Below are 144179 nucleotides of genomic sequence, written 5' to 3' on the forward strand. Positions count from 1 at the left end.
AGCCCCTGCAACAGAGCTGGGGCTGGAGAGAGTTTCACTGCACATGAGGGGTTTGGCCAGCCTGAAACGGCCTGCCAAACATCTCATGCGCAGTGAAGGGAGTGCCTACTACTCCCCCACCACCATTGTCTTCCAGTGCACCCGCCCCAAGACATGTCAGAGACCTGGAAGCGGATCTAGGGGATTCAAATAAAATGATAATAAAATGGGTTTAAAACCCATTTTACTATTGTTTTATTTGCTGGTGGTGGAAGGGGGTGGAGCTCCTCCGCTCTGATAGAGCGGTTGCCCCTGGTCATCTGCACACAAAGTTAGTCTTCATTACAAAGATTTATAATGTGTTGATTACCTCTACACACCTCTTATACATTAGCAGCACATGCATTTTGTAAACACTTACACCAATTATCAGGACACAGGCAGTACACAATTAGGTAAAGAGGTACTATGGTACTATGTAAGCTATAAAACAAATACACTTATTGGATTCTGTCATATTTTATGTCATCAATGATGTCATTTGAGGTGTCATCAGTGATGTCATACATTTTGTCATAGAACATGTCATGAGTGATGAAATATGGGAATTCATAAGCAGTGCATGGTGCAAGCGCAAGTTACACTTAGCTCTGCTATCGATAAAATGTGAATTTCTGTGTGTTTTTAGTTCAAAATGTTATTACTGACATGTTCGCATAACTGTAATGTTACTTTAACCTTTGTTTTGTTCAGTGAATATATCACTGGAGAAAAAGCAAGGGTTAAAGTGCTGAAGATAATACCATTTTAGCTTATGGGTAGAACACCCTAGAAATTCACTGAAAATACAAATGTTAAAGTGAAACAACTTGAAACTTAAACAGAACATAAAAATGTTGTGTTCAGCATGAATGGGTAGTCTAATTGAAACATTGAGCCTATTATTTTGCTCACATGCTGAAGTATGAAAGTTGTTTCGAAGGTTTTGGTGACATTTCCACATTTTAAGTGTTGTAACGTGGAGCATTAAAAAACTATTGCGGTGCCCATTACTCAGAGTGAAACACCATCTCATTGGCTAATACTAGTAGTCTGATGTATTCCCAGGATATGCCCACCCTTTTGCTGTTATTAGGGAGTGGCACCGGGGACGATTTACACACTCTTCAGTGTCTACTGGCTTTATTTAGTTTTTTCCAAATGTGTGGTATTGATCATTAAACATAGCATTACCAGGAGGCAAAAGAGAACAGTTCCACAAAGAGAAGGAACAGGAAAATAAGCCACCAAACACACCCAAGTCCCATGTGCAGGATTTTTTTTACAATTCTGGAGAGGCAGACGAGAGTCTCTACCCTCCAGAGACTGTGATGTGCAAAATCTGTAGTTACTTTTCTACCTGTACTTTCGAGAAGCAATCTTTTGGAATCTCTGGCACTTGGAAACAGAAGGTCTTACCACAACAAGCTGGTATTTGGTGAAAAGCAAATGCAGGATTAAGAAGAGACTGCTCTGACATCAACTGCTCCTCTACCCACAGTCCAGGCAGGCATGGAACAGGCTCTGCCTCCTAATCTCATGACCCCTGTACCAACACATTGGTCTGTATTGTATGGACCATGGCAACATTGTGTCTAAGAGCAGACTATGAGAGACAGGGGCAGGATATTAACACAACACAACTGCAGCCATAATTCATTGGAATTGTACACATTTCAGATACAGAGAATTCCACTATTGGTACATTTTTTGTCGAATGTGAGCAACTGCACTGAAATTTGTATGTATTTATTCATGATTGTCACATACCAGTTATGATCGTCCAATATGTATTCCTCAGATGAAGTTATCACTTGAGACTTTCCAATATGGCCAACACTGTTCTATACGAATCATTCAGACTTGTCAACATGGAAGTCCGTGTTTGCTGTCCGGGATACAGTGAATTTGTACACTCAATTGGTATAATATATATATGTCGTGAGAAATCCTGCCACTCCTTGACGAAAAGCAGGCACAGGCAACAGGAATCAAAACAAAAATGTTTATTTATTCATGACATTGGATGGAATGACGCGTTTTGGTGGACACAGCCACCTTGCTCACATAGCAGGGCCGCCATTTTCAGGCTTTTATATGCTACCAGTTACCACATGGAAGGTAATAAACACGGAAGACCTACTGTGTTCGAGCAGCTACACATGTCAAAGCTAATATGCATGTATTCAACATCTTACAATGTAAAAGAAATATGCCAACAATTATGCTGCTCATATCAGGATATAAACGTAATTTGGATACAATACTGCACTATAAAAAATAAGAAATAAAAATGAAAATAACACTGCACTCCTGAAAACGTAAACAGAAATGCTGTAATAGGTAGAGTACTACAACAAGCAGAGTGCTGATGTTCATTGCAAAACCCACTGAGTGTTTGATCTATGCCACACTCTGATTTGCGTGTAGAAACAAGAGAACAACACAGTACCTGCTGCTGCAAAAAATAACATTGATTTGGCTGCACCCCATGAAACTAATTCATAGCTAATCCTATACAAACAGTGTGACTGTACTGGAAAAATAACTCATTCCCAGAAGCTCAACTGCCACCCAATTGGGCCTGTGCTCTACCCTGAAAAGACCCTTCACAAGAAGCGCTATATCACCGACAAATGTCCAATACCTGCACATCTACTAGACAGGCTCTGCTAGGGGTCACATGCTACCTTGACACTGAAGGAGTTCTCTTGTAGCATACAAGACCTCTAAAAAATGTGTGTATATATATATATGTATATAACGTGAAAATGAGTGCCAAAAGAGTGTTTGTGATTCTGTGCTATACATAACAGCAAGTAAAACAAAAATTACAAATGAATAAGTAACCTGCAGATTACAATCTGCATGCAGCTAAAAGCACTAATACCAGGTGAGAAGAAGCAGGTAGAAGCAGGTAGAAATCCCTTAAGGTCAAGGGAAGTATGAGTTACAGATATATCTACATTGTTACATCTACATCTCTTCATCCGAATTTAGGCCAACAGCTCCCTGATGCCACCCCTCATGTGCTTAGTAATCAAATCTATGACAAAATGGGACAGATCACTGCTGTTACCACCATGCCTCTTATTTATGTGTCAAGCTACGGAATATGTTTTTTAATTGTTGACAATTGCACATAAGTAGTGCAAGATCCTGATGTGTACCATGTGCTTAGTACTGCCCACATATACCTTAGAAAGAAAACAAAGAAGGCTTGGGTCTATCCACTACCTAGCCTAGACCACTTAAATTGTAACAACAAAAAATATATTGGCGAGGTAGGTTAGTTGAAATGACAAATTCTGGTCACACTTACCCAATTGATCTAAGCAGACCCACTGTTCATTTAGTATTTTTACTCTCTTTTTTGCTTTTCACAAAAATCATTTTTATATGACACAAGAAAGGTACAGTTTCAATAACAAAAATTCACATAAAGTAACACTTTGCACAACATGAATTGGACGATCACTATAAATGAAACGGATTCATATTTACGAGGTGACGTCAGACGCCGAACTTTGAAGCAGGGTGAAATACAGAATGCCGGATTTATAGCGGATCTTGTGAAAGAAACTACTCTCACGAAAATGCAGAAAGCAGTAAATCCTGCTCCACCACTCATCCATGAGTAAATGATGCTGAGCACCGCAGGTAGAAGCAAGGGATTTCTGAAAAAGACCACGAATTTGAGATACACAGTTTCAGAGTGCTTCGAGAAGAACATTGTTGCTTTTCACCACAGATACTTCAGTATAGGACAGCTTCCAGTCCAGGTTCTGAGGAGAGCCCCTCAATAATACGCGGGCTCGAAACGCGTTGACATATTACTGGAACAAGATTCAGGAAGGGCACACCAGGATAGTGACTATGGACATTAATTCTCCTGTTTTGTGACCCTATTACTCGCTATTGTTCCAGTAAAAACAAACAAGCAGGCGAGAAAAAGGATCTAGTGCCTCTTGTTGTTTGTAGGTTGTATTGTAGGACTGGTGCCTTACACATTGATTGATAATAGGCATTTTTTGTCTGTGTTTTATGCATATAATGTGTATATATTGTGTAAATATGAATACGTTTCATTTATAGTGATCGTCCAATTCAAGTTGTGCAAAGTGTAACCTTATGTGAATTTTCGTTATTGAAACTGTACCTTTCTTGTGTCATATACAAATGATTTTTGTGAAAAGAAAAAAAGAGAGTAAAAATACTAAATGAACAGTGGGTCTGCTTAGATCAATTGGGTAAGTGTGACCAGAATTTGTCATTTCAGCTAACCTACCTCACCAACATATTTTTTGTTGTTACACATATACCTTAGGGGAGGGGTCTCCAAACAGGTCCTGGAGGGCCGGATCCATGCCAGATTTTTGGGATATCCCCATTGAGATACATGTAGTTATTTAAAAAATATGGCATGGATCCGGCCCTCCAGGACCGGTTTGGAGACCCCTGCCTTAGGGCATAAACATCACAGCACGTAAACCACAAAGGGGCAGATGTATCAACATCCATGTTTGCGATTCTCAAATGGCGATTTTTTGAGAATCGCTATTTGAGAATTGCAAAATGCGATTTCTTAATATTCCTTAATTGCGATTAGCAAATTGCGAATCGCAATTAAGGAATATTTTCCCATTCATTTCTATGGCCCAGGAGCCCCATATGAAGGAATGGGAAGTTATTCTCAATTTGCGATTCGCAATTTGCAAATCGCAAATTGAGAATGATTTCAAGAGTGCAAGAGTGTCTTAAGGACACCCTGCTGCACCCCTGAAATTTACATGTGTGCACATAGAGCGCACATACATGCCCTAGGGCATGTATGAGCGCCACATGGCACCTTTACAAATGCCAAAAAGTGCATTTGTAAAAGAAATTGCAAATTAACACCAACTTGAAGTTGGTGGTAATTTGCGATTTCTTATGGTGAATCCGCAAAACTTAGGTGTTTCTTACATAGCATTTAAGAAATCGTATTTTGCGATTTCTTAAAAGCTTGTGCAAAGTTAAGGAATCGCAAATTTTGTGATTCCTTAATTTTGCGATGCCTTTTCCTTCATACATCCCTCTTTCCTGATTATTAGTCGCCACCGCTGCTTTTATGCGAATTGCAGCGTTTGCGAAAAAAATCCCGTTGATACATCTGCCCCAAAGTTACTTCTGCAGTTGTAGGAGTGACACATCTTAATGGTTGAATTGTGCAGTGGGCTAAAGAACTCACTCAGATTCAGGCCAATGGTACAGCCTTGCATTTGTGGCATTTATTGAAGCCCTGGGATGATGTAAACCAGGAATCAGACTGCATCATCTGTGTTCTACTGTTGCAAAATTCACCTCTCATGGATTTAGCCCTTCTGAAGGTAAGGAGAAGATATTTGGGCATCGATAGTCCAATGACGAATCACTGCGAATCAAGTTCCAGTGAGATTTAAGGATGCTCCTCCCTCTCTGGTGGTATGTGTTGTACTCTGTTATCATTCTGATAGCACCATGAGTGTTAGTTTTGCTCCTTTTTCCTTAAAGAGTAGCACCTCCCTCCTAGAGGGCTCTACTTTGGCTTTGGTACTCTTCAATAGTCCTGGGTTATACCCCCTCTGTTGGAATCTGAGGTCCAACTCTGACTGAACCTGTCTCAGAGATTGAATGCCACTGCAATTACGCTTCATGCACAGGTTTTTGGCATAATGGATACTTTGCTGGAGTTTGATCGGCTGTAAACTCCGCGCATGAAGGATGGAGTTGCCAGCTGTTTCTTTTCGGTGATTTTGAGTGTGAATCTTACTGTTTTGAGCGAAGACCTTCAAATCTAGGATGTCTACCTCGGTTTTGCTAATCTTGCTGGTAAATCTCAAGTTCAAGTACTTGGAGTTGAGGTGCTCTGCAAAGTCCCTGACTGATTCTAACGAACCTCTCCAGAGGACAAAGAGATCGTTGATGAAGAGAGCCCAGAGGACAATGGTATCAGTCCGCTCTGTGGCAAATTCTGAGATGAGCACTTGCTTTTCCCACCAGCCCATGTGCAGATTCGCATAGCTGGGGGCGAAGCAAGTGCCCATCACTGTCACTTGGGTGAGCTTGAGCAGATGCTTGTCGAACAAAAAATAATTGTTGTCCAGGCACCACTCCATCATCTGCAATACCATCACTGTATGTTGGTAAACACTGATGGGTCTGGCACCAAGAAAATGCTTGGTAGCCTTTAAACCTTGGTAAGTTGGATACTGGTGTACAATGAAGTCACATCTAGAGACATAAAGACATAGTTGTCATCCCATGTAACAGTGTATATTTTCTGAAGGAAGTCACCTGTATCTAAAATGAAAGATGGTCGGTTTCTAACGTGTTCCTGTAAGAAATATATATTTTAATGTGGTTTCAAGCAATCATCCTATGGCCGAGATGATAGGTCACCCTGGAGGGTTGGTAACATGGTTGTGGATCTTTGGGATGAAGTACACAGGAATAACAGGATTTTCTACTCTTAAAAATGTGTATTCACCGTTAGTGAGTAGTCCCATTCCCCGCCACCTAGATAGTTCATTGTGAAACTTTCCTTTGACTGTATTGTAGCTTTTAAAGACATTCTACTATAGCACAGTCTGTCATTCAATTGTGAATAAGCATCAGCTTTGTACAAGTTAAGGGGCCATAGCACAATATTTCCCCCTTATCAGATCTTTTGCATCACTGTGTCATATTCCCGCATATCAACTGCATATTCATTTTCAAAATCATTACTGGATTCCAATGCAAGTCTTTAAATCCATGGTTACCAATTCCAAGAATATGTCTACTCCATCTCTGGGCATGACTGGAGTGAACACCGACATAGGTTTGAATGGGGAATCGAATCTACAACTCAGGTCCACTCCCAGGTTACCATCCCCAGGTGCGCTGCTTGCACTGCTTTCCATATTAAATTGTTTGAGAACCTGGAGGAGTTCTAGATCAGCTACTACCAAATTAGCAGATGCAGCATTTTCCACACTTATTGCAATGGCCTCACTGGTGCGAGAGAAAATATGTTTATGTAGCTTAAGTTTCCTCATGTATTTAAACAAATCAATTTTTGTTTGAATGTAATTAAAGTTGTTTGGTTTGCAAATTGAAAGTCCCAGAGAAAGAGTATCAATTTCTTTATTAGTGAGCTCCATGTCTGAAAGGTTGATCACTATTTTGGAGTACTGAATGTTCATTTCTATGAGTGGGTTTGTCCCTGTGCTAGTGCTTGTTCTGTGCCTTCTTCTTTGGTTTTTCTTCTTCTTCTCACTCTGGATTTCAAAACATTTTCTTTTTTTGGAGGCCGAGGTCTGAGGTTTAGAGTCCGATCTAGGCATAAAAAACACAATTCTTCCACAACAGATGGTGGTTTCCTGCTAGGACCCTCATCAGGATCTGTTTCCACCTCTGACCTCAGATCTGAGTTACTCGCAGCTTGTTGTCTCAAAGCCGTTGGTTGTGTCCTTTCCGATAGTTGTTGACATCGTATATTGTCAAACCTATGTGAAAACTTATAGATACTTCCTCGTTGGTAGTTCAACTTGTCCCTGAGAAACGTTGTGGCTTTGTTCATGTTTCTGCAACCTTGTTACTATTTCTTTGTCAAACTTAGCTACTTCTTCCGTGTCGGGATGCTGATTGATATCTTTTTGTAACTATTCTATCTGGGCCAGAATTATTTCTCTTTAACTGACTGCATACTTTATTACTATCTGTAGCATTCTTTTGGAGGACTTGGAGTTGGTGTCAGGCCATTCCTTGAGCATTCCCTGATCTGGGTTCTCATACGTAGGCACAATGAGTATTCGCAGGCCCCTTTGGGACTCAGCCTTCTTCCAGATATTTGGTGAGTGATTTGTGCTCCCACCATGTAGTTATTTTGTTGCGCCACAGTTTTTCTAAATTCCAGAATTCGCTGCGCACGTATATATATATATTTAACCTACTGGCGGTCGCTAGTAGGTATAGTTAGGACCTAATTTCCATAGGAAATCCGCAACATTCTATTTGGAATAACTCTTGCGCCAGTCGACGCATCTTCGTGAAATTCTCCAAGAAGATGGGGCGCTCTGCTCCTATCCGGGGTGATTCGTCGCATGGGGGCTGAGAAAAAAGGGGGTCCCAAAACATGTTTTCCCAATGCAATTTTCCATACAGACCTTTAGACACGGCTACAGCCTGTACTGCTGAACGGAATTACACCAAATTTGGCAAAAAGGTAGTGTTTGGTTCACAGGTCACGCTTTTTGTTAAATGGTGTAAATCCATGCAGTAGTTCCTTAGAACATCAAACATAAAATCATAGATATATCTATGGACGAAGTAGGGTTCGCGTATCCTCCGAGGATCATGCGTGTAGCTTTACAAGCACGAGCTGCATGGTAATTTGCTGTCAACTGTCTGTCAACACTCCAAACCAGGAAGTGTTGGCAGCCATCTTGTGCTTCAGTAGAACCGAGGCACTGCAAAGAAAAAAGAAAGGTGCAAAATACAAAAAGGGGGCAGGGTAGAAACACCCTGATGCCCTAGGCCTGCTCAGGGGCCCCTACAAGGACCCCCAAGGCCAATTTTTTAATTTTTTTTTAAAGAAATCGCGGGATGCGTGTAGGATACGCGTATCCCGTGAATAAAAAAAAAAAGAAGCCCCCTTCAGTGCTAATTAGCCCCCGCGGGGCAAGTTGTTGGGTTAAAGTGCTTTATCATAATGGGGGCCCTGAGGGGCCCCCAAGCCCCGAGGACCACCACCCCCCAGGGACCACCACCCCCGGGGCTTTGTTAAAATATATGTGGGTGGGGGCTCACTGGCCCCCCCCCAGCAGCCCTGGGGACCACCACCCCCGGGGCTTTGGTTCAATATGTGTGGGGGCTCGCGGCCCCCCACAGCAAATATAAATGTGTGGGGTGGCTGAAAGGCCCCCCCAAGACCTGGGGTCTGCCACCTCCCTGGGGCAATAAATATTTAAATTAAGGGCAGATTTTTTATGGTAAAATTAGGATACGCGTACCCAGCGTGGCACTCAACGCAACCTCTGGTGTGCATGCTTTGGTCTACGCGTATCGTACCACGTATGCTGTGCATATGCAAGCTAGAAAAAGAAAAATATTTTCCAGATATCTATCAAGCTTATGTGTTTAGATTTTAGGTGGCTCTAAAAAGACCCCTTGTGTTTATTGAGAGATTTTCATACCTACAAGTAAGTACCGATGCAGAGTCAAAAGTTCAAGAGGAAGACTCTTTTCCCTTCATCTGTAAAATGAACACCATCTCTCCTATAGATGCCTTGCATATTGAAACGCAGATTGTTGTGGTATATGGACCCCATTCTATAGTCTCAAAGAAAAGCAGGAACAGATTTGTTCACATGTTTCCTAGTTTTCTCAATCTGTGGACAAAATTGGTTGGACAGTTCCATTTCTGCCTTTGGCATACGTTAGAATAGACAAAGGCAGTTTGGGGGAAAAGTGACATAAATTCTCCAAAGGTGTCCTTCATAAGCATTTCCAGACCTACCCCAGTCAAAGTGCCAAGTCATTGCCACCAAAGTGCACAATTATGAGGTCAGGGTGTTGGAGATGCAAAAAGGATTTCATCAATGGCATCAATTGGTGCCACATTAACCCTCACTGCCCAATCCAGTTAATGTCTACATTTGGTAAACCTAGGCCTTTGTGATTTCCTTAGTGTTCTGCATGCCTTTGGTTCCAGAAAATATAGCTGTGTCCCACAATCCACACTGTAAGGATCTTAAAAGGAGGGTTGGATGCACTCGGAAGGTGTCTGTATATGAAATGGCAGTTTGAGAAGTAAGGTTTTTCTAAGATGGTGGGTGAGATGCAGTTTTGAAAAATAGGAGAGAAATGATTGGTTGTTTGGGAACTTTATAAAAGTAGAGTGCATGTTTCTAATTTTTAAAAGTATGTTTCTTATTGATTAGGAAGAACTGTTTGAAAGGAACATTACCTAGGATAAGGTGGTATTTTGAGAAGTCAAGCACACTTGCTGTTTAGTTTATTAACATTCTGTGGTGAAATTGTGACCTGTGTTTCAGTTGACTGTTGCATGGCCTGTTACTATGGCAACAGCAGAAAGAAAATTGAGGGAAAGGGTTCAAAGTTATGTCAGTTGGAAAGGGTTCAAATGTTCAAGCAATAGAAATGTGTGTTTGCTTTTGAATTAATGTGGGAAGAAATGTGATTTGTTATTTACATGTATATGTGTGAAGATTGAGTGTGTAGATTGAAAGGGAAAGTTTGCTATTTGCCATAGGACCTCCTGACCCCCAAGGCCAAAAACACCTCTTTATTTTTTTTTAAAAGAAATCGCGGGATGCGCGTAGAATACCTATATCCCGTGAATAAAAAAAAAAACAGATGCTCGCTTTAGTTGTAATTAGCTCCCGGGGGCCAAGTCCCAGGGGCAAAGTGTTTATTGTAGTGGGGGGCCAGAGGGGTCCCCCAGCCCTGGGGACCACCACTTCCCCGGGGCACAACATTTTTAAATTGAGGGGTCCGTGACGGACCCCCCAGCCCCGGTGATCACCACCTACCCGGGGGGTTTTTTTGCGGTAAAATTAGGATGTGTGTTCTGAGCGCGGCACTCAGTGCGACTTCTGGTGTGCACACGTTGGGTACTCGTATCCTACCACGTATGCAGCGTGACTTCTAAGGCATCGGGTACATCTATTCAAGCAAGAAAAAATAAATTAAATATATATTTTTCAGATATCTATCAAGCTTATGTGTTTAGATGTTGCTTGGTTCTAAAAAGAGCCTTTGTGTTTATTGGTACCTATAAGTAAGTACCTATGCAGAGTCTAAAGTTGTTGAGGAAGAGTGTTTTACAGTGTGCTGAACTGTTGACCTCTGTGGTCAGTTGAGTTTTGCATGATCTGTTACTATGGTAACAGCAGAAAGCAAATTGGGGGTAGGGTTCAGAGTTATGTCAGTTGGAAAGGGTTCAAATGTCCAACCAATAGAAATGTGTGTTTGCTTTTGAATTAATGTGGGAAGCAATTTATTTGTTATTTACTTGTATATATGTTTTGATTTAGAGGGAAAGTTTGCCATTTTTTTATTTTGCTAAGAACAGTGAAGTACAGACATTCTGTATAAGAAAATCTGGTGTGTGACTGGCATAATTCCTAATCTACAAATCAATTTGAAAGGTGAGTTGTTAACTTGTAGAGGGATGTATATTGTGCATTTTGTTTTTAAAAAGAGTAATGTGTTTATCCTGCTAAAGTGAAAGGAGTAGTTTGTGTGCATTTGGATAACCATTGTGATAGGAGCATTTGGTAAGTTAATGTGTTTGGTGAGTCAGCTTTGTATAGTAAAGTGCAGTACTAAAAAATATAAAATGTGTGCAGTCACTTTTCCAGTTCTAGAGTAGTTAATAGTGTTGCTTGTTTAGAATTAGACTTGTGTTTCAAATGTACAATTTTTCAGTCAGTATGCATACACTATTGCAAACTCTCTGGGACAGATTTACAAGCCCCTTGCTCCTCTTTGTGCTGCCATTGCGTCACTTTTTTGACGCAATGTTGGTGCAAATAGTGCAGCAAATTGCTTATGTTTTTGCAAAATGAGTCAGGGTCGTGCACTGAAATGTAGTAGTTATATACAGGGAATGTGTGCAGTCACTTTACCGTTTTCAGACTAGCAAATGTGCTTTGGTAAAATGCAAGGTCTAATATTTTTTGTCTACATTTACACTTTGTGTCTGGGTGCATTTAGGAATCATTCTGAGAGAAGCATTTTTGTACGTTTTGTGTTTGCAGACACATACCTGCTTAAAAACCTATCCTTTTTTCGAGTTTTGATAGAATTAGAAACCAGTTATTGCTTTCATATTTTCAAAATGACTCATGGTTGTACACTAAAATGCAGTATTCATATTTCTGGAATGTGTGTAATCATATTAGCCCTTCAAGAGTAATTAATAGTGTTGCTTGTCTAGAATCAGACTTGTGTTTCAAATCTACAATATCCCACTCAATATAAATACACTGCTGCATATCCTCTTGGGCAGATTTACAAGCCTCTTGCGCCTCATTGTTCTATTGTGTCACTTTTTTAATGTTATGTTGGCGCCAATAATGCAGCAAATTGCTTATGTATTTTCAAAATGAGTCAGGATTGTATAGTAAAATGCAGCAGTCATATATATAGAATGTGTTTAGTCACCTTACAGTTTCTAGACTAGTAAATGTGTTTTTGTAAAATGCAAGGTTTAATATTTTTTGTCTAGAGTCATATTGTGAGTCTGTGTGCATTTAGGAATCATTCTGAAAGAAGCATTTTTGCAATATGCAAGTAATAATGTAACCAAATTCACACTTGTGTTTCAGGCCTACATTTCCCCAGTCAGTATCTTTGCACTCCATTTATAAGAAAGAATGTTATTTGTCTAGAATCACACTGTGAGTCAGTGTCCATTTGAGAAAATTGAGAGAGAATGATTGGGTTGGCTGAAGTTTTTGCAGATATATAAGTACATGTACTGTTGCAGTGATCCAGGCTTTAGGGCATGCAGTGCTTGAAACTCCTATGAACTATGAAAGTAGTAATGTAATCATCTTCACACTTGTGGTTCAGGCCTACATTTCCCCAGTCAGTATCTATACACTCCATTTATAAGAAATACTGTTATTTGTCTAGAATCAAACTGTAAGTCAGTGTCTATTTGCGAAAATTGAGAGAGAATGATTTGGTTGGTTGATGTGTTTGCAGACATATAAATATATGTACTGTTGCAGTGAGCCAGACTTTAGGGCATGCACTGTATGAAATTCCTATGCAGTATGCAAGTAGTAGTGTAACCATCTTCACACTTGTGTTTCAGGCTTACATTTCCCCAGTCAGTATCTATACACTCCATTTATAAGAAATACTGTTATTTTCTAGGATCACACTGTGAGTCAGTTTCCATTTGAGGAAATTGAGAGAGATTGATTTGGTTGGTTGATGTGTTTGCTAACATATACGTACATGTACTGTTGCAGTGAGCCAATCTTTAGGGCATTCAGGGCCTGAAACTCCTATGCAGTATCCAAGTAGTAGTGTAAGCAAACAAACCCTTGTGTTTCAGGCCTACATTTCGCTAGTCATTATCTATACACTCCATGTATAAGAAATACTTTTATTTGTCTAGAATCAAACTGTGGGACAGTTTCCATTTGGGAAAATTGACAAAGAATGATTTGGTTGGTTGATGTGGTTGCAGACATATAAAGACATGTAGTGTTGCAGTGAGCCAGTCTTTAGGGCATGCAGTGCTTGAAACTCCTATGCAGTATGCAGGTAGTAGTGTAACCATCTTCACACTTGGGTTTCAGGCCTACATTTCCCCAGTCAGTATCTACACTCTCGATTTATAAGAAATACTGTTATTTGTCTAGAATCAAACTGTGAGTCAGTTTCCATTTGAGAAAATTGAGAGAGAATGATTTGGTTGGTTGATGTGTTTACAGACATAAAGGTACATGTACTTTTGCAGTGAGCCAGTCTTTAGGGCATGCAGTGCTTGTAACTCCAATGCAGTATTCAAGTAGTATTGTAACCAAATTCACATTCCTGTTTCAGACCTACATTTCCCCAGTCAGTATCTATACACTCCATTTATAAGAAATGCTATTTTTGTCTAGAATCAAACTGTGAGTCAGTTGTCATTTGAGAAAATTGAGAGAGAATGATTTGGTTGGTTGATGTGTTTGCAGACATATAAGTACATGTACTGATGCAATGAGCCAGTCTTTAGGGCATGCAGTGCTTGAAACTCCTATGCAGTATGCAAGTAGTAGTGTAATCAAATTAACCCTTGTGTTTCAGGTCAACATTTCCCCAGTCAGTATCTATACACTCCATTTATAAGAAATACTGTTATTTGTCTAGAATCAAACTGTGAGTCAGTGTCCATTTGGGGAAATTGAGAGAGAATGATTTGGTTGGTTGATGTGGGTGCAGACATATAAGTCCATGTACTGTTGCAGTGAGCCAGTCTTTAGGGCATGCAGTACTTGAAACTCCAATTCAGTATGCAAGTAGTAGTGTAACCTAATTCACACTTGTGTTTCAGGCCTACATTTCCCCAGTCAGTATCTATGCACTCCATTTATAAGAAATACTGTTATTTGTCTAGAATCAACCTGTGAATTAGTGTCCATTTGGGAAAATTGAGGGAGAATGATTTGGTTGGTTGAAGTGGTTGCAGACATATAAGTGCATGTACTGTTGCAGTGAGCCAGTCTTTAGGGCATGCAGTGCTTGAAACTCCTATGCAGTATGCAAGTAGTAGTGTAACCAAATTCACACTTGTGTTTCAGGCCTAAATTTCTCTAGTCAGTATCTATACACTCCATTTATAAGAAATACTGTTATTTGTCGAGAATCAAACTGTGAGTCAGTTTCCATTTGAGAAGAAGGAGAGAGAATGATTTGGTTGCTTGATGTGTTTGTAGACATATAGGTACGTGTACTGGTGGCGTGATCCAGTCTTTAGGGCGTGCAGTGCTTGAAACTCCTATGCAGTATTCAAGAAGTAGTGTAACCAAATTCACACTCCTGTTTCAGGCCTACAATTCCCCAGTCAGTATCTACACACTCCATTTATAAGAAATACTGTTATTTGTCTAGAATCACACTGTGAGTCAGTTTTCTTTTGAGAAAATTGAGAGAGAATGATTTGGTTTGTTGATGTGTTTGCAGACATATGAGGACATGTACTGTTGCTGTGAGCCAGTCTTTAGGGCATGCAGTGCTTGAAACTTCTATGCACTATGTAAGTAGTAGTGTAACCATCTTCACTCTTGTGTTTCAGGCCTACAATTCCCCAGTCAGTATCTACACACTCCATTTATAAGAAATATTGTTATTTGTCTAGAATCAAACTGTGAGTCAGTTTTCATTTGAGAAAATTGAGAGAATGATTTGGTTTGTCTATGTGTCTGCAGATATATAAGTATGTATTGACCTAAGAATACCGTAGCGCTGGCGCTTGGTAGCAAGTAGGACTGCTACAAGCGCTCTTGTATTCCTATTTGTGCTTTGCTTTTAGCCTATTTTAAAACTGTTTCCACTGTATTAATTTACCTGATTCGGGCGCGCTTACTCCCCGGTCCACCGCAGCAACCAGTGCTGTTTGTTGTGGAGGGAGGCAAGCGGCACCACTTCCTGGTTGCTCCTTCTGAGGTGGCCATTTTCGGTGGGTTGACGCGCTAGTCTCCCACTCCGCCCTGATTACTTAAGGGCTGGACAGTTTCGCGCTCGTAATTGACCTAAGAATATCGTAGCGCTGGCGCTTGGTAGCAAGTAGGACTGCTACAAGCGCTCTTGTATTCCTATTTGTGCTTTGCTTTTAGCCTATTTTAAAACTGTTTCCACTGTATTAATTTACCTGATTTGGGCGCGCTTACTCCCCGGTCCACCGCAGCAACCAGTGCTGTTTGTTGTGGAGGGAGGCAAGCGGCACCACTTCCTGGTTGCTCCTTCTGAGGCGGCCATTTTCGATGGGTTGACGCGCTAGTCTCCCACTCTGCCTATCCCTTTTTAATACGCAGTTGTCCGCGCAGCGGTGACGCGCAGCGGTAGCGCCGTAGACACGCCGGAGAGGCGCAAGAGAGAAGCCAGTCTGCGCCAGTCCGCGTCCAGACGCTTCCCGCTACCTGGCGCCCAGCTTCTCTCATTATGGTAGGCCCCTTGCTATCTTACGATGCATTATCGCTTCATGCCCTTTGTCCTTCTCACAACCCTACGTGTGCCCATACTTATCTTCCTTATCAGATTGACTATGTTTGCAAACAGTGCAACTGGCGTCCCTCCATCCCCTCTATTCGTCCACCATCATCTACTCAGGACTGGAAAATGTTCCTCCTGAATTGTAGGTCCGTCTCTAAACACCACACTGAGCTACATTCTTTGATCGAAGACCTTAACCCTCATGCACTTTTCCTAACGGAAACGTGGCTCCACATGGACAACGATCCAGCTATTGTCTGGGCCATCCCTCAAGGTTTTACGCTAAAGAGACTAGATCGCTTGATTGGTAGAGGCGGAGGAGTGGCTATTGTCTATCGCGACAGTTACAAATGCCGAATTACCCCTATAACTGTGCCATCTTGCGAAGGTTTTCATTTCTCACTTGATCTTACCCCCACCACTACTTTTTCTGGCATTCTAGCCTACCGTCCTCCTGGTGCTCTCAATAATTTTATAACTAAAATGACGGACCTTACTGCAGGCCTCATCCTGTCCTCACCCAACTTCACTTTGTTGGGTGATTTTAACTTGCACTTAGACGACCCTCACGATACTGCAGCCAATACCCTCTGTTCCAATCTTTCCGCGCTAGAATTACATCAAAAGGGATTTCTTCCAACCCACAATAGAGGTCACTTGCTGGACCACATTTACAGCAATATTAGCGATCTCTTAGTCGAATCCCCAGTCCCATTACCCTGGACGGATCATTTCTTAATTCCCTTCACTTGGCGCACTAATCTTTCCCCCTCCACCTGCGGCCCCGTTAAACATCGAGGCAGGAAATGGTCCTCACTTCCTCTCCCCGCCTGGGAAGCCGCTCTGATTAAAAATTTACTTGGGAAAGTGTCGAATTCCACCACAGCAGCTAACAATTTTGATGAGTGGATTTCTACCACACTTGACACAGTCCTTCCTGTACAGACCACCAACCTCATAAAAAGACCCAGAGCCGCCCCATGGTTTACTTCCGCTCTTAAGACCATGAAATTAGCCTGTCGTAAATATGAAAGAGCTTGGAGACAGGATTACTCCAAGTCTAAGAAGGATGATTATAGAGCCGCTATTAGGCTCTATAAACAAGAGATAAAGACGGCACAAGCTGCCTTCTACGGCAGCAAAATCAATGCAGCCGCTAACGCCCCAAGGGAGATTTTTAAAATTGTCAAGTCACTCATTTCACCCCCTGCGGAATGCCCCTCTGCTGATGGCGCTCAAAACCGCTGCAACGAGCTGGCTGAGTTCTTTTCTGGGAAAATACAGGATATATACTCCTCTTTTGGGGATGCTAATAATGACCTGGACCCCCCCCTTCCTTCCACTTCTGATATCGCAGTCCTGTGTAGGCTTGACACAATTCCACCTTTAGACTCTTCGGCTTTGGATAAGCTTATCTCTAAAGTCACTTCAGGCTCCCCTAACGATTCAGCACCCCCTCAGACCCTTATCAAGGCCATGGACATAGTTCGCCCGGTCATATTGGACCTTCTCAACACCTCCATCTCCTCTAAATCCGTACCTCCCTCCTGGAAGTGCGCGATGGTGAGGGCCCTGTTGAAGAAGCCCAATCTCGACCAATCCAATTTGGCGAATTACCGTCCTATTTCCTTGCTTCCTTGGCTGAGCAAACTGCTGGAGAGGCATGTAAATAACATCCTGATGAACTATCTGGAGTCAAACAGCCTTCTACGCGCCTCCCAGACAGGGTTTCGTCCCCTACACGGGACGGAAACCGCCCTCCTAGCGGTAACAGAGGAAGCAAGATCAGTGTTAGACCAGGGTGGCAAAGTTGCCATCATCTTATTAGACCTCAGCGCCGCGTTCGACATGGTTAACCATGTCACGCTATTACAACGTCTGGCGGACATGGGCGTGTCGGGCCCGGCTCTGGACTGGCTGACATCATTCCTGACTGACCGCTTCTTCCAGGTCTTCGAGGGCGAGGCAGTGTCACCTAAACATCCCCTCAGGTGTGGGGTTCGTCAGGGCTCTTCCCTGAGCCCCACCCTATTTAATACCTACATGGAACCCCTCGACAGGATTGTCCAACCCTTCGATGTGCGTATTATCACCTACGCGGACGACACCCAACTGGTGGTCTCTTTAGACCACACGGAGGTGTCGTCCAACACCCTAGGCCCCTGTCTGGAGGCTGTTGCCAGATGGATGCAATCTTCCTGTTTAAAACTCAACGGGGAGAAGACAGATGTTATCTTATTAGGTAACCCCTCCCCCTCTGTCTTTGCTTCCATCTGGCCACCATGTTTGGGCCCGCCCCCAGCTCCCAAGGACCAAATAAAAAGCTTGGGAGTCTGGCTTGACACTGCCCTGAATTTCTCAGCTCAAGCCACAAAGACTGCAGCCACCTGTTTTGGACTGATGAGGATGCTGCGGAAGGTGCTCCCCTTGCTTCCATTTCAGGCAAGGAGGATCCTAGTCCAGGCTCTCATACTATCTCGCCTGGACTATGGGAATGTCCTCTATATGGGAGCCCCTTCCTTTGTTATCCAGAAGCTCCAAGTCACCCAAAACAGTGCAGCTCGCCTGCTCTACAACCTTCCCCGCTGGCAGTCAGCAAGGAATGCCCTAAGGGAACTTCACTGGCTTCCCATAGCGGCCAGAGTGCAATTCAAGGCTATGTGCACTCTTCACAAAGCCTTTCATCATCTGGGCCCTGCAATCCTACAGCCTTTTGTCACTCCTTATGTTCCGTCACGTTCCCTTCGATCTGGGACCCTCCAGTTGGCCTCCTCTACCAGAGTTAGGAGAGCCCGCGGGGGTGGCCGTTCCTTTTCACACACCGCGGCTAAGCTCTGGAACACCCTTCCTCTAACCTTGAGAGGGACCACTAATCATCTTTCCTTCAGGAAAGACCTGAAAACTCACTTGTTCACCAACTCCTGCTGATCTACCCGAGCCCACGCTAATTTAGTCTTCTGTCATAAGCGCTACGAGGCCTCCGGGTAGATAGCGCTATACAAGTGAATTTTCAATTCAATTCAATTCAATACATGTACTGTTGCAGTGAGACAGTCTTTAGGGCATACAGTGCTTGAAACTCCTATGCAGTATGCAAGTAGTAGTGTAACCAAATTCACACTTGTGTTACAGGCCTACATTTCCCTAGTCAGTATCTATACACTCAATTTATAAGAAATACTGTTATTTATCTAGAATCAAACTGTGAGTCAGTTTCCATTTGAGAAGAAGGAGAGAGAATGATTTGGTTAGTTGATGTGTTTGTAGTCATATAAGTACGTGTACTGGTGCAGTGATCCAGTCTTTAGGGCGTGCAGTGCTTAAAACTCCTATGCAGTATTCAAGTAGTAGTATAACCAAATTCACACTCCTGTTTCAGGCCTACATTTCCCCAGTCAGTATCTGTGCACTCCATTTATAGAAAATACTATTATTTGTCTAGACTCAAACTGTGAGTCAGTGTCCATTTGGGAAAATTGAGAGAGAATGATTTGGTTGGTTGATGTGTTTGCAGACATATAAGTACATGTTCTGTTTCAGTGAGCCAGTCTTTAGGGCATGCAGTGCTTGAAACGTCTATGCACTATGTAAGTAGTAGTGTAACCATCTTCACTCTTGTGTTTCAGGCCTACAATTCCTCAGTCAGTATCTATACACTCCATTTATAAGAAATACTGTTATTTGTCTAGAATCAAACTGTGAGTCAGTTTTCATTTGAGAAAATTGAGAGAATGATTTGGTTGGTCTATGTGTCTGCAGATATATAAGTACACGTACTGTTGCAGTGAGACAGTCTTTAGGGCATGCAGTTCTTGAAACTCCTATGCAGTATGCAAGTAGTAGTGTAACCATCTTCACACTTGTGTTTCAGGCCTACATTTCCCCAGACAGTATCTAAACACTCTATTTGTAAGAAATACTGTTATTTGTCTAGAATCACACTGTGAGTCAGTTTCCATGTGAGAAAATTTAGAGAGAATGATTTGGTTGGTTGATCTTGTTGCAGACATATAAGTACATGTACTGTTGCAGTGAGCCAGTCTTTAGGGCATGTAGTGCTTGAAACTCCTGTGCAGTATGCGAGTAGTAGTGTAACCAAATTTACACTTGCGTTTCAGGCCTACATTTCCCCAGTCAGTATCTTTACACTCCATTTATAGGAAATATTGTTATTTGTCTAGAATCAAACTGTGAGTCAGTTTCCATTTGAGAAGCATGAGAGAGAATGATTTGGTTGGTTGATGTGTTTGTAGACATATACGTACGTGTACGGGTGCAGTGATCCAGTCTTTAGGGCATACAGTGCTTGAAACCCCTATGCAGTATTCAAGTAGTAGTGTAACCAAATTCACACTCCTGTTTCAGGCCTACATTTCCCCAGTCAGTATCTGTACACTCCATTTATAGAAAATACTGTTATTTTCCTAGAATCACACTGTGAGTCAGTGTCCATTGGGGAAAATTGAGAGAGAATGATTTGGTTGGTTGATGTGTTTGCAGACATTTAAGTACATGTACTGTTGCAGTGAGCCAGGCTTTAGGACATGCAGAGCTTGAAACTTCTATGCACTATCTAAGTAGTAGTGTAACCATCTTCACACTTGTGTTTCAGGCCTACATTTCCTCAGTTAGTATCCATACACTCCATTTATAAGAAATACTGTTATTTGTCTAGACTCAAACTGTGAGTCAGTGTCCATTTGGAAAAATTGAGAAAGAATGATTTGGTTGGTTGATGTGTTTGCAGACATTTAAGTACATGTTCTGTTTCAGTGAACCAGTCCTTTTAGGTCATGCAGTGCTTGAAACTCCTATGCAGCATGCAATTTGTACTGTAAGCAAAGTCACATTTGTGTTTCAGGCCTACATTTCCCCAGTCAGTATCTGTACACTCCATTTATAAGAAAAACTGTTATTTGTCTAGAATCAAACTGTGAGTCAAAGTCTATTTGAGAAAATTGAGAGAGAATGATTTGGTTGAATGATGTGTTTGCAGATTTATAAGTACATGTACTTTTGCAGTGAGTCAGTCTTTAGGGCATGCAGTGCTTGAAACTCCAATGCACTATGCATGTAGTGGTGTAACCACCTTCACACTTGTGTTTCAGGCTTACAATTCCCAATTCAGTATCCATAAACTCCAGCAAACACCTGTGGTTGTTCTTGCAATCCTATAGTGACCCTTTCAGCCCCATGTACTAATCCATTCACTAAAGTAAAACTCAACCAATTATGAATTCACCCAGTGTCTCTCCTTATAGTACTGTAATCATTCGGTCTGTATGCATGTACTCTTGGAGTGTGCCAGGCTTTAGGGCATGGAGTGCTTCGAAGTCCAATGCACTATGCATTTAGTGGTCTAACCACCTTCACACTTGTGTTTCAGGCCTACAATTCTTCAGTCAGTATCCATACACTCCAGAAAACACCCTGTGACTGCTCTTGCAATCCTATAGTGACTCTTTCAGCTCCCGGTAATAATCCATTCACTAAAGTAAAACTCAACCAATTATGAATTCACTGCGCTAAAATTCAAGCATTTATGAATTCAGTGAGGCACTCTTCTTGCAGAACTGTAATCATTCACTCAGTACCCAAGTACTCATGTAGCAAAGTAGGCTATACGACAAGGACTGCTTCAAACCCCTATGCTGTATGCATGCAGTCTTCTATCCATGTGCACACTTTTCTTTCACACCTTCAATTCCCCAGTTAGTATCCATGATGTTGCAGAAAATACTCTGTGTCTCCCCTTGTACTGTTTTAGTGATGCATTCTGCACCATGTACTAATCCATTCACAGCTCAAAAATCCCAACACTTATCTCAATTCATTCAGGTAATCTTCTAGAAGATATAGTTCTTGAAACTACTATGTAGTATGTATGCACTTCTGTTATCAGTTACACACTTGTTTTTACACTTCGTCATTGCAGATTGTATTTGTTTAGTAATAGAATAGTATATTTTATAGATTTATTTTTATAACATTATATATACTTTTTATAATAGACTCCATTGATCAACACTAAAAGAAATTCATCATGCCTACAAAAAGTGAAAAGAGAAAAGAATATAAAAAGCTTATCATTTCAAGAGAAGTCATCCACAAGATTTACTTGAACAACAATGTGTGGTGAAAAAGAAAAAACTCCTGGTAAGAGAACAAAGGATTTTTTTTAAAAAACTATCAAACACTAGGAATAGTGTGGAAAATGTGAAAAATAAAAAGAATGTATCTGCAACAAAAAAGAAAAACAAGAGAAAAAACATAAATGATGGGAAATCATGTTCTAAACAAACACTGTTTAGTAAAAGGAGGAATAATCAATTTCAGGAAATTAGAAAAATAAGATTTTACAATAGAGTTGTCTTAAACTTATTAAATTATATGAAGAAATGTAAAAGAAAATCAGCATTTTATAAGAAGAAACATATTGAAAGTATTGTTGAGAAGGCTTTTGAATTAAAAAGGAAATTATTGACTTTAATAATCAATAGAATTCGATCACTAGATAAACAAATTAATTTATTGAAGGCCAAAAGTAAGTGGAGAAGACTAATTAACAGAACTAATTTTTCTGATTTTTTTGGGGTGAATGGAAACACAGTTCAAGTTCTGAGCCTTTTTTTAATTTAGAGAGTTATCTTCAGAGTAATGATTTGTTGCATGCAGTTGACCCTAGTGGTCGAGCTTATGAGATTAGAAATGGTTGTCCTATTGAGAAAGAGAAAATTGTTCCCAGAAATGCAGAAGAGGTGTTAGCTGATAAAGTTTTAGGGAGACGTCCTAAAGCTCCAGTGTACACTTGGAATTGCAGTAGTATTTGTAGTGTATGACAAGAATCTATTGATTGTTTACGCAATTTCTTACGTGAGTATACTAAGAAAAGTGTTAAACAAAAGATTAAAATGTTGCAATGACTAGACCCTTGCAGAATGAGAGAAAATACTGGTTTGCAAGGTCATTTTCTGGCTTGTCTTTCTAAAAAAGTAAGTCAAAGTGTTTTTCACTATTTCAGGATGTTAGCAGTACATCATACTCAAATCTGGAAATTAGTCAGAACATTGAATTATGCAAAAAGTCCAGCACTAATGTTAAAAAAGTTGAACAGTGCCCTTTTGAGTGCATCAGTATCAGATGTAATGAACGTTTGTGAAGAAATTGAGTTTAGTTACTTTGGTCCTGAGCAAGACAGTGCAGAAACTGATACATTAATAGAAGGAAATGTGGAAGAGAATGTACAACATTCTACAAAAAATGTTGAGCAAGAAATTACGAAGTTTAACATGATTTCAGGTGAAAGGCCAAATTATTCTAGTATTTGTTGTCGACAAACTAATTGTAAAAATCAGACTAGGACTGTTGATCTGTACTTAAAAAGTGAAAGAGAAAGAAATAATGAGTGGAAGGAATTTGCAACTTATTTGTTGGTAGAGAAGTGTTTTGATTAAGGGTTCTGATCAATGTATTTGTAAATATTGTTATAACAAATTCGACGAGAACAAAATGCCTACTAGAGCTGTGCATAATAATCTTGAGTTGGTATATATTCCTTCTGAACTGATAGATTTAAATACCTATGAGTCTATTCTTATTCAATGTGTGCATCCATTTCAGGCTATTGTTCGTATGGAGCCTAAGACAGCAAAAATTGCCTCCTTCAGATTTACAGAGAGGATTAAAGGGAAGAGTTGTATATTTGCCTCTAGATTTAAAGAAAAATATTGAAACAATTGGTGTAGAAAATGTAGAAGATGAACCTCTAGTTATTCTAACTAAGAGTAAGAAAATCTGGCAAGAATTAGTGGATGTTAGGAAAGTGAAAAAGCCAACGTTGTATATGGTAAAAGATAATCAGTACTATAAAATTGTGTATGTGGGAGAAGAAGAAATAACTTTTGAAGAAGATACTGACTGGTCAACTGGACAAATTGAAAAAGTAGATATGTCCAGAACTGAAGAAATCTATGAAAATTACAGTGTTCATCCACATCATTCCAAAGAAGTGATGGGGAATACTATTACGTTATTCCAATTGAAGGAAGTGAAGGGAAGTCCCATGAGTGTATGGGAAGAAAGCTTGGAAGCTCAGGTTAACACCAGAACCTGGGCTTCTATGGGAATTTACAAGGGCATATTATCAAGCCCATTATCGCCTCTTTAGCTGCAGTTTCCTGCCGATAAAAGCGACTATAATGTATCGCCCTTTCTTGATAATATGAACTAAAATGTGGCGTTTCAGGATTAATATTGGGTAACTTCAAAACAAAGGATTTCATGAATACTATTTGGCTTTGAGGAAAAGTATCTAAAACAATTAACCTCATAACTGCTGCGCCCGTCCAGCGCCCGATGGCACCACTACCTCGGGAGTGCTGCAGTCGGCCGTTGGACGTTCCAACTGCACCTGCGCAATGGAACATTCAGCACTGGAGCTGGACGTTCCAAAGCAGCTAAGGTGTTAAGAACTTTTTGTTGTATATTTTGTCAGCATCTATTTGTAAACAACATTATTTACAGTGTATGAAAGCTAATAATAATGTTTTGTTATTTTATCATTGTTTGAGTTGTTTCACATTTAGGTAAGAAAATGCTCTTAGAAAAAAACATTTAACATATGTTTTATTTCTATTTTTGAGATTGGTATTGAGAATGTTGAATTTTTTTTTAAGATAATCTTATTGATTGCCTTTTTTTGCCCGCTGTTATGTGATAAGTACAATTGAAATCACTGTTTCTGGTGAAATTCAATATATTCTGAGAACAGCAAAAAAAGGCAAATGAAATGTTTTACAAATGATTCTGTGTTGTAATATATATATTGTAACTGCATTTTTTCTTGTCTTCCACAGATGCTAATTTTATAATATATATTGTTTTTTATCATTTATTACTTTTAAGGTAAGTATAAGTAACTATAAAAAAATGGGGTCAATGGGCTGTGCCTTTACACAGCTGAAGAAACAAGAGATGGACGGAGTACATATGTGTGCAAAGATGGTTTGTATCTTTTAAAGATTTATGATAAAGTTAATAAGTATACTGAGTATCCCTGGGGACCCACTATCTCAGAAGATATATTCAAAAAGTGCCAGAGAGTTTGATTACAGAGATGTATAAAATTGTACATGGCTTCAGACCAGCTCTCTGCAACTCACCTGTATGGTATTGAATAGAAAGACATGTTATGTTATGTTATGTTAATTGGTTCTTGTATAGCGCTGGTTCACCATCAGGTCTCTTCGCGCTTCTAGAGGAGAGAATTACAACAGACAGTGCGTGTGAGCTAATGTGGGCAGGCTTATTTCATGGTCATTGCCTCCAAAAACAAAATAGTCTTACGTTTTTTTCCTAAACGAAAGGAGGACAGGTTCCTTGGGCAGAATTCCAGGTAGATTGTTCCAAAGCTGTGGAATCAGAGTGGAAAAGGCTATACCGCCTTTACGGGCCGACTGAAACCGGAGGATAATCAAGTGGCAGGCTGCAGGAATGGAGAGTCTGAGCAGGAATATAGCTTGTCAGGCGATCCTTGATATTTGCTGGGGCCTGACTGTAGATGGCCTTGTGGGTACTGCAAAGGCCCTTGAATGATGCTCGCTAGCCAATTTAATTTGGAGAACAGTGGGGAGGCATGAGTCCGGCTGGGTAGATCGAAAATAAGGCGTGCCACATCGTTCTGCACAACCTTAATCTTCTTATTAATTTCCAGGGGTTAGCTAGTAGAGACCAGGGACTTTCAATGTTAAAAAAGACCAAATTGGTCAACATCAAATATGTCAAAGAGTGTGTTTTCAAATACTCTTTCAAATTTAACAGGACAGGATAAGTTACTCTGTGTAAATTTTCTTCTCTATGTAAATATGTCCTCATCATTCACAATACTTTGTGTTGAAGGGGTGTTCTATACCTGTTGCTGTGAGTATTTTGGACATATATAAGCAATTATTAGTTTATAATTTTGTTAAAAGTTGAGTACTGGATAGGTCTTTAAGGATTGATGAGTGTGAAAACACATGAAGTATTCAAAAACTAGTGTCAGTATGGTACCTAAATATACACAGATTCACAGTGTTCTTCTAGACAAGCAACAGTATCCCTTGCATTTTACTAAAACACATATACTAGTTTAGAAGGGGTAAGGTGAATAGACATAATAAACATTTTTTAGTAATGCATTTTAGTATAATAGCCTGAGTCATTTTCCATAGTCATAAGGAGTGACTTGTTTTGAATTCTACGAAAACTTAAGAACAGGATATCTTTATAAGCAATTATATTTATATAACCTTATGAACTAGTAAAACTCTACTGTTGGAATGTTATTAGAGAACTGTATTTACATAATATTTTTTTGGGCCAAAATAGTTGGTAAACCTACTTTTGTATTATGTACTAAGAAAACTGTTAAAGTGATATGCTTATGTTTTTGTGCTAGGACCTAGGACATAACAGATTTGTTATGGATAAAGAGGGAAATATTGAAAATGAGCAACAGTTTAATTGAACTACAAGATCAATCTATAACAGGCAGCAAGACTGATTCAGAGGACATCAGTACTGCAGATGTCACTTGTGAATTTGAAAATGAAAGCAATGATGCTAATTTTTTGGCAGCACTGGATGACGTAGAGTGACTGGAAGCTATAAACTCTGAAATGGCAAACCAACAGTATGATCTGGAAGAAGTACCAGATGAACTCCTTTTAGAAGCTGTGCTACAATATGAGGTGTCTGGAGAATACTTTCACTGTTTAATAACAATAAATTCTGGACTATATAAAGAGATGCTCTGTGTCTTTTTTATGTGGAATTAAAATGTAGCTTAAGATCATTACACTTTAAACTTTAATTAATTCATTACTTTTAATTTAAATCTAAATTTAAAATCCTCCTGTGGCAACAATATATCACTTGTTGTAACACAGTTATAGCACAAGATTGTGTTTTATATTTGCAATGACAGGAAAGGATACTCTGTATACGTTTTTCTTCTCCATGTAAATAGATCATCATACACACCACTATGAATTGAAGGGGTGTTCTAAATGTGTCACTTTGTGTGTTTGCACATGACACTTATACAACAAGACACATCAAACAAACATCTGAAGATATGTGTGAATGCTGCACCATTCTGAAGTTGGTGTAGCAAGGTAGAACAGTGAGCTAGGCTTTAGAACATGCACTGCTTCAAACGACTATCCAGTATGTATGCAGTTCTGCAACCACCTACACACTTGTGTTTAACACCTTCAATTTCCCAGTCTGTATCCTTACACTTCCACCACACTCTGTCACTGCCCTTACACTGTTGTAGTGACCCATTCTGCAACCACCTACACACTTGTGTTTAACACCTTCAATTTCCCAGTCTGTATCCTTACACTTCCATGAAACACTCTGTCACTACCCTTGCACTGTTGTAGTCACCCATACTGCAGTGTGTACTGATCCATTCACTGTGCTAAAACTTAGGCACTTATAAATTCAGTCAGGCACTCTCCTTGCAGAACTGTAATCATTCAGTCAGTACTCAAGTACTCATGCAGCAAAGTAGGCCTTAGGACATGGACTGCTTTAAACCCCTATGCTATATACATGCAGTCTTCTATCCACCTACACACTTGTCTTTCACATCTTCAATTCCCCAGTCTGTATCTTTACACTTCCACCAAACATTCTGTCACTGCTGTTGCACTATTGTAGTGATCCATTCACAGTATGTACTAATCCATTCATTCCGTTAAAACTCAAGCACTTATAAATTGAGTCAGGCAGTCTCCTAGCAGAACTGTAATCATTCAATCAGTACCCAAGTACTCATACAGTGAAGTAGGCCTTAGGACATGGACTGCTTCAAACCTCTATGCATTATGCATGCAGTCTTCTATCCACCTGCACACTTGTCTTTCATATCTTCAATTTCCCAGTCTGTATCCTTACATTCCAGCAAACACTCTGTCACTGCTTTTGCACTGTTGTAGTGACACATTCAGGAGTATGTACTAATCCATTTACTGCACTAAAACTCAAGCACTTCTATATATACACTTAGACACTCTTCTTACAGTACTCTAATCATTCAGTCAGTACCCAAGTACTCACGCAGCGAAGTAGGCCTTAGGACATGGACTGCTTCTAACCTTTATGCACGATGCATGCAGTCTTCTATCCACCTGCACCCTTGTCTTTCACACTTTCAATTCCACAGTCTCTATCCTTACATTTTCACCAAGTACTCTGGGATTGCTGTTGTACTATTGTAGTGACCCATTCATCACTATGTACTAATCCATTCACTGTGCTACAACTCAAGCATTTATAAATTCAGTCAGGCACTTTTCTTGCAGAACTGTAATCATTCAGTCAGTACCCAAGTACTGATGCAGCGAAGTAACCTTAGGACATGGACTGCTTCAAACCCATATGCCCTATGCATGCAGTTTTCTATCCACCTGCACACTTGTCTTTCACATCTTCAATTCCCCGCTCGGTATTCTTACACTTCCAGCAAACACTCTGCACTGCTGTTGCACTGTTGTAGTGACCCAGTCAGCAGTATGTGCTAATCCATTCACTATGCTAAAACTCAAGCACTCATAGATTCTCTCAAACACTCTCCGTATAGTACTCTAATCATTCAGTCAGCAGCCAGTACTCATGCAGCGAGGTAGGCCTTAGGACATGGACTGCTTCAAACCACTGTGTACTATGCATGCATGCAGTCTTCTATCCACCTACACACTGTCACTCCCTTTGCACTCCTCTAGTAATCCATTTAGCACCATGTACTAATTCATTCACTGCACCAAAACACACACACTTATAAATTTACCCAGGTAGTTTCACCAGCTGTGCTGAAGGAATCATAAACTTGTAAAATATGTATGTACATATGTTACATTCCTGTTGCAGTTTCCCGGGGATAGGCACCCCGGGACACTGCAGGAGCCGGCCCTGGGAGTTGGTGGTCCCCAGGGCCATCAAAGGCTCCAGGAGGGGTGCCACGTGACCCCCCTCCCAACATTCAAAAGTCCCGGGGGTGGTGGTCCCCGGGGCTGGGGGCTCCGTCACAGACCCCCCTACTTTCTATATTAGAGCCCCTTTTTTGACCAGTGAAATTAGTTCTAAAAATAACTTTTTTTGTTGTTTTGTATTTCGTTTGGTTTTTCTGAACAATTTTTTTTGTTTCTGTTTTTTAGGAGGAAAAAAAGGGAACTGCAGAAACAAAACAGTCTGGAACAAATAAACAAAAAAAAGTTAATAGTGCAAATTAAGTCTATGGATTGTTCTCCATAGCAAAGAGTCTCTTTGCAAAATTTGCACAAAGTAATTAAATCTCCAAAATCTGTCTGGATGAGGACTTGATGCTCCTGCAGATGTGATGGGTACAGCTGGTGGAGTCTCATCCCGAAGTCTGTTGCATGTAGCACGAGCATAGTTGCAGGGATGTTGGGTTTTAACATGCTTAACCATGCTGGCAGTCCCAAAAGAGTAGTGCTTGTTTGGATTGCCTCTGGACAGCACTGTCGAACACACCTTGCAGGTCACCTTCGCTGTATTCACTTTTTTCTCTCCATCAGGAAAGGAAAAAAGTTCCAAATGAGTGCTTCTTTTCTTTTGGAGACTGGATCTTCTGCATAAATTGATCATCAGAAGAATGTTCCAAAAGATCATTTTTATTTTTAATTTTCAATGTACAGTGTGATACTAGGCTCTCTCTTGGATCTGAAAAGACGAGAGCACCATGTGCTTTTTAAAATACCCCTCACACATTAAAAAGTCCTTTAGTGTCATGATTCATCATGGGGTCTTCCCGCCCCTCTACGGAGCGGGCGTGCTACGAACTACGGACTACGCGGGAGCACTAGTTTATTGTTCACAGAAGGCTATGTGTTGGTGCTGTGTAAGTGATGTCAGTGAAGTGTAGGGACCTAAATATGTGAGTGCAAGTAAAAAAGAAAATTAAAAATTCCCTGGCTAGTAGAAAAAATACATGTTATTCACTTCTCTGGCTGGGAACATTAAGAAGGGGGTTTTGAGGTAGAGCAATTAGCTTCCTACCTGGTCGACATGTTTCGTAAGCAGTCCCCTACTGCTTACTCATCAGGACCTTCTAATGGTCCCTACTACACAATACAATTAACTAACTTTCAACAATGGGACCACGTGGGAACAGAGAAGTTTCAGCAATTGCAACAGTTTCAGTGTTGTGTATCTCATCACCTGCGCATGCAATCTGGAATATGTAGGCATGACGATCAGGGCCATAAAGACTAGAATAGGGGAACATAAAAGCACAATAAAATGCAGAAAATCTAGCACAAAACTGACCAACCATTTCTTGGAAAGCGGCCACGAACCTGAGGACATCTCTTGGACCTTAATAGAGCAGGTCGATAATGAGAATCACCTCCTAGAAAAAGAACAGAGCTGGGTCTTCCGTCTCAAGTCTAACAAAAATAGTCTGAACGATGAAATACCCTGGGGTCAGCTATAAGAGTACGCAACCGTCCTCCCTCAACGTTGGTCTGTAAATTCCTGAAACATGTTAACTATAAACCTCCATGGCGCAATAGGTCAGTGCAGTCACTGTAGGTTGAAAATACATTTTGAGGTCACTCATAATCTACTATTATCTTAGCGTTTTCCAGAAGTACATTGTAATCATCTGACTATGTACATTAGCCATTACCGCTGTGCAATACCCCAAATACAATCCTGATTTGGTCCTAATGCACTAATACGTCTCTAACTTTTGTCGGTATACTTGAGTACATTGTGAACTGAAACACTGGAATTTTTTTCGATTACATGGGATTAGTAGAAATACTTCCGGTAAACCATTCTCTTCCCACCTGTTGTCCTGCGGTCGGCGGCCATCTTAGGTTAGCGCACTAGTGTTTGCCGTCTCTTGGCAACAGAGATGACAAGGCAATCTCAATGGGTTTTAAAGACATCAGATGCAGGACGCCAGTAGTCTACAGAGCGGCACATGGGTAGGAGTAAGGCATTGCACTTATACGTTAAATGTAAGTAATGGACTCCGACCACGAGTCTCTAAAAACTTGGTCCACTAGGCAAAAACAAATTACGCACTAACACGTAATTGACAAAACGGTGGGGTTTTCTTTTACAGTTTACCGTGTGGAACACCCTTCGCCTGCCAGCTCATGGGACATGCAACAATTGTCAAACTAGTATGTATAACACCTTTGGTCTATCGACACTGTTTATTGGCATCTTATATCTTTAGTGTATTTATCGCAAAGGTCGGGTCTCCTTAAGTTTATCCCCTTACCGGGGTGTTGTTTTTAATGTTTTGAGTCACGGATGTGTGCATGTTGAGATGAGTCTGCCCTCACATTAATGGGGATGTATGATACACGTTCAGCCATAATTGACAAACGAACCGTCAGAGGAAGTTACATTTAACTCGCCTCTCTGCCTATGAAGTCCAGTGTGCTTGCTTCAGTAACGAGAGGTCACCCATGAACAGTGTGATCTTTTGCTATAACGAACGATATGTGCTGTATGCCAATAACTTTGCATATACATAAATATGTTTTGTTTCTCTCTCTTTTTTCCAATTTTCCATTACAGAGACCGCAATAGGTCAATATTTTTCATAACATTTTGGCAACAAATCACGCTTCACCTAGGGCCAGCTCATGCCCTGAAGCTCAAACAGGCAGCCTATTTTTGCTACCTGTTTGTAGGACTGTAGGCTTACCACTTTACAAACCGAGCATTGTGTAGTAGGGACCATTAGAAGGTCCTGATGAGTAAGCAGTAGGGGACTGCTTACGAAACATGTCGACCAGGAAGGAAGCTAATTGCTCAACCTCAAAACCCCCTTCTTAATGTTCCCAGCCAGAAGTGAATAAAATATATTTTTTCTACTAGCAAGGGAATTTTTAATTTTTTTTTTTACTTGCACTCACATATTTAGATCCCTACACTTCACTGACATCACTTACACAGCACCAACACATAGCCTTCTGTCACAATAAACTAGTGCTCCCGCGTAGTCCGTAGGTCGTAGCACGCCCTGCCCCGTAGAGGGACGGGAAGACCCCCATGATGAAGCATGACACTAAGTGTGTGAGGGGTATTTTTAAAAAGCACATAGTGCTCTCGTATTTTCAGATCCAAGAGAGAGCCTAGTATCACACTATACATTGAAAATTAAAAATAAAAATAGTCACCGTTACACATTGATAGAATCCTTTTGTTTATATGAATCTGTTAGGAGGGTGATTCTATCATTACCTCTACGCTTCCTCTATTGTTTTGGTGTTCTGAAAGATCTACATCTTGCTGTGCAGCCATATTCAAGATCTGCAAAAAACAGCTGGTTCACAAAAAGATGTTTCTTTAGTGAAGGGCAAAGAAGAATGAATAAAATGGGTGGGGTCCTTCAACAGTTACAATAGGAAGTATTATGACCAATCAAATCTCTTATTTTGAAGTCACATGGGGTACGGGTAGGCTGCTCTTATGATGCGCGTACGCACGACGTACCCAAAATTAGTGTAATTGCTTTTAAAAGTAAAATACGCTTATTAAAACTAAATGAATACTATTTTCATGATTACCTCAGATAATGTCTTACCTTAATATTTACATTAAATACATAGATATATCTTTATAAACATTAAAAAATGTCACGGGGTACGTGTACCGTGCGCCGTACAAATGTATATGAAGTCATCCGGAAGCGCCAATGCGACATGTAACGTCAAAACGTATTTGTGGCGTATGCGCGGGTACGCGTATAGTAAGATTAGAGATGCGCAGGACACCACGCGCTGAGCGCTTATCCTACGCTTACCCAAATATTAATTCTAAAATGGCGGCTATGTTTCACAGAGTGTACGAGGAAGGTACGCGTACCCTACGTTTACCAAAAAAAAAATATAGAAATTAATTTAAATATATTAGAAAAAATAAAATAAAAGTCATTTTTGATTTTTTTATTATTTTACATTAAACATATGTAATGTAATTCAAAAAATAAAATAGCTAAACATAATTATCATAAAAAATGTAGTAAATCAGTATAAAAAAATAAATATAAAAATACATTTATAAATTGGCATTTACCATAGGTTTTAGGCATGTTATAATTAGGAATTAGCATCTAAAAAACCTTAGAAATTCACTGAAAAAACCATAGGTTTCAGCCACATTATAGTTAGGAATTAGCATTTAAAAGACCTTAGACATTCACTGAAAAGACCATAGGTTTCACAGATGTTATAGTTAAATGGACATTTCACTCATACAAAACCATTGAAATTCCCCCGTTACAGTTAGTTCAGCTAACTACAACTTGCGCGCCCGCAATGCACTGCTGATGACGTCACATATTACATCACTCATGACATGGTCAGTGACATCACTCATGACATCCCTGATGACATCACAAATTACATCACTGATGACAGCACTGATGACATCATCCTTGTGAAAGAGTGGCAGACCTCCTCTCACCTCTACTCACTTCAAAAATGGAAACTAGAATTTTCAAAAAATGGAGATACCAATACCAGTTACAACAACCTATTCAGTAATTCCAACATCTACATACACATCCACTCATTCACCAACAGTTCTATATAGTCACTCACTCATCATATGTACTCGTACACCAATACATCCTGTTACACACCGATACTCATCCATAGAGTTACTCAGACACATACTCACACATGCAAATAAACTATCAAACATCCATTTACTTGCATATACAGCTATACACACACCACTACACTTACTTCTACAGAAACGTACACATACTTTCTCTCTTAAACAATCACTTATAGAAATACATACTTATTTATACAGAAACTCTTCCAATCTCTCACTCTCATACATACTCACTTATACACATCAATACTCACATATACTAGTTTAAAACATATGTATTTACTCATAAAAACACTATTGAGACAGTCATTCACTCAGTAACACACCCATACACACACTCTTTCACCCATACAGTCCTGTACAAATGCTGTCGTCAAAACACATATAAACAGTGAGTCACTCATTCACGCATCTATGCGCTAAGTAATATTCCCCACCGAACCATACAGACACTAACACTTGTTAGCTAAAAAGGCGGCAAACAGTCACTCTATGATTAATGATAAGTCAATCCTTAGCCACCGCTCACATGCCTGGATGATACTTCATTCATACAACCAGCCGAAACCAGTGGCCTATCCAGGGCTTGCCTTTCCATTATACATCAAATTAAAATATCTTAGTATAAGGATGGGCAGCTTTCCAACCAACGCTGAACGACCAGACTGGAGGACTCCAGGCACCAAGGAGTGTGACCTATGGGGTGCCAGAAAACAAGACTTTATGCACTTGATTTGCATCTGTCCGGCTTTGGATCAGGAACGTCGGAGCTGGTTAAAGGCCAAGTTTAATGAGCACGGAATACGTACTTGCCGCTCTGATATAATATATGTCCTGTGTACAGCGGACCCACAATTGATCTGTAGAACTGTCTAATTTATTAAGAAGTTTGAGCATAATAGAACATTTAATGTACAGAGCCAAGAAATAACGTCGAACTATACATGAACTTGATACTGATTTTAATTTTCAATCAAGCACGTAAACTGATCAGTTTTAAATGACGTATTTTAACTTTGTAATGGTTTTTATTAACTACACAATAAATGAATTTACTTACTTACTTACATACAGACACTAATACTGATACTCAAAAACACAACTAATAACCCATATACACACTCATGTAGCTATTCGCCAACCCATGCAGCCACCTATACACAAAGTGAGACATTGATACAGATATATAAATATTTAAAAAATTACTCTCTAATACATGTATTCACTAAGATATACTTAATAAGTCAGTTATACAATCAATTTTACAAACAACCCATCCATTTAGACACTAATTTACCCATTTATTCTTCCATCCACCTTTAGATATACATTTATAAAAAATATTTATTTTTCGGAAAGACAAACATTCACTGGATGATGTCATCAGTGATGTCACCAGGTATGTCATTTGAAATGTCATCAGTAATGTCATGAATGATGTCACTGACCATGTCATGAGTGATTTCACTATTTTAGGAAATCGAGTACGACTCAAACGGTTTTCTTTCCCTCTCTGCTCTGTCCTTCCCTATTTTAACTGTGACTTAAGTTAAATTTGGTTAAAAATGAATGAACTGTATAAACATGTATAATGGCCTTGCATTACAGAGAGACGTGACAATATACTGCACGTTATATATATTCAAATATGGCCGCTATTGAGATGCAGTATGTGACTGAAACGTTTACATGCAGGTCCTCTTTCTATGCAGAGCACCAGTATCTATGTATCGCGCAATAAAGACACTCCACTCATTTCTTCTCATAGCATAAAAGGTCACTTTATTACTAGGACAGCCAAAGACAGACTCCGCACCTTACGATTATTAAAACACCAACCTTTGTACCTTTTTTCCAAAACCTTTTTCCCCGACTGTTTTTACATCACCATTCCCCAATGATTCCATAATTTTTCCAAAACTCCAAAACAGTTTTTATCCCAACCAAAGTTTTTCTTCCAACTTTTCTTTTCCCTTATCCACCTACCCTCCCCCCACCCCCCAGAGAGAAAGGATATGTCTGCTCTAGACTACCCTAACTCCAAAACACGCCACCCAGGAAAACCCCCAGTGTTTTCCAGCCCCACCCCAAACCAACAACAATTTTTTCTTTTCTTTTTTTTTAAAACTTCTTTGTGAGAACACCACAGATCATACCCCCACAGCTTTGCCAGCACATCACGCAGTTCCATTAGATAATAAGCTTGCCCCATCTGCGACAGATGTACCCCATCACACCTGAACAAATGAAGCATCTCACTTGAAAAATGTTCATGCACCAAGACCGTGATACCCATTGACTTGCAAAAAAACTGACATTGCTCTGTTCAATTTTCGACTGGCTTTTTCCACCGCTGAGTGTAGCCTAGCCCCTCTCCACTGGTGACTGTATACAAAACCAGTCCACTCAACCCTTGTTCCAACCCAATTTTGTTTCAGCACTGCCAGATTCAACTTCATTTGTTTTATCAAGGTGAGGCCTGACAATTCCACCAAATCGTTCTCTCCCAGGTGTATACACAAAACCTCACGATCTTCCCCATACAAACCCAAACCCCTTCCACAGAAAACTCCAAAACTGTTTTTATCCCAACCAAAGTTTTTCTTCCAACTTTTCTTTTCCCTTACCCACCTACCATTCCCCCACACCCCCAGAGAGAAAGGATATGTCCGCTCTAGACTATCCTAGCCCCCAAAACACGCCTAACCGACATATAACAAAAAGGAGCACTATCCACGCTGCCCTAGAGAGACATTGCTTTGTTTTATATATATATATATATATATATATATATATATATATATATATTCACTGAAAAAGCCATAGGTTTCACACAATTTATAGTTAGGAATTAGCATATAAAAAACCTAATAAATTCACTGAAAAAACCATAGGTTTCACACCAGTTATAGTTAGCTGCAAATTTTACTGACATAAAACCATTGAAATTCCACGTTATAGTTAGTTGGACTCACTATAACTTGCGCGTGTAATGCACTGCTGATGACGTCACATATTACATCACTCATGACATGGTCAGTGACATCACTCATGACATCACTGATGACACCATCCAGTGAATGTGTATCTTTCTGAAAAATAAATATTTTTTATATATGTATATGTAAAGGTCAATGGAAGAATAAATGTTTAAATAAATGTTTTAATGAATGTTTTAAAAAAAATTGATTGGTTAACTGGCTTATTAAGTGTATCTTAGTGAATACATATATTAGCGAGTAATGTTTAAATATTTAAATATATGTATCAGTGTTTCACTTTGTGTATAATTGGCTACATGGGTTGGTGAGTAGCTACATGTGTGTGTATATGGGTTATTAGATGTTTTTTTAGTATCAGTATGAGTGTCTGTATGGTTTGGTGGGGGTATTACTTTGCACATAGATGCATCAATGACTGACTCACTGTTTGTATGTGTTTTGAAGACAGCATATGTGCAGTACTATATGGGTGGATGAGTATGTATATGTGTGTGTTAGTGAGTGAATGACTGTCTCACTAGTGTCTTTATCAGTAACAACATATGTTTTAATCTAGTATATGTGAGTATTGATGTTTATAAGTGAGTATATGTGAGATTGTAAGAGTTCCTGTTGAAATAGGTATGTGTTTCTATAAGTGATTGTTTAAGAGAGTAAGTATGTGTAAGTTTCCTTAGAAGTAAGGTGGTAGTGTGTGTATAGTTGTATATGCAAATAAATGGATGCTCAATAGTTTATTTGCATGCCTGAGTATGTGTGTGAGTAACTTTTGGATGACTGTCGGTGTGTAACAGGATGTATTGATGTGTCACTACATATGATGAGTGAGTATATGTATGAGTGACTATATAGAACTGTTGGTGAATGAGTGGATGTGTATATAGATGGTGGTATTACTGAAATGGTTGTTGTAACTGGTATGGATATCTCCATTTTTTTGACAATGTTAATTTCTATTTTCGAATATGTGTTTCAAGGGTTACATTACACTGAAAGGAGGTCTGTCACTCTGTCACAAAGATGGTGTCATCAGTGATGTCATGAGTGATGTCACTGACCATGTCATGAGTGATGTAATATGTGACGTCATCAACAGTGCATTACACGCGCAAGTTATAGTGTGTCCAACTAACTATAACGTGGAATTTCAATGGTTTTATGTCAGTAAAATTTGCAGCTAACTATAACTGGTGTGAAACCTATGGTTTTTTCAGTGAATTTAATAGGTTTTTTATATGCTAATTCCTAACTATAACTGGTGTGAAACCTATGTTTTTTAGTGAATTTCATAGGTTTTTTAAATACTAATTCCCAACTATATATAAGGGCCAAAACCTATGTTTTTTTCTTTGAAGTTCAAAATTTGGTTAATAGCAAATGTCTATAGCTATGAAATGTAATACTTTTGAAAATGAATGAATCCTATATTTTATTTGTATTTTAAACAATTTTTTATTTTTTTTTTACCCTGGAGGGCTCCCGGGGCAAGTGTCCCGTTAGCGCCAATGTCGCGAACGAAAACATGATCGTGACGTATTGCGTAGCCGCGTCCGCGTGATACGCACAGCGTAAGCGCACCTGGAAGCACTCGAGCAAGTACGATCGCGCAATGTAAACTTCCGACGTGCTAACGCGACGCGACCTGGGGCGCGCCCGTGGGCGCGTCGCGTATTCTTGTGCAGAGCTCAGGGAACTGGCCAGTAACCTCCCCCAGTCTTCAAGGACCACCTCCCAAAGAAACGAACCCACTTCATCGGGACCAGAAACATCAGAGATGATGCCTTGTATTCAGCAACGATTTGCTGATTTTAAAATCACTTGTACTGAATGTGGCAAGCTTATCGCCTATGGTGAAAAGAGCGTAAAGCTCATCGTCCTTGCTGGTGACAATCACAAGTGCCCCAAAAAGAAGTAATTTTTTCCGTTTTTGTTTTTTGCTCCAGTTGAGCCAGTTTCAATTCCCTTTTTTTTTGTTTCTCCCCCTAAAAAGATACAAAAATAAATATAAAACTGTTTTGAAAAGCCAAAAAAAGTACAAAATGTTCAAAAAACATTAAAAAAAATATTAAACAACAAAAAGAAGAAAAAAAAATTCTTTTTAGAACTACCTCCAATTTATAAAAAAAAGGCTTCATTTTTAAAAAATTCTGTCATACTTTTTTCCTCATGGTACGCTCCCCGGTGCGCGTACCAGGCGCTCCCCCCGTGCAAAACAAAAAAAAATATTTTTGCCCTGTGGGGCCCTTTTATAGCCCCCACATCAAACCTAGGGGGTCGGGGGGGTCTACCCTGCCCCCTTATAGTCATTTCCCCTTTTGTTTTGACCACCTCTTGCGTTTCGATCCTACTGAGACACAAGATGGCGGCCGCTCCGGACTGTTTCGAATGTTTACAGACACCCGAGAGCCAATCAGCTTTCCGTGCGCAAGTCGAGGGTCGCGCCCGGGGTGCACCCCGGTGCACGTACCGGGGCGCTGCCATAGATGTATATATTTTTGGGAACCTAAATTACTCAAAATCAACTGGAGCACATATCTTGAGACATAGCAAAGGCACATTGGGCTACCAGTCCCTACAATTTTGCCAAGTTTTGTTGAAAACCATTCAGCCGTTCGGGCTAAAAGTGAAGTTGACCGCCCTATGGAAATTAAGATGGGTAAAACATGTTTTGGGACCCTCCTTTTATCTCGGCCCCCGCTTGACAAATACCCCCCAAACTTTCAGGGAAGGAGCGGAGCGGAGCGGGCCATTTTCTTGGAGATATTCAAGAAGATTTGGTCCACCAGCCCCAAAGTTATTCCCAATAGAATGTTGCGGATTTCCTATGGAAAGTAGATCCTAAATATAACTACCTACTGGCGACCGACAGTAGGTAAAATATATATATATTCACAGAAAAAACCATAGGTTATACTCCATATATAGTTAGGAATTTGCATTTACAAAACCTTGAATATTCAATGAAAAAACCATTGGTTTTAGGCCATATATAGTTAGGGATTTGCATTTAGAAAACCTTATTTTACTCGCATAAAACCATTGAAATTCCATATATAGTTATAAGCGCTAACTATATATCGCGCACCCGCAATCCACTGCTGATGATGTCACATATTACATCATTCATGACATGGTTAGTGACATCACTGATGACATCACTGATGACATCTCAAATGACATCACTGATGACATCACTGATAACATCTCATTTGACATGACTGATCACATCACTGATGATATCATTCATGTGATAATACCATGAACCTCTTCAGACTCTAATATAACCTTAGATACAATCAGTGTAAACAGACAGTCACTCATCCATGGAGTTACTCACACACCTAGTCAGTTATGCCAAAAATCAATCACACCTCCATTTTCTCAACTATACAGTTATACACACCTTACTTATTCAAACATATACTAACACATATTTACTTTACTCTCTTATACAATCTCTGATACATGTTCACAATGATCCATACAGCCACTCACACATTCATTAGCTGTTCTGCACAGTTATTTATAGATGTCAACTCTCACATGTACTGTGTTTTACATATGTACTTAATTTGACATGTAGCACTGAGATATCCATTCACTCACTAATACACTCATGCACAGTCAACCGCCCATACAGCTGTTTCCACATGCAGTTTTGAATCTATACATATAGTGAATCAACTACTCACACATCTATGTACAGAGTCACACACCTTCCAGCCACCCATACACACACACTCAGTTTCCCATACAAATACTTGGACAACCAATCAACCCATACAGTTACTCATATAGCTACTGATCAACATATGCAGCAGTTTGTAGAACAACAGATATAATGATGCACAAATTAAAACAGTTTAATCACTAACCCATGCACTCAGTGAGACACATTTAATCACTCACTCAATCAGTCAGTCATGCACCTAGTAAATCCTTCATCCAGACACTTATATATCCACACATTCATCAATATGTAAAACATATTTTAACTTTACAGAAACATACAGTCACTGGATGTTGTAATCAGTGATGTCATCAGTGATGTCATTTGAGATGTCATCAGTGATGTCATCAGTGATGTCACTAACCATGTCATGAATGATGTAATATGTGACATCATCAGCAGTGGATTGCGGGTGCGCGATATATAGTTAGCGCTTATAACTATATATGGAATTTCAATGGTTTTATGCGAGTAAAATAAGGTTTTCTAAATGCAAATCCCTAACTATATATGGCCTAAAACCAATGGTTTTTTCATTGAATATTCAAGGTTTTGTAAATGCAAATTCCTAACTATATATGGAGTATAACCTATGGTTTTTTCTGTGAATTTCAATGGTTTTTTAATAGCAAACATCAAAAGCTGTCAAATGTCAAGTACGTGATAGGTAAAAACGTTTTCGTGTTTATGCACGCTGATGTGCTTTGAACGCTGCCCCCCCCCCACTCCCCTCTTTTCTCTTAGTAGTACTCTCTCTTTGCAGATAGTGAACGGTAGTTAACGCAGACCTTTACCCCTGTTGTAATCCGTCGTACCTGCTTGTCTCTCCATTTGATTGATTATTATCCAAGCATTTACTGTTTTACAATTGGTTCTCTTTGGATCATTCTCTATTTACAAACAAGCACAAAGTCGCAATACTCTGTTTAGTCTTTGCAGATAGTGAAAAATCGTGTAAAAAAATAAAAGTAATCGAGCAAAATCAGTAGACCACTAATTCGATCTCTTTTTAACCTCGGTAAAATACAAACATTAGGAATAACCCTTCATGAGAAATACGAAAATAGTGAAATGAATTGAGCTCCACACCATGAGGGCTGCAAAACAGCTCGACTCCGCCACCCACACCGCCAAAAATAACGGCAAACCCTATGCAAATATTATAAATATACACAACACACCACCAAAGAAACAGAATAAAACATTTTATTAAATAACTATTTACATAACTATTTTATACTTTTTATTGCCCGATCCGGCTAGCTCAATCGATCGAGCATGAAAGTCATGCACTGATAACAAGCGTTGAGAGTTTGTAGAATGATGTCTTCAGATTTTCCACATACAGTGTAGTGGCGCGAACTGGCAGGGGGCGTTTGGATTCTACCCCTTCTCCAAATAAGATTTTCATACGTGAATGTTCGTTCATGCTTTTTGTCCCTGAGTTGCTTCCATGTCACTGCCTTACATAAATGGCATAAGTCCTGGTTATTGAGTGCCATACTTCAGAGTTCTAAGCAGTTCTTGTAACACTGTTTAAACCTTATTTGCACCTGCTGCAGCTTCACTATTCAAAGTAGTGGGGTCCATTTGTGGACCTGACTGCATTGGAAAACAATGTGATACGGTGCCTCCCTAAACCGCTTGACGGAGGCTCCCGAGGGGCGGTGAGATGGCGCGGACTGAGAGGGGGCGCTTGGCTCCTGCCCCCTCCCCAAGTCGTGTTGCCCTGGTGAGGCCTGAGATCGCCCCCGGCATAGGTGGCCGGCTCCCGGGGTCCGGCGGAATTTTTTCCCTTTTGAAGAATCTTTCATTCTGGACCTTGTCCCACAATCCGTTTCACCTGAAGACACGCTGTCGCAGGGCGCCCCTTTACCGTTTTAGTTGCCATTCCGCCCGCTTTTGGTACTCTGTGCCTCTTCCGCCATTCAGCTGTTTACCGCTCGCTCTTGCGACTACAACGTCTCGCTCACCATGTAGTTGAGTTGCTCCCGCTCTTAAGATTTGACCGAACTTTTTGGACTGCTGAAAGCGGTGGAATTCCGACCGCTGGTTGGTGGAGACATTTTGACTATATTCTGCACCTGCATTGTCGCGTAATGCGTCATATGACGCGACGCGTTAGCGCACCCGGAAGTGCTCCGGTGCGCAAGGCGCAGCTTCCCGGAAACGATCCAGAGCACGCCGCGCAGCGCGTAACGTAAGCATAACAGGTCATGTGACTTGTTAATAAAACTTTTCATTGGTTCATTTTACTTTTCTTTTCCTAATTATGTAAGACTAGGTCATGTGACCTAAAAATAACACTTTTCATTGGATTAAAACATTTTTTTTCCCCAAACGATAAAACCCCCACCTTGTTTCTGGATGTTTCAGACTGAAGCTGGCGTCACCATGAGAGCACCACCATCTCGTAGCTCCGTCGTGGCCATTCCGCAAGCAATCATGGCAGCCGCTCCCCACCGGAAGCCTGCGGGAGTCGAGGGCCCCCAAGACTTTTGTACAATCTTCAAGGCTGAGGGGACGCTTTCGAGAATGGAACCCAAGCCCTGGCAGACAAGCGTCCGAGTTCCAAGGTGTCCCAGGGCCATTTTACTGGACCAGGCCCAAATCCGAAGAGCCGGCCGCCATTTTAAGAGTCCTGTGGAAGCCGCCTACCGCTGCACCGCAAGAGTGGGAGCAACTCAACTACATGGTGAGCGAGACGCTGTAGCCGTAAGAGCGGGCGGTAAACAGCTGAATGGCGGATGAGGCACAGTGTAGCAAAAGCGGGCGGAATGGCGACTGAAACGATAAAGGGGCGCCCCACTACAGCAGACAAGCCTCCGCCATGTGCTTCAAAACTGCATATGTATCTCGTGATATCAACGTTGGGCAACCAGTACAGAACAAGCAGTTACGAGTCCCATTTACACCGGCGCCATTTTGGGCGCGGCCGGGCAGGTCCAGGATCTACTGAAACATAAAAAATGAGGCTGACGTCTCTGAAGCAGTTCACGAACAGCAGGACATAGCAAATAAACATGAACTCTCTAAAGCTGTTAACTCACTGCAGAACAAAACAAGTGAACCTGAAACCTCTGGAATAATTGTCGCTCAAAAGAACAACACACAAAACTCTGTAGAGCCTGAAGAAAAAAAACCAGAAGGGCACTGTAGTTTCAGACACACTTAACACTAATGACGAAACAAAGATATCGTCTGTTTATAAAGCAGTTATCATCTTGACAGAATTGACAAAGAAGTGTACAGACACCAATGCATCAGCATTCTCGGAGATAACATCTTAAGGAACAAAGAAAGACCTGTTCACTCTTGACACCCCAGGTGCTGTGTATATTGCACTATAGTGCTGCATCGACAAAACGGGCAACCCTATTGATGTGGATTTTTCATTATTGATTATTGTAAAGAAATGGCGACTCCCCCCTTTAGCAGATTAGCTAAATGTTTGCGTAATTTAGACATAAAAGTTATATTATTGTTGTTGTTATCGTTATAGTTCTGGTTAATTTAAAAAAATGGTTAAATATATTTACAGTTTTTGTTGCGTTCGTTATATTTAAATATTAATAAAGTTTTAAAATGTAACTGTCTTGGAGTACTATATTTTTTTTAAAAATCGGGTGAATGGGGCCTTGAATCGGGTTATTGTCATGTGTGGGCTTTGCAAGTGTACTGCTACAAGATCGGACATTTCAAACTCAAATGCACGTTCATTTTCTTACCTTTCCGAAACATGGAGCGCAATAGCAGGCAGAGAAAGGGTGATGCACGTGTTGAACACTGCCTGGCCTGCAAATTGTGCCAGTGCCCCCCCCGCCCCGAGTACTTCACAAATCTTTAAAAGACCATGCGCTTGTTCAATGGGAAGTGGATAACATGGCTAAGAGCATTTGCTGACTAATGCATGAATATCGCTGACTTCTCAGCGATATTCATGCATTGCGGCCGTTTTTTATCGCATTTGCGATAAACCTTGCTAATAGCAAGGTTTATGTGCGATAAAATTCGCCGAAGTGCGGCGATAATTATTGTCTCTAAACAAGTTAGAGACAAAAATTACCGCTAGTTGTTCGAAATATGCCCCCGGGTTTTTCCTTGCAGGAATCGAGAAGCGAAAGACTAGCACTGAAATCAGTAGTCTCACACCTGAATCGGGAGGGTTGGCATGTCTGGATACTCTACAGCTGGAGCCATACACTACATCCGCAGGGCTAGGTGATAGCCTAGGTCCGGCCTGGACAATCGGACACAGAGGAAGAGAAGTGTCAGAGGTAAGCATGAGCGAATTTTGCGGATCTCGCGTTCGCGAATTTTGCGGATTTGCGGATTCGCAATCCGCAAAATCCGCGAATTCCCGCGAATTTGCGGATTTTTTTTTTTTTTTGTGTTCGCCCGTGTTTCTGCCAGTTCGCGAGGGTTTTGTACACTTTCGCAAATTGCGAACTTACCTGTCGGGTCACAAGTTTCGCGAACTTGTTGTTTCTACGTGTCCAGCCTGTTTGGGACACTCTTCTTCATCACTGCCACTCTCTGTCACCACTGCCACTCTCTGACTACTCATGCCACCCTCTGGCCCACCCATGCCACCCTCTGTTTCATCACCACACCCTCTGGTTGTCCAGTGTACATTATTTTCGGCAAAGCAAAGCACACCTTCCCTGCCTCAAGTGACCTGAATTAATTTGGGGCTGATTAATGTGTCACAGAATATTTTTTTAGCTGGCACCTGCTTCCTTAGTGCGCCCTGATTAGTGATCTTTTGCACTTGCTAAGTGCTTTCATTGTTGCAAAATTAGTTACAACACCTGCCCTGCCCCAACTGACAATATTGAATTAGGGGCTGATTAATGGATTTTAACTTCCAGCCTGGCTCCTGCTTGTCTCCCTTAGCTGTAATTCAGGACCTTTGTGGCATATGTGTAACTATTCTGAGGTTCAGAGCAGGGTCACATAATAGTTTCAACTGGCAACTGAACTCTGGAGGGGCCCCTCAGGAAGCACTACAGGAAATGGCTACAAATGATGAGCCTGAACTTTTGAACCTGGTAAGTAATTACTTTCAGTTTTGCTAAGATCGTATTTCTGCAATTTTGCACTTATTCGCGGGGCGCGAACTCACGCGAACTCACGCGAACAGTGCGAGCAGTGCGAGCAAAATCCGCTGCTCGCGGATTTGCGGATTTTGCGGGAGATTCGCAAATCTCGCGGATTGCGGATTTCCCGAAAATCCGCAAAATCCGCGAGCGGAACGGATTTTCCGCCCATGCCTAGTCAGAGGGTGCGGTAGTGAATAGGGTGAAAGGGAAGTGTCGAACGGGCACAGGGTGTGATTCTCAGAGAAGAGCAGCGCAGATGGGGGAAGTATATGGCCCATGCATGAGAGAGAGAGCGGGGGTGACCATTGCGTGGGGGAGATGCGTGCGAGGGTGGGGAGCCATGCTGAGAATCGACGGCGTGCAGAGAGTGGGTCTGGTCAAGGCATCTAAAATAGCTGCCGTGCACGACAAAATTGTGGCATTGGACAAAAACGCAAGATGGCGCAGACAATGTTTATCAATAAGGATTCATTTATAACAAAATATTTACTCGCAGTGACAAAATGGTGTTCAACACTTCCTGATTTCCATCGAATCGAACGTTAACAAACGTCACGCAGCAAAAAAAAAAAAAAAAAAAAAAAAAACCACGCACAGAGCGGTTTTTAGCCATGTTATCCAATGGAAGGTGGATAACATGGCTAAGAGCATTTGCTGGATAATGCATGAATATCGCTGACTTTTCAGCGATATTCATGCATTGTGGCCGATGTGCGGCGATAATTTTTGACTCTAAACAATTAAAACGAAGCACAAAATGGCGAATTCCCGTTTCGCTACCAGTTTGCGGCCCAGTTCGCGGCCCGTGAAGCGCTTCTACCGTGAAAAATATATATTTTTTTTTTTTCCCCACGGGACCCTTTAATAACCCCAACAACATTCCTAGGGGGTCAAGAGGGGTATACCTTGCCCCCTTTCAATAAATTCCCCCTTCGTTTTTCACCTCTTCTTCTCTCTCGATCCTACCGACAGATAAGATGGCGGCCGCTCCGGACTATTTAGAATGTTGACAGACACCGGAGAGCCAATCAGCTTTCTGTTATCCAATGGAAGGTGGATAACATGGCTAAGAGCATTTGCTCGATAATGCATGAATATCGCTGACTTTTCAACGATATTCATGCATTGTGGCCGATGTGCGGCGATAATTTTTGTCTCTAAACAATTAAAACGAAGCACAAAATGGCGAATTCCCGTTTCGCTACCAGTTTGCGGCCCAGTTTGCGGCCCGGGAAACGCTTCTACCGTGAAAAATCATTCTTTTTTATTTTCCCCACGGGACCCTTTAATAACCCCAACAACAATCCTAGGGGGTCAAGAGGGGTATACCTTGCACCCTTTCAATAAATTCCCCCTTCGTTTTTCACCTCTTCTCTCTCGATCCTACCGAGAGATAAGATGGCGGCTGCTCCGGACTGTTTAGAATGTTGACAGACACCGGAGAGCCAATCAGCTTTCTGCGCGCAAAGTTCCGTTTCGCGAAAAGTAAGCGGACCGGATCGCTGCCCAGAGCGCTGTTACAGATATATATCTTGGTTTGAACGTTAATTTCTCAAAAACTACTGGAGCACATATATTGAGACCTAGCAAAGGCACATCGGGCTAACAGTCCCTACAATTTTGCCAAGTTTCGTGCAAATCCATTCAGCCGTTCGAGCTAAAAGTGAGTCCAACCGCCCTATGGAAAAATGAATGGAAAAAACGCGTTTTGGGACCCCCCTTTTTTCTCAGCCCCCCCTTGACGAAACTCCACCAAATTTTCAGGGGCTGCTCAGAAACAAAATGTGCCATTTTCCTGAAAATTTCAGCCGATCCGTCCTCAAACGCCAAAGTTATTAGGCATAGAATTTTCAGAAATCCCATAGGGAATTAATCCTAACTATATATACCTACTGGCGAGACGCCAGTAGGTAATATATATATATATATATATATATATATATATATATATATATATTGATTACCAATCCAATTCCTTCGGATGAAAGGAAGGCACTGACACCGTGACTTAAACTCAAGGAAAGATTTTAATCCGACATGCTGCACAAACGCGTTTCGGCGGAAGCCTCCGCCTTGCTCACTATATATATATATTTTTTTTTTGAAAAAACACAAAAAACTGACAAAAATACAAAACAAACATACCCGACTACCTTACCAAACATAGGGCGGGCGGGTGGGCAAAACGACAACACCGTCTCCTCACTCGCTACGAGTGCGTCTTCCCGCTTCCACCCCGAGCCCAGCCAAGCCCCTCCCACACCCCAACCAACCGATCACCCCCCATGGGAGGTCGCATTGCGCGACCAATCCCGGGGGACACCGGTTCATGCCAAGTCCCCCCGGGACCCATCGTGCAATAAAGACACTCCACTCATTTCTGCTCGTAGCATAAAAGGTCACTTTGTTACTAGGAAAGCCAAAGACAGACTCCACACCTTACTTTTATTAAAACACCAACCTTTGTACCTTTTTTCCAAAACCTTTTTCCCCAACTGTTTTTACATCACCATTCCCCAATGATTCCATCATTTTTCCAAAACTCCAAAACAGTTTTTATCCCAACCAAAGTTTTTCTTCCAACTTTTCTTTTCCCTTATCCACCTACCCTCCCCCCACCCCCCCAGAGAGAAAGGATATATCCGCTCTAGACTATCCTAACCCCAAAACACGCCACCCAGGAAAACCCCCAGTGTTTTCTTGCCCACCCCAAACCAACAACAATTTTTTCTTTTCTTTTTTTTTTAAAACTTCTTTGTGAGAACACCACAGATCATCCCCCCACAGCTTTTCCAGCACATCACGCAGTTCCATTAGATAATAAGCTTGCCCCATCTGCGACAGATGTACCCCATCACACCTGAACAAATGAAGCATCTCACTTGAAAAATGTTCATGCACCAAGACCGTGATACCCATTGACTTGCAAAAAAACTGACATTGCTCTGTTCAATTTTCAACTGGCTTTTTCCACCGCTGAGTGTAGCCTAGCCCCTCTCCACTGGTGCCTGTATACAAAACCAGTCCACTCAACCTTTGTTCCAACCCAATTTTGTTTCAGCACTGCCAGATCCAACTTCATTTGTTTTATCAAGGTGAGGCCTGACAATTCCACCAAATCGTTCTCTCCCAGGTGTATAATGAGAAGATCCGGGATTCCCCACTCAGCAGACAGCTTTGACAGCAACGGAAAAAGGTCCTTCCACCTCATTCCGCCCACACCTTTCCACAAAACCTCACGATCTTCCCCATACAAACCCAAACCCCGTCCACAGATGTGCTGTTCTGCAAAAACTGATGACCATTTAATCAAGAAATGGCCACAATCCATGTCCGTTTTTTCCGGGGAAAATCCAAAACTCAACCTATGATGAAAAAACCCACAATTAACTAACATACGAGAAAAGAACTGTATGTCACAACCGAACATAACTGTAACAACAGTTGGACTTCCACCTCCCAATGCACTGTATCTCCTCCCTCCCCCATCCCAATCTGGCAGCTTCCATAGCCGCACCTATCCTAAAAGAATGTGTCCCAAAGCATTGAGGAGTTTCCCCCACCTATAAAAGCCCTTTTCTCAGTACTGATAAAAACTGAAAACCAGACAACTGCCCCCCTTGCTCATGTCAAAAAATCGCCCTAGAACGGAAAACACCCGAATTAAAAAAGGAATCCCACTCCCCCAACGGGCAACAACCCACAACCCCACCCGCTTTCAACTGAAAGCAAGTTCCAACCCCTCTTTAGTCTGTCTTTGACTGTCTCAAACTGATCTGTAAAACTTTCCCATTCCCAAACCGAATGTCCGATGTCTGAATCCCCAGTTGATTTCGTAAACCCAAAAGTTCCGAAACCCGGAACTCCCCGAAAAACATCCAGACCATGCACAACTTGAACCGAACTAATTCCCATTTGCTATAGCAGCAACTAGGCAAAACACTTAAAATCCTTCGTAACAACTCAAAAGTAATAGGTTCTCTCAAAGATTTAATAGAAACTTTGCTACGCCCAAACCCCTTCAGCATCCTCCTCAACAAAAACCCAACCTGAACTACCTTACCCAAAAAATAATTGACTATAAAAGGAAATGCCCCCCAACTTGCCCCAAATCATTGTATGCGACAAACCCTTATCTAGCAAATGCAATACAAACTGTAACAGAAACTGTTCATTTCCAACTGCTGCTCCATCCTGATCATGTGCCAAAGCATAATTTAAAAATTCAGACAACGCTCTTTGGTAACTCCTGCCCGTGGACTTAGCAATAGACTGCTCCACCAGTGCCACAATCCTCACTCCCCCAGGTCCCAGATGGTCGGTGGAATCGCAGTCTTGCTTCTGTCCGCTTTTGGCGCCAAATACCGGAACTTCTGCCAATTGCAACGAGACAGAGCATCGGCGATTGAGTTGTTCACCCCGTCCATCAGATACAGCACAAAACGTAACATGAAAAAATCCTCATTACCAAACTGCTGCACCACCCTGGTCCTGTGAGGAAGCATAATATAAAAATTCAGACCACACCTGGTTGTAACTGCATCTTGTTGACTGAGCAATGAGGTGTTCCACCAATTCAGCAATCCTCACACCCATAAGGCCCAGATGTTTGAAGGAATCTCCATCTTGCAGCTGTCCGCCCTTGGAGCCAACGCACAACCTGTCTGCCAATTACAATGAGACAGAGCATCTGCAATTAAGTTAATTATGCCCGGTATGTGCTTCACCTCAAACACAATGCTCAATTGAATAGTTTGCAACATAAGAGAACCGAATAATTGCAGAACACGTACATCTCTAGCACTCTGCCAGTGGACCAGGTTCACAACAAACATGTTGTCACTGTGAAAAAAGGACACAGCGAATCCCTGAAAACCTCACCCCACACCTGTAAAGCCACCAGTAGAAGAAAGACTCCATGAAAGCAATGCTACTACCTTGATGGAAACAATGATCCGGCCAGCGCTTAGCACACCACGTCCTTCCTAAAAGAGCCCAAAGCTGTGAGCCCCAGAGGCATCTGAATTATTATTATTTTTTTTCTACCTGCCACATCATATCATTTTCTACAAAATTGTTGGAGACACCATTAAAATCTTCCCAAAAAACGCAGCCAAATTACCAGGTCATCTCTCACCGCTGTAAAGGACCTGCTAGTCTGCCGAATTGCACTTCCTTCCACAATTACAAACGAACCACCTGAGATAACTCTTTTGCTGATGTCAAGTTGTCCGTCCAACACTGAGCACTAGGGCCTTGGTAACCAATGCGAAAATTTAATTTAAAAACTCCAAACAACTCAGAGGCGGCTACCACATACGGGTACTCATTTAAATATTGTAACATAGCCTGTAGTCTAAATGGGGAGGCGCCTTCTGGGACAACCGATGCACCGGCCCCTCTGCCCTTCTGGCCTCTCCCATAGACCCCAAATTGCTTACTGGGAAAAACAGTGTGAAATTAGGTGTCTTTCCCCACACTGCAGACACTTGTGCTTGAGTATGCAAGATTGACGGCTACCAGAACCGCGGTTAAAAATTCCAACAGGCTCCTGTTGCCGGCAACTGTGCTCTGCCAACCCCACCTGCGCCCATTGGAGCGGGACACTGTATAAAGGGCCGATAAATGATGGGGAGGCCACTTACTGTATGGATAGACGTTGATGTCTGATGAACAGACATCCAATGCAGCCAAAGCTCTTGGTCTACTTTCTCCCAATGGCTTGTCATTGTAAATACTTACCCTGGCCCTAAACTCCTCATCATAATTAAGCCAGTCAGATCCACCCACCTGCAAGTGCGCCTTCCTAAGAATGTCAATATATTTACATAGCGCCCCCACCCTCTCCAGATGCCTCTGAAGTACACTAGCGTAAATGAGAAAGGCAGCCGTCCCGTTTTCGACATTGTTGGGGACCCTAGGGAGGCGGGACAATTCTAACTCCTCTTCTTTCGAGTCCTCTGTGGCCTGCAGATCTCTGAGCAATATTCTACAAACATCCGCAAAATCGTGGCTCCAAATTTTGTGTCTAGTCCTGCCAGAGAGATGTGTGCTCAACGACATAGCCAATCCCATATAAGGTAGTTTTGCCCGACCAGACCCAAAACCACACTCTGTTGTTTAATGGCCACATTCATAACCGGATTGAAGTTAACTAATGGCACCCCAGCTATTTGTGGCACTGCACTTAACTGTGTAGGGACTTGATGAAAATTCTCTGCTACCATAAACCCCCCACGCAAGCCCACTCCCACGAACACCAAAATTGCCGCCCAACAACGGACAAGACCACGCAGCCCACCATTTGTTCCTACCTGAAAGTAACTGCGTAGCCCCTTTTCTTTTTTTTTTTAATCTTAGGATCATCACGCCCATGATGTCCGCCACGACGCCTTGAAACTGTTGAGAAATCTGCACCAGATCTCTGTAAAAAACTAAAAGACGTGAAATGACCCCTTCCCCGCTACCCAACTCCTGACTAACCAAAACAGGAGCCACATCTTGGTCCAAATATTCAACAGTAGTATCTCCATTCTCACTATCATGACCATAATATGCCACCTTTTGCCGTTCTTTAGGAACATCACGCCCATGATGAAAATGTTGAGAAATCCGCTCCAGATCTCTGTAATAAACTAGCAAACGTGAAATGACCCCTTCCCCAGCTACCCAACTCCTGACTAACCAAAACAGGAGCCGCTTCTTGGACCAAATATTCAACATTAGTATCCCTTTCTCATTATCAGGACCATGATATGTATTATGCCCCAAAGCGAAATTGCTCTCGTCAACACATGTCCTTGGCTTTTCTCCATCTCTAATACCCCCATCCAAAGTTTCCCATGAGGTCACAGGACTCATAAGAGAGCACCCGGCCGAAGCCTCCAAATCCGCAAAAGATCCGCCTCGGGTATACTCCGACTTATCAAAAGACACACTTTGCTTTGCCGTAGCTGGAAAAGAATAAATCTGAGACCCAGAATTGCTCTCAGGGTCCGCTAACAATTCCTCGCCGCTCCAGCCAGGAACCGCCACCAACTTACCATTTACCTGATCCATTATGTACACCAGACGCCTCATTAGTGGACATTTGTGAGTGCTCAACCAACAACCACTGGCCCAGCTGTGCACCTGCTAGAATCTCTGACTCCTGCTGCACCGTCTATAACCAATGGTTCCATTTATTGCAGAATTATCCTTGTACCTGTGTATGGTATCCTTTTGTAACTTGCACACGTCACTTTTCCCTTGTAACACACTGTTTTGCTACCTCTCACATTTTGTTTGCTGTTGATACTTGCACAAGTGCCACCATTGCCTACGTAACGTTTGTTCTTGTGCCTCTGTGTTAAACATATAGGCCCACATGCATCAATGTAGGATTTTGCATTTCTTAAATAGCGAAAATTAAGGAATCGCTATTTAGGAAATGCAAAATGCTATGCATCATTTTTTTCGGTATTTCTTTGTGATTCGGTAAAAATCGCATTTTTTACCGAATCCCAAACAAATACCGAATTCTTAAGTTAATTTTCGCAATTTCCATTGATTCCTATGGGCCAAAAGGCCCATAGGAGTCAATGCAAATTGCGAGTGGCACTTAGAAAATTTCATGGGTGCAGGGGGGGATCCAAAGGACCCCCCCATGCACCCCTGAAATGTATTTTTCGCATCATGTTGCACACACACATGTCCTAAGGACATGTGTGTCCGTAACATGAATGTTGAAAAAAAACATTTTAAGCATTTTAAACACTTTTTCCAAATTTACCGAGTGGTTCAACCACTCGGTAAATTTGGAACCCTAAGTGCGAATTTTCACTTGTCAAAGTGATGATGCATTGCTTTTAAGAAGTCGCACATCTGCGACTTCTTAAAAGCACCCGCAATTTTAGAACTCGCAACAATGTTGCAAATTCTAAAATTGCTTCATGCATCCCAAAAAGCACTTTTGCATTCGCAAACGGCCGATTTTAAGGAATCGCACCGTTTGCGAATGAAAAAGTGCTTGATGCATGTGGGCCATAATGCAGTATTATACCTCTAATTGTACTTGTCTTCTCTTGTAACCTGCACACTTGACACTCTTTCCCCTTGTATTGCACTGTTTGCTACCTCATGTATTTTGTTTGCTCACAATTGTCACTTTTACCTCATATAACTTATCCTGCTGTTGTAATTTTGTTCAATTGTAATTTTCTGTTCCTATTGTGAAGCGCTCTGACGGCTTCGAGTCCACAGCAGCTCCAAGACGCTGTAAAACCCCTCTCCCTACCGCCAGAAAAGCTTCCACAGCTTTCCTCGCGATGTCGACGTCCATTATGTTGACACGCTCTTCTGCCCGCCTCACGATAGCAGCTTCCGTCATGTCAACTCGCCTCTCGTCTCCACCTGAAGAAAAAACGTCTTGTCGCTTGACAGAAAGAATATCCTCAGCTGACAGAAAACAGTTCAGCTCCGTGAAGCACAGCCAAGCCCCTCCCACACCCCAAAAAAACCAATCACCCCCGTGGGTGGTCGCATTGCGCGAACAATCCCGGGGGGACACCGGCTCATGCCAAGTCCCCCCGGGACCCATAGCACCTACTCACAAATGTCTAATGTGTGATCGAGAGAGCTGAATCTCGAAACTCGTAACATTGGTAAATAAAAATCTGTTATTTGACTGCAACTAGGAGCGCGCTGTTATTTTGAAATCTACGGTGATATATACAAATATATATATGTATAAATAACTCTTTATTTTACAAATAATTATATTTCACTAAGTATAAGTATTGCTAACTACCTCTTATTAACTTGGCAATATGATACAAGTGGATATTTAGGAGTTGATATTTTTGAAGGTCGATATTCCAACTTTGAAACTTTGATATTGTGTCTCAACATTCACACTCCAATCATCCCAGTTGGAGTCCATTCCAGTAAAACGTGTTACACCTTCTAGAATGAAATAAAACATGGTAGCTTCTCGGCAGAACAGCTTAACTGCGAGGCCGAATTACTAGTCACTGTGAAGCAGCCGCATTAAACGCCACATAAACGTGTTGGAGTCTGTTGGAAGAGAGTTGTTTATTAGCTTTCTCTTGTTATTAGATACGCCAGGACCTGCAGATAGTCCATCTTGTGTTTTTTAATTGAAAAAGAAGAGGCGAGGACAGTTAGAATCGAGGAACTCTTTGCCTGCCTGACAAAACCAATAAACTGCAGTGCAGCACTCGGCCCAAAGCAGACTCGAAAACAGATTACTTCGCTCTTTAAAAGAATAGAGCTACAGAAGACATTCAGTTACCTTGAGGGATACAACACAAACCTCCTTCTTAATGTTTCTCTTGACTTTTTGGTGTTACTCTAGTGTCCGGACAGGAGTATGTACGTAGGTGATGTTTTGGAGAGCGCCTTTGTTCTTGCTAACATTATTTTTTTCTTCTGTGCTGTATTAGTGCGCCTCAAGCGCCTGGTGAACGGATTTTATGTGACATTGTTCTCACACATAACCATTAACTCATCATTTCATGAGCGTGCAATCAAAGTAAAACACTGGCAGATGTCTCTATTGTTCATCGGTGAGCTGTACTGTAGGGAGGCAGTGAGCTGCTAATCGAATCAGAGCACATGGCTACAAGCGGAGCCAGAGGGCAGCCATTTTTGCATTAGTAAAGCAATATTGCCCGACATCTGTCATCTTTCAGATCTGATCTCTCAAAGAAAGTGAAAGGGAAACATGTTTATAGATACAGACAATGAACCTGGGAAAAATTTACTTTATTTATAAGTCTCGGAAAACGGTATTTTTTCTTAAGTGCTTTACTCGTGGCGCCTGTGCTTTATGTGAAAAACAATGAACACAAATATAAAAAGGAACATGACGGTAAATCCACAAGTTACTTTCCTACTCGTGTATGAATTTAAGTAAAAAATAAAAGGTTAGTATTTCACGATGCTTTTCAATAAAGAGAACTTTGTTGTGCATTTGTTTCCATTTTTTAACAGTTTCAGTGAGTTTTGACAGTTTTCCCCTGTGTCGCTCCCCACGTCCCATTAAGGTTTTACCCCAAACCACAAAAGTGAAGGGGTCCAAATGGTCCCCCTTCTCATTTGCTAATGGGCTGCCACTTCAACTTGATAGTCAGTAACTTTTCTATGGTTTGTAACTGGAATTGCAGTGACAAATTGTTGATACATATGTTACTGAATCTCAGTTAGGAATAGATGCCCACAAATTCCTTGTCTTAGTTCAGAATCCTATTTTAGGAACCAGTAAAACTTTTTTGCCTCCTACAATGAGATTCATACACCAGCGGCGGCCGGCACAAGTAAGCGTGGTCAGGCGGGGCAGGGCGCGGCAGGGGGGCATCCGACAGACGGCGGAATATGTATTATTTATTGATTATGTAATATTTATTTATTATATTATGTATTATTTATTTATTTATTTAATTATACCTATGCTGTCATCTGTCAACTCCCCCCTCAGTTCGATTCCTCCGACCCTGCCCCACCGCATTTACCTATGCCGGTTATGGCTGTACATAACCTAACTCAATCTTGAAGTTGCCAATACTGTGTCATAAAAGAATCTAATCAGATATGTACATTCAAGAAGATTTAAAAAACCATATTTTTCCCGGGAGTGTAAAGTATGAAATGGAATTTATTACCGTATGCGTTACATTGAATTTCGAAACCTAATAACACGTTTTAAAAAGGAGGATACTGCCTGAATAACAAGATCGTTTTCTAGCTGTTGCAACTTGAGAAAAGCCGCTCTACAGGTACGGATCCCCCAGGCCTTTAAAATGGGTTTCAGGAATGCCCCCCTTGGTAACTGATAACATTTACAAAACAGTACGCAGTGGATATTTGATTGAAAGGAAGTATTATCGCATGGGCATATTAAATGTTCCCTTGACCAGTTATTACGATCTGGGAAAGTGATCAAGCGAAAAAAGGTGCCCATGCGGAAGCGAGTCAGTAACGTGCGGGCATGACAGCTTGGCTCAGATAAAAGGTACTGTTGGACCCCTTAGCGGGTTGTAATTTGCTGGTATTCTATAACTGTGGTTTTAACTTTTTCCAAGCCCCACCTCTTATTTGCTAAGTCGTCGGAGACCATTTTTTTTAGTGACCCTCTAGACACAGCTTCCATACTTGTGGGCATCGAGAAGAATTCCAGGTGCCCAATCTCGGTCAACATGTTTTTTACATAAGTAAGCCATTTAATATTAGCTACTCCATCGAGTTTGAAGCAGTCAGTAATTACATCTCTATTTAAGGTTGTCTCTGGTGTAACCCATATCTTATGCCACAATAATACAGGAGAAGCGTTTATGATGTCGGAAATATATGGTAAGCTCACTTCGATGTGCGTGATATAAGTGGCTGTGGATTTGGGGACCCCTAATGGATAGCGGATATAGTGGTTTTCGCAGCGTTCTATCTGTTGTGCGTGTTCGATCCCCCAGCGGCCTGAACCATATGTACCTGTAGATACACATTTTGCTTTGTAAATTTGGATCAGATCTCTCACAGGTCTTCCACCTAGTTTGACCGCAAAATTTGTCAGAGCACCTATGGCCCTGGAAAAGGCTAAATTTCTTGCGGTCACTGCTGCATGGCAGGTGCCCTTTCTGTCAAAATGTATTCCTAGGTAGGAAAATCTCTCTGTGGACTCGATCCTTTTCCCATCCAGGAAATTGGGCAAGGTGCCCTCTTTGTCCCGATGCCGCACAACATAGTATACGTTTTTGTAAAGTTAACTTTGAGCCCCCTATCTCTCATGTAATTGGTGAATTTAACTACTGCCCTCTGTAGACCAACCCTAGTCCGAGACATTATGGCAGCGTCATCAGCGTAAAAAATAATGGCACTGGTGCTCCCATTATAGTCGGGTGGTCGTGCTGTGGTTCGCTAAGGTGTTGGCTTATAGAGTTGATATACAGGGCGAAGAGAAGAGGTGCTAGAATACACTCCAGTCTCACTCCCCTCCGGATATCAAACTTGTCTGAGCACTGGCCCATCCTACCGTATCGTACCCTTGCGCCTGCATCCCTACATAGTTCTCTGATTAATAGGAGGATTTGTCGATCTATGCCCATGTTACTAAGTATCAACCGTAATTTCTCATGGTCCACACAATCGAAAACGGAACTAAGGTCCACAAAGGTGACAAAGAGGTTTCCCTACTTGGCCTGTGTGTATTTGGATATGACTAATGCCAAGCTTATTCCCTGTTCTATTGTACCTTTGCCCGCTCTGAAACCATACTGTAGATTAGAAATGACATCATTATCCTCTGCCTATGTCTGAATCCTGTTTAAAATTATCCGGCCCACCACCTTCATTAATGCATCAAGTAGCGAGATCGTCTGGTAGCAAGTGGGATCATTTCTGTCACCTTTTTTGAAAAGAGGGACAACAATTGCATCAGGCCAAGATGGTATAAACCTGTGATGGTTTGCTTTGTTTAAAACATTAGTTAACATGGGATCCCAAAGATCAGTCTCGGTTTTGTAGACGTCTATTGGAACTCCGTCGGGGCCCGGTGCTTTGCCTGAGGGGCTTTCCTTAATTGCCTTTGTGACCTCCTCGCAATTAAATATGATATCCAGCGGAAATACGCTGAGTAAATTGTTGTCATGGTGTGGGCCTGTTTCATCGGTCGTTAAGTTTCAAGGTTCAGGGGGGATGACTTTATCATAGAGACTTTTAAAATGTTTTACCCAGATTTCCCCAGTGATTGCCAGATCTATAACATCTGCCTCCATGCTCTGTAAGAACGGGGCGTTTACCGCTTTCCAGAAAGCGGTGTTATCTTTCCGTTGTGAGGCTTCGTGTAGAGCCAGCCAAGCCTCCCTCTTCAGTTGTTTTTTCCTGGTTTTGATGGCGATTTGGTAGGACTTTCCTGCTTGCCGGATCAACACAGGAGATCTTGGTGATGCGTGCAATGCCTTTTTCAAGGCAGTAAGTGCACTTGTTCAACTATTATTAAACCAGTTATGAGCCTTGTTTGGGCCTTGTCGGTGTTCCCTAGTCAGTAACTTTTTCGTCTCTGCTTGGATTTTAATGAAGGAGTCCATAACAGTTAGGGGTCCGCATTTTGTCAGAGGCAGGTTATCATGTCTTCATAGGTATGTGATACTAAGTTTTGCAAGAAAGCCACTGGCTCCACCTTGTCCCATTTAATTGAATAACCGTTTCTGGTCACCAGGTTTATCGTGGGTAGGTATGGGAGGGTTTCACCTATGGTCTGCTCGCGACCTTTAATATTTATACCAAAGGAGATAGGATAATGGTCGCTAAATAAGACTTCAAGGGTTTCTCATGACGATACTAGCCCTGCATGAGTAGTGGATAAAAGTGCAAAATCAATAGTCGAATTACACCCCCTCCCTTTGAAGGTGGGCTGAAACTGGATATTTGGGCTGCATAATTCATTGACATAGGACAAATTAAAATAAAAGGTCAAATTGTTCAGCATGTCCCCGAGTTTAGAGTGGGTGAAGTGAGTGGGGTTGTGCTACCTACTTTCGCCTAGGCCGCAAATGCCGGTCGAACCGTGAGGACAAACAACACAGTTAAAATCACCCACCTAAATCAAGACCATTTCTCCTCCCAACTGGTCCTTGAGAGCAATTAGACTACTCGTAAGTTTATTAATCACGATTTCCATGGAGATAATTGGCACATTGTTATAAAAATGTACTAAGGTCATGTTTTTTACATGGCCCCAACTGATTGTTAAAATGTGATAATACTCCGTTGTCGTGAATTTAAGTACATTAATCCCCCCTGCGATTGAAACATATGTACTCAGGCCCTCTTTATTTCTCCCATGTGAACTTACTATTGCAGGTGTGTGGAGAGTTTGATATCCAATAATATGTAACTCGTCTATAGTCCATATTTCCTGTAGGCAGAGTATACTATGTTTGGTGGCTATGTCTAGCCATGGTGGATGGGTCACTTTGTCTGACACACCTGCAAGGTCCCATGTTAGAATGTTGTGGTTGGCATTTTTCCACATAAGGGGAGTACTATCTGTACTATGTTTCTCTGTCGCTCCCCATGGAGGGGTGGGGCCTATCCTTGTTTGATATTTGGCTTCAAGCCGTGGTTCATTGAGTGTACTACCCAGTTGAATCTCGGCCGCAAAGTTTGTAGCGACTGCGACCCCCATTGTCTCATCCTTGTTGTTCGTCTCGGCCAGGCCTGTGTATTCCCTCCCCTTTGCCCTGATTAATTCCGTTGATGGCGGAATAATGGTAGCCGATGATCTTCAACCCATGTGGATCCTCCTCTGTCAATCTAGTTTGTCCATGCCTGTTATGGCCTCATACCGGTTATCTAAGGGTATGCACTTCCGTGGAATTTGTGTAACTAACTGTGTTCCACTGTGTTGATGTGTGGAGGTCCAATCTACATGGGGTTGTGGTGGGTAAAACACCCCCAGTGGGTTGACGTTTATTAAAGTTTGAGCTGTGGCAGAACACCTGGTTCTTTTGAGGATATCGTGAACGAGTCTAGGGTCGCTAAAGGTCAATACTATACAATCCCCGGGTGAGGTCTTCCTTTCCTTTCCCACCCATTTTACCCTCCTCACCATTTTAATACAGTGGAACAATTCGTTGTTTAACCCTGTTTGATTACCCAGCCAGTGTAGGGATTTTTTCCTAAGCTCCATCCAGGATTCCTGCTTTGATGGTGGTGTTGGAGGAACATTGGATAATACCACCACATAAGGGGTGGCGGCAGGAGGTAGATCAATAGTGTCCCTCTTGACCACTGGGTTATTATCAAATGAAGCATTTGATATACGAGGAATACTGCCAAGCTGGTTAGGGTTGGGTCCTTTCACGGAAGTATTTGTCGATGCAGTGCACCTTAAAGGGGAGTGGTTAATGTTATTTGATTTAGGCTTAGTATGCGAAGAGTGTCCAAAATCAGATGTTAATTTATCCTGCATAAATTGCTGATTCCTAGTGATCTTTTCCTCCAAGTTAGTCATCCTCTTTTCGATATTCGTGACCTTCATACTAATAGGTTCTAAAAGGCTTTTTGAGAGGGTCTCCATTCGTTCCCAAAAGCATACCTTGACTGCTGGAGCTCCATCATTAGTTGAGGGAAATACCATCTCTGGTTGATTAATGCTTATATTCCCTTTTGTTCCATTAAATTTAGCAACTGGCTTTTTTTGATTGTTGCCACCAACATTCCCTTTGGCATTTTTTTGCAGTTAGACCTTCCTTATTGATATGTTTTGGTTTGCATCTAGCCTTCTGCCCTCTAGTCATAACACGCGGACTATTGCTATTTACAGTAACAGAGGTTGAACTTGACAGCGCGTCACACCCCACATCTTCTATAGGAGCCTCAATCAAGGATGGAGGGTCAGAAATTACATCAATTGGGAGAATTGAGGGGGTCAGTGATAACCTTGTTAGAGAGTGCAGGGGTTCAGGAGATACATTGACCATCATAGGAACAGAATCGAGAGGTAGTGGAATTGGATGAGCCCCTGGCAGTGCAGCAAAGGATGGAGCCAATATCGAATCCTGAGAGTTATTTGTTAACATGGATGTGTTTGTGACAGGCAGGGGTGGAAGGTTACCAGCACGAAGTGAAAGACGCCTTTCTGTGTTTTTAATGGCAGAAACCACCACCCCTATAGTTTTTTGCAACATGTGGTCAATTGCTGTCAGACTAGGAAGCTGCGGATTTGGAACTACTCTTTGTTTCATAACAGGGGCAGGTTGTGCTGGAATGTTCTTCCCCATTATTTTACACTATAATGTACGAAAGGCTATAGTTAATATTGGCAACTAAACACTAAGGGGGTCATTAGGATGTCTAGCGGATTGCCTTCGCCAGGCTGGCGGTGGCCACCGCCAGCCTGGCGGAGGCAATCCGCCAGATATCCTTCCCTGAATCCCCCCGACATATTACAATGGCGGGTGGACCGTAGCGGGAGAAAAACACCGCCCTCCTGTTTTCCGCCCCGGTCGCATTGCGGCCGGGGCGGGAAATTATTAATATGGTGGCGGTGTCTATTAGACACAGCCAGCCATATTAACATGGGCTGTGTTTTGTGCTTTTCCGCGGCGGCAATGCCGCCACAGAAAGGCAGGCAGTGTTCACTCTGGGGACCCCCTGCAGGCCCCCAAAGTGAAGCAGAGTGGGGACATGCACACGGGGGGTACTTGTGGTAACCCTCACATTTACATAAACAAAGCGGCAGGCACGTGCGGTGCCTGCTGCTGTGTTTATGTAAATGCTCCAAAGCATTTTTAGTATTGTGGCGGGCGGTGCAGAGAGCACCCCCCACCACAATACTAAAAATACAGGATGTGCCCGCCACTGTGGCGGGCACACCCTGATACCCCCCACGGGACCCCCGCCCTTAAGGCGTGTGGTCCCATTTACCACGAGGATGGCGGGCGGGCAAAGTCCGCCCGCCATCCTAATGAGGCCCCTAGTGTCACCATACGACAGAGAAAGCAACACTAACAATACAAATGAAATTAGCTCCTAAAAAAATGGAAGCTTCAATTGCAGTAAGAAATAAATCCTTTGCAAATGGATTGCCACAAATCTGAACTACAGAGATACCAATTTAGTAACATTAAAAAAATAGGGAAAAAAGAAAAATAAGTCCACAAACCAAGTTGGATGGCCCAGCCCGGCCTCTCTCGGCCGCGAACGGCCACAAACGGTCTCGCCCTTGTCCCGAGCTTGACCTGCGCGCGATCCCGTGACGCAGTGGCGAAGCTGGAATTTAAAGCACCTCCGGGCGCGTGATTGGCGGTGGTGGCTTCCGCCGCAAGGGAGCCTGGGAGCAGTAGTCCACCTCCTCCTCACAGCGGCCGCAGATGTACGATGGCGGCGGCGGGAGGGGGGACCCGGAGAACCAGCGTCTTCGCGAAGAACAACGTTAGTTCAAAATGCAGCCCCCACACCAGTAAAGACAGCACCCGCTCCACCGGGGCTGAGCTGGAATTTAAAGCGCCTCCGGGCGCGTGATTGGTGGTGGCGGCTTCGGCCGCAAGGGAGCCTGGGAGCAGTAGTCCACCTCCTCCTCACAGCGGCCGAAGATGTAGGATGGCGGTGGTGGGAGGGGGGACCCGGAGAACCAGTGTCTCTGTTTCAGCCCGAGCCTGCCAATGATTCTCTGTGACGTCTGGAGTGCTATAAAATCCGGACTAATGCAACCAGATGGTAAATGTATATGTAAGATAGGGATGTAATATTTTACACATTTTATTGGATTGTAAATTTGTTTTAAAGTTACGTAAATTAATCCTTTGTCCGATCTTTTTAAAGTATGATGTAAGGGCGCGTTTACAAGCATTGGCGCTTCTTGCCGAAATCGAAAAGTTAGATATTGCGATAGCCATTGGGAAATATATGCAGGGTGAATATAAGTTCCCTGCTGCATTAGAGGCTTAAGTGCAGCAAGGTGCGTCACAATCTAAAATGAAATGTTATTGTTTTTTTTATTTATTTAAGAATGACGTTTTAAGGATATCATGATTTTATGACTTTGATGTTTTATGTATAGATGCTTTTAAATGTTCATGTATGAGCTGTTGTTTAAAGACCTAATGGTCTAAATAAAGGTATTTTTGAACTGAACCTGGGTGGCATGAGATTGGCTGCAGGACACTGGAAAACTGACCTGTTATTGGAGAGGTGCAAACAAATAAAACCGACCATTACAAAGTCAGACACAAATGTAGTTGTATCCATATTGCTGTTCAGATGCTCAGCTAATCAGTCTCACAGGCTCCCTTAACGTACATACATACATACACTCACGCTGGTTTTATGCTGCAGTTGGGATGAACACACCTAACGTATGAATGAACCTGTTACATAAAGCACTTAGAACTGGTAGAAGTAGGGTATGTAGAGATTTAACAAAAACAATAAATTATTACAGAATGTACCAGGGTTGCAACAGTTTGTCAGTGATCCACAGAGATGGTACAGTTATAGTGAAAATGATATGCAGTGTTTCTGGAGCCCTATTGTGTAGACCAATGCCGCATATCAGGTCACAAAGATTTTAATATAGGGGCACTTCAGCGTTATGCAACTGGTAGGACTAAGGGCAAAACATTGATATATGTGTCCAACTGCTTGAAAAGTGAGCTGATTGGAGAGTTGACAAACAGTATTATCATTCAGGGCTAAAATTGAAGGGGCTCCTTATTGATGGTCTTGGGAATTAATTGCTTGAGGAATTCTTATTTGTGCCCTAGTCCCAAAACAAAAAAAAGGCATTAATAATCATCTGATTAGCATCTTGAGAAATCTGTGAAACATCTATCGAGATTCCTATCTTATATTCACACAAGATTTTGCCGTAAATAGGACATATAACTTTGATGAGGACAATGCCACTAGCTTGGGGATACGTTTTGGAGTATCTTCAGCTGCTCAATACCACATCTAAGGAAGGATGGTGATTGAATTAGCTTTACTATGATCCCTGCTAGTCTTTTTCTTTCAGGCCTTCAAATGAAGGGTGAGGCTTGATGTCCCAGTAAATTACACATGCTTCTCCTCTTCACAAGGCAGAATTCTACACAATACTTTTATCACCACTCATTTCTTTCCATTTTGCCTTCCATTTGAAATGCATCCTAGGAATTAGAGGGGAATTAGTGCACTGAGGCCTGCTTACCCAACCTAAGTCGCAGTGTTCTGACCCATTACAAAAAGTATCTCAAATTGGATGCCATCAATTGGCAAGTTCTGACTTACTTATAAGTCCCTACTGTGCGATACCCAGTGCACCAAGGGCATGAAAGGCAGAATGTACACCCAGGGCTGCAGCACTTTTTGTGTTATCCTGAGTATGACAAACGACAAAATGGTCACCAGCTTCCCACTGCAGACTGGAAGAGCAGCATGTGCACTGCTAGTTTGACTTCATCATTACCATTAATGGCAAAGCCCCTACTTCCATCAATATTAAATGTAAGTCTCCCCAAGAAAGACTTATGGTGCCCTATGGCAGGGACCTACATAATATTAAGGTGGACTTTTTTCATATGTCTTAACCGCAACACTTCCAAATTGTCATTTAGCTGTGGAAAGGTTAGTAGCCACGTTGGGTAAAAACAGGATTAACAGCTGACATCCCAGCCTAGCTAACTTCTGAATGGGACTACGTAAGTAGGTAATGTAATGTATGAAATGAATTGTGGCATTACATCTGACTTGATGCCCAAGTAGAGATGTATGTCATTTTTAAATGAAGCAACTTTTTAAAAGTTGCCCCTCTGTGACCCAGCTGGTCCAGTAGCTTTTCACAAGCCCTAGCCAACAGACAGCTTTCTGCCACTTAGGGAGGCTTGTGAATGACTCCCAGGCTTAGGAACAAAGGCAGATGCTGCAGAATGAAGTGTGACCTCCTCTCCCAGGAAAGCTGCAAGGGGTGTTATCTAAAAGGGTGAGCTTTACAGGAGAAGCCGCCTTTGACAACACTCCAGTGCAGGATGCCCTTTTTCCTGTAGACAACTAACTTTTTCAAACTCTTTAAAAGTTTGCAAAGTTTTAGTTGAACAACGCTTGTATGCAGTTGCATTTAAAAGTATTTATTGCTTCTAAAATCTGTATCTCCAGAACCCTCAGGTATATTTTGATAATCAAGGACTCTAAAAATTCATAAAAATATACTCTATATTTAAAAATTGTTGTGTCTCTTTCCTGTTATATATCTTTCATATTCTATTGTTTGGTGCTGTTAAATGCTTTACACTAAGTCCCTTTGCGAAGCCTTACTGTTCACAACCACAGCTACTCAGGGTTGAGCTAAGGTTAAGTAAACAATACTGACTGGAACCAGGATAGTATTTGTGAGTGTATTCTATGATAAGGCTCCACAGCCATATCGTATAGTACACACAAATCCTCACATTTTGTAATGTGAGTAACATGGAAGGGGTCCAATCTATATCATCTTATAGCAACCGCATCCCAGGCCCATTCCGAATATCAAGTGATTGCACTTCTAGATGAGAGGGCTAGGTTTATTCTTGTAAATTGTTAAAGGAGCTTGATAACTGGGCAGAGACCATCTAATTCACCCCAGGATTCAATAAAACTTGTGTTTCACCAATTGCATCTTAACCATGTACCTACTAATTCATTGGTATGCATTTATAAGAAAACTTAATTACCAGCCTGCTTACTGGACTGTATAGCAGCATTTGATGGTGTGGACAAAGCAGCATCTTTAATGCACCATGCAGAGCATATACTCCTATACCTGGGTTGCGATCAAATTGAGGTGTCATCTTTTCATTTCTGAAAAGCTATACATTTACCAAGGTCTAAAAAATGAAGGAGTTTTGACATCCCCATTTGTTTCAGCCCATAGAGCCGTGTAAGGCCCAGATACAATTACCTAAGTTTCGAACCTTTTTCCCAGATTAACCACCCATCACATTCAGTTTTTTGCAGTATGCTGACAATAATGTTCCCTTTGATATTACTGCCATTTGATTGCAGGACCCACTTATGATTGGTGGATACTCAAAATCATTCAAATAGCTTGACTTTTATTCCTATTAATTCAAACATAGGGGTATTTGGCAGGAAGCTTTCTAGAAGAAGGAAGGGGTAGTTGAGTGATGTTTCATTAAGCAAAAGCAAACCATATCTTCGTGGATCTTTATACGTAAGCCAGTTTTGCTACTTTGAAAACTAAAGGATGTATTTACAACTCTTGGTAAGAGAATAGCTTTTTAAAGTCATTTAAATCCATAGCAAAAGATGTGAAATTGATATTCTGTGAGCTGGATATAAACGATTCATGAAGAAAAAAATCTGCTATTCCAGACTAACTCTCAACAAGAGATTAAGAAATACATTCTTGCACTTACACTTTTTATAGATACCTACAATGGAAATTATGGGCACATGTGCTTCCTTTCTGATTATGGGTGAATATTAAAGATACAGGGTCCAATTCACAAAGGTAAAGTTAGTTCAAAAGTCTAACTGTAATACATTTTGGTATTCACAAAGTTGAGTTACTACTAGTAGCTTTATAACGACTAATTCACTATTAATTTTAATAGAAGTAACTTTACTACTAGAAGCTTTACTACTGGCAGATGTACTAGTAGTAAAGTTACTACTAGTAATTTATTTCTGTGAATACCATAAAGTTATAAACTTGGACTTAAGTATGAAATGTGGGCCTAAGTCTAAGTTTACTTCTTTTTGGTATTTACATTCATTTCACTTTGCACAACATTGTTCTTTGGGTAGCATCATTTTAGTGACATATTGCAAGAATCTTTGGGACTTAGGAGTGTTGTTTCATAGAATAACATTTTGTATGATGTTTGTTGGCTGCTTGATGCTGCAGTTTTGGTGGGGACCTTTGTGTCAGACTCTACAATCTTGTCTAAAGACTATATAATTTCTTACCATAAACTTGCACAGGAACAGAGATGCTAGATCCCAAATCCCTCTAGAAAATACTCCGGAGATCAACTGATGCTGAACTTCCAGACTATTCCCACGGGGGAATGGATAAAACAACAAACAAAAAAGAGACTGGTTCTGGACTGGTTCCTCTATTTTCTAGCCCAACCTGCAGACTTCTATTCTTCTATGGAACCAGAGAAAAGGGTAAAAACAATTAGCTACCAGATTTATTCTATCCTTTTCTACTCCTTCCTTCAACTATTTACACCTACCCTTATCTTCCAAGATCTGTGCTTCTCTTCTGCCTTTCCTGTTGTATTCTTAGCTAACAATCTACGCCCATTAATTGCTGAATCTGTAAACACAAGGTTATCCTATTTATCTTTATGCCTGTTTACTAATTTCCTTATTACTATATCTTAATGTGTTTACTTACTTCTCTGTTAGGCATGCTTTTGCTATCTCTTTCTGTTCTGTTCCGGGTTGTCCTTATTTATGTTCTTGTTATCAATACTTCAATTTCCTAAAAAACAAATATGTGTTAATTCTTACCTTACTTTAATCTGTGTACTTATCTATTCTTATGTATCTCCACTTACTTCTTGTATAGCTGCTTGTATCTTGTCTTGTTATCTTTTCCTTTTAGTATCTATTTTCTCTTATTCTATCTGTACTGTTACAATTTTCTATTTATCTAGGTTTTTGATTCATCTTTTCTTTTTATTGCAGAATTCTGAAGAAGACTTTTATAACTTAACAATTGTCGTTAAGTATTTACAAATTCTATTACTCTTAACTAGTTAACTTTACAGATTTTGCTAATATTCTTTAATAATGCGGCGTCACTTAGCTTCTTTCTTCTTTTCTGTTTTTTTCCTCAGGTCTGCGTCACCGTACGTCAAGATTCCGCCGTCTTCTGTCACCCTGCGAGTCCCACGAGGAACAGGAGCGCCGGTAATTCTCCGAAATGCTTCTCTCAGAAATTGCTCAAAACAAAATTTTTTCGTTCTTGCCATTCCGTTTACTTTTCACTGTGATTGGAAATAAAACCCTATTCTACACTACAATGGAATTTAACTTTATTTCCCTGACTATAACTATGAGGACACTAAGAAGGCTGCTTGCCGGGTCAATCTTCTGGTGAAGTGTGCATTTCCTTTTGTGCTCGCGCTCCAACTAACTCACTGTGCAGCTGTGATCCAAAGACTAGACCGCCAACTCAGATTTCGGAATCAGCAGCCATTTGAAATGACGATTTCGAACAAGCTCAGTCCAATAGTTGTTTTCTGGCAGTTTTTGGCTTGTTGGGCCCAGCCCAGGGCAGGTAATCGCCACAACTCGATATGGGGGCCTGCAACTTTGATGATCTCCAGGAAGAGAATATCAAAATAATATGTATAATTTTCACATAAGATTTTAAACAGTGGAAATTTCCAAGTGACATATTTATTTTAAATATATAGTGATTATTGTTGCATATATAATTGCTACATTGGTGTTTGCATCCCCATAAAAGTCATCTTCAATATGGCATCTTGGCCTAAGCAACATTGTCAATGTATCATTCGAATCTCACTGTCTATCTACTAGGGCATCATGAACCCCCACTTTGGCAGCTTGAGGAGAAGTGGGTTCCACTGGTTAGTAGAGAGGTGTGGCTCACTGGTTAGAGGCGGCAGACCCGAGTGCAGAGAACGGCCCGGGACCAGGGTTCGATTCCCGACGCGGCAGGGTCTTGGACCAGGATCAGCGGACTGATAATTCTCGCATCGGTGCCCACTCCGACCAGGGAGCACACTCGGCAACTCTGGGCATTAGCTTGCCTCATCTCTACAACGGCCCCCACAGACGCCAGGGATGCCTGGTTTCACCCTGGAGATACCCAAAAGGGACCATCTCACAGGGAAAACCAGGATGGGTTCCCCAGCGGTCTACAGCGCCGGGACACTCGGGTAGAGTAACTGTGCGCTATACAAGTATCCCACATTTACATTTACATTTACATTTACATTTCTTTGTAGCATAAGACATTTAAATGTCTGTTTACAACTCCTGTGATCAGAGATGCTGGTCGCCTCACATGCTTGGGATATAATCAATTGGGGGGGTATTTAAGTTTTCTGACTGCTCCATTGTCTATGTTAGATAGTAAGACTTGATGTAGGCAAGTTTATATACTTCACTTGAAACTGTGGGTGTCTGTCTCAGAAGTGGCCCATGGCCCTGAGTAGTTGTGGTAAGAAAGAGATCAAGTATGTTTGACAGGTTCTGTGGTTGATAGTGAAAGTTTGTATGATAAATATTGTGTTGATTCGCCCGTTTACTAATATTGTTTTGCATATTGATTTGTCTGTATGAATATTTTCTAAAATGAAATGCAATTTTCACAAAACGCTTTTGATGAGGATTTGAAAGGGTTTGTATTGTATTTGTGTTTTTGTGGTTTTCTTTCTTAATTGGACTCACTTTTTGCAAGTCATGTGCTGGCCTGGACAAGGAAAATACAATCTAATGAACAGAAATGAGTTATGTTCTCTTTTAAAGTTAAGTAATTAGGCAGGCCTTTGGAAAGGCTTTTATTGGGTAGATGTAGAAGTATGGACCATTGTAACATATTAGCAATGTACAGCTAGAAAGCGTAAAAAAATCTTGAAATCGTAACCTTTTAAAGCTTCTTGATCCATTCCTGAAATGCACCCCACGTCCTTTAAGCCCTTAGACTTGAAAAATAGGAATCATCAGAGAACAATCCAGTTCAAATTTTTTGCATCCATTCCTCCCGTAATAATGCTTTGAACCAGTGGCTTCCACAGCTTCTGAACTTTCTGAGAAGGGTAGAACAGGTGTTGGAATGTAATTCCAGCTCCATGGCTTCTTCCAAATGGTTGTAAAACCAGTCCTCAAAATTATTATATCATTGGTCCCTCCTATATAAATGCTTCCAAATCCCAACCGCACTTAAGAACTTTGTGGATAGTTTACTGAGAATCAGAGCACTAGCTGAAATTTTTAATCTAATTGACAGTAGAAGAAATACTGGATAGAGAATAACACCTTCAGAAATGTTTCAGCAGACTGCAGACTGGGCATATCAAACACAAATTATAAAAGGATGTATAAAGCAAGCAAAAAAGTCATAACAACTGTAACCCTCAATCACAACACAACCATAGAAAACAAAAGCTAAACACACATCAACGCAATGGAATCTGCTAGGGTGAGCATGTGTTTTGCCAGTCAGTGTTTGCATGAAAATATATATCCCGAACAGCTTTTCCTGGAAACCCCTTAGGTTTTTACCCTCTGTACCAAATAGGAAATTGACAAGTCTTATGGGTCGAGAATCTAGCCCAGGAAACATGCACTCAGTTTTTCACACATGAGATACTTGATCCTAAATTTCAACCTAATGAGTTTCCCTCAGGATTCTATAACAATTAACATACTTTAATTTGATGCATGTATGTATGAAGCATTGTTATTTCATGAAACGTTTTAGAACCTTATTGGTATAGCTGTCCAGGCCAATTTGTTAATTGGGATCAGTGACTAAATATCGAGGGACAGAATATCGATTGTCCAAAATATCAATGCCAAAATATCGAAGGACAGATTATTGAGTCCCTATACACAAACAGGTAAGTACTAAAATATCAAGTACAAAATATCGATGTTTAAAATATAGTTAACTAAAATATCGATTTTTCCTAATGTATTCAAAATAAAATTAAAATTAATTAAATATTAACCAAAAATAAATAAAACATAGTTAAAATAATGTAAAAAAGCTTAAATGTAAAAATAATAATTGTAATATTACAAACACATATTAAATATGTTTAACATATATTTGCTTAATAATATTATAACATATGTATTAATCATAATTAAAAAATATGTAAAGCATTATTAAACATATATTTACATATATAAAAATATATATATAAATAAACCTATTAGATAAATATAAAAATAAATAATATATAATTATTTAAATGTTTAAAGTACATATTTTTATGTTAATTAATAATTTACACAACATTAAATATAACAAAATTTTAAGTGTCGCATAGCTAAGGGAATAAAATTAGTATTCAAACTCCAACAACTGCAAAAGCCGGGAATTTATAGGATAGCGGGAGGGTACAAATTACTATTCCTACTCCAGTGAGTGGAACAGTAGGGAAATAGTTGGATAGGAGGTGGGTACAAATTAATATTTCAACTCCAGCGAGTGGAACAGTAGGGAAAGTGTTGGATAGCGGGTGGGTAAAAATTACTATACCTACTCCAGCAAGTGGAACAGTAGGGAAAGCGTTGGATAGCGGGAGTGTAAAAATTACTATTCCCACTCCAGTGAGTGCAACAGTAGGGAAAGCGTTGGATAGGGTAGGAGTAAAAATTACTATTCCCACTCCAGAGAGTGCAACAATAGGGAACACATTGGATAGCGAGAGGGAAAAAATTACTATTCCGACTACAGAGAGTGCAACAGTAGAGAAAGCATTGGATAGCTTAGGGGTAAACATTACTATTCCCACTCCAGAGAGTTCAACAGTAGTGAAAGCGTTGGATAGCGTAGGGGTAAAAGTTACTATTCCCCCTCCAGAGAGTGCAACAGTAGGGAAAGCATTGGATAGCGTAGGGGTAATAATTACTATTCCCACTCCAGAGAGTGCAACCGTAGGGAAAGCTTTGGATAGCGTAGGGGTAAACATTACTATTCCCACTCCAGTGAGTGCAACAGTAGGGAAAGTAATGATTTAATATTTAAATAAGAATAAATTAAGTATCAATACCAATAAAAAAATATTAAAATGAATCACCAATCACAAAATACTTAATAATCAATTAATTATGAATACCAATAAATATTATTTATTACAAATTAATTACCTATTAATAATTAATTAACAACGAATTAATTTTCAATACCAAAAATGTAATAAGTGATACAAAAATTGACCAATTAATAATTAACAATACATTATTTATCAATACACAAAAATTATTTCAATAATTACTTAATTACAATTAAATTACTTCCCACCCTATTCCCCTATAACCCACAACCCACTCCAAATAATGAATTAATACAATTAACATAATTATCAATTACAGAATGAATAAAAATTAATTACCAATTTATAAAAAATAATTACCAATTAATAATTATTTAACAATCAATTAATTAATAATACATATAAAATAATAAAGATTTACTTAATCACAATTAAATTACTTCCCACCCTATTCCTCATATAAACCCACAACCCGCAACAGAACTAAAACGCAAAATTAAATTAAAAATAATTAATCATTCCTAAAAATTAATATTTCATTTACTATAATTAAATTACTTCCCACCCTATTCCTCTATAACCCCACAACCTGCTACGGAATTAAATTAGGCAAAAATTAGATAACATAAAATTAATTTCTATAAAATTTAACATTACATTACAAAAAAAATATAGAATTGTAACACATAGGGGCCGATTCCGACCCTGGAAAAAAAACATCCGTACGATTTTAATCCGGAGCCATCGCCGTACGATTTGTACCTGCTGTCTGAGTCGCGTAGTACGATCCGTATTCCATCAATCCGTCTGAATCATCGAGATCCGTACGTATTGCTAGGCTTAAACAGTGAGCCGTACGACTCGTAAACATGCCGTACGACCTGACGAGTACGATCCAGACCGAGGTATCAGGACGCGAGTCGTACGGTCCACGTTAGGTAAGGGCGATTCCTCCAGAAAAGCGCACAATCACATACACTCCGTATGGCGCGTACCCCCGATGATCGCAGGGTTACGGTGCATACCACAGCGATCATGGGAGGTACACACAGTACACCCAGTGAACATGGGGTACACCCCGTACACCCAGCGTACATGGGGTACTGTGCATACCCCATGTACACTGGGTGTACCGTGCGTACCCCCCATGATTGCTGGGGTACGTGCCGTACCCCTCCGATCATGGGGGTACGTGCCGTACCTGGGGGGGCCGTTCTGTACCTGTTTTGTTGCAAACTCTGCTTTTACAGCTGTTTTCAGCTCCCGTAGTAAAAGGGTCATACGTGGCGTACCCGACACGTATCGTACTTGCTGGATCATATAAACCAGCCGCGAACCGTACAGATGTCGCGTACGACGGTTTCCGAGTGAGACTCGTATGGAGATTAGAGTCATACAGTCTCTGTGCGATTCGTACGGAGTCCAGCTCCTGGTACGAATCGTACTTCATCGTACGTATGGGGGACGTTGCAGGGTACGATTCGTACTGGAAAAAAGCTCTGAACGGCTATTCAGAGAGCTTTTTACCGGATCGGGATCGGCCCCATATAGTAGCATACATAACACTAAAAAAATTGATATTATGGAAAACAATATTTCTAAATTCGATATAATGGAAAACTATAGGGAAAACTATACTTTTAAATTCGATATTATGGAAATCAATATTTATTACCTCAAATTCGATATTCTATATAACTATATTTAGGAAATTCGATATTCTGGCATCTCGATATTTTGATTCGATATTCTGGACAGTCGATATTTAAAATTCGATATTTTGGGTGTTTACCGTTAATTGACCCAGGATAGATGCCATGCCTACTGTTGCTTGTTCATAACAAGAATGCTTTTGCAAATAAGTGCAAAATCTAGAATTGTTGTGGAGCCTAGATGCTAACATAAGATACATTTTAGCACTTCCGCAAGGGGCGATCTTTGAGCTGTGCAATCTAAGGAAAATCATGTATATGTAATAAAATAGTCATTAAAGCACTTGAAAAATTAAAATTTAATTGTGCTAATTCTACCTATGTGGGGCACCAGACAGGTACACTTCATTGTGTGTAGTCAGTTAAAAATATTGTAGTACAAAAATTTCAAGCAAAATAATGTGACCCTATAGCTATCCCCTACAGCAATTGTTGGACTGGCTACTGCTATAGAACAAGAAAGAGTTATAGGTGCTGTGCGAAAGAGGAATTTTTAATTATCTGCTGATTATTAAATTCATCTCGGTAATAAATGGCACAACAAGCATCACACTTCACAGTTTGGTAAAACATTCAATTGTTATCCGCAAAATATTTGTTCTCATGATATTCATGTCAAAACGGATGTTAAATGTGGGGTAATGACCAGTGCACAGGTTATATTTACCTTAGGGAACAAGTTATAGTTTCTTGAGATAACTCTAGCTATAACTGCTGAATTTTAATGGTTTTGTGTGTGTAAATCTTAACTATAATTTCCCTGATCCATTGTTTTTTTTTACTGAATATCTAAGGTTTCTTTAATTCTATTTTCTAACTCTAATGTGCCTGTAATCTTTGTTTTTTTCAGTGAATTTATAGGGTGCTTTCTAATGTAAAGCAATATTTGAGTGCCATACATTAATCCAACCACTGAGGTGCACAGCCGTTGGTCATGCACATCAAAGGGGTTGACAGCAGGGCCAGCAGCCAACCTCCTTGATACAGCCAACCCCACTTCCCGCATGGTCCCTGGCTGTGCATGGCAGGAGAATAGCTGCAGATCAAAGTTTTCTCATCAATAATTTTACAGAAAATCTTATACTGATATTAATTTTGTCATAGAATATATCATGAGTGATGTAATATGTGGGGTAATTGGATTGCATGGCGAGGGTGGGAGCAATAGTTACTTTAGGGCATAAGTTATAGTTTATTGAGACAACTGTAACTATATCTGCTGAATTTCTTTGGGTTTGTTTGTGTAAAATCCCCACCTAACTATAACGTCCCCATACCTTTACGTTTTTTTAGTGAATTTCTAAGCTTTTTAAATTCTATTTCATAAGTATAAAAACCCTATAACCTTTGATTTTCTCATTGATTTTCTATGTTTTCAAATGGTATTTCTAAACTATAATGTCCCTGAAACCTTATTAGGTGGAAGCAAATGTTTTATCTGTTTTCCTGCCCACTTCAGAGTGGGTAGTAAAACAAATGAAAAGGACTCGCCCAGCTGTGTGAGCATTTTCAATGCTGCCGCCAGCTAGAAGTGGACTAGGGCCTTCTTACAATGGAGGTCGTTTAGACTGCCGCCCACCATTGTTTTGGGCAGGACCCGTGTGACAATGAGTTAGCGGTTCCGTCCTCCTTCTTAGGATATGACCACAGCGCAGGCGGTCATAAAATCATTTTTTCTACTGCAGCTTCTGCTGTAGCCCTAGGAAAAGCACTTCAGCACAAGCTGCAGAAGAAAAAGGCATTTTGTAAACATTAATGCATTGTGTGCCAGGCACCATGTGGTGCCTGGCGCATGGTACTTGGTTGTACGGGGACACTGCATGTGCCCCCAGTCCACATATCAGTGGTACATGGGTAATGGGGCCCTGGTTGGGGCCCCCAAAGTCCGTGTCTATCTGTCTTTTCATGGTGGTGAGACCGCCATGAAAATCAGTCAGAAAAGGACATCCTAAACCCTAAGGCAGTACCTGCACAGGCAATGCCTCCATTGAAGGGATAGGAGTCTGACCACCACCCTGACAGGATCTTGGATACTGTCAGAGGCAGCAGTATTTTCCCATGACATTATCACTCCAAACACCTGCATCGTAATGTGGGGTTCGGACCAATGCCCTGCATGTTGGGTGGACTGCCACCGACAGCCCTACTGTGGTGGTCCACCAGACATCATAAGGAGGGCAGTAGTGTTTGCTTTCACTTGGCAGGAGCTTTAAAATTGCTCATGCCAAATTAGAGCAAACACAGGTTTCCCTGCCACTGACAGTGTGGTCCAGGAAACTGTTATTTCCCAGGGGTAGGCACCCCAGGACATGGCTGGAGCCGGCTCCTTGGAATGGGATCCCCAAGGTCATTAATAGTGCCAGGAGGGGGACTGAGTGGCCTACTCTCTCTTTAAACCACGGCCGGGGTCCCTGAGGATGAAATTGGACAGGTTACGGGGGGTTGTGCCCCTCTGTTTGGTCATGGCTGGGCCCCTGGTATTGGGTCCCAGCACCAAAATCAGCTTGGGAAGGGGACCTGTGACCTCTTGCAATTATTTGAAAGCCTGGGCCATTAGAAATGTGGTCTCTAGGGCTGGAATCAGCCCAAGGAGGTGGGCACGTGCCCTCCTCTTCCCTATCCATAGAAAATACTTTCCCTTTGGGACTTGGGCCACCTGGGGGACTAGTGAAACAGAAGTACTGGAAACTGTGCTTGTGTTTTTTTTTTTACATTTTCACATGAATTTGCAGATCCTCTGTGAATATGCGGCAAAATTTAAAAAAAGGAAAACATTGCGCCAGGGGTTCCCAGTGGGACCCAGCTACCAGGCCTAAGGGGTCAGGGTATTCCTACCATGCCTCCTTATCTTTTTTGTAAAGTTTGATTCTTCGGACTCTGCCAAGTCCGAGTCCCAAGATGGCTGCCAACACTTCCTGGTTGAAGTGATGCCAACCAATCAGATCTCAGAGTACGATTTGTCAGAGTCGCTGAAGATTCTCGTCCCTAGATATTCATACATATTTTCCTTTAATATCTTCAAAACTACTGAATGGATTTAAGAGGTTGTATGGGGGTGTTGTGAATGTGTGCGTGGACCTGTAAATGATGTAATATGTGAGGTCATAGGCAGTGCATTGCAACGACATAAGTTATAATTAGCTCAGGTAACTATAACTGCTCAATTCCACTGGTTTTCTACGAGTGAAATCCAAGCCTAACTATATTGTCCCTGTAACCATTATATTTTTTCAGTGAATTTCTAGGGTTTTTTCATTCTATTTACCAACAATAATGTCCCTGTAACCTTTGTTTTTAAGTGAACTTTTTAAGGTTTTCTGAATTGTATTTCCTAATTATAATGTCGCTGTAACCTTTGGATTATTAAGTGAATTGCTATGTTTTTTTAACTAGTAGTTACATTTGCAGAGGGGTGATGAGAGGGGGCAGTGCCTTCGACGACCACTCAAAAATACCACTGTGTGTGTTACCAAAGGTAGCAGGAGGGTTTATTGCACCCAAAACCCTTAAGAGCCATTGGGACTTTATCCCCCAACCAGTAGTGAGCCAGGAGACACATTTGCAGAGCGGTGGATAAAGATGGCTTGGCCTCGATGACCTATCAGCAATCTCGCTGTCTGGGTCTTACTGGAGGTAACGGGAGGGGTTGTTGGACCCCTAAGGCCCCCCAGCAGCAAAGGGGACTTCACCCCCAACAAGTAGAGTATAGGAGGTGCGTTTGCAGAGTGATGGAGAAATGGTCGTGGCTTCTGAACCCGTCTCAGCACTCCTGCTGATGGGACTTACAAGAGGTAACAAAGGGGGTTCCTGGCCCCAAGGACCCATTGCAGCCAAGGGGACTTTATCTCCCCAACCAGTTATGCAACAGGAGGTGTTTCTGTAGAGTCGTTCTGAAATTGGGGACCTTAGGTGACTTGCCGGGTTAGCTACTTCTAATTAAAAAATATATATATTAGGGGAGGGAGGCCATGTGGCCATCCTTCCCTGGGCTGATTATGTCCCAGACGCCCCCCCATCCCGGGGCCCGGCCATTTTTTTTTAAAGGGAGAGGGGTGGGTGGTCTCTCCATTGGGCTGATTTTGGCCTCAGAGACTCCAGGGCTCAGCCTTTTTTTAAATAAAAGCTAGGGGGGCCAGGATGCCACCCTCCCCGGCCCACTTTCAGCCTCAGGACGCCATTCTACATGGCTCGGCCTTTTAACTTATATTATATATTGGGGAGGGGGACCATGTGGCACCCCTCCCCAGGCTCATTTCAGCTACAGCGACCCCATTCCCTGGGACCATGACATCTAAGCTGGGTGCCCCCAGGGCACCCAGTCTCCAATGGGACCATAGGGGAGCCTGAACGCCCTGCAGTCCCTGCTGGCTTCTCAGCTCCTGAGAAGCCAGCATTGCTATTACAGAGAGGGAGCTGCTGAGCATACAGCTCCCTCTCTCTAAAAGCAATTTTACTCTGCTTTTAGCAAACAAAAGCATTTTTTATGCTCTCGCTTGCTAGAAGCGGAGCGTTTTTGTGTCTTGGTGGGAGCGGAAAAGCTCCTGCCAAGCCACAGCAAACAACTATGTCCCAGAGGGGGCACCCCAGGATAAAGCAGGAGCTGGCCCTGGGGGTGGCGCTCCCCGGGGCCATCTATGGCTGCAGGAGGGTATCCACATGGTCCCCATCCATTGCATGACACATCCCTGGGTAGATGTTGGTCCCTGATGCTGTGATCCTGCTGGGGTCCCTGACTTTAATTAAAAATATTTGCCCCAGGGAGTTGTTAGTCCCCGGGAATGCATGGGGCTCCCAAGAAAGTGTGTGTAGTGCCCAAATGCATTGGGTAAAAATTCTGACATGTTTACTGACATGTATTCAATGGTTTAATCCTTTGTTGCATCTTCAGCCCGTTGTGAGTACACACCATTGTTTATGGTTCAGCGGAGGCAGACATTCTGTTGTAAAAGAAATATACAAATATACCTGTATCCATATATACTGAATACATGGATGTTAAAGTTAGAAATTAGCATTTAAAAAACCCTCAGAAATGTACTGGAAAAAAACAAATGTCACGGACATTATCATTCAGAAATGGAATTGAAAAAAAATAGAAATTTTGGGGAAAAACCAAAGGTTACAGGGACGTTATAGTTAGGCTCAGGTTTTGTTCGTACATTACCAATGAAAGTTAGAAGTTACAGCAAGCACACCCCAAAATGCACTGTTCATGACCTCACATATTGTATCACTCATGGCATGGTCAGTGATATCACTGATGCCATCACTGATGTCTCTCAAATGAAATCAATGATGACCATCATCCGCTGACTGTGAGTGTTTTTAAAAAGTTTATGAGTGTTAAATATTTATATATCAAGGTTTATTGCTGAAACAAGAGTGCCTGTATTGATGATTCAGTGGGTGCATGACTGACTGTATAATTGAGTGATTAGGTGTGTCAGTGAATGTATGGGTGAGGTACTGGTTGTGTCAATGTTTGTATCAGCCTGTCAGTTGGTGTGCAAGTGGCTATATGCGTGCATGAGTGGGGACGTGAGTTGCTGTATTGGGGAGTGGTTGGTTGTCTGAGTAGCTGCATGGCAGCCTGACTGTCTGTGTGGGTGGGTGAGGGTGTGTGTAACTACCTGTATGGATGGGTGAGTGGGTGAATCAGTGGTTCTGTGGGTTAGTGAGTGCATGTGTGAGGGACTGCATGGGTGAGTAAATGTGTGTATCTCTGTGTGGGGGAGTAAGTGGAAGCATCAGTGGTATATGGGTGAGTAACTGGGTATGGGAAATGGAGAATAGGTGAATGATGGGGTATATGAGTAACTGTATGGTTGAGTGAATGAATGTTAGAGTGGATGTATGGGTGAGTGTGTGATTGTGTCAGTGACTGTATAGGTGAGTGAGCACATGTCAGTATCTATATGAGTAAGTGAGTACATGTGTTTGTATTTGTAAGGGAGAGTAAGTGGCTGTGTGATTGACTGGTTGGGTGAGTGACTGGGTGTGCAAGTAGCTCTACAGGTAACTGACTCAGTGTATGAGTGGCTATATGAGTGTATGAGTGGATATGGTAGTATTAGTGAGCGAGTGGGTGTATAAGTGGCTGTATGAGTGAGTGAATGTGTGTTTAGATCAAAGAATATGTGAATGTGTGTGCAAGTACTGGAATGGGCCTGTGAATGGGTTTGTGAATGGTTGTGTGGGAGTGGCTGTATACAAAGTTCTATGGGCTTGTAATTCTGTGGATGATGTCATCAGTAATGTCATCAGTGATGTCATATGATATGTCATCAGTGATGTCACTGACTATTGCATGAGTGATGTAATATGTAAGGACATAAGAAGTTCATTGTAGGGGCATGAGTTATAGTTATCTCAGCTAACTATAAAGGTTGAATTTCACTGGTTTTGTACAAGTGAAACCAGAGCTTAACTATCATTCTAATTCCAAACTTTGATGTCCCGGTAACCTTGTTTTTTCAGTGACTTTCTAAGGTTTTTTAAATGCTAATTCCTAACTATAATGTCGGTGTAACCTTTTTTTCAGTGAATTTATAATATTGTTTAAATGCGAAATCCTAAGTACAGCATCCCTGTAACCTTTGTTTTTTTCAGTGAGTTTCTATGTTTTTTTCAGTAGTAGTCACGTTTGGAGAGTGGTGGAGAAAGGGGGCTTGGCTTCCGACTAGCTCTCAAGAATCCAGCTGTGTAGGACTTGAGAGGTACCAAGAGGGCTTCTTGGTCCTATGGTCCCTCAGGAGTAAAGAGGACTTCAGCCCCCAACCAATAGTGAAACAGTATGGGTGTTTGAAGAGTGGTGGAAAAAGGGTTTGTGGCCTCCGAACACCTCTTAGCAACCCTGCTGTGTGGGACTAACGGTAAGAACTAGGAGGAGAAGTTGGTCACCAAGGGTTTCCTTGTCCTACTAGTAGGGGTATGAAGTCCCCTTGGCTCTTGGGGGCCACTGACCCTACTTTTACCTCCAGTAGGTCCCACTTAGTGGGTTTGCTGAGTGTTTTTTGGTGGCACGCCCCATTTCTCTACCACTCTGCAAATGGACCTCCTGGTGCAATACTAGTTGGGTGATGAAGTAACTTTCTCTCTTAAGGGTTCTTGAGGGCCCACTACCTCTCCTGTTACCTCCTGTAAGCCCCATACAGCTAGAGTGCTGAGAGGCCATCAGAGGCCACGTCCCCTCTCTCCACCACAATGCAAACATGACTACTGGTGGAATACTGGTTGGAGGAAGATGTCTACTTTAGTCCTTAGGCCATCAGGAGTGAAGTGAAATTCATTCCCCAACCAATAGTGTACCAGGAGGCTCGCTTACAGAGCAGTGGGGAAAGGGGAATGGCCTCCAAAGACCTCTAAAGCAACCCCCCTGTTTGGGACTTACTGAAGGTAACAGGGTGGCTTGTTGACCTCCAAGGACCCTCTGGAGCCAGGAGGACTTCATCCCTCATTCAGCAGCACCCCAGGAGGAATGTTTGCAGAGTGCTGGAGAAAGGGATCAGGCCTCCAGTGAGTTCTCAGGCTTTAAAAAAACAAGAATTAGGGAAGGAGGCTTCATAGCTCCGCTTCCCTTGGCTGATTTTGTACCCCTGACCTAATCTCCTGGGGCCAGTCCTCTATGAAAATGAGGAGGGGACCTGTGTATCCCCCTTCCTGGGCCGATTACGGCCCCAGGCACCCCAGGCCCGGCCTTTTTTATATTTAATTTTCTTTTCAAAGGGAAGGGGGCCATGCAGCACCCCTTCCAGGCCTATTTCTACCTCAGGGACCTCATTCTCGGGGGTATGCACACTTTGTATTCATTTATTTTTAAAAAGGAAGGGGGGATGCGCGGTCCTCATCCTGGGCTGATTTCGTCCCAATGGATCCCTTTCTCTGTGACCAGGCTTCTACTGTGGGTGCCCTGGCCCCACCCAGGCAACTCAATATCATCTGCTGGGGACCGCAGGTGCCTTCAGCCTCCTATAGGAGTTGGCATTACTTTTGGACTGAGGGAGCTGATGAACATGCAGCTCCTTCCGTCTAAAAGCAAATCCACTGCACTTTCAGCAAGTGAGAGCATTTTTAATTCTCTTGCTTACTGAAAGTGGAGCAGAGTTTGCTAGGGCTTGACAGGAAACAGCGTTTACATCACAAGCGCTACAACACATTACAATTACAACACGGTTATTACAACGACTGCATTGTTACACAGCAAGCCATTACATTGCAAGTCATTTCTACAACATGCTATAGGGGCGCGCTAAACTAAGGAATAGTATAATTTACTATTCCAATACCTACTCTATTGTTACACACGCTGGAGTTGGAATAGTAAATTATACTATTCCTAAGTCCAGCATGCCTCCTAAAGCAGGTCGTAGAAACAACTTGGGATGCAATGGTTTGTGTTGTAACAACGCGGTCATTGTAACGACTGCATTGTAATCACATGCAATGTAGCACATGCAATGTTATAATCTGGCATGGCGGGAGTGGTTTCGCCCTTACCAAGCCATACCAAACTGCAGTGTCTTGGGGTGGGCAACCCAGGACAATGCAGGAACCGGCCCTGCAGGTGACAGTCTCCAGGACCATGTTGGCTCCAGGAGGGGAGCCTTGTTGCCCCCCTCCATTGCTGGATACATCCCCAGGGAGGTGGTGGTCCCTGGTGCTGCAGGAGTCATGCGGCCCCAGTCTTTAATGGCCTCATTTGCCCCACAAAGGTGGTGGTCACCGGACCTGTGCGGTTCACATGCCCCTGCATTAGTTTCTTATTTAGCCACAAGAAAGGGGCAGTCCATAGGGCTGCGGGAGCCAGAGCCACTTCCGCATTCATTTTACATTTAGTCCTGGGGAAGTAGCAGTCCCTGGGACTGCAGAGCCTAGTGGGTCTATGTGTTAATAAATTTGATGTGGGAAGGTGATAGTCCTCAGGGCACAAGGGTTGCTCAGGGCAACCCTGCATGAATTGTATTGCATGCCCCATGGAAATGGTGTTGCGGGGGTCCATGCACCCCTCACATTATTCCAATGTAAAGCCCTGGGGAAGTGGCAGCCCCCAGGCCTGTAGCTGGGTCCCCCTGCTTTAAATTTAGCATAAAGCAGCATGAGGTGGTTGTCCCCGGGACTGCGGGGGCGCACGCAGCCCCCCGCATTCAATAATGCATAAAGCCATAGGGAGGTGGTGGTCCCTGGGGCTGCAGATGAGGCCATATTTGTCTCCTGCGCACTAGTTTATCACATAGCTCCAAGGGTGTGGGGTTCCTCATGAGCATCCCTGCATATTTTTAAAAACATATCCCCAGGATTTGGCCCACCCAAGAGCTTCTTTCAAAAGATGTTCATTTAAAAAACAATTGCAGCAAATATACGGATCAACCTGCCAATTTGCAGCAAAATAAATCCTATCTAGGGGGTCAGAGAATTCCTACTTTGCCCCTTTTAAAAATGTTTTACTTCAAGACGAGTCCCAAGATGGCTCCCAACAGTTCATGGTTGAAGTGTTGGCATCCAATCAAATTTTAGTGTGATACGCGAGTCCACTGCAAGGACTCTCTTCCCTAGATATCAATGGGCCATATAAATCAAGCCAAATTGCGATCGCAAACGCTGAAATTCTCGGAATTTCAGCATTTGCGATCGCAATTTACCAGTGTGCAATGTATCAGACGGAAACCCACTCACAAAATAAGGAATTGCAAAATTAGCGATTCCCTATTTTGTGAATGCATTCAAGGAATTGCAAACTGCGATTCCTTAAATGTAATGTAGGAAGCGCCCAAGTTTCGTGATTTTGGCTTAAGGAATCGCAAATTATCACCAACTTCAGGTTGGTGGTAATTTGCAATTTCTTTGAAAAATGTACTTTATTGCATTTTACAAAGTGTCATGTGGTGCACATACATGCCCTTAGGGCATGTATGTGCGCCACATCTGCACCCATGCTTATTTCAGGGGTGCAACAGGGTGTCCTTTTGACACACTTGCATCCTTGAAATTGCATTTGTAATTTGCGAGTTCATAATGGGTACTCGCAAATTGCGAATGTCTCCCCATTCATTCCTAAGGGGCTTTAGGCCCATAGGAATGAACGGGGAGGTATTCCTTACTTACAAATCACAGTTTGTGATTCACAATTAAGGAATATGCAGGATTCGCAAACATTTTTGCAAATCCTACATACATTGCGCTTTGCGATTCTCAAATAGCGATTCGCAAAAAATCGCTATTTGAGAATCGCAAAACAACATTTTGATACGTATGACCATATATTTTTTAAACTTATTATCTTTGAAACTGCTGAACATATTTACTCCGAATGAAAAAAGCACCCTTTCTGGACCAACACTTATCTTTCCCCCAAATTTGGTGTAATTTTGTTCAGGAGTTCAGGCTGTAGTCATGTTCAAAAAATGAGATATCCCCATGGTCATTACATGGGGGAAAAGCGTTTTGGGACTGCACCTTTGTTCTTGGCCCCTGTTTGAAGGATAATCCTGCAATTTTCAACACAGCAGGTGAACCAAAAACTGGAAGTACGTATATTACCTATGGGTGATCGCAAGTAGATAGTTATAGTTAGGACCAAACTTTCCATCGAAAAATTGAGTTTTCTTTTGCCAGTGTCTTTGACTCTGCTTGATGAATCTTCACAAAATTTTCAAAAACCTTACCCTTTTTGACTCAGATACTGTGTCCCACCAGGGGCAAAAATATTATTTATTTTAGGAGGGATCCACGGATCTGGCCAAAAATACAAAATACTAAGCACAGGTGTAATTGGCCCCAGATGGGTCAGATCCTGAGGCAATTTCTTTTTTAATAAGGGAGGGGGCACATGGGTCCCCCCCTCCTAGGGCGTAATATTGCCCCAGGACCACCCCCTTCATGGGGTTTTTTTACCATAGAATTTGGGGGAGGCCCGTAGAGTCTACCCCCCAGCCCCAGGAACAGTCATCTCCTTGGGGATTCATCTATACACAAAACTGGGGGGTGCATGGCTCCCCGGCAGCCCTGGGGCCTGCCACCTCCCTGAGTATTTAATTTTGAAAAATGCAGAGGGCCACATGGATCTCCTGCACTCCTGAGGATCAAAACCTCCCCAGGGCAAATATAAATAAAGGAGAGGGCTGCGTGGCCCCCTTAATGGAGCCCCAGATGGCCCTGGGGACCGCCACCACCCAGGGCCAGCTCCAGCAATGCCTGGGGTGCCTACCTCCAGGGCATTTTATTTAGTTATTTATTTATTTATTAGATTTGTAAAGCGCGACAGCTACCCCAAAGGGTTTCCCGGCGCTAGAGGAGACTGAAGCAGCAAGGGCACAGACTAATGAGAGGTTACTGATTAAAGAGCCAGGTTTTTATGGCCCTGCGGAAGCGGGCATAACAGCTCTCAGCACGAATGTCAAGGAAAAGGGAATTCCAAAGTCTGGGCCCTAAAAACGAGAAAGACCTGTCACCCATTCTCGATAGTCTAAACTTGGGCACACAGAATACATTTTGTGAGGAGGAACGGAGAGAGTGAGAAGGGGAGTAGGTTTTGACAAGGGATTGCAAGAAGTCGGGAGCATTCCCAGACTTGATCTTGTGCATGTAACTCAATGTTTTGAATTTCACGCGGCTATCGACTTTAAGCCAGTGCAGTTCGCGGAGACGTTCTGTGATGTGGTCAGTTTTATGGCAACCACAGAGCAGGCGTGCTGCAGCGTAATGTACTAGTTGAAGACGTCTTGTGACTGCCTTGGTCGCCCCCCAGGTAGAGTATGTTACCATAGTCCAACCGAGAGGTTATCAAGGCGTTCATTATGGACCTCTGGGTGTCAAGCGGCAGCATCCAAAAGATTTTCCTCAGCCAGCGTAGAATGGTAAAGCAGGTGGCTGCCACTTTATTGGCCTGACATTGCATAGTAAGCCCCTTGTCTATAATCACCCCCAGGTTACGCACATGCTCAGAAGGGGATGGAAGTGGACCCATCTCGGATGGCCAATGCCTGGAGCTCCAAAGGTCAAGTTTTTGCCCGAGGACCAAGACTTCCGTCTTCCCTCCATTCAATTTGAGAAGGTAAAGTTTCATCCAATCGGATATCTCCCCGAGGCCAGTCTGAAGGAGGGAGGTGGAGGCCTGGTCTGATTGAGTTAGGGAGAAGACGATTTGTAAGTCATCGGCATAGGTGTACAAAGTCAACCCGGAACGTTCCGCAATAAGGGCCGAAGGAGTGACGTAAAGATTAAAAAGGAGGGGGCTAAGAATCGAGCCCTGGGGACATTGCAGGTTGCTACAGCTTGGCGGGAGCTGTAGCAAACACTGCTCCTCTTCGTACCAGTGAGAGCATGTAAAATGCTTTCTCTTGCAAGAAGCAGAGCAGAATTGCTTTTGGACAGAGGGAGCTACATGTTAGCAGCTCCTCTGTCCAAAAGCAAAGCTGGCTCCCGCATAATTCAGGGAGTCAACAGGGACTACAAGGGTCTTCATTGTCCCCCCTGCAGTCCCTAAAAAAAACATGAGTATGGAGTCCATGCCCAAAGACATGGGGTCCCTGGTGCCAAAATCAATCTGGGAATGTGCTGCGTGGCCCCTCTTCCCATTATTTAAAACAATATGTATATAAAGGCTTGAGAGTAGGGGCCACTCAGCCCACTCCCTCTATATTATAAGAAAAAAGAATAGGCCAGGCCCTGGAGATGGGGGTCCTAGGGGAAGTTTCAGCCCATGGGGCCAAGAAACCCTCCTGGTACCTCCTGCAAGCCCTACACAGCGGCATTCCTAAGAGCTGGTCGGAGGAGGCCCGCCCACTTTCTACACAGTTACTACTTAAAAAACTATAGAAATTCACTGAAAAAATCCTAGGTTACAGGGATGTTATAGTTAGGAATTAGCATTAATAAAAACCTTAGAAATCCACTGAAAAAAACAAAGTTTACAGAGAAGTTAGAATTACTAATTGGAATATAAAAAACTTGGAAATTCACTGAAAAAAACAAAGGTCACAGGGATGTTAAATTTAGGCTCAGGTGTCATTTGTATAAACCAGTCAAATTCAGCCGTTATAGTTAGTGAGCTAACTATTACTTGCGCCCTCGCTTTTCACAGTTTTTGACCTCACATATTACATTACTCATTACATGGTCAGTGACATTACTGATGACATCACTGATGACATCTCAAATGACATCACTGATGACATAATCCACAGAATCTCTGATACAAATACTGACCCTCATATAACCTTTCGTACACCCACTCCAACTTCAACATTACCATTCTCAAACCCAATTCACACACCCATACCAGTACGTACACAGCCACTCACTAATTCATAGATCAACACACGCATATACTCATTCACTCATCAATACAGCCACTCATACACCCACTCACTCACTTATACAGCCATTGACATACCTACTCATATACCCGTACAGACAGACACACACTGAGTCAGTCACCCTTAGAGCTACTCACACACCTACTTAATTGCCCATACAGTTAATCACACAGCCACATACTCACTTATACAGTAACACACACACTCACTTACTCCTATAGATACTAATATGTAATCACTCACCTATATAGTCTCTGACACAAGCATACACTCACTCACACAGACAACACTCACATTCACTCACTCACCCTTAGAGTCACTTACATACCACATCACTCACCTACACTTCCTTTCACATACCCAGTTATTCACCCATATTCTACTGACACATGCACTCACTCACCGACACAGCCATACACACACTCACTAACCCATACCGCCACTGACTCCCCCATTCACTCATCCATACAGGTAGTCACACACACCTTCACAGACACTCAAACACCCATAGAGGTACTCAGAAAGCCAATCACTCACCCATACAGAAACCCACATACCCACTCACTCCCCCTTTCAACTACTTAGACATCAACTGACGGACAGATACAGACATTCACAAACCAGTCACATTCACTGACACATCTAATCACTCCCATATAAAATCGGTCATGCACCCACTGAATCATCCAAACAGGCCCTCATACACCCACTGATTAACCAATATACCTTGGTATATATATTTAACACATATACACTTTTAAAAACACTCTCAGTCACTGGATGATGTCAACAGTGATGTAATTTGAGATGTCATCAGTGATGTCACTGACCATATCATAAAGGCTGTAATATCAGAGGTCATAAGCAGTACATTGTGGGGGCACTAGTTATATGAATTTCACTGGTTTTGTACAAGTGAAACCTAAGCCTAACTGTAATGTCCCTGTAACCAGCTCAGGTTTCACTTGCATTAAACCAGTGAAATTCATCTGTTATAGTTAGTGACCTAACTATAACACAACAAATTTCAGCATTGACCATTGTTTTAGATTTTATTTTTTACAATCAATAGCGATCTTATTAGGACCTTGCTTCTGACATGTTATCTGAATTCACCCCTAGGGTGTGGGTATTCTAGGCTGTTGGTTTCTCCTACTATCTATTTAGATAAGGGAGAAAGATCCATGCACCAACCGCGGGTGCATGAGCCTGGCAAAACAATAGAAGGGTGTGATGGGAAGATGAAACCAAAGAAAAATAAAAAGTAACCAAAAGAGATAGAAAGGAAGAAAGAGTGACAAGAAAGTAGAGCAAAATCAAGTAATAGAATGTGCCAAATTCGAACTGGGGTTTACAAACTAAAAAGGCATCTTACTGAAATAGTGTCACATAAGTAGGTCAGTGTAGAGGTGCAAGTAAGTTGTCTGAATATAGACCAGTATTGAGATCTCAGCATCTGTTTGGGATATTGGGGCTTGGAGGAAGTCACAGTATGGGTGTCTCTTGTGAATCTTTGATGCCTCAGAAGTGGCTCAATTGTCCATATTGCAGGTCAGGATGTATGTGGAATATGAGAGGTATGTGGCTATGTTCATGAAATTAGAAGTGAACAAGTCTGACACTGTGAGAGATCTGCAGATGTTTCAGGTGTGTGACAATTAGTGGTTTATTGTGAGAGCCCTGTCAATGTGTCAGGTCAGAGATATCACTGCATTGTGAACATCCTTGTAGAGGGTGTTGTGAGAGCCATGCCAAGGTCTCAATACTGGAATATCAGTAAATAGTGCAAGCTAGACAAGCTAGACAAGAGATATTCCAAAAGCTGTCTAGGTGTTTCACTATTGGCATACCAATGCATGCATAGGTGCATTAGATGTTCACTAGGAGCTCTGTGAGTGTTTCATGTCATGAAAACCATAGCATTGGAATGATCAGACTCTTTGTGAGATCACTGTGGATATACCATCACTGGAAAAGGGGTATATTTCAGATCACCACTGAGATGCATTTACAGAGTCCTCATGGTGCTTCGGTCCTGTAATAACAGTGCATGCCTGGAGAAAATCAGTACATTGAATGCCTCACTGCATGGTTCAGATCTGAACAAGAGATACATTGAATATTATTCTCCCTTTGTATGGTTTCATTAGGAGATTTCTCAGACAGCTCTGTGAATGCGCCTCACCCATGAGATATGATATTAGTCAACAGTAATGGAACCAACAGGTGCATCACTGATGGGTCAATGCCCCTAACATGACATGCATCAATTCGTACTACTGTAATACTCAAATCCTTGCCAATGTGCCAAGGATATACAATCTGACAGACTAGATTACTCATTTTTGATCAACAGAGATGCTCTCAACTAGGAATGAGAAAAGTAAAGATATGAGCCCAGAAGGACCATTTCAAAGGACATTTTTTCATGGGAAAACACAAAGATGCACCTCTCCACATCCCTTTATTTCCTACTCCTTATTTTACCTCCATTCTCCTTCTTTCATGTTCACTATCATTTCTCCATTTCTTTTCAAAATCTCTTGAAGCATTCTTAATCACTTAACTTGCTTCCCTTTTCATACACATGCTGCCCATTCTCCTTCCCATCCTTCATCCTATTCCTCTACTTACTATGATATATAATATCCTTTCACACCCTCATATTTCAATCTCCTTATGCCGCTTTATCCTCTAACACCTTGTTATCAGTCTCCCTCTCTCCCCATCATTTTGTCTGTAATACATTTCCTAAATACCTTACTCTTCCATTCTCATATATCTGTCTCTCATAACCTTTAGTCAGACGTCTAGCTTCACTTTCTTTTCAGACCCTTCTCTCCCTAATATCCCTTTCCTCCTAACTCCAATCACCTACTCCCCCTTTCCAACACTCACAGAAACCCGTCACTCAGACTCTCCCACTCATGCATCCTGCACTCTCACATCCCCCTTTCACAAAACCCTCCACTTACTCAACCTTCTCATACAACCAAGTCATTTTCACCCTCTATTACCCAGAGCCTCAAATAAATCTATTCTCCCACTTCCACAGACACACATAGGCACATAACACAGACTAACAAACATGGCAGCTCCTTATACTGCAGATGAGGGTAAATATAGAACAATCAGCTGTAATAAAGATTTTTTACAGTGCAGCAGTATTGACTAGAGACCCTGTTGATGTCTGAAGTGGACATAATGTGCAGGACTATCAACATAAATCAATGCATTGATGGTTTTATTTAAACTACAGACCTAATATTGATTCCTAGTGTGATATATATTGATTTGATTTAACAAGCTTCTAGAATTGTAAACTTATGAGGTCCCTTGAAATGAAATGAAATGAAAGAAGGGACTTGCATATCGCACTGCGGCCAAGCGGCTTCCTGCCGCTGAGAGTGCCCTTGGTGCAGCCAAGGCATCTCCTTTTTTTGCTCAAATGAAACACACTTATAGTATATATTCAAAGTGCACACACACAATGCAAAATGCAACCCCAGGTTGTGTTGCATCTGTTAAAATAGCTAAAGACCACCACTGTCCAGTTGTATGTGTGTAAACAAACGTGTGAGGGATGGAAAGTAAAACCAAAAAGTATGTGAGCGATTGCTAGAACAGGTATGATTGTGAAAATGAAAAGTGGTAGACTTGTACACATGTGAAACTGAATGGGTTTCAGACAGTATGAAGGAGTTGTTTAAGTGTGTGATAAAGGGAGAACATGCATTTAGACATGTTTAAGTGTGTAGAGCATGCATGGGTTAACAGCCCATCTACTTCATTTTCTGATCAGCCAAGTTATAATCATTATGCATTTGGAGGAAGGAATTACGCCAACAACCTTGGCTATGTGGGTTGGGGTGTTGTGAGCAGCAGTACTTCAGACTCCAAAAACGTAGGAGCCTAGGTGCAGGAAGTGATTTTTCATTTATTGGTTGAGGTGAATGAATTGGTTGTTGCAGAAATGTCAATTTCTTTAATTAAATATCACCATCTTTGTGAACAAATGATGCATCAGGCATATCTGAGAGGAAACACATTTTTAGAAAATAAGCACTCTTTGGGCAAACCGCCTTTTTCATTAATCAGAAAGGGTAAGTGACATGAGTTTGTAGCAGTAAGTGGGTGGAGTCGCAAAGAACAAGTCTGATCCTATACAGGTGGGTACAGATTTACTAAGATTGTGTGTCTGAGTTGCGTCACTTATTGGTGCAGCCCCTATGAAAATCCAACTTGAAATTTGCATAGCCTCACAAATACCAATTTGCAATGCCTTGCTTTACTTTGCATCAAGACATCATGGACGTTTCTGTACATCTGTACATCCACACCCCTGTTTTGATGCAAACCATATATACAAAGACTGGTAAACATGGGATTGCACCAAAAAGGTGCGCCTATCTGAGGCTGGTGAAACGAAGAGCTTTTTTTATCCTCTCTCTTTTTATGTGTGCTACATTGTATATAAAAAGAGGGAACACCTTCTAAGGATAGTTATTGTGCATGAAGATATCCCTTTCTACATAAAAGCCAACCTGACCACAATACAGGCACCCTTGCACCAGGATGTACAGGTGCCTGTATTGGCGCTAGGCATTCACAAGTGTCCCAGCACTGGGAGAGAGCAAAACTGTGACATAACTTTGAAAATATTGTGCTGTTCTGCTTTCTCCCTTTTATGCAACACAGTGCTTCATCTTCACTTGCTGCACCTATTATGTGAAATTTTAGTAAATGAGCCCCTTAAGTTTTTTTCAACTTTGCCTCAAAGAATCTGACAAGAAAAACATGACAGTAACTCTGTTCTGGCTTACTTAATTTGTCACAACAAGTTGCATTTAGTTAGAAATTAGGGTCTCTAGTTTGCAATGGTTTGCACCTTTGTCCAAATAGGGACCCTTGCTTCTAGTCAGGGTAAGGGGCTACACTCCTAAAATAGCCCACGCTCACCCCCTTGGTAGCTTGGCACGAGCAGACAGGCTTATCTCAGAGGCAGTGTGTAAAGCATTTGTGAACACATACAGTAATACAGTGAAAACACTACAAATGGACACCACACCAGTTTAGAAAAATAAGTAATCATTACTAGACTTAACACAAGATCAAAAGACAAAAATCCACAATACAGTAATCAAAAAATAATACTTTAAAATGGTACAAATAGCTTAGTTCTATGTAGATGGCAAATGCAACATTTTACTCTCAAAGTACCTTGGATGCGTCACGCAAAACAAAGAAAAGGGTCACAGGGAAGGTGATGCGTCAGTTCCTTACTGCAGTGCAGGGGAGGTGATGCTTTGGTTCCTTACTTGAGAGGAAGTGACGCAGTGGTTTCTTACTGCGATGCGATGAGACGATCCGGTTCGATGCAACAAAATGGTGTTATGGATGCGATGCGACACCGTGGATGCAATGCATGTGCAACCGACAGCTGTGTGGCGAAATCAAGGAACTTTGGAAATACGACAGGTCCTGCGACATGCTTCATCTGTGATACAACGGCGAACAGCTGCGGCGGCCGAACGCTTTCGGCAATGCGACGGCAACTATTGTGGCAGCGACATGCTTCTCCTTGTTGTGTGGTACTTCCAGCTCCAAGCAACACGCAGTCTCTCAGAGGGCCCACACAACAGTAGGCACCTCACAGCAGGTAGAATTCCCAGCAAGGGAATTCAGGGGAAGCTGGTGGTGAAGTCTTTGTGTCCCTGAGACTTCAGAACAGGAGGCAAGCTCAGTCACAAGCCCTTGGAGATCTTCAAGATGACAAAGTACATGCAACAAAGTCCATTTTTCCTTTCCTTGGCAATAAAGTAACCACTACAGGCCAACTCCAACAGCAAACAGCACAGGGGCGGTAATCTTCCTTCAGCTTCTCCGGTTCTTCTCCTTGGCAAAGGTTTGTCTTGATTCCCAGAAGTGATCTCAAGTTCTGGGGTCTTGGCTCGAATATTTATATTGCAAAATCCTTTGTTCTCTGAAGGCAGAAAGTGTCTATACCTAGTTAAAACCAGTTTTGTGCTAGTGGGTGTAGCTTTCTGGCAGGAGGTGGAGACACAACAAGGGGTTGCCATGTGCACACCTTTCTTGTGCAGTGTTCTGTTCTAATTTTTAAACCATGTTTGTCCTTAAGCGTGCAGCCTCGGTCACGTGGCCTGCCTGGTGGCCTCGTGTAAAACATTACAACAAATACAAAAGAAGCATTCCACTTCATCCGGACGAACAGCAAACTACCTGAAGAATTTCCACAATGTATTCCACTGTTTATCAAAATTCCTTAATCTTTATTCCGTTGATTCCAAACAGTTTGTCCATGTTTTTCTCTATTTTTTCACTTTCAACTCCTGCCACATTGTTGTAATGTTTTACACGAGGCAACAAGGCAGGCCACGTGACCGAGGCTGCACGCTTAAGGACAAACATGGTTTAAAAATGAGAACAGAACACTGCACAAGAAAGGTGTGCACATGGCAACCCCTTGTTGCGTACTTAAAATTGACTGCCTTTCAGCCATGTTGCACCCACGGATTACTTTTTCCCAGAAAAAGAGAGATGAAATGGAAAGAGCCTCATGTGTCACGGCAAGAACATTCAATCATTTAAAACAACGGAGATGTTTACAATGTCATTTTAAATGGCAATGGATTTGCGCCGAATACGCGCTTTTGAACGTATTATGTGGACTGCATGTTTAAAAGTAATACGAGGAAAATGTTCTTGAAACTGACATAGTAGATAACAGCAAAGGGTGGGAGGGGCACATTAGATGATACCAATGGCTGAGGGGAAGAAAAGGGTTCGATTGAGTGTTTTCTAAATGGTGGATGGGATATGTAGGCCAGTAGAAGATTTAGGTAGATCGTTGAGTAATTGGGCGAGAGCAGATGGGAGGAGTCAGCCACGTACTTAGAGGAAGCAAGGATTACTATGAAAGGATTCAGTAATGGCGTGTGCGAGAAGCAGAAACGCCGAGAAGGAAGTAAATGAGGCAGTTTAATTAAGGTACGGAGGACTTCGTTTTAGGGAAGGTATTGGATTACTAGACAGCATTTAGAGCTGGCTCAGAAGAGAACTACGAAAAGTGGGTGAAGGGGAGGACGAATATCATGGGGGAAGGTGCTTTAGTACACAATGTGCTTTTGCGCAAAACAGCGCGCTTAGAGGGAAAACGTCAGTTTGAAGTACTAACATCACATAGAGGCATTTAGTTTTGAATTACAGGTATGACATACTAACTTGCATTGTATTAATGTGTTCAAATATATTAAAGTGAATATTTTATTGTTTTAGTGAACCCCTGAAGAAAGGCTACCTAGAGCCTGAAATGCATTGGGTCTATGATATCCACTATTGATGATTGTTGTATACAGCATGTCTCGGAAAAAGACCTGGATGGGCATATACGATTCAAAAGAAGTTTCAGTATACAGATACCGCCTCACATGTGGCAGGCGTTGAAAGTGAAAAAATAGAGAAAAACATGGACAAACTGTTTGGAATCAACGTAATAAAGATTAAGGAGGTGGAGACAGCATTGTTTGAGAGCAGACCTGGCACAGGTGGCTGAAAGGAAATCTCCTCCCCCTGCTCTCTAATCTATGAGGGCTCAGGTCAGTGAAAGGAAATCTCCCCTCTCTACTCTCTATTCAATGCAGGTCTTTTTCAGTCCAGCCCCCTGTCACTGAGAAACCAGACATGGAAGACACAAACCCAGCAGAGACATGCTGAATGGTTAGGCCAGAAAATACCTACTTTCTAAAATGCTATTTTCAAACACAGAATGCAAAATCACCCTCAATAAAAGATGTATTTTAACATTCTGAGTTCAAGCATACTAAACTCGAATTTCTACCTTGTTCCCTGGGTCAGTTAGGATTATAAAGTGTTATAATCGAATCAATCTGCCCATTCTGGCCTATGGGAGCAGGTAGCCTTGCAATAGTGAAAAACAAAATTGGCTGTAATTCACTACTAGGACATGCCACACACATCAGGGCATGTCCTACCTGTTACATACAAAGCACCCTGCCCTTGGGCCTACCTTAGGGGTGACTAATGTAGAAAAGGGAAGGTGTAGGGACTGGCAAGTGGGTGCACTTGCCAAGTCGACATGGCAGTCCCAGACTGCACACAGGCTCTGCATTGGCAGGCTTGAGCCATATTTTGCAGGCTGCTTCTGTCGATGGCACAACCAGTGCTGCAAGCCCACCAGTAGCATTTGATTTACAGGCCCTGGGCACTCATGGTGCACTGTACTAGGGTCTGACAAGAAAATCAAATAAGCCAATCATGGAGTCACTAATCCATTACAACAACTTACAATAGGAAGTACTTGCACTTTGGTAGTGAACAGCAGTGGCAAAGTGCCCAAAGCATCTAGACCAGCAAAAACACAGGAGTCAACAGCAAAAACATGGAAGGGAGGCCAATGATGCCAGGTCTAACACATTCTAAAATATCATCATCTGCTACAGAGTTCTTTGCGTACCTAGCAAGTCGCAGGTAACAAAAGCATTTTAATTACATTAGTGGTTAATGCGTTTGCTGAAAAGAGATGTGTGTTTTGTAATCAAAGGTTCAACGTAACATAAAATTACATGGAGTGTCAATGCACCTGCTGTAAAGCACAGCAGGCAATATGTAGAACACAGCTGTATTTTCATGTAGATAGCTCATCTGTTTGCTACTTTTGTTGCAGAGATCAGTGTGCTTCTTGCAGGTCACAAGTTAAAATTCTTGCTATTTAGCTTTAGTAAATTTTAAGCCTGCATCAAGGAGCTGCATCCCATGCAAAACTTCAAAGTCTACATTTAGAACATGACAGTGTTACCTTCAACCTTTTGTTATTCTAAGGATGCTAAAAAAGGGTCATTTTTATTAGAGATAAAAAATTATTATAAGTTCTATTCAGCCCTGCCAGGTTTCCCAGGTATATGCATGTTGTGCTGCTCAAGTGCAGGGTTTTTCAGTGAATTCTTGGACTTGTAGTCTTGTTTATTTCAATATGAAACAAGAATACAAGTCCCAGAATTCAAATGGAAAAATCTGAATTGGAACATCATGTTCCAAATGGAGCTGGGAAACTCAGCAGCCATGTCTATTTATATGGTTAAATTGGTATAATAACTCATGTAGAGATACATGAGACTGTCTCACAATGTATGTAGATGTCTTGCATGCAAAGCTTGAAAAGTCTAAAACCTAACCCTACCTTAGGTCCCACACATAGCGCTGCCCTTATCCTCGCCCCAAAATCCACCTCCAGTCCACAGCTCCATTTGGTGTTGTCCATCATTTATTTTTCCATGTAAAGCGTTGCTTATAGGCCAATGCCGAATTTGATCATGGAGAGAAACAACCCCTGAGGTTACTGGTCTTGAACTTAAAGCATTGGCATATTTAATAAGATTTTCTTAAGAATTGACTTTAGACCTGTGCCTTTTAGCCAATATATTTGAAAAATTCCCCTGTACAATGAAAGATTTGGACTCGTAGGTTAAAGAAAAGTGGTGTGAACATCCCCATTCCTGCTCATGGATGGTTCGCTTGCTCAATTTCTGCAAAATGTGCCTGGAATTGAATCATTTTCTAGGGCTACAGTGGAGCCTTATTTGCAGAAGAAAAAGTGTAAGTTAAAAAGACTGTAATTGAGTACATGAAGCAACAGCTCATAAAACAAGCTGAGCTAAGCAGTTACAAAATGAAAGGCATTATTACTTCTTGTCGCTTTATAGAAAACCTTGATTCTGTATTCAGATCACACATTTTCTTATATCAGTTAAATTAACTTCCTTTTAACAAAACCAAGGAGTTACACTGGTGCCTTCAACAAGATGACACCTGCATGTGCAAGGAAAGATGCGGCACTTGTAATAAAGCCAGGCTTTTTTGGCTTTTATATATGATGCCTGACTATAAAAGGAAATGGTGTAGACTCTGCCGAGGCACACTGGAAAAACAGCTTTAATGGGGCTTCTGCTCATGTTATTTCCAGGTCTAAACCATGGGCCAAATTGCTTCTATTTCCAACCTCTTGTGCAACACCACCATCCATCATCTATTGAAAAAGATCATACAAAAGATCGTGCAGCTAGTATGTAATAAGGAAGTACGAGGCTACGCCTGCTCCCCTCGTTCAACTGTCTTTGGGCTTAGGAGAAATTGAGTTTTGTTTTGACCATCTCATTTATCATCTCAAAATTATTGGCTCCAGAGCTTTGTACCATTTAATTTACACAGTGAATGCAATATACAAGTACATTTACTTACCACTGTGCTCATGTAAGATTATAATGTTAGCAGCCATCGGCCGTGGCGTTCATTTCTTGTCCATTGTGGCTGGTTTTTATTCCCCAACGCTTTTTTTCCACTCTCGTGGCCTTTTGTCCAAATATTGTGCTTTCTTATATGGCCTGGTACTGCCTAAGTTCCCTTCTTCCGTTGATACCCAAGACCACCCTTGGATGGCTGTTTATTCCCTCGCATGGCCCAGGGCAAGCATTTCGAACCACACTCTATTTGTATTTGGGGGGGAGTGACCACCCAGCCATATTTATTACATAATTAAAAACATTGATTATTATTTACATTATGTACAATTATGCAGAAAGTCCATATACATTGATATATACATGATGTCACTGGCAGATCTTAACATGCTCTAATACAAGTCCACTCCTACCGCAATCTAAAAATGTATATACTTTACTTTCTGTGTGTCCCCTCTAGAGACTATGGCAATGTCAGTGACTGGCAGCCCCAGATCCTGGTAAACTACCAATACCCCACCTGAGTAAGCTTGCGTAGGGGGGACAGCTTATCGGATGGATACTTACCCCGGGCCCCCCCTATGCCCTGCGCCTTAAACTCTATTACCTGGGGCTGTGATTCTGCATACTTGCGCCCTTATGCGCATGCAAGGGTGGCCACAGGTCTACTGGAAAGAGTGACTCTCCCGGCCCCCGCACCCGAACAGCTTACCGAGCAGCTGTCACTGCCCCTGCAGTGACATGCTGCTGGCCGCCAGGGGCCAAAGACTATGCTTACCAATAATGACCTTACCACTGACCAGGGACACACTACTAAAATACGACAATATTCCTGCAACAAATCCTATACTATTATTCCATTACAATAAACCAAACATTGTACTGACACTTTTATTACATATTACCAACATTATATTGACACTTTATTACACATTACCAAACGACAACTCACTTTGTATTACAAATTACCTGCACCTGAAAATCAACATCCAATTACACTTTAATTAGCAACTAGGTGTACCGGGCCACATGTTGCTGTAGCTCAGTCTGGGTAAATGGAAGAGAAAGAAAAGAGTAAGCGCACGTTTCTAATATTTTTAATTTCACAATGCTTGTGGGTATACAGTATGTTTTTGTGATTGTTGTCTCTATGCGTCCCTTGAAATTGTTGCACAGCAAGGAAATCGATACGGTCTGTTCAGCCTTTCGATTAAAAACACGAGCGTATTGTACACCCGCGTATTCGAATCCAACGTTGTGTATCTATAAATAGGCGCTAATGTTGCAAAGTGAACCATCTCCTCTCGCCTCCCTCCACCCACTTCCCAGTCTGTGATCCTGACACCAACTGTCAATCCTAATATATGTAAACTATTGTCTCTATGCATCCTTTATTAATGTTGCAAAGTGAACCAACTCCTCCCCCTTCTCTCCACCCACTTACCGGTCTGCCATCCTGAGAGCAACCAAATCAATAGGGTCTGCTTGTCCTTTTGATTAAAAAGAAACGCGTATTGGACACACGCGTATTCAAATCCAATGTTGTTTATATATAAACACGTGCTAATGTTGCAAAGTGAGCCAACTCCTCCCTCCTCCCTCCAACCATGTCCCGATCTGCCATCCTGACACCAACTGTCCATCCTAATATATGTAGACTATTGTCTCTATGCGTCCTTTCTTAATGTTGCAAAGTGAACCAACTCCTCCCCCTTCCCTCCACCCACTTACCGGTCTGCCATCCTGAGACCAACTATCCATCCTAATATATGTAGACTATTGTCTCTATGCATCCCTTGTAGTTGTTGCTCAGCAACCAAATCAATAGGGTCTGTTCAGCCTTTCGATTAAAAACACGTGCGTATTGGACAAGCACGTATTCGAATCCAACATTGTTTATATATAAACACTCGCTTAATCAAATCCAACACTGTGTCAAAATTTCAAAGCAATCTGTGAACAACTTTAGGAGATTTAAGATTTTGAACAAATGAACATAATCATTTTTTGTGTCTGTTCGGGCTTTTGAATTAAAAACACGCGCATATTTGACACGCGCGCATTGGAATCCAATGTTGTGTATATAAAATCACACGTGTATTCGAATCCAACGTTGTGTCAAAATTTCAAAGCAATCGGTGAAGTACTTTTGGAGATTTGCGATTTTTAACAAACGAACATTTACATTTTCATTTATACAGATTTACCAAGATCATCACAAATTTCAAATTGAACATATCACCAGGAGAACACCTGCAACAAAATTTAAGAAAACAATGCAAAACACCATTACTGTTCCACACATTCGAACTGCCTGCCTTAGGGGATGGTGGGTGGGGAAAATAAATTACGGGCCGCTGACGGCCTGGGTGCCATTCTGGGGGGAGCGAAAGGAACAAGAGACTGTTCCCGCTCCCCCTGCCCCCTTTTAAAGGGGAGGGGCACAGGGCCGACTGGTCTAAACTTCTTCCGCTTCCTGTCCCTGCCGACCAACCGTTGGATGTTTGGGGGAGGTGGGGCCACCGCGTCATCACACAGCATGGTGACACCCACCTCCTCCCACCCCGGGGACTGGTGTGACCGCCATAATGGTGGTGCGTGCAAGTTTGCACTCTGCCTTGCCCATATGGCCTGGTAGTGCCTAAGTCCCCTTCTTCCATTGAGACCTAAGACCACCTGTGGAAGGTTGTGAATCCCCCCCCCAGGGCAAGCATTTCAAACCACACTCTTTTGGATTAGGGGGAGTGACCCCTGGCCGTATTTATTACATAATTAAAAACATTGATTACTATTTACATTATGTACAATTACGCAGAAAGTCCAGATACATTGATAGAGACATGATGTCATTGGCTGATCTTAACATGCTCTAATACAAATCCACTCCTACTGTCATCTAAAAATGTATATACTTTACTTTCTGCGTGTCCCCTTTAGAGCCTACGGCAAGGTCAGTGACTGGCAGCCCCAGATCCCGCTAAACTACCAAGACTCCACCGGAGTAAGCTTGCATAGGGGGTACAGCTTATCAGACAGATACTTTCTGACGGGCCCCCCTTACACCCTGAGCCTTAAACTCCATAACTGGGGCTGTGATCCTGCATATTTGTGCCCTTATGCGCATGCTCGTGCGAGGGTGGCCACAGGCCAACTGGAAAGAGTGACTCTCCCAGCCCCCGCACCCCGACAGCTTACTGACCGGCTGTCACTGCCCCTGTAGTTACATGATACTTTCCTCTACGGTCGAAGACTATGCTTTCCAATCATGAACTTACCTCCACACGACAGCATAGGTGCTCTACTATCTGGCCTCCCCCGGCCCACTAGGAGGTCATGCCCTGTATCTCATGCCCTCCAACCATGCTAAAATGTCCTCCATGAATGCCTGATTCCCATTGAATGATAGGTGAACCCCGTCTTGCAAAAATAACTGATCACATCGGATGTACCCATGTCCTATTGAATTCAGTTTAAGGGTCCTAAACAGCTTATCAAACGTATTGTTGATCCTCTTTACCACATGATTTAATGCTGGCACTGACTCGCTCCCTCTCCATTGGAACCTTGGGATCATGTGAGACCAGACAATCATAGCATTGGGGCACCTCTTCACCAACCATCCCACCTCAGTGAGCAGCTCCTCAACTAAAACCCTTCATCCCAGGAGAGCCAGGCCATTTTCCCAGAGGTGCAGTGCGGTTCACCTGATCCCTGACTTGCCCCATGCACAGTCTGCCCTGTCCATGACACTATATTCTTGTTCCCAACTTACGCGCCCTGGCCTCATGAAACTGCAAGCAAATGTGAAAATAGAACATCCGTCAGTGTATTGCCCTACTGAAAGGCTAAAAACCTACACTATTGCACATGATATTATGTAACAGTGTACTGATGCAAACTTCTCTCTGAGTCACAGGATTAAGAAACTTGCAATTCTCATCAAACAGAACCAATGGGCTAGAGCATGTGCAGCCCGCACATAGCGCTCATAGCAGTTAGAAGACCACCTACTCATCCTCTTGACCTGCTCCTCCCTTAGACCCATTGCCACTGCCTCAGTGGCCACCCCAATTCTAAAGGAGTGGGTCCCAATGTTAGCTGAATACAAACCGGGCGTCTTGGATGGCCAAACCCATGACTCTTTTAAACTGAAAGATAGCGAGGAGTGACCCATTGCCATATAGCAGAAATGGCCCTGACAGGGCCCACATCCGCTGTGCCATAAAGCCCCTAGTCTGGCAATGGAGCAGCGCATATAACCACCGCATGCCACATCCGTTCCGGATCTTCCAGTCCCCACTTCTTGTCCACATCTTGCGCCATTGCGGTGTGGATCACCTCACAGGTATCACATTCATGGATCCACCATACATAAAGGAACATAAAAACACAGATGATTAGTGCTCTTAGCCTTTGGATAAGAGATACCGTTTGCATGCCAGGCCCATTGACTAAATCATGATACTGTAGCCCCCTTACCACCCACACCCTCATTCAAGGGTGAATAGATACTCTGTGACACAACAGAACATATGAGGACCCCTTCATATTCCCTTGGAAGGTTAAATGAATTGCCTAGCACCACAGGTGTTCAACACCATTGCCTAAATACTCAGTCCCCCAGCTTCATGGCCACCCCCACAACACTAAAACCTAGGGCCCTTTAATCCATTTACCGCAGCGATCATTCTGCCGCGGTGTGGGCGTTCTACAGAGTGGGTGGAGCTGCATCGGTCAACGGTCATGCGCAGCACCCGGAAGGCCGACGCGAGCAAGGAACAGGTTAATACCGATGCATAAGCTTACCATGGTTCTCCCAGCGTAGCGCTGTTCACCATTCTCATGCCTATGAAAAACTTGGCGTGCTGGATATATCCTAACATGAAACCTTTAATGGGAAGGACAAGTGCCATCTCCCATCCTGGGTTCCCATGAGAAGAACTGCAAACAAAGGGGAGTGCCCCTGGCTAGGCCCACCATGTCTGACGAGTGGGGAATGCAACCCACTAATTTCATTAGGGAACTGGCTTATATGCCACGAACCCAGCCACTCTGAAGGTGCACACCACATGTGCGTACCCCTACATGGAGTTACCGAGAGGTGTGAACAAATACAGCACTGACTATGTTTGTTTTCAGTGTTCCGCTTTATTCCATCACGCCTCATCAAAACTATTACTTTCCTGTGGTTGCGTTGCACACAATAAACGTTTGCCTGTTAAATTGCGATGTGGTACCCAAATCAGATGTCTACCCTCTCATTCAAATGGCCAGAATGCACATGCCCAACCCAGCCACAGAGGTGGTAACCATATTTGTTGTGCAAGCATCCCCCGGAGACCCTTGTCATATGCCCAAAATTACAAGCATAAAACAACATTCTGCTTGCACTGCAAAGTATGCCCACTTTCTATGGGCACATGAAATCAGACACATGAAATCAGATCACTGATCAGCATTGGATTTGATATATCACTGGAGGGCTGGACTTCCCAACTTTCAGAGGAATTCATATACATAATTAATTTATAGGAATTCAACAAGCGCCATAACACAGGGTAAGACGGGCGCAGTTTCCCTGAGATAATCAAACCCCTGAGGGCTCAAAAGTGGAAACATTTGAGAAGAGGGGCACCACTCACCTCGCCCTAACACTTTTGCATACAACCACATAGCTGCCCTCTCGGAGAGGCATGAAATTAAAAAGCTATCTGTGGCATTAACCAACCACACCTTATGCTAACACTAACGGGAGGTGAACTAAGTTTTAGACATAAACACACTAAGCTTCCCACAGCAGACATGCATGGCAAGCATATAATAACAGCTAACTTATGTATGGGAAAACAGCATTTCTTTATTGCAGGAACACAACTCTGTAAGAAACCTGGATCCCGTAAACCCACTGTCTTCGGCATGAAGCACAAGGCATTGCATACCTCACTTCTCTATCAGTGTGGTCTAAAGAAGTGCCTCAATACCCTTGAGTTCAAAGTGGCACCCTCAAAGGTCATACAGGACCCCATTGTACTATCTCAACCCGTCTCCAAACTTCAATGCTAGACGGGCATACACTTAAATGTTAACCCCAAGAAATAAAGGATGCAAATTATGCTCTGCAGAATAAGGGTCTTCTCATCATGTAGTCAAGCAACAACAAAAATGTTGGAGCAAACTTCCACCCGTAGTGGACAGGAAATCATCATAATCAGTGTCTGTGCACAAGTAGTCCACGGATTAAGGTATTATGCAGTGTTACTATTGGTCAAAGGTAACAGTTAAAAAAGAACCAATGATGTGATAAACACTTCTTTATGCACCCTAAAAAAATCACTGCACATGGGAACAGCGCCAAAAACAAATGTCCACCGAACCAGCTCCTACTGATTTTATGCACTCTAAAATCACACCTGTGAGCATCCTTTAAAAATGAGCTTTTACCAAGTAGGATCACAATAACACAGGATCAGCCCATTCAATAGGGAGGGGCAGTGGTTAGAGTATTTCCCCTGACCAGGATGGTGCATCTGTACTACAGAGAAAGGCTTCACTCGCACCCCACACACTCGACCTCATGCTCCTTCCCAGACACAGCTCAGCTCCCAAATGTGGCACAATCACATACTCTGGAGCTTGCTCTGCTTAACGATGCTCTTATGCGGTACCAGACCCACTCTCACCCGGGCTCTGGAAGACAGCTGCTCACACATCCTCTTCGCTTGGTAAAACAGCTGATCAGTGCCACCGCACTCCTTGCCCCACCCCCGCTGGCAACGTTTGCGTTGCCGCTCCCCGTGCTTTCAGCGAATGCCAGCTTCTCATCCCCAGACACTGCCTCAAGCCACTGCAAGTCTAGACTCCTGATTCCGCCTCCCAAGATGCTTCTCCTTTCCCAACAATGCATACTCCACCGCCGATGTCTGCAGGACAAGTGTAGAAATCACCTAAAACGCTCCTGAAATATAAAAGAAATGAAATTACGAGCCACCGATGGCCCAGGTGCTGTTCTGGGGTGGGCGAGAGGAACAAGAGACTGTTCCCACTCCCCCTGCCCCCTTTGAAAGGGGGGGACACAGGACCGGCTGGTCTAAACTGACCGGCCCCCGCGTAGGACGATCATGCACTTCCCGAAGCACTTAAGTGCCTCAAGTTCATGTCCTTGCCAACCACCCGTTGGATGTTCGGGGAAGGTGGGACCGCCGCGTCATTACACAATGGCAATACCCACCACCTCCCACCCCCGGGACCGGTGCAACTGCCATAATGGCAGCGCCTGCTAGTTTGCACTCTGCCTTGCCCAAAATAATTCATTTTCCATTTCTGCCACTCCTTTGCATTGTCTAACTGATATTTTAAAATAATGCAATAATGCAATCATCTTTTCGAACTTGCACTGATCAGGAATTTAAAGCCTCATAAAAAATGCATGAGAGTTGATGGAGCAAGATGAAGAACAAAATTTTGTTCTGACTTGCAAAGTTAACCTCTCTTAATAAACGTAATATTAATAATAAGTTTGGGGTGTGATCATTAACCAACTTAGTTTAAAATGCATTCATCATGGGTTTACACGCGGGACTAACATGCTTTGTGTTGCAACTGCAAAAAGAGAAATAATAAAACTAATTTTGTCCATTGTCTTTGTCAGTATTAAATGCGGCCTTTTTACGATAATGGCATGTGCTTATTTCATGTTGCTTATGTTTTGACTTTTGTGATAAAATGCTCAAAGAGTTCCAGAATCGTTATGGATATGTAAATATGATGCTGCTTTATGTGCCAAGCTAGGCAACATAATTAACCATGTTAATTAGCAAAGGGGGAGGGTAACAGAATGGGTCTCAATTCTTTAATTAATTGATGTCTTGTGTTTGTTTAATAAACAGTTTTCGAGGTGAGGCCTACGTTGATTTTTGGAAATATGGCTGACAGAAATGCAGACATGAAAGAAACCATGTCCGGAGAAGAGCCTTGCGTTGTGTAATGGAAATATTTGCTGAATAAAAAGACTTTGCCTGAATGAAATGTGCTCACGGAAACAAGGCCCCAAGGACAGGATCTGTGTATGTCTGCCAAGGTTAGGAAGTGAAAAGAACAGTGCTCGTACTAAAGTAACATTTTGAAGGAAGCCGAATGTCACCGAAAAGAAAAGACAATGGAGCTTATGTAAAAGCTTGAACGTGGTCAGGAACCGTATGAGCTAATGTGGACTGACGTGGATCAGCCAATGAGGGTTGAGAATTTCGAAAAGAAATACAAAATATAGAAAGATAAGTTAATAAAAAAGGTATAAAGTCTGACATTGCGTTTGTAGAAAAAACTCTTGCTTTCTGATTCCTGAGACGCTGACATGCTGTCGGACTTTTGGCGCACGTAAGGACAGCAGACTTATTAATCTTCCCTTTTAGGTGAAGTTTGAGTTAGACAGGGAAATAGATTGAAGGAATGGAAACACACGTTATTAATAATTCATATTTCTGAGCTTTCTTCTGAATGTCAGTTCTAATTTTGTTTCTCTAATAAAATGCTGCTTTCCTATTTGCTTATGAAATAAATACTTAAATCATTCTAAATGTCTTTCTTTTATAAGAATAAAGTTAATAAAAATTAGATTTGAAGTGACAAGCTGGTCTTGTTTATTCATGGTCTAGTTACTATTAGTTGATCCATCCGCCTTGTGTGGCTTGATTTAAACTGCAGTATGTAAATATAAATGTAAATATTTGTGAATAGATCTTTAAATCAAACCACCTGATTCAGTCGCTCTAAATTGTCTCATTGGTGTTATGGGCCTGGATTTATGTGTTTAGAAATATATGGCGAGTATTGAGGTGATAGATGGTGCTAGTGAGACAGTTTTTCTATAGGAGCGCTGGATCAGAGTAAAAGAGACACAATAAGATAGGGTCCTGTGTTTGAATCAACCGGAATATTAAGAAGAGAGGGTTCACGTCCTGAGAAACCAGATTGAAGTCTCTAACCTTTAATTTTCAATTTTGAAGGGTTGCAGTCACATTCCTTGGCCCATATATGGGGAATAAAGGCATAAAATAACCCTTTATAACAGGTCAGCCTGGGGTGCTAAAACGTTTCCCCTAACCACAATTATATTTTTATTGTCGCCATACTTTTGGAAAAATCTGCAGAAGTTACAAATATCCTCACTATATAGGCCTTGGTGCAGAGGGCCAGGAAGATGGTCAACTAAAATGGAGTATACTCGTGAGGAGGAGCTAAGCTTTTTGGAAGCCACATGGATAAAGAACACTAGGAAAGAGGCTTCAGGTGAAGTAACAAGGGCAAATGTTAGACAGAAATAATTTAAATGAGTCAATAGCAGTTTATTCTCAGTGTTTCTGTCATTTTATTTTGGCACGGTCTCATGTAACTTGGCAAATGACCAAGAGTTTAATTTTCAATTAAATTATAATTTAGTTGAAAACACATATTTTCACAAACAAAATTGCAACTTTCCTGTTAATAACTGCATTGTCCTGAAACGATGGTATTCATCTTCACAACAGCTACAAATACTGTGAGCATCCTGAAGCAATGTGGGTATAAGGAAACCCCTTTTACATAGGGAATAGTAGCTAAGAAGTCTAACTCAGCCAGTCCTGCGTATGGGTAAGTTAGGAGTGATAACATTCCATTCTAGACACTCTTTTGCAAGGAAAGGTCAAACACATCTCTCACCTTCTTGGTCAAGAAAGTGATGGAAACCAATAAATCTGCTCTCCCATGAGCAATGCTAGGATAAAAGCTACTGAATACACACTTAGTCTTGGTTAAGGCAGAGAAAAAACAAACAGCTTTTGAAATTTGGAAAAGTTGCAGGACAAATACATCTCTCAACCATGGCAAGGTTGAAAAGTCAGGAAACATCCTCCCACTATTTGAAAAGTAGGACAGCCCCTAATTCACTCCCACAACATGAAACCTTAAAATCATGAAATTTACAAATGAAATTAAGACCTTTGCTTCCACCCAGTTGTATTTACTTAAACTTAAGTCCACCACAGCCATACACCACACCCCCTTTTGTACCGCCATTGCAACATGAAACATGTTTTTCAACAGAAAGTAGTAGCATATCACATCCCATTCAATATTGCAAACGTACAGATGGCAATTCACATAAAAAGTCTTGTACAGTACTGTTATACTGTTATACTCTGCCTTATAAGTAGACTAATGTAGTTGGCATTTAGTGCATATCAGAAGAGGTGGCTCCTCTGATATGGCGCAGGAGTGTCAGCCCCCACTTAAAGCCAGCAGATGCAATTACCAAAGAATTAAAATAATAATAAAACATTTTTATTATCATTTTATTTTTAGCCCTGCGTGCTTCGTGCTGAGGTAGGGGCTTGGCCTTCCATACTGACTCTGAAGCTGCAGCACCAAGGGTGGAGGGGGAGTGGTGGGCACTGCCAAGTACGCATGATGATTTGGCCGGCCCCCTGGGGACTGGCCAAACCATCATGAGCACTCACCCTTCTTCCAACTAGTTGTGTTGTACAACTGGATGGAAAAACCAACACAGGCTCCCAATATATGCACCCAACCGGAGGCACTCAGACCAATAGCATTCTCAGGGTGTGAGCAGGACTGGGATTGGGAGCTGAGAACCTGTGCAGTTTGCAGCAATTCCTGAATGTCTGCCCAGTCAGGGCGATGAGGATCGGGAGGAAAGTGGCAGCCATTGGAGGAAGTAAGCATACATTTTTATATGTTTATTCTTTTTTTTGTATTGGCCCTCCCCTGCCATGGTACTTCTTAATACAAGCGACCGCTACTGCTAATCAGCTTTTCTCCTGCCCCAAAATTGACTGTCCAACTATTCCCCCCTACACGGGAAGGAATTTTAACTCTCTCATCGAGCATGTTATGGCATCATCTTTTATTGCGCCAATTTTTTTTACCTCAGTCATCCAGGACCCTACACTTAGTGATCATAATCGTATTGTTATGGAAAGTGAGTTATGGAAGTATAGTAGACAGCAGGTGACCAGAAGGTTGTGTAACATTGAGGCGAAATGGAACACGGAGAAGATGGAAAGGGGAAAAATTGGCAATTGTTATGAACATGATCATATCCAAATCGTTGGTTGAAATTGAAGGCATTCTGAATATGGTTAGTACATCATCTGTTATTATGGATAATTTTATTAAAATTAATAAAAATATTGAGGATGTTTTTTTCCAATAGTAGGAATGTCAAGACCTCACAGGGAAAGGGTTGGTTCGATCATGCATGTACAGCCATCTTAACTCGATTGAAACAGGCCCTAGGAGTTAGACCAAGGGACAAAATTCTGGTTCTTCACCTGAGATCTGAATGTAAATTGGCATTGTCTAGAAGAAAGAAGGAGTTACAACAAGAAGCGTGGGATAACCTAACGCGGGTGGCAGATATCTCAGATAACTGCCTGTTTTGGTCCACAGTAAATTCTCCCTTTCTTAGGGATGATAAAGCACCACACCTTGTATCCAATGTTGGTAGCGAGGCCTGGATCTCCCACTTTTCTGCCATATTTCAAGGAACTGGTTCTACTGATGTCGAACCAAGAATTTGGCCTATAGTCCCTCTAGACATTACCCTCTCAGAAGTTTAAGTCTAGCAAGGGGGGAAAAGCCCAGGGTCCAGATGGAGTACTCATCGACATCTATAAGATAGTCCCACGGTTGTGGGGACCCATACTTACACTGGCACTGAATGCAGCCGTAACTACCCAGATTCCACCTACGTGGGGTGACTCCATCATCGTCCCTATATATAAGAAAGGGGACAAGGCGGCAGCTATTAATTATCGCCCGATTCGTTTGCTCGACTCTTCAGTAAAAATTATGAATAGGGTGCTGTTGTTTAGGTTGGAAGAGTGGGCGGAAGAAAATGAGATCTTGGCAAACTCCCAATATGGTTTCAGAAAGGGGCGAGGAACACTCGATCAATGCCTGAACTTAGATTTAATTATCGGAAAGTATACCAGGGCTAAGCCAGGCACCCTATATCTTTGCTTTGCCGATCTAAGCAGCGCATTTGATCTTGTGGACCATTCCATTCTTTGGCCAGTCCTGTTGGAACTCGGCGCACCGGAGGCTATCATTTTCTTCCTAGCTAGATTATATGATAGAATGCAAACTTGTGTGCATTTTGGAGAAGGAGGGGAGTGTACCCCAAATTTTGAAGTAAAACGCAGGATTAGACAGGGCTGTGTCCTAGCCCCTTTTTTGTTTACTCTTTTTATTAATGCGGTCGATATGGTCCTGAAAACAGTCAAAGCAGATGCTCCCCAGATTGGCGGAACAGGTGTCCCAGTTCTGCTTTATGTAGATGATGCTGTGCTCCTGTCCCGGACTCCGATAGGTCTGCAGCGACTGATGGACCAGTTTTCAGATTTTATCAGTAAACGGAAGCTAGTTATCAATAAGAGTAAAACTCATACCATGATCTGTGGTGCTACAGTTAAGAAAAAACATGCCTTTTTTATTGATGGGGTGAAAGTTCAGGGTGTGGAGAAATTCTGTTATCTGGGCGTCCTCTTTTCTCATGATGGTAGTTGGTCGTATGATTTAATGAATGTTAGGCCCAAAATGAAGAAAAGCGCCTATGGTATTTTAAATTTGCCACTAAGATCGGCGACAGAAGAATAAGGGCATGATCCAAATATATAATGTGACGAGTGTTGCCATTGCATTATATGGTTCAGAAAAGGGGGTGGTGATGAACAGAGTGTCTGAATTAAGCAGACCACTCTTACCCAGTCCAAAGATCAGGGCTTGATCCATCACCGTTTTTTAGCTCACTGCACCATCCCAGCTCAGAACCTGGCTACATGCAAATTAGTCTGTCCCTGGCCCAGTGCATCATGGGAACAGGGCAGACCAAACTACCAAGCCAATTCTTATACTGGGAAGGAAACAAGCTTCCGGGGACCGGTTTAATGCATTTCAGCTGTTTGGCCACTACAGGTGTGGCAGGGTATACTCAGACATGAGTCCCTTGCTCACTGCACCACCAGGATTCAAGCAAGCCGGGCCGACGACGGCTTAAATGCCAGAAACCGGTCCCCGGAAGCTTGTCTCCTTTCCAGTGAAGAATTGGCTTGGTAGTTTGGTCTGCCCTGTTCCCATGTGGCACGGGGTCAGGCTGATTTGCATATAGCTAGGTTCTGAACTGGGGTGATGCAGTGAGCTAAATAACGGTGATGGATTAAGCCCTGATCTCTTGACTGGGTAAGAGTGGTCTGCTTAATTCAGACACTCTGTTCATCACCACCCCCTTTTCTGTATCGTTTTTTGCCACTACCGGTGTGGCAGGGTATACTCAGACATGAGTCCCTTGCTCACTGCACCACCAGGATTCAAGCAAGCCGGGCCGACGACGGCTGAAATGCCAGAAACCGGTCCCCGGAAGCTTGTCTCCTTACCAGTGAAGAATTGGATTGGTAGTTTGGTCTGCCCTGTTCCCATGAGGCACGGGGTCAGGCTAATTTGCATATAGCTAGGTTCTTAACTGGGGTGATGCAGTGAGCTAAATAACGGTGATGGATTAAGCCCTGATCTCTTGACTGGGTAAGAGTGGTCGGCTTAATTCAGACTCTCTGTTCATCACCACCCCCTTTTCTGTATCGTTTTTGGCCACTACAGGTGTGGCAGGGTATACTAAGACATGAGTCCCCTGCTCACTGCACCACCAGGATTCAAGCAAGCCGGGCCGACGACGGCTGAAATGCCTGAAACCGGTCCCCGGAAGCTTGTCTCCTTTCCAGTGAAGGATTGGCTTGGTAGTTTGGTCTGCCCTGTTCCCATGAGGCACGGGGTCAGGCTAATTTGCATATAGCCAGGTTCTGAACTGGGGTGATGCAGTGAGCTAAATAACAGTGATGGATTAAGCCCTGATCTCTTGACTGGGTAAGAGTGGTCTGCTTAATTCAGACACTCTGTTCATCACCATCCCCTTTTCTGTATCGTTTTTGGCCACTACAGGTGTGGCAGGGTATACTCAGACATGAGTCCCTTGCTCACTGCACCACCAGGATTCAAGCAAGCCGGGCCGACGACGGCTGAAATGCCAGAAACCGGTCCCCAGAAGCTTGCCTCCTTACCAGTGAAGAATTGGGTTGGTAGTTTGGTATGCCCTGTTCCCATGAGGCACGGGGTCAGGTTAATTTGCATATAGCCAGGTTCTGAACTGGGGTGATGCAGTGAGCTAAATAACGGTGATGGATTAAGCTCTGATCTCTTGACTGGGTAAGAGTGGTCTGCTTAATTCAGACACTCTGTTCATCACCACCCCCTTTTTGTATCGTTTTTGGCCACTACAGGTGTGGCAGGGTATACTCAGACATGAGTCCCTTGCTCACTGCACCACCAGGATTCAAGCAAGCCGGGCCGACGACGGCTGAAAGGCCAGAAACCGGTCCCCGGAAGCTTGTCTCCTTACCAGTGAAGAATTGGCTTGGTAGTTTGGTCTGCCCTGTTCCCATGAGGCACGGGGTCAGGCTAATTTGCATATAGCCAGGTTCTGAACTGGGGTGATGCAGTGAACTAAATAACGGTGATGGATTAAGCCCTGATCTCTTGACTGGGTAAGAGTGGTCTGCTTAATTCAGACACTCTGTTCATCACCACCCCCTTTTCTGTATCATTGCATTATATGGGGCGGGGCTCTGGGGCTATACTAACACTGACTCATTGCAAAGGGAGGAAAATTGTTTTGTTAAAAAATTGCTATGTGTTCCCACATCAGCCTCCACTGATTTGATCCATAGGGAAGCTGGGGTTGCCCACTTAAATGCGTGCCATCTGGATTAAGAAAGAGAGAGCCTTTAACCAGTCTGTCATTGGGGATTGTCTCAAATTGGATAATTTTTTGAAGATACCATGGCTCAAATATATTGTGGACAGTTTTCAAATTATATATGGACTCAATATAGTGGCTGATCCAGGCTCTGCTAGTAACTATTCAAAGTCAGACATGAAACAAATTTTCATGATGCATAGAGCCCAAAAACGTGTAGCATCAAGTGGACACTTCACTTCAGTTATTTTGTACAATAAATATATGAAATGTGAGGGCCCCCAATTGTACTTGAGCCAGGTAACCAGACCAGCACATAGGTTTGTTCTGAAAGAATGAATGAAAGAATGAAAATGGATTTCTTAAGCGCATGGCTGCCCAAGAGCGTCCCAGCGCTGATACACACCGCAAGCTTCCATGATCCTCAGACAACGGACTCAAACTCCCAGCGGGAAAAGGAAGGTCTTTAAAGATTTCCGAAACTTCTGGAGACAGGGTTCCAGGCAAAGAGCGGCAGGAAGATCGTTCCAGGTCTTGGCAACATTCACAGAGAACCTCCGGCCTCTGGAACGTGCTCTCCTCACTCTGGGGATGGTCAGCAAGTTGCTCATGTCAGAGCGGAGGGAACGCGAGGACTTATAGGGGCATATAAGGTCCTTGAGAATAGGGGGGCCCATTCACTGGAGAGACTTAAAGGAGATGGAAAGGGCCTTAAATTTGATTCTCTCCCTGATGGGGGGCCAATGGAGCGATCTGAGAGCAGGTTTGGCCGAAGTTCTTTTTGCCGTGCCTGTCAGTACTGCTGGCCGCCGCATTTTGTACTTGCTGAAGGGTGTTAATGGCTGATTCAGGGGCACCGAGCAACAAGGCGTTGCTGTAGTCCAACCTTGACAGTATTAGCCCCTGGATCAGAAGTTTCCTCGAGCTAACGGGAAGAAGAGGCAGCACCTTCCGGACAGAGCGTAACAAACCATAGCAGATACCTGCCACTTTCTTAGTTTGTACTCTGAACGTCAGGTCAGGCTCTAGCCATACCCCCAAGCTCTTAATCTCATTCTTAGGTTGGGGTGCCTCGCCCAGACAGGGGGGCCACATGGTCTTTGGGAAGGGAGGTGGAAAGGTTACCCAACAGCATAAGTTCCGTTTTGGATCCGTTGAGTTTCAGCCGTGATTCTGTCATCCAGGCCATGATACCTGTCAGACAGCACCCAAATCTTTCTGCCGCATTTTCATGGTGGGATAGCGAGACGACAAGCTGGGTGTCGTCCGCATAGGTCACTATTTTCACCCCGAAGGGTGAAACCACATCCTCCAGTGGGGCCATATAGATATTAAAGAGCGTCGGGCTCAACGAGGAGCCCTGCGGGACTCCACACTGGAGGGGGATCGACTCGGAGAGGGTCGTGCCATCACAGACCTGATAGGACCGACCATTCAGAAAGGAAGTCATCCAGCTTAAAGCCTGGCCGGATACTCCCACCCTAGTAAGGCGCTGAATGAGGATACCATGGTCGACGGTATCAAATGCCGCGCTGAGGTCAAGGAGGACCACAGCTGCGGCGCCTCCTGCGTCAAGAATGCGTCTGGCTTCCTCCACTACTGCAATCAGGGCAAAGTCAGTACCCTGCCCAGGGCAAAAGCCTGTTTGCGAGTTCTTGAGCAGGTCATGACCTTCTAGGAACGTGGACAGCTGGCGATTCACCACCTTTTCTGCAATTTTGCTCAGGCCCGGCAGCAAAGAGATTGGGCGGAAGTTCGCCAGATCGTCAGGGTCAAGTCCCGGCTTTTTAGGAAGAGCCTTAACCATCGCCTTCTTCCAGCTAGGGGGAACTTCCCCACCGCCGAAGGAGGCGTTAAGAAGGTCCGTGGCCCGCGGGGAGATGGTCTGTGCAATCCGCTTAAGAATAAGGATCGGCATAGGGTCAGTGGGGGAGCCACTTTTGAGATTAGCTAATTCTTTGTGGAAGTCTTCCTCAGTTATGGGAGTGATAACTTCCCACAAAGGGCTCACACCACTCTCGACCTGCATTGAGGACTCAGAGGGAGGGGTACTGAAAGGAATACTTTGTAGGATTTTTTTGACCTTGTTGTCAAAAAAATGTGCATGTTCATTGCACCTAGCTCTGCTCGTAGATTGCGGCAATGAAGGAGAGGGGGTTTTCAGGAGTTCCTTGACTATAATAAAAGTTTCTCTTGAGGAGTTGGAAGCAGTCCTGATTCTCTCTTCATAAAAGGCCGCTTTTGTGTGGTTGCAGGCTATCTTGTATGCCCTCATGGCTTCCTGATAAGGGATTTTACTATTAGTGGATCAGTCTTTGCGCCAGACGCGTTCCAATTGTTTGCAGACCTTTCTAAGGTTGCAAAGTTCAGCTGTGTACCAAGGGTTTTTAAACCCATTACTTTTCTCGGAACTACACTTCTTGGGAAGCACCAGATCCAGTGCTCCTAGTAACCAGTTGTGGAAACTCCGGTCTGCTTCAAGGGGGTTCGAGAGGGGGGCAGGAATAGATTGCTCAAGGGCAGTAGTTAAACCATCAAGGGACAGTTTAGACCAAGGTCTTTGTGAGGACCGAATAGAGCCCTTAAAATCGGAACTTGATTCCGTCATGACGGTCAAACTAAAAGGAATAAGAAAGTGGTCTGACCAGGGGAGGGGGCATGGCGGGGAAGCCCTCAAGAGTGGAACATTAGAAAATAAAGGGTCTAATAGATGACCCTTCAGATGCGTGGGTTCATTATTGTGCAAGGTCAGATTACACGCTTCCAATTCAGCCAGCAGATCAGCAGCCACCTTTTCTCCTGGGTCATCCAAGTGGAGATTCAGATCTCCTAGAAGAAGGAAGTTTGGGGCCGAGGCTGCCTGTGTCAATGCTGTTTCCAGCAGGGAACTGATAAACTGTTTGACCCCACCCGGAGGTCGATAGATCAGCAACCCTGATAGCGAGTAATTGGGGGAGAGTTGGATGGAAAACCTTATGCTCTCTGCGTCAGAGATCCTACCATTTTCTATCCTGCAGGCTAGAGTCTCCCTGTAGATTATAGCTAGCCCTCCGCCTATGCCATGAGGCCTGTGAAGGCACTGTATCGCGTAGCCCTTGGGCAAAGAGTTGACTATGTCAAACTCTGAACTGTCAGAGAGCCACGTCTCTGTGAGAAACAGAACATCAGTTTTATTATCCTGGATCGTTAGATTTACTTCAACCGAGTTCTTAACCAGAGACCGGCAGTTTAGTAGGGCAAAGACCAGGGAAGAAGGCGTTGGCTCTCCCTTTTTGGACCCATTACTAAGCTTAGGGCAGTAAGCACACCGTCTGTATGGTACGCCCGGTCTGACTGGGTACCTGCAGTGTTGGGTAGTGACCGGTCGGAGTGCTAACAGCTCGTCCCTGGTATAAGGAGAGGGACTCAATTTACATGTAGACAGCAAGGTAAAATCGGGCAGAGGTTTTGGCCCTAGGTCCTGCGCGGACGGGAAATGGCTGCCATAAGTGAAGTGCCGGGGCCGAGAATCGCCCGAGCACTAGAGCGTTGAGCCTCCGACTACCCCCAAGATGGCGCCTGAAAAGCTCGCGCCAGGGAGGACAGCGTGAGTCTAGACTTAGACTTGGGTTGGCCCATGGATTGGTGGCTTTCCCACAATTAAAAAACCATCCAGTTGGACTATGCCCTTGCGATGGTCACTCGAAACAGAGCACCCTGCACTTTATGCTAATTTGTACTCTCTATATGAACTGGAGGATTGTTTATCTAAAACCAATTTTTAAAAAATTATCTATTTTTAATGTTGATGATGCTATGAAATTGATTTATGAATTGAATTCTCCGGACAAATGTTTTTATACTGCCACGTTTTTATGTAAGTCAATGCAGCTTAGGAAAAGCATGATTTTTTAATCCTGTTTTATCTGTATAATTATGTAATCATTTTGCTTATGTGCTTTTATGGTCATTGTTCTTTTAATGCACCGAATAAAGCTTCATAAAATGAAATGAAATGAAAATGACTGTCCAGCTCAAGCTTCTGAGCCTTGTCCTCTCTGTAAAATATCCATGTTATTTCAAGTGAATTCAGCGTTATTGGACCTCGTCAGTGTAAGAGAGCTTGAATTGTATTGCACAGCTAGTTAGAAGATATGGGGCACATTTATCATACTTTTATGAAGCCAACTTGCTGTACTGGGCCAAGAGAAAGTGTCAAAGGAAACAATGGTCCAAACCAAGATTTTTTCGTATATTAAATAAATAATACACTCACAGTTATTCTTTTGCCAATTTGAAAGAGTATCTGAATTAATCTACTCTAAAGAATAAAGCAAACATGATTGTTTATAAAGGAAAAGCAACAACCTGAAAAATATTGAATTTATTTCCAAAAAAGCGGGAGTTTTTAAAAATTACTCCATCATACTACAATCAATATATACATTTGTACATCTTCAAAAGACGAACGGTAAAGAAAGGGGGAGCAAGCTGCTTCTAACAAGAGGGTGCCGGAAAAAGGAAAGGGTGATTGAAAGGAAAGGGGTGTAAGCCTCAATTGAAAAGTGACACAGTATTTGAAATCATTAGAGAAAACAAAGCTATAAAGGATTGGTAGCTGATAACGCAATTAGGCCACTGATGTTTTATCTTTCTATTTCTTACATTTATACAGTATAAACTAACATGTATAATGAAAAGACTTTAAATGGTCCTAATTGCTTATTAAAAAGCAATTAGGACCATTTAAAGTCTTTTCATTATACATGTTAGTTTATACTGTATAAATGTAAGAAATAGAAAGATAAAACATCAGTGGCCTAATTGCGTTATCAGCTACCAATCCTTTATAGCTTTGTTTTCTCTAATGATTTCAAATACTGTGTCACTTTTCAATTGAGGCTTACACCCCTTTCCTTTCAATCACCCTTTCCTTTTTCCGGCACCCTCTTGTTAGAAGCAGCTTGCTCCCCCTTTCTTTACCGTTCGTCTTTTGAAGATGTACAAATGTATATATTGATTGTAGTATGATGGAGTAATTTTTAAAAACTCCCGCTTTTTTGGAAATAAATTCAATATTTTTCAGGTTGTTGCTTTTCCTTTATAAACAATCATGTTTGCTTTATTCTTTAGAGTAGATTAATTCAGATACTCTTTCAAATTGGCAAAAGAATAACTGTGAGTGTATTATTTATTTAATATACGAAAAAATCTTGGTTTGGACCATTGTTTCCTTTGACAGTATCGATCACCCAGGTCCAAAAAACCTTATTGGGTCACCCCATTTTAATAATGGGCCAAGAGAAAGGGCAGGAATGTGCCTTTTTTGACAATATACAGCACATTCCTGTCACAATGTGCTGACTTGCGCCAGCACAGGCACCCTTGCATCATTTTGCTAGGATGCCTGCGTTGTAGGCAGGATTGTTATTGTGCAGGAAAAGGGCACATATAGAAAGAGGTAAATCAAGGCAAAATAAAGATATTTCTACTTGTTTTGCCTCACCTGGGGAGGCATAGCATTGATACTCATTCCTAGGTCTACTACTTTTGGTAAATCTGGGAAAGAGTCAAAAGCCATGGATGGATGCGTGGGAACGCATACGCTTCACCCATGGAACCCCTCTCTGGGGCAGAGTAACACAAGGCAGCGATTTGCGCTGTTTTGCGTTACTCCAGATTTATCAAGATGGAAAGGGCCATGCAAGGTGGCATTGCATGGCTTTAGTCTTGTGTCACCCTTGCACCCCCTTGCGCGGCGCAAGGGAATCGCAATATTATGATAAATATGGACCTAGGTTTCTAGGCAAATATGCCCATTTAAGGCAAAACTAAAGTAGCAGATTCCAAGCTTGAATTAATTTCAGACGCAGCTAACCACATTTGTCTCCAGTCTTCTCAATTTCTGGGCAAACAGTGACAGAATTCACCTGTTTACCTAATAGCCAGCACAAAGAAATCACTCAAAATAAGTTTTGATTTTTTAACAGACTTCTCGGAACAACCAGGCTACCCAGAACTTTTCGCCAGCACAACGAAGCTACCTCAGACCTTCGCCTTTACATCCTTTGCATATAAAATGGACTATCTAAAGCTGTTGACATAGGGGGCATCTATGTAGGCGAATATTTGTATACTTAGGTACCAGTACTAAAGGTCACCTTATAAAATAACACATCCAGACCAGACTGATAGGGTAACTAATGACAATCTCTCAGGGAGGCAGATCAGGAGATCTTAGCCAATGACGACGTTAAGGGTGTCAACATAAAAGGGACTACCACAAAACTAGCCGCATATGGAGATGACATACTCATTACCACAGAAGACCCCATCTCATCCATTCCAGCCCTCATGAACGCCCAAGGTACATGCTCTACCCATTCAGGGCACAAACTCAACAGAGACAAATCAGACTGCATGCCACTTAACATCCACACCACAAGTGAGGTGGTTGACAATTCAGGACTCGCTTGGCAACCAGGGTTCATCAGATACCTAGGAATCCAGTTCGGGAAAAACCTCATGCTCACACTTGAACAAAATGAGAAAATCACCCTAGGAAAGATAAAAAAGCTTCTTGAGACGTGGTCCCCAAGATCATATCCTGGTGGGGGAGAATAGACACGATTAAGATGATGATCACCCCGGTGATCAACTACCTCACAGGAATGATCTTACTTCTACAAACAGAGGACTTCCACCGCAAAACAGACAAGCTATTAAACAAATTCCTCTGGCAAGATAAAAAACCTAGAATAAGCCTAAAAAACCTGAGATTAAGTAAGAACTTGGGGGGCCTAAATCTGACTGTTTACAGAACGTTCCAGATCACTGCTATAGCAAAGCAGGGTATATACTGGGTCACAACCAACCCAATGTACACGCCAGCGTGGCTCAAAATAGAGAAAGCTATACTTAACAACCGCGACCCACTATCACTTCTCACCACAAACAAACAAGCACAAAACATGAGCCTTATACTCAAGAACACCAAACTGGCCCTCCTCAAAGTGGACAGTGTGCTTTAGCATAGTATCAAAAATTCAAGGTGGGAATCTCTGTGGGAAAACTCCAGAATAAAATACAAAGGAAAAACCCTAAAGTTAGACGCATGGACAAAACTAGGTCTCTCTTTTCCTGCCCAGCTGGAAGAGGAGGGTACAACCCTTACATTCAGCACTCTACAAGCCAAACACAACCTTGCGAACATAGAACGGTACAATTACCTCAAAATCAGAACAGCCTTAACCAAATCAAACCTAACCAGGCAGACTCCATCAATCTTCCAATACTTGTCAAATCTGAACATTGTGGGCCATCAGATCTCCCACATCTACAAACTTCTCCGGCCCAACATGTCCTCACTTAACAACAAAACAACCAAATTCTGGGAGACAGGCCTAGATGCCACACTAACTGAGCAACAAAGTCACGCCCTTTGGTCAGCCCCCTCTAAGAACATGGTAACACTGATCCTTGCCCAGACAAAATTTGTGCTGCTACACAAACTCTACTGTACCCCGGTCCGTCTGGCGGCCATGGGCCTAAAAGAACATGACCGTTGCTGGAACAGTGACTTAGAAAAGGGCGACCTGGCACACCTCATATTCCAATGCACAAAGGTCAGGAAATACTGGAACAAAGTCTTCTCTATCATAAACAATACCCTAGGATGCAATCTTAAAGAAGAGTTCTCCTCTCTCACGACTGCATTATAACAACTGACCTAGACTCGCAACAAGACAGAGAACTGCTAGACCTCTTATTAACAACAGCAACAAAAAAGTCCACACCAACTGGAAAGACACATCTAAGGACACATTCAAGGGTTGGCTGAACTGGGTGACGTTCTTAAGAGGGGCAGACATTAAAACCCTTCGTTACACACCAGGGAGAACGCCCAACTGGGGACTGTGGTCCACCTTGGACAGATTCTTGAACCCATTCGACCCACCGTGAGAAATAAGTCATAAATCACCAGCTACCACACCACCCCCAGCTTACCCTCTTCCTCTCTCTATCTCACAATCAACCACTACGCACCACAGAGAAGCCCAGGGGTCAGATGTACCCCACGAACCAAATCGACCAGCCACACCAAGCAAGCACCTCCCCAGCGCTCAACATCTTAGGATACTTGGTATATGTTATATGGTATATGTCACACAATGTCGATAACAAGGATACCAAACCATTGTAACCCAGGCTATCAATATCATACCCTCTACAGACTGCGAGACACCCATATCTGTAATGTATTAAATGTCTGTAAAAATCCCAATAAAAATATTGTTAAAAAAAAGAAAATTAAAAATTCATGGATTAAGGCTGATTTTCATCTCTTTTTTATCTGTCTGTAAAGGAAAAGGCAAGCTAAAAATAATGGAATGGTGTAGAGCAATCCCTCACTGGGACCACATTTAAAAAGAAATATGCAGTGGACTAATGGGTACATATTTCCACATATTCTTCAAGAAATATGCCTGGATCAATGTTGACATAAAGTTTACACTCATTTCATTTCATAAAGCTTTATTCGGAACAAGAAACAAGTCCATAAAAGCACAACATACAAAATACAGTTAAAAAAGCGGTGGCCATACTAACGCAAACTATACAGATAAATTAATAATAGTTAAAACTGCATACTTTTCCTAGCATTAATTGATTTTAAAAGGAAGGTAGCTGTGTAAAAACAAACATCAGGGTAATGAAGGTTAAAAAGCAGTCTCATGGAGTCTTTTACAGTCCTAACTCCAAACTTTACAAACACAGGTTTAAGATAAGCAATCCGCAAGTATTTATACAGTTGACCAAACAAAAGAAAGTGCATAGTGCTTTGTAAACAAAAATGTTATCACATGGGCAGGGGCCAACAGGGGGTGAACGCTGTTGTGGGAAGGCCACTAAATTGTGGACTATCCCAGTTCTCAATCTAGTCAACTCATACCCGTGGGCCTTCCAAGTCACCTGCGATAAGTACGGTTGGCAGCCCAAAAAATCATTTAAATCATGGTATAGAATGCAAGAGGAAAGTTCAACACTGTCTTGGTGCCGTCAGTTAGCTTGGTGATTTAAAAAAGAGTTCTTGATTTCATGTTTGGCTAGATCAGTGGCACCACAATGGTCAGTAAAAACATCCAGGCCAAAACCCTCCCGAAAACTGTCCACGTTATATTTTAGCCATGGGATCCTTTGATAGTTATCCAGGGACAAGCAATCGTATATAATTGATCTACACAATGACGTCTCTTCTTTCATCCATATCGAGCGCCAAAGCATAAGTGATCTCAGGAGAATCAAATCGGAAAGATGGAAAATACCCAATTCTTTGTGCACTAAAACGTTGGAAACTGAGCTGGGTAGACACAAAAGTCTCTTTAGAAAAGTATTCTCCTCTACTTGAAGCGGTCCCACCGGGGCATAGCCCTAGATACCTGCTCCGTACAAGGCCGTAGATAGGCATCGGGACTGAAATATTTTAAGCATGTCAAAGACACGCCTGTCACCCAACTTCGTGGCCAACGTAAATATGCCATTTGAACTCTTGGCCATCTTAGACCTTACATTATTGTGCTCGCTAGACCATTTGTTATATTTGTTGTTTGAAAATGTAACCCCTAGATAAGAAAAATTATCAACAACCTTCTGCCCTTCAATGAAATAGGAAAAGGGCTTCTTTCCGTTCCTCCACCCACATTCCATTACAAAGGTTTTGGATTTGTTAATCACTAGCTTTCTTCCTTTAATAAATAGAGAAAAACCATCCATCAACCGTTGAAGGCCTATGGGGGTGCGTGAAATTAGAACTGCGTTGTCCGCGTATAATAAAACTGGGACGCGGTCTCCGTGTATTGTGGAACCATCCACTGACATAGATTTTAAGGTGGAGTCTATCTCGTTGATAAGAAGAATAAAAAGCAGTGGGGCCAACACACATCCCTGTCTAATTCCACGCCCGATTTTAAACTTGGTCGTGCATTCCCCTTTGGCGCCGTAACGTACACAAGCACGTAATTTGGTGTACAGTCGTGCCAGGAAAAATACAATACCCTCAGGAGCCCCGATTTCAATAAGCTTGGCCCACAGGATGGCGTGATTCACTAGATCGAAGGCACTACTTAAATCCGCAAAGCAGAGATAAATAGAGCCTGTTTTAGCTAGGGTATATTTGCCGATAAGCAAGTCTAGGTTAAGACATTGCTCTATCGTTCCAAGGCCTTTCCTGAAACCAAATTGACTGTCAGCCAGTATACCATTCTCCTCCACCCATTCTTCTAATCTTACCATGAGAACTCTGCTCATGATTTTTACAGAAGAATCCAGCAATCGGGCGATAGTTCTTAACATCCCCACGATTGCCTTTCTTAAATATTGGAATAATAATCAATTCTTCCTATGTGGGGGGCACCTCATTGCAGACTGCGGCATTAAAAATATTAGTTAAAAGTGGACCCCATACCTCGGGTACTAGTTTATAAACATCAATTGGGACCCCGTCCGGACCCTGTGCTTTCCCCCCTTTACTAGCCCTGATACTATCTAAGACCTCTGGAACGGAGATGTTAAGTGGCAGATGAGGCCATCTAACCGCCGTATCCTCCCTTACACTGCCTGAGTCAAAGATTTTAGAGAAGTGAGAAATCCACTCTTCCCTAAGAACGGTGGTCGTTAATTCAGGGATTTTTTCATCTTTAAGAAAAGGGGAATGAATTGTTTTCCAAAACAGGGTACAGTCGTTCAGTTCAGCGGCCTGTGCCAAATTGTCCCACGCATCCTGCTGGAGCTCCGCTTTCCTGCGTTTTAAAGTTTCCTTATAACTACCTCTGAGGTTTAAAACCAAGCTCTTGTCTCTGGGTTTGGCTTTTAGTGCCACTTTTAATTCTTTAAGAGCTGATGTACAGGCTTAGTTAAACCATCCCCGCAAGCGACCTTCCTTATGCTTAGAGGTAATGGTGAGTTTAAAATCAATTACAGAGTTAATATAAATGAATCGTTTTATAGAGTTTGAAGTGGCATCACCGTCGTCTAAACTCCCTACTATTTCTGACAAAAAACTTTTAATAATGGAACCAGCCTTTTCCCCTTTCCATCTGATTCTCATGCCATTGGGGCGGTGGGGTTCGATGTTATTAATACTCCCCGTATTGGGAGTCCCTTTGTTTTCCCATTGCAGGGCCTCTACAGTCAAGCAATTATGGTCACTAAGCTGCATATCTACAACTTTAGGTGCCATAATCCAGGGTTCTAAGCTCGAGGAGATACAGATGTAATCAATCACTGAGGAAGCTCCACGGCCTGTGAAGGTGGGGGTGTATTCCTCACAATCGTTTTTCTCATTATCCATAATATTCATATCGTGTCCATGGAGGAAGAGATTTAATGATTCCCCATAATGATTATGTTGAAAATGTAATACTCCCTCTCCTTCACAATTTACCACCCCGCATAGATTTAAATCAGAAAAAGGGCAAGTGGCAGCATTAAAATCCCCTGCCATAAACAGATCAAAGACGACATTAGAAGCTTTAATAATATCGTCGAGGGCACTTGATAGTGCTTTTACCGCCTGGTCTCTAGTGTTGTCAAAAGTGTCATTATAAAAGTTGATTAAAAGGATGTTCCTACCATCCGCATTGTACAACCACAGGATCTCTGAATGCACCCCCACTTTTACATATTTTTTTAACCAACAAAGGAGTTTCAACAGAAATCAAAACCAGGAGGCCCCCTTTCGCTCTCCCCGACGAAGATCCAGTAGCGGGTAGCTGATATGAGACGAATCCGTCATAGCCCTTAAAGTCCAGGCACCAAGTTTCCTGGAAACATATAATTTCAAAAAAGTCAATTTTACCATCTTACTTCTGTTGCTCTCTCTCTACCTCACCATCCCTCTCCTCCCTTTTCCTTCCTTCCTCCCTCCCTCTCTTTCTCTATCTTCCTCCCTTCCTCTTTACCTTTCTCCCTGCATTTGTCTCTCTGTGTCTTTTACTTTTGGCTGAGCATTTTCACGCGAGACGAGAGAACAGAGTGACTTTCACTGGAGCAGTGTCCCCTGATGGAGGGCGTATGCCGCCCGAAATGCTTTGGGATATAACTAAACACTTCTTGGAACGAACCTTGGCATCTGTCGTGTATTAACAAGAGGCTCGGATGGGCACAGTTTCTACATGAGAAACATGGGAAATACGTCAAACGAACCCTGTATGTGGAACATTGTTTCAGCAAATGAGTAGATATGAGTAAAAATTGAGCAACTTGGAAAAATGGACTAAAATGATGGATGATCAGTTGAATTTATTAGCCAAGTTGGCGCTACACTGCTGTGCACTGGTTTGGGTCTAATCTGACGCCTCATCTCTGTATAAAGTTACACATTCAAGTGCCACTGGGCAAAGGCACTTTACCAGGTTGCACACATTCTCACACAGATGATGGACAAGCATGGAAAAAATATAAAAAGGAGTGCATCCCGTACTTTGCATATTGTTAACTTTTATTTAAAATACACAAAACTGTTTTTGATGCCATTTTTCAAGACTATACCCTCGATTGACTACAAGGTAGCCTATAGGTATATTGTTACTTTGGAAGACAAGGAGTTACTCTTCCAAATAGGTTCCTTTCTGAAAGTGGCAGTATATGCTCGTAACTCAATGGGGCCGATTCGGATCCAGTAAAAAGTGCTCCGAATAGCCGTTCGGAGCGTTTTTCCCGTACGAATCGTACTCTGCAACGTCCCCCGTACGTACGACGAAGTACGATTCCTACCAGGAGCTGGACTCCGTACGAATCGTACAGAGACTGTACGACTCTAATCTCCGTAGGAGTCTCACTCGGAACCCGCTGTACGGGACATCTGTATGGTTCGTGGCTGGTTTATACGACCAAGCAAGTACGATACATGTCGGGTACTCACCGTACAACCCTTTTCCTACGAGAGCCGAAAACAGCCGTAAAAGCAGAGTTCACCTCAAAACAGGTACGGAACGAACCCCCTATGATCGCAGGGGTATGATGCGTACCCCCCATGATCACAGGGGTACGGTGCGTAGCCCTACGATCATGGGGTGTACGCACCGTACCCCGTGATCATGGGTTGTATGGACCGTACCCCATGTTCGCAGGGGTACGATGTGTACACCACATGATCGCAGGGGTACGCACCGTACCCCGCGATCATGGGGCATACAGACCGTACGGTGTGTATGTGATTGTGTGCTTTTCCATACGAATCGCCCTTACTTGACGTGGGCCGTACGAATCGCATCCTCATACCCCGTCCCGGATCGTACTCGTCTGGTCGTACGGCACGTGTACGAGTCGTACGGTTCACGGTTTCAGCCTTGCAATAGGTACGGATCGCGACGATTCGGACAGATTCACGAAATACGGATTGTACTACACGACTCAGACGGACAGGTACGATTCGTACGGAGATGGCTCCGGATACGAATCTTACTGACGTTTTTTTACCAGGATCGGAATCGACCCCAATGTGTACACTCTGACATTTGTCTTTGTTGAGTTTCATTTTTATATTGCAGATACACCTTGTCGAGATCTCTTTTTATACTGTATTTTTTACTATAATAAAATGTATGATGCACTGTTGACGCTTGATCAGAAATTTATTTTTTCACGATTTGTCACATTTTTAATTGTCTCCACTTTTATCGGACCAATGTATTTGTAATGTTGAGATGTTTGGATTTGTGCTTTTATGGATATCCATTGTATCCGACTAAAGATATTGAAATTGAAATTGAAAATGGCTTCTTTCAATATACCAGTTGAATACATTGTCCACCAATCAACAATTCCATACTTTTTACCTTCCAGATAGGGGTATACCATTATACCTTCAGTATAATAAAACACTTCATAGAAAAACACTGTAAAAAGTAAGTACAATAATGATACAATGTTTCAGGTATGCTTTTATTACTGTTAACCAATAGCCACTGTGTGAGTAAAATGAAAATACACATGGGTAAATTAGGTTTCATGAAGGACCCCATAGTTACCTTTTTCTAATTAAAGGTATTAAAAGACTTACATGTATTTTTAGGTGTTCTATTGGATGCATTCATATTTTTTTCAGGTTAGACTAACTGAATATTGAAGAAGAACTGAACTGAAGGGGACCTGATCCGTGCAATAAAGCTCCTATGGAAGGCAGAAGAACCTGGGCATCCATATGCATATGTCTGCACTGCTGAACATGAAACAGGACTTCTGAAACTTGTAAACAATGATGATGTCTCAGCAGGTAAAACACACTAAACCTAGATTTGTGGAAGTTCATTCCTAACTGACAGTGAATGTCAATTGCTACTGTATGGTAGATCATATTGTGATACTTAATATTTTGAATTTTAACATGCAATGCTTCACAAGGCATTATTTTATATCTCTGTGTAATGTAAAACTACAATCCGTTTATAAATTTTCATTGCAAAGCGTTTTTTATACTACACATATTAAATTAGGTGTTTTAAATGGTTAAATGTTCGAACAAATTGAACCTGGTACATTTACATATTGCTTAAAGAATACCCCAAACCAAAATGTGGATCACACAAACGCACATAAAGGACAAACTAGTTTGTTATCACCTGTTTAAGAACACATTTCTGTAACCAATGATTTTTTTTAATGTAAAATATTCTTTCACACCCTTCTCTTTCAAACTCCTCATGCCACTTCGTCATCCAACACCTTGCTCTCAGTCTCCCTCTCGCCCCATCATTTTTCTTTCATGCATTTCATAAATACCTTACTATTCCATTCTCATATTTCTTTCACTCATAACGTTTAGTCAGACGTCTAGCTTCACTTTCTTCTCAGACCCCTCTCCCTAATATCCCTCTCCTCCTCACTCCTTTTACCTACCCCCCCTTTCCAACACTCACTCGGAGAAACCTGTCACCCATACTCTCCCTTCATGCATCCTGCAATCTCACATGCCCCTTTCGCAAAACCCTCCACTTACTCATCCTCATACAACCTAGTCTCTTTCACCCTCTTTTAACCCCTGAGTCTCAAATCATCTTATTCTCTCACTTTCACAAGCACACACATAGGCACATACACACAGACTAACAAACATGGCAGCTCCTTAAGCTGCAGAGGAGGGTACATTTTGAACAATCAGCTGCAAAAAAGATGTTCTACAGTGCAGCAGTATTGACTAGAGGCCCTCTTGATGTCTGAGGTGGACATAATATGCAGGAATATAAACGTAAATCGATGCTTTTTTTAAAAACTATTATTGATTCCTAGTGTGCCATGTATTGATTTGATTTAATGGTATACAGTCAAAATATCGAATTCAAAATATCGAATTACATTAATATTGACTTCAAAATAAAGAATGGACAAAATATCGAATGGACAGAATATAGGCAACAAAAATATCGAATTTAAGGTAAGTGATTTAATATCGATTTTTATAAATAAAGAGAGTTAAAATATCGAAGTAGATAATATTGGTATTCAAATATATCAAATTTTTATTAATATCGAATTTTTAAAATTGTTTTCTATGTTAGTATATGTGTGAAAAGTGTATATTTTTATTATAATGAATTTTATTTTATTTAATTTTTGTGTAATTTAATTCTGTAGTGGGTTGTGGGTTTATAGGGGTATAGGGTGGGAAGTAATTTAATTGTAATTAACAAAATATTTTATTGTATATATTGGTATTTATTTTTAAAATTGTTAATTAATTTGTAATTAATTAATTTTTAATTGGTAACTAATTTGTATTAATTGATTCATTGATAATTATGTTAATTTTATTAATTTATTTTCCGTAGCGGGTTGTGGGTTTATAGGGGAATAGGGTGGGAAGTAATTTAATTGTAATTAATTAAATATTTTAATGTATTTATTGGTATTTATTTTGAATTAATTGTTAATTCATTTTTAATTTGTAAGTAAATAATTTTTAATTGGTAATTAATTTATAATAATAGGTGATGAATTTTAATAAGTAATATGTATTTTCTTTTTTAATTGATTAATTATTATATTATATTAAATTGGTAAATACTTTTATTTAATTTTTTATTGGTATTGATATTTTATTTATTTTTTATTAATATATTAAATATTTACTTTCTTTACTCTCTGGAGTGGGAATAGTAATTTTAACTCCTACGCTATCCAACACTTTCCCTACTGTTGCACTCTCTGGAGTGGGGATAGTAATTTTAACCCCTACGCTATCCAATGCTTTCCCTACTGTTGCACTCTCTGGAGTGGGAATAGTAATTTTAACCCCTATGCTATCCAATGTTTTCCCTACTGTAAAACACTCTGGAGTGGGAATAGTAATTTTAACCCCTACGCTATCCAACGTTTTCCCTACTGTTGCACTCTCTGGAGTGGGAATAGTAATTTTAACCCCTACGCTATCCAACGCTTTCCCTACTGTTGCACTCTCTGGAGTGGGAATAGTAATTTTAACACCTACGCTATCCAACGCTTTCCCTACTGTTGCACTCTCTGGAGTGGGAATAGTAATTTTTCCCCTCCCGCTATCCTACGGTAAGAATATTGTATATTTTTCCCTAATATTATGTTAATATATATATATGTTTAAAAAAATAAAGTTGTATGTTTTTTTAATAACTTAAATTAATTATTTAATAATTTTAAGGTTATTTAAGTATTTTTAAGTATATTTTAGTTAATTATTTTTATTATTTCATTAATTTTAAATTATTTTTAAGACATAAAAAAATCGATATTTTGACTAACTATATTTTTTAAACAATATTTTTGATTCAATATTTTAGTACTTACCTGTTTGTAGCTAGGAATTCGATATTTTTGTAGTCGATATTTTAACCTCGATATTTTTGTAATTCGATTATTTGTAATCGATATTATGTCAGTGATCCGATTTAACATGCTTCTTGAACTGTAATCTTCTTTGGTCACTTGGTGCAGCCAAGTTACCTTCTTATTTACTCTACTCCAATGAAACACACTTATAACGTGTATGCAAAGTGCACACACACCAAGCAAAATGGATTCCCAGGTTGTTTTAAAATTGTTAAAAAACACCACTGTCCGGTTGTATGTGTGCAAACGAACGTGTGAGGGATGGAAAATAAAAACAAAAAGTAAGTGAGAGGATTCTAAAACAGGTATGATAGTGAGAATGAAAAGTGGTAGACTTGTGCATGTGTGAAACTGAATGGGTTTCAGATGGCATGAAGGAGTTATTTAAGTGTGTGAGGGGGAGAGTGCATGAGAAAGGGAGAGGAAGTGTTTAGCCTTTTTTTGAGTGTGTAGAATATGAATGTGTTACCAGTCCATCTCCTTCATTTCCAGACCAGCCAAGTTATAATCATTTTGTATTTGGAGGAAGTAATTTTGCCTGCCACCTTGGTAATATGGGTTGGAAATGAGATGAGAGCAGCAATACTTCAAATTCCCAAAACTTAGAAGCCTATGTGCAGGAAGTGATTTTTAATTTCGCGGCTGATGTAATTGAATTGACTGTTGCATAATTGTCAATTTCTTTCAGAAAATATCACCAACTTTGTGAGCAAATGATGCATCAGGATTACTTTAGTGGAGAAATGTATTTAGAGAATAGGTACTCTTGAGGCTTGCACCAGTTTCATTATTCAGATAGGGCAAGTGGTTTTGTAGCAGTAAGTGGGCGGAGTCACAAAGAACAAGTCTGATCTTACACCTTTGGGCTCAGATTTACTAAGATTTTGCTTCTGGGTTGCGTCACTTATTGGCGCAGCCCCTACCCTAAATCCAACATGAAATTGAAAAGCCAAGCAAATTCCGATATGCGTGGCTTTGAGGGGATTTTAAAAAATAATAATAAAAAGCCTTGCTTTTCCTTGCATCAGAACTTCATTACGTATGTGGTGTATGGATGTTTATGTGCATCTACCCATGTGTTTTGATGCAAACCCGTATTTCCAATGACTTGTAAACATGGGTTTCTCCCACAATGGTGTACCTACCTGAGTCTGGTGTTGCAAAAAGATATTTTTTATCCTTGTTCTTTTCTCTTTTTATGTTTGCTACATTCTACATACAAAAAGGAGATACCTTCAAAGGATAGTTATTGTGCATGAAGATTTCCCTTCCTGCATTAAAAATAACCTGACCACAATGCAAATTGGTGCTTGCCATTCACAAGTGTGCCATCGCTAGGAGAGAGTAATACTGAGCCATAACTTTGAAACTGTGTTCTGCTTTCTCCCTTTCACGCAATGAAGTGCGCCAACTTCACTTGCTGCACTTATGACAAGAAATGTTAGTAAAGTAGCCCCTTATTCTTTTTTAACTCTGCCTCAAAGAATCTGACAATAAAAACATGGCAGTAACACTGTTCTGGCTTTCTTAATTGATCACAACAAACTGCATTTTAAAATATCATCTGCTACAGAGTTCTTTGCATATCTAGCAAGTTCCAGGTAAGAATGGCATTTTAATAATGTTGGTGGTTAATGCATTTGCTGGAAAGGTCTGGGTGCATTGTAATCACAGGTTCAACTTCAAATAAAATTACATGGAGTGTCAATTTACCTGCTGTAAAGCACAGCATGAAATATACAGAAAACAGCTTTATTTTCATGTAGATAGCTCAGCTCGTTGCTGTTGAAAAGTGGATCATTAGTAGTGGCAGATATACTTTTACCACTGGCAACAATACCCCGAACAGAATATGGGGCTCAGAATAGGTCTTAGAAAATTATTTCGGTGCTCAATCCTTGGTAGCTTGCTGCAAGCTGGCAGGCTTAACTTCAAAAACAGATATGTAAAGCATTTAAAAACACATATTCAGTAAATAGTTAAGATGCAAAACAAAATAAAAATGCCACTCCAATGTATACAAATAGGAAATATTAAAATTATACCAAAACTAAAATATTCCACTGTAGAGAACCAGAGGTATGAATTATCAAAGGTTAAAGATTAAACATTAAACACTTTCTAGTGCTTTAAAACCAATAGTGCCACTTTTGGACACTTGGTTGCCTCTGACAGGGATACATTTGCACTTTTATGGAGGATTCTCACCAAAAATCGTGCAGCCTCCTCCAGCAGGACGGATTCAATGAGAGTCTCCTTCCTAAAGTTCCTCTTGCGGGCCCACAGTGTCCAAAACACAATCCAGGGATCTTGAACCTCAAAGATGCTCCTTGAAATCTTGGGACTTCAGTTCCCACAATTAACTTGGACAAAACCCTTACAAATCCACTGGTAGTACTAAAGGCTTAGGATTCTTTGTGGTGATGAACCAGGTGAGCTGTGCTAACCTGCAGATTGCAGGGAGTCTGCTATTTAGTACTTTTGAAGCAGGTTTGATCCTTTGGGCTGTAGGTTCAGATTGTGCAACAGGCACAGCCAGTCAGAGAGCAGGGCCTGGTTTGTGCAAAAATAAAACTTCCATCAGGGACCCTTCTTCTTTCTTAAGGTTCATGCAGCAGATCTGAGAGGCACTGCCCCTCTCAGATACTTATTCATTGTTCTCTGGGGTCAAGGAGGAGGGCAGTCCTGTCCAATGAGGTGCAGGGCAACCCCACAGAGCATGAGTATTTCCTCCAAAGTGAGGCACAATGACCTCCCAGAAAGCAATATTTCTCCAAAATTCAATGTCAGAAATTTCTGCAGGGAGAGAACAGCTGGCTATACACACCTCTAGGATTTACTAATCCTTATAGTTTCCCCCCCCTTACATCCGCTCATTCCTTCCTTGAGCCGAGCATCTGGCTGGGTTCAAAGAGGAGAGATGTAAAGGAAACTGGTGTCTTCGGCCTGTCTCCTCTTTCCATTGAAGGATATTGTTTACAAACCCTCCACCCGCTCTGGCATTCCTCTGTAGCAGAACCTTGCCTTCCCTGAATAGCTGGCTGCGCCATGGACTCTTTATCACCTCATCAAAGGATCCTGGCTAATCCAATTAACTCTGACCAATCAGGAAAGACCACTGGAAGGCTGAATTTTCATTTACTGAAAAGAACGTCTCACAACTGCATGTCTGTACATTTTAGGAGAAATCCAACAATATCATATTGTTACATTTATTAATATCATTTTAGGAACCGTTAACCCCTTCGACGCTCATGACGAGCTCATGACGAGCCGAGATCGTCATAACAGTCATGGAACGCCCACGCAGGGCTAATTCCCCTCCTGTGTGGGGCATTCGATTGAGTGGGCGGAGTCATAACAAGCTCAGCTTGTCATGAGCACAGCTCCACTGTGCAGCAAGATGAGCTGAGCTCGTCACGAGCACCGCGGTGCCAAGCAAGGCCCCCTCCCCCTGCACTGTGGGGGAATTAGCCCCACGTGTAAGGGGTTAAATGCCATTTTTATGATTCTCCGAGTGGGAATTATTAGTTCATAACTTATTGCCATGTTAACCTTTGTGGCAGGGGACTTGCAATGGATGAAATTACTTGTGCCATTTTTCAAACACCAGGGCTTATAAAAACATATTTTATAAGAACCCTGCCTATATCTAAAGGACCCCCACTCCTGGAACACCTAGGGGAGACTTTAGGGGTTCTGAAAATGTAAACATATTGCAGATCCTCCCTTCACAGTGCTTCTTGCACAAATGTCGATTTTCTGAAGCATGTCATCACAAAGTGTGGAGGGAAATGTGCAATTTCACTTAACCCAGGGCATATAAAACTCATCCTTATAAATACCTGACACCCCACCCCTGGGACTCCTAGGAGAGACCCTTGGGTTACCTAATATACCCACAAATTGTAGTTTATTAATTTGTAAGTGCCTTAAATATCAAAGTGGAGTTTGTGCACAATTTCGGCAACACAGGGCTGCTTTTTAACTGGCCTCAAACTTCTGCAGTGCACACATTCAAATGCAGAAAAGACTGTTGGCCTATAAAATACCCTGTCCTATTATATACTAGGGACTTAAAGGTAGTTTACATTTCCTGCCCTAGTATGTATCAGAGCCTTATAGAGGAGGTCATGCCAACCATAGGGGTACCCTAACCCATAGTGTACCATAGGGTGTGTAGGTGTTTGCACTGTATTATAAATTAGTGTCCTCAGCATAGCACTGGCCCGGGGCCTGGTTAGGCAGGGCCCAGTGTCAGTCAGAGTCAGTTACCACCAGTACCAGTCTGCAAAAAGTTGGTTGTTGCCCAGGGCACAAAATGTCTTTGCAACAGTTGCTATTTTTGTTCCATTTGCAATTATGACTTCGCATCAAGGTGCTGCATTAGTATACATTTAGAACATGACTGTTATTTCCTCAACCTTTTTGTATTCTAAGGATGCTTAAAAAAGTGTCACTTTGGATAGAGATAAAAACATATTATGAATTATATTCAGCTCAGCCAAGATTCCAAGGTACATGCGTGCTGTACTCCTCCACTGCAGGTTTTTCACTGAATTATTGGGTTTGTAGTCTCGTTTATTTCGTTATGACACAGGAATAGAAGATCCAGAATTCAAACTAAAACAGTTGGACTGTAGAAACACATTCCACTTTAAGCTAGGAAACTTGTCAGTCAAGCCTATTTAAATGGTTAAATTAGTATAATAACTCATGGATAGATACATGGGACTGTCTTACAATGTATGCAGATGTCTTCCATGCTAAGCTTGGAAGTTCAAAAACCTAGCCCTACCTTATGTCCCACACATAGCACAACTCTTACCCTCACCCAAATCCACCTCCAGTCCACAGCTCCTTTTGGTGTGTTCCTTCACTTATTTTTCTGTGTAAAGCGTTGCTTATAGGCTAATGCAGAATTTGCTCGCGGAGAGAATCAACGCCTGAGGTTACTGGTCTAGAACTTAAAGCATTGGCATATTCAATACGATTTTCTTAAGAATTGACTTGAGGCCTGTGCCTTTTAGCCAATATATTTGAACATTTCCCCTGAACAATTAAATATTTGAATTCGTAGGTTAAAAAAAGTAGTGTGAACTTCCCAAATCCCTCTTATGATTCACATGCTCAAGTGCTGCTAAATGCGCCTGGAATTGAATCATATATATTCTAGGGCTACTTCGAACTTCCAGTGCAGCCTTATTTGCAGAAGAAAAGGTGTAAGTTAAAAAGACTATAATTGAGTACAAGAAGCAACAGCTCATGAAACAAGCTGAGCTGAGCAGTTACAAAATGAAAGACATTATTACTTCTTGTCGCTTTATAGAAAGGCTTGATTCAGATCACACATTTTCTTATATCCGTTAAATTAACTTCCTCTTAACAAAACGGAGGAGTTACACTGGTGCCTGCAACAAGATGACACCTGCATGTGCAAGGAAAGATGCGGCAGGTGGCGCGTGCAAAACTGTCTAGCTCATCTTATAATGAAGCCAGTTTTTTTGGCATTTATATATGATGCCTGACTATAAAAGGAAATGGTTTAGAATCTGCAGAGGCACACGGGAAAAACGGCTTTAATGGGGCTTCTGTTCATGCTATTTCCAGGTCTAAATCATGGGCCAAATTGCTTCTATTTTCAACCTCTTGTGCAACACCACCATCCATCATCCATTGCAAAAGATCATATGTAATAAGGAAGTGCGAGGCTACGCCTGCCTCTTTCAACTGTCTTTCGGTCTGGAAGAAATTTAGTTTAGTTTGACCGTCTCATTTATCATCGCAAAGTTATTGGCTTCAGAGCTTTGTAGCATTTCAGTTATACATTGAATGCAACACACAGGGGCCTTTACTCACCCCCGTGCTCATGTAAGGTCGTGATGTTAGCAGTCATCGGCCATGGCGTTCATTTCTTCTCCATTGTGCGTTTTTTTATTCCCCAACGCTTTTTTCCACTCTCGTGGCCATTTGTCCAAATATTGCGCTTTCTTGAAATACATTATTTTCCGTTTCTGCCACTCCTTTGCATTGTCTAACTGATATTTTCGAACTCGCACTGATCAGTAATTTAAAGCGTCATAAAAAATGCATCAGAGTAAAGACCAAATAAGATGGCGTCCTGTGTTTGAATCAACCTGTAATGTTAAGAAGAGAGAGTTCACTTCCGGAGAAACCAGATTGAACACTCTAACTTTTAATTTTCAAGATTGCAGGGCTGCAGTCACATCCCTTGGACCATATACGGGGAATAAAGTCATACAATAACCTTTTATGACAGCGCAGCCTGGGGTGCTAAAACGTTTCTCCTAACCACAATTATATTTTTTATTTTCGCCTTACTTTTGGAAATATCTGCAGAAGTTAGAAATATCCTCACTATGTAGGCCTTGGTGCAGAGGGCCAGTAAAATGATTAACTACCATCTCTGATGCTAATGCAAAGTCGGGTGGAATTTAGCCTTCTAATCCCCTCAAACATTTCAGAATGCATCCTAAACCCAGTACATTTTATTTATTTATTAATTTACCTAACATTGTTTTATAGTGCTGCTCAAACCAGGATGAGTGGTACTGCCTTTATATAGGAAAAACCATGGAGAGAATATTTATTTTTAAATCAATTGGAGAGAAAAAAAAATGAACTTGGTGGAGTGTGTCCTCGGAGGAGGATTTAAGCTTTTTGGAAGCTACATGGATAAAGAATACTAGGAAAGAGGCTTCAGGTGAAATAACAAGGGCGAATGTTGAACAGTAATAATTGTAATGAGTCAATAGCAGTATATTCTCAGTGTTTCTGTCATTTTATTTTGGCATGGTCTCATGTAACTTGGCAAATGACCTTGGGGCAGATTTACAAGCCTCCTGCGCCACCAGTACGTAATTGTTCGTGACATACTAGTGGCACAGGGGGCTCCCCCATATTTACAAAGAGAGGAAAAGCCACCCTGCATGACTTTCCTCTCCGTGTAAATACGGCCCCTTCACACACACCACTTTACGTTGGATGGGCGTTCCATGGGTGTTGCTGTGGGTGTTCCTACTCATCACCCATGGAACAAGACACATCTCCAGATTTACGAGAAATTGTAAATCTGGAGATGCGTCAGAATGCTACGCCACCCTAGAGGTTTCTTTCAATGCATGCTGCATTCTCCCGAACGCATTGAAAGAGAAAAATGCTTGTAGTGATTGTTTTTATGCAGGAAGGTGCCCCTTGCTGCTCAAAAACATGGTGCAAGGGTCCAAGGGCGCCAGGGCATGGCTGCAGTTTGTGTGCAAGCGCAGGGGGAAGCACAGAGATGCAACATATTCTTGTGACTGTGCTGCATCCCTGTGCTTCGGAAGTGCCACCGCGTGGTGCAGCCAAGGGGCTTGCGGTGCCACTCTGCGGCACTTCCTTGTAGATCTGCCCCCCAAAAGTTAAATTTTAATGAAATTATAATTTAATTGAAAACGCATATTTTCACAAACAAAATTGCAACTTTCCTGAAAATAAGTGCATTGTCCTCAAACGATGGTATTCATCTCCCAAACAGCTACAAATACCATGAGAGTTTAAATAAAATGCAATATCCACCCTTATCCTTAAGCAATGTGGGTGGCTGAGGGATAAAGAAACCCCATTACATTAGGGAATGGTAGCTAAGAAGTCTAACTCAGCCAGTCCTGCTTATGGGTCAGTTAGGAGTGATAACATACCATTCAACCCACCCTTTTGTAAGGCAGGATCAAACAAATATTGCACCTCCTTGGTCAATACAGTGATGGAAAATAATAAATCTGCTCTCCCAAGAGCAATGCTGGAATAAAGGCAACTGAATACACACTCAGTTTAAGTTAATGCAGAGAGCAAACAAACATCTCTCGAAATTTGAAAAAGTTGCAGGACGAATACATCTCTCAACCATGGCAAGTTTGAAAAGTCAGCAAACACCCTCTCACTGTTGGACAAGAAGGACAGCTCAAAGCCCCTAATTCACTCCCACAATAAAAAACCTTAAAATCAATGCATTTGCACATGAAATTAAGACCTTTGCTTCCACCCAGTTGTATTTACTTAAACTTAAGTCCACCACAGCCGTACACCCATTGCAACATCAAACATGTTTTTCAACATTAAGTAGTAGCATATTACATCCTATTCAATATTGCAAAAGTACAGATGCGCATTCACATGTTCAAGGTTAAAAAACCTTTAAAACATGACAAAAGTCTTGTAAAGTACTGTCATACTCTGCCTTATAAAAAGACTAATGTAGTGGGCAATTAGTGCAAATTAGCAGGGGCGGCTCCTCTGGAATGGCGCCGGAGTGTCACCTCCCTGCTGAAAGCTAGCAGATGCAATCCACAAAAATAAAATAATAATAAAACATTTTTATTATCATTTTATTTTTAGCCCTGCAGGCTTTGATCTGAGGTAGGGGCTTGGCATTCCATACTGATGCTGAAGCTGCAGCACCAAGGGCGGAGGGGAAGTGGTCCGCAATACCAAGTACACATAATGGTTTGGCCGGCCCCCTGGGGGTCGGCCAAACCATCATGCACACTCAACGTTTTTCCAACTAGCTGTGTTGTACAACTGGGTGGAAAAAAAAATACAAGCTCCCAGTATATGTCTGAGCACCAAACGGAGGCACTATGACAATAGGATTCGCAGGGTGTGAGCAGCACTCAAATTGGGAGCTGAGAACCTGTGCAGTTTGCAGCAGTTCCTGGACGTCTCCATAGTCAGGGCAGTGAGGATCGGGAGGAAGATAGCAGCCGTTGGAGCAAGTAAGTGTATTTTCTCTTCCCTGCCCTACCACTTCTTAATACAAGCGACCGCTACTGCAAATCAGCTTTTCTCCTGCCTCAAAATTGACTATCCAACTCTAGCTTCTAAGCCTTGTCCTCTCCGTAAAATATCGATGTAATTTCAAGGGGATTCAGCGTTATTGGACCTCGTCACTGTAAGAGAACTTGAATTTTATTGCACAGCAAGATAGAAGATATGGGGCATATTTATCATACTTTCATGCAGACAACTTGCCGTACAGGGCCAAGAAAAAGGGCACAAATTTGCCGTATTTTGCATTATACAGCACATTCCTGTCATAATGTGCTGACTTGCGCCAGCACGATTCAAAAAGGGGGTGGTGGTGAACAGAGTGTCTGAATTAAGCAGACCACTCTTACCCAGTCAAGAGATCAGGGCTTGATCCATCACTGTTATTTAGCTCACTGCATCACCCCAGTTCAGAACCTGACTATATGCAAATTAGTCTGACCCAGTGCCTCATGGGAACAGGGCGGACCAAACTACCAAGCCAATTCTTCACCGGAAAGGAGACAAGCTTCCGGGGACCGGTTTCTGGCATTTCAGCCGTCGTCGGCCCGGCTTGCTTGAATCCTGGTGGTGCAGTGAGCAAGGGACTCATGTCTGAGTATACTCTGCCACACTTGTGGTGGCCAAAAACGATTCAAAAAGGGGGTGGTGATGAACAGAGTGTCTGAATTAAGCAGACCACTCTTACCCAGTCAAGAGATCAGGGCTTGATCCATCACCGTTATTTAGCTCACTGCATCACCCCAGTTCGGAATCTGGCAATATGCAAATTAGTTCGACCCAGTGCCTCATGGGAACAGGGCGGACCAAACTACCAAGCCAATTCTTCACCGGAAAGGAGACAAGCTTCCGGGGACCGGTTTCTGGGATTTCAGCCGTCGTCGGCCCGGCTTGCTTGAATCCTGGTGGTGCAGTGAGCAAGGGACTCATGTCTGAGTATACCCTGCCACACTTGTGGTGGCCAAAAACGATTCAAAAAGGGGGTGGTGATGAACACGCCAGCACAGTCACCCTTTGCATCATGTTGTTATTGTGCAGGAAGGTATACTTTCCTGCACAAAAAAAAATCCTCTGAGGCATTTTCCTCTTCTTACTAGCAGAATGCAGCACATATAGGAAGGGGAAAAACAAGGCAAAATACAGATATTTCTACTCATTGTGCCTCACCTGGGGAGGCATAGGAATGTCACATATTCCTAGGTCTACTACTAATGGTAAATCTGAGAAAGAGTCAAAATCCATGGATGGATGTGTGGGAACACACACGCTTCCCCCATGGAACACCTTCCCAGGGCAGAGTAACAAAAGGCAGTGATTTGCGCTGTTTTGTGTTACTCCAGATTTATCAAGATGGACAGGGCCATGCAAGGTGGCATTGCATGGCTTTTTAAATGGGACTTTAGTTTTGTGTCGCCCTTGCACGCCCTTGATGGCACAAGGGCATTGCAATAGTATGATAAATATGGACCTATGTTTATAGGCAAATATGCCCATTCAAGGCAAAACCAAAGTAGCAGATTCCAAGTTTGAATTAATTTCAGCCTCAGATAATCACATTTGTCTCCATTCTTGTCAATTTCTAGGCAAACAGTGACAGAATTCACCTGTTTACTTTAATAGCCAGCACAAAGAAAGCACTCAAAATACGTTTTGCTTTTGAATAGACTTCTCAGCAAGGAACAGCTTGAATTTGAAAACACCACAATCTAGGTGACCCTTGTCTTGGTATACCAATCACATTTATGATGTTTCACTGAAGAAAATAAAAAAGTCATGGATAAAGGCTGATTTTAATCTCTTTTTTATCTTCTGTAAAGGAAAAAGCAAGCTGCAAATTATGGAATGGTATAGGGCAATCACTCACTGGGACTACAAGTAAGAAAGTAATATGCAATGGACTAATGGGTACACGTTTCTGCATATTCTATAAGAAATATGCCTGGATCAATGTTGACGTAAAGTTTACACTCAAATTTACCATGTTACTTCTGTTGCTCTCTCTCTACCTCACCATCCCTCTCCTCCTTTTCCTTCCTTCCTCACTTCCTTCCTCCATCTCTTTCTCCATCTTCCTCCCTCCCTCTTTACCTGCCTCCCTGCATTTGTCTCTCTGTGTCTTTTACTTTTGGCTAAGATTGGGTCCAAAATTTGCTAGAAGCCTATCAGAAAATTGTTCACCCTGCTTCGAAGTTGAGGGAACCATCTTGTGTGAGAAATGAGACCGCAGTTTCACCCTATATGCCTGTAATAGGTTGTTCTGTCCTTCGTTCTCCTATGGTTAGTTAATATAGCCCCTGAAAGAGTGTGAATCTGAAGAAAACAGCAACAACTCTGTCTATTAGGAGTTTCATTTTATGTCTGTGTAATTCCCAAATTCATCCTCAAATTTTTATTGGGCTGGAGCAAGGATTGCTGCACCCAATCTCACCCAAAATATTTACCACTGCCTACTACTCCCCATAACATAAATGCCATTGTGGCTATGGATAAAGGTGGTGCCCTGCATGGTAATTTCTTCTGCCTCTCCTGAGTAGATCTTACTTCATGACAAATGCATGGTGGGATCCCTGTCCCTCGAACAAGTGTCGCCCTCCCAGCTTCTGTACATAGTTTTGACTGTGATATCCTCCATCCTGGAAAGGACACTGCCATTTAGAACTCATGAGGCATTGCACTTTGCAAAGGATTTCCCTCGCTTCACAATAGTATGTTGAAAGCAGTCGCTGATTCTTCCAAGATAACAAACCGCATCATCTTTCAGTAACTACAGGGCTGAAAGGTGCATCTCAGTTCGATCACTGTGTGTGTGAGGTCAGCAAGGACAGGACACCTGAAACAGTAGCACCCAGGAGAGTAGACAGGAACTGTCATGATTTACACCAAGCCACACATAGATTGCACCCAGTAACTGCCTGAGGTTCCTACAAACTGTAGTAATTTCAGACACAACAATTTTGCTACCTTAGAGAGGTTACGTAACTAATATGGTTACACCAGCCATTTATTCTTGGCTGAATATGCCATAGAGAAAAAGATATATTTTGCTGATGAGGCTACCAACGTCAAACATGTCCGCTTCATAATTTGTACTCCTCCTCATCATGTAACGCTCCTTTTGGGGCAGCGTGATGACTTTTCATATAGGGGCTATACCATGGGAAATGGCAGTGCTGTCTTGGATCTCATTAATTTTTCAAAATCATTCAAGCATTTCAACCATTATTTATTGAAAAAGTAATTGGCATTTGGAAACAGCAAATGGCATTTTTGTTCTTTGCTAAAAACACTTTTAATGAGCAACAAATAAAATACAGAAATTACAGTTATTGATTTGTATCCAACACAAAATGGGATAAATATTATACAAACGTGTATTTAATTTTAAAGCATTTCCAAAATTATGATTACTGAGGTTTAAAAATATTATTTAGACATAATGAAAACTGTATATGTATTCAAGATTGATTTACAGCATTTTGAACTGTATGTTGAATGTCTGATATACAGAATACCCAATTTCGATATTTTCTCATTAACTAAGGGCTTTATTTATGAGAGCATTGTGCTACTTTTCCTTCAGGTAAAGTGGTACATGTGTAACACAGGGCACTGAATCATGTATGAAGCCATACAAAGCTACCCTGCGGGTCTTTGAGTGGCCTCATAAATATTGATTAAGGCGAAGGCAGCCCATATTGCCGTGTTGCCTTCCTGTGCACTCTGGAGGGGTTCAATGGGTATTGGGGTGGGTGTGTCAATGAAGCTCCCATGGATTTTGACACAGTACCAGATTTACAAAACCATGGAAACCTGGTGGCGTTCAAAATCCTTACACCTCCGAAAGTGAGGCATAACGAGGAGGAGAAATAAATACCTCCAACAAAAACATTGCTTAAGTTAGACCAGCAACCATTGCATTACATCTTAAAAAATAAGTATTTAAAGTTAATTTAGAAAAAAAAGTCATGCTATGAATTGGTTTCTATGTGTTTACAAATGGCAAACATCCTGCAAATTTCCATTAAACTGTTTAGGTGAAATGATTTCTGGGTAATTGTATTCCATGATATCGTTTTTCTACTAAGTCATATACAACTGTTATCGCTCTTCTTCCTACTCTGCACATTTACTGTTATTATTTCTGCAGGTCACAGTCAAGTAGACACATGTTTGTCTTTTTTACATGAGCATTACTTTAAGGTCCTTCTGCTGGCTCACTGTACCATATTCATTCATAATACCTTGCTGTTCTTCATATAACTAGTTTGTCTAGTGCTGTGGAGGTAACATTAGCATAGAGTGGGCAGACCTAACATTCATACAGTGTGATAGTGCTTACGTGCTAAAGGCAATATAACTATGTGGAGATTGCTTTCTCCCATTGTAGAACCCAGTGATGCCATAGTATGACATCACTGGGAGATTCTGAAAGAATGGTCAGTTGATGAAGCTGGAGGTTGCTGTACTCTTGTGTAGCTGTACTTATATGAATAAAGACTTTTTATTCATTAACCACTGCCTCTGTGGTTACTACATTTCATGGCGACGAGGGTGGGATGGATGGACATGTTCTTTAAAAATAACAGTGATTTTCTAGGACCAATTGAGAGACTGGGTGTGAGAAGCAGATTTTTCATTGTATTGGTTGATTACCACAGTAAATGGTTTTTGGTGAAACCTGTAGAACATATTACATCTGAAGTAGTGATTGAGTTTCTGAAGAGTGCATTTTTAGAAGAAGGTATACCAAAGTGTCTGGTTACGGACAATGGAGTCCAATTGGTTTCAGGTATGATGGCAAGGTTTCTTACAGGATTGGGTATAAAGCATGAAAGAGTGGCATTTTTCAGACCACAAGCGAATGGATTAGTTGAGCGAGTTAATCGCATCATAGTGGACAATATTCAATTGTCTTTGAGCAATGGTTTAAAGTGGAGAGAGGAGCTAGACAAGATGATCTGGGCTCACAGGGTGACTCCTCATTCTATTACAGGCATATCACCTTTTGTGGCTTTAAAGGGAAGGGAACCAGCAACCAAAGAATCTCCTGTGTGGTTACAAAAGAAAGATCAGGTCTGGGTGGATCGAGAATTAATGGCAGAAAGAGTTAGAGAGTCTCAAGAAATGAACAAAAATGACTATGACAGAAGGAAAGGAGTGAAAGATGTGAAAATCATTATTGGTAATTGGGTGGTTACAAAGAATATGGGATTTGTGAGAAAAGGTGAGAGCAAATTTTCCAGACCTCAAAGAGTAATAAAAGTGTTGAACTCAGTAGTTACCCTGGATGATGGAAAAATGTGGAGTATGGGAAATTTATGTAAAGTCGATGCTCCTAATTCTGTTGAACAGTTGGTGCAAATGTAAATGGAAGAAAAAAAATTCTTATTGAGTTTTATGTTATTGTTATTGGGTATTTTCATTTCTTGTTATTGAAGTTTAATGTGTATTAATCTTTATGTTTCATTGAAATTCATTGTAAGGGGGGAGATATGTGGAGATTGCTTTCTCCCATTGTAGAACCCAGTGATGCCATAGTATGACATCACTGGGAGATTCTGAAAGAATGGTCAGTTGATGAAGCTGGAGGTTGCTGTACTCTTGTTTAGCTGTACTTATATGAATAAAGACTTTTTATTCATTAACCACTGCCTCTGTGGTTACTACAAACACCTAATAAAAGTGTGCTCTGATCTGCTGAGAATGTTACATTTTTAATCGTACCACAATGATTTTGAAGTTTTAGTGATTTAATATGTGAAAATATGTGAAAATAGTGATAGCTTAATCCTTAGATTATTCCTGATGCAGTTATGGATGCTGTCCATTTGTCTTTTGATTTTGCTGCCCATTTCTGACTTAAAATAATTTCAGATTTTGCATTTTTGTGTGATGCTGTATTTTGTAGATATAACACAGAACAAGTGCCTCCTGTACCATGAATTCTTACAATTTTGATAAACTACAGAATACTTTCTTTATCTGCACGAAAACTTCCTTCACTTACTTCATTTTGCACATTTAATTTAGCAATACCAATATTTAGAGCTCGTCTCTTTATGACTACCAGAACTCCTAAAATATATGTTGACCATATCATTGTTTTACTATTCATTTTCCATTATTTTCAAAGGAAACAAAGTTACACAATCATTATTTTCGCAGAAACCAAAGTTACACAGTCTTGATAGCACATTTTCATGAAACACAACTCAAAGAGATATGTGCAATAAATCTATATACAGTGTTGCAAAAGCAAAGCAAGGAAATCATTAGTTTTTGATCTCTTATGCAGTCCTACTAAAATTGTGTAGTATGGGGTCTCTGAGATAGCTAAGACCTCTATACAAGTTCCTTTAGGGTCCAAAAGTGAAGAGGTCAGGGAAGGCCTGAAGGAAAGCTATACATCCAGGGCTGTTGAATTCCAGCCCATGTATCTATCCATTTGCTGTCTTTGCTTCTTTAATGAAGGGATTCCCTTGGCCTCTATATGGGCGGTGCCGCGCATTTCGACCTTCGTGTGTGGGACCGAGAGGATTTTTAGAAGAACTTCCTCAGGGCTAGGTGTTTTGTGTAAAGGACTCCGTGCTGGGGGAGAAAAAGAGACAACAGTCTTGTGTGATAGTGGCTATTTTACATTGGGAGTGACATCGTGGTGTCACATGTTACTGATGGAGTTATTAGAGTTAACTGTACATGGAATCTGTTGTCATTTTTCTAGATCCCGATTCGTGGTCCTAGATGTGTGGAGCCTCTTGGTGAGGCAGCAGGCTTCTCTTCTTAGTTTAGATTTGAGTTACCAAGAAATGTGGATGAGAGGAGGGAAGGGGTCATGAGGTATGAGCCTGGTATGTGTCTCGTCGCTGTCTTTATGTTGTGGTGACTCAGGATGCTCCCGAAATGTACACACTGCACATA

This window comes from Lissotriton vulgaris, chromosome 9, assembly GCF_964263255.1.
Source record: "Lissotriton vulgaris chromosome 9, aLisVul1.2, whole genome shotgun sequence".
NCBI classification, from domain to species: domain Eukaryota; kingdom Metazoa; phylum Chordata; class Amphibia; order Caudata; family Salamandridae; genus Lissotriton; species Lissotriton vulgaris.